Genomic DNA, 144,179 nt, shown 5'->3' with positions numbered 1-144,179 from the left:
ATTATGTGCTCCTGTGGGAACAGCCCCGGCACAAGGAGTACCGCCAGACATCCTGCGCCTGTCCCCTGCGCTGCTCCCGAGCCAAGGTCAGCAGCACCGGGCCTCCCAGGGGTCCCCCCCCCGCCCCGTCCCGTCCCCCCCCCAGCAGGGCTTAACCCAGCTGTAGTCAGCGGGGCTGTAGTCAGCCCCACTCACAGCACCGGCACAGCCCACACATCCCCTGCCGCGGCAGAGGAGAGACATGAGGCCACCTGGCACACCAGAGTCTTTACTAGATAGCCACCAGAAAACCATCAACAATTCAACAGCAACTCAGTATTCTCCTCTTGTTGGTGTTATCTTGGAAATTAATAACCTCTTCTATCCTTGTTTTGTACAACATTGTTCTCTTAAACCTCCACCATGTTACACACGCACGCTCCCATGCATGCGCCCACAAACGGTTTTCTGCAGCTCCCCAGCAGCCGAAGAGCCCCTGGTCTCTGCACAGAAACAACAGCTCCAGCAAGCCCAGGGAGCCCAGCAGCCAGGAGAGCACTGCGGGGCAGCAGAGCTCGCTCTGAAACCTCAGTCCCCTCCAAGCCTGACTTGCTCCGAGGAGACTGTCACTCCTACAGAGTCCTAATTACACTGGAGGAAGCGAGAGAAATATTGGGCTGCTCTCATGGCTAGTGGCAACAGCCTGGCCCCGGGCACAGCACGGGGGCTGCAGGGCCAAGCCACGGTTTTCAGCTGGTGTGGAGATGCAAGCAGCGCTGGAGTGGTGGCTCTGACCCCTCTGAGCCACCACAGGATGCAGCCCTGGCAGCACGGCCGGAGCACATGTCACCCCTGCTGCCATCCTACCTCTTGGCCTGTTTTCTGATAAATAACCTTTTCCTGTCCTTTTTGACACTGATGTTTATTGATGTCTGAAATCCCTTACAGCCAGGTCTGGCCTCAGATAGCCGAGGTGCCCTGCGCATCCCATGGCCGTGGAGCAGGAGCGGGGAGAGGGGGGCAGAGCCAGCTCCGCTTCACCAAGATGCCCACAGCCTCCCTAACACACTTGCTCCCAGATGTGTCAGCGTGGATGCTGGCAGTGTTCCCAGTGGAAACATGGCATTGAGGACAGAGTAAAAAAAGAGAGTGCTTTAAATAAATGTACCTCTGCTTCCCAAGGCGGCTGCTCCTGTCTGTGTGGGCAGTGCTGAGCATCCCCAGCCTTGGCTCTGTGCTGCTGGTCCTCTCTCCCGGGGAGCGTGGGGCAGCAACCCCAATGGCAAAGGGTTCACCCTCAGCCTTGGGGCCCGGCACTAGCGTCCTCTGAGGGCAAAGGCAGCCAAGCCCGTGGCAGCAGGATGCCCCCCGTTCACGCAACCGGCTCAGCTGAGGGCAGGAGGCACCAGCTAGAGGTCAGGGCTCCAGCGGGCTGAGCCAGGAGCTCTCACCCCCAGCTGCCATCCAGAGGACATCTGCACTAAAACTACATGGACACTGGGTGGCAAACCACTCTGCCCTACCTGGGGAGAATTTGCTGATCAAGGGATAAGCAATCACTTCTCCACCCACAGGCTCACGTTATCACTTAATTGAATCCAATTGATTGAGAAGCTAAAAGCAGCCCTGGCTTAGAGCATTGCAGATGGTGCCTGGGAGCAGGGCAGCACACTGAACCCTTAAAAGCATTGGCATCGAGGGCAGACAGAGTCTTGCTCTCCTAAAGTGTCTCACACAGCATTATTATGAACAGGAACCAGCAGCAGCAGGGTCTAATATTCTAGGGGAATATTACTCTCATACTTCAAGTCTGCACAAACAACCTCTTATTCTTGCTCCCCCTGCCCTCAGTGGGCAGACTCTGCTCCCACAGAGATTTCAAGGGAAGGAAGTGTGCATCTGCAGGGCGATGTGGGGGCAGCCTGGCTCTTAAGTGGTCTAACCACTAGCCCACAGTGCTGGGAACGGAGCCCAGAAGACCTGCTGTCCAAACACAAGCTTGTGTGTATGAGCGGCTGCATCCAGGGTTGCTTGTGAACCTGCATCCCCCAAGCAGTGCTGGAGAGAGGGAGATCAAGGAGCAGTCCTACCACAACTGTCCCCTATGAGGGAAGGGGGGCAGATACTGAGGTCCCTCCAGGCATGGGGAAAAAATGGGGAGGGAAGCAATGGGCACCTGAACAGCCTCAGTAGCAGCCTTCACTTTGCATAGTCACGCCTGAGACAAGAGAGCCGGGCAGGGGAGCCAGCGCTTTCTCAGCAGCCAGTTGAAAAGTCCCTGAGTGCAGCTGATGCACAGCACCCTGACTGGGGCTGCAGAGTTGGGGCATCTCCAACAGCATGTGCTGCACAAACTGCTTCTTTGCAGTGAGCCTGACTGTGGGACATCACAAGGGCTGGGGAAATTTATCCTGGTACGCCGTTTACAATGCCACTGCCCAGGCATGGTCAGCCTTTGCTCACTTTGCGCTGCTCGTCTTTCTGATTTGGTTGCATTTTTCAGGCATTCAGCACTGGCATCCCTGCAAAAGCCAGTGCATACTTTATTAACTCTGCTACTTTCTTCTCCACTAATTAAAATCAAATTATATATGATGCACACTGCATACTTTGCAGTGAAAGCAACCTGCTTTCCCCTTCTGCTCTCTGGAGCCTTTGACGCTGGAGCAATTTATTTAGCCTGCTGAGCTGAAAAGAGTGCAGCCCTGCGGAGACCACGGGAGTGCCCAAGGACCCAGCTGGCTGGAGCCTCTCCTGGGCTTCACTTCTCACATTCATGCCAGGCTGGGGCCAGGGTCCCCCAGGGCTGACAGGAAGAGCATCAGTGCAGCATCCAACAGCCTCCAAGCTGGCAGTGAGGGGAAGCTGCCCAGCAGCTGGGGAAGGTAATGATTGGTGTTAGCAGAGGCTTTGAAGGGCCATAAGTGCCCATGCAGGTCTCCAGCCATGCCTTGCCACCCGTGGAGTGCCAATGCTGACCTACCAGCTGTCCCACAGCCCCTGGAGGTGCCTGCCCCATGGGTCCTGGAGGCACAGCAGAGAGAGGAGAGTGGGTACTCATGAGCCTCAGTCTGCTGTGTCAGGAGCCTCCCTGCACCACGCTCTGGCACTGAGCAGTTCATTAATTCTTCTCTGCTCCATGCTTCGAATGGGACATGGCCTTGTGAGTGCAAACTGCTGCTTGCTAGGCAGGGTGGTGCGTGTTGCTGCACGCAGCAGACAGCTGCTGCCGGTGTCACAGCCCTCACAACTTTGCCATCAGCTCTTTCCTCCAGCAGGTGACAAACCCATGCCCGGGGAGGACTGCAAATGGCACTCTGGCTGCAGCTCATGTCCCTCTTGCCTTGGGCCAGCAAACGGTAACATCTGCCTGTGTCCTGTACCCAGGGAGAGACCTGGCCCAGCACGGTGCAGCTGACCCAGCGGCATGTGCACAGGAAAAGCGATCCCAAGGGAACTGAGCCCAGCTGACAGCAAGCAATGAGCCTCATGGGAAGGTGAGCAGCAGCAGTCACCCATGCCCTGGGCTCCGTTTTGGGTCCATCTGTCTCCTCCACCATAGGCCTGGGCACCAGCATATGCCACCAGCATGTTTGGCCACCTGGGGACCAGGAGCTGCTTTGGACCGTGCTCCAGCCCCGTGCAGATCTGGTCCCTGCATGAGAACGCAGTGTGAAGAACGTGGGGAGCACAGGACCCGGAGCAGACCCCTCACCGGAGGGTCTCAGCAGGCGTTGCAGCTGACAGCACCCCATGCTGCACCGGAGGAGGCACCCACTAATGCCTCAGCTCAGCTGTAGCTCAGCACAGGGCCTGGGCAGATCTCATCCCTCTCTCATCCCTGGCAGTCACAGGCAGGTGCTTTTGCCCGGGTGCACTAAAATGCAGGTACTGGGTCCCCAGGCAACACAGCAAGTGGCTCAGCATGGAGCGAGCATCAGGGCCTCAGGAGAGAGGAAGACGTGCCCCAGGCCAGTCCCTGCCCTGTATCCCCTTAATGAAGCCATTACACTTGGATTTTTTTCCTTAGGGAAGGGGTAGAGTTTCTGCAAAAAGACAAGACTTCCCCTGTGGCCCTTGTGCTGGTGCTGGCAGGAGCCATGTTTGGAGTAATACATCATCAATGGAAGGTATCTAATGATATATTGCCCTAATACATCACCATAGCAACAGTGCTCTAATAATGTATTATTCTAATGTGTTACCCAAGCACACGTTCTTGCCGATGATGTATGGCTGGGATCGTTGTGCTCTGCCAAGCCCAGATGCAACAAAACTCTCCTGACTGCCAAGCACCCTCCTTGGAGCGGTGCCTGCCACTGCACGGGATGCACTGGCCAGCTACAGGTGGGCTCACCCCTCCTCCTGCCGCGAAGGACACCTCTTGTCGCATGGGGGACTTCTTGGCAGAGATGGTCATCTCGCACAGTGAAAACTGTGTTTGGGAGCGTGCAATGTATTTTAAAATAATGATTGTGGTCAACGTGCTATTTCAGAGGTGGCTGCTCAGACAGCAGGGAAACAGGCTCCGCCACGGCAGTTGTGAAGGTGTGTCTCAGCTCCCCACACAGTCCCGCCAGCACACGCCGTTCTCCCTCTTCTCCTTCCCCCCCAGCCCTGGACTCCCCACTCCCCCGTACCTTAACTCCAGCACCAGTCGGTAGGCAACATGCAGGGAGGAGTGTGAGACTGGGCAAAGGGTGACAGTGCTTCAGAGTTTGCTCCCACCTTCACGGGCATCCTCAGTCAGAGGTGCTACCTTGGCACCCAAGGGTAGAGGAACTCCTGAACTTGGCGTACATCCATGCTCATCGCGCTGCGCACTGCTCAGGCAGCACACACCTGGGCAGCCACCACCACAGTCCTTCCCCTTCCCTTCTCGCAGCTGAGGGATAGTGTCTCACGTGTGGCGCTCTAAAAGACAATTTGAAAAGCATTCCTTTCCTGGCATTTGAAAAGTTCAGAAGGGGAAGTGACGGGCTGGTTTGTGCATTTCTCCAGCCCCTTCCAAGGTAGCGAGGCCGCACAGCGCCCTGGGTTTGCTCATTAACAATGAAAATACCAGCTGGAATTCTCCTGCCGCCCGTTACAGGGACAGCATTGTTTCCAATTCACACTATCTTTTTGACCATTCAAATGCCATTAATTCAGTCACCCCAATGCGTAGGACAGTTATCTGAAATGTTTTCCCAAACAGCTTAGTGACTATAGAGCAACAATTCATGGAATTGCTCGGGGACATCTGTGCAAAGCAACGCGCAGCAAAGAGCTCGCGGCCAGCTGAATGCTCTCTGTGTGGACCCCAGATTCCACAGAGGAGCAGGGAAGCCGGCAGACAGAAAGACTGAATGAATGGCAGGAGAAATCATTTCATCTATGCAAATCCATGCCAAGCTCTCCGTGCAGCTGTTGTCAGCGGGGAGCTCTGCCCCTCTGGACTGACATGTAAGAAGATTTTATTGTGCACTGAGACGCTCCCTCTGCCAGACCAGCAGCCGCTCACTGCACAGGGATCGCAGCCACTGGTGTCCCCCATGGCCTGCATCTGCTGTCCACAGGCGTCTGGGGCGAATTCTCTCTGGCAGCACTGCACGAGGAGCAGGGCTTGGGCGGGGGGGGTCTGCAGGATGGCTCTCACTGCCTCTCTGCTCTGAGATGCCCAGGCCTTAGAAGCCCCTAGAGAGTGAAAGCTAACTACCAGCTTAAAGCTAATGACACCTATGGCTTATTCCTTCAGTGACCATAAGAGGAGCAGCAGCACTGCCCGTATCACTAGTTGTCTGTAGTCGTTACAGCAGCAGTGAACAGGAACCCTCTGGGGACCTGGAGCAAACCCCCAGGGTGACCTCGCAGCACCCACCTGAAGGGAGCCCTGGGCCCCAGGGCAGGAGCAAAGTGGGACAGTGACCCCTCCAAGCCAACCCTGCCAGCATCAGGCTGGTGGAAACCAGAAAGCAAAGTACTACCTGAGAAAAGGGGCCTCTGCAGTCTCAGATCTATCACAAGCAGCTGCTAAGATGCAATGTCAGCCCAGCTGGAGGCTGTCCCAGGGAAGGGACTCTCCTGCAGCAATTCAGTGAGGGCTGCATCACGCCGAGCACCACACAGACCCTCCCAGTAAGGGAATACAACAGGAATGGCATGGAGGGGCGTTCGGTCCCAGGGCAGAACGAAGTGGACACAGCAGAGCCTGACCCTGTTCTCTGCACTCTCAGCACATGGAGCTCACTTGCTCCAGAGAAGCCCTAGGAGAAGACTAGTTGCATTAGGAGAAGCAGGAAGAGCTCTGCAGGCAGACCTTTCCCTTTCCTTCCTAATGTGCCGGTGGCTTTACCAGCAACCCTGCACAGCCAGCCCATCTAAGACGTGCAGTGCAGGAGCTCTGCAGCAGGCAGACCTGTGCACCAGGGCTGCAGGGTCCTGTGCTTGTCCCACCTGGAACGATCCAGCAGCCCTGTGGCTGGCAGCCAGCAGCCTACTGCTCAGCCACAAGAAAACAGGTTCAGCTCTTCCGCACTGGCCAAAACCCGGGCTGGGACAAGGGCCCAGCGCTGCCCTCCTCAATGCCAGCTGGACCTCTGCGGGCTTGGGCTTCTTCTACAGCAGCCCTGTTGCCAGGGTCAGCAGACATACCTGGGTACCCACGTATCATCCAGGTCCCCATGAAATACCCAGAGCTGAGGGGACGAGGCACTTCAGAGACCCAAACTTGTAACGCCCCAGAGTGGGGTCCCGCTGGCACAGAACAACCAGAGCCCCAGCCTGGCCAGTGCAGAACCTGACCGTATGCAGAGGCTGCTCAGTCTCCCCAGGGCCACATCAGACTGTCCCCCAGCTGCAGTTAAGCATGCTGCAGCCCCAGCTGTATGTGTGGGTGGTGAGAGATGCAGGAGACCTCCCTGTGCTGCATTTGCAATGCTCCCATGCTGCACCTGGGCAGATTCCAATCTCTCAACGTTTCAGGGGGACAGCAGTGACAAATTACAGCATCTGCAGCAGAGAAAAAGGGAAACAGAGGGACCAAAGGAGGAATGATTGTATTATCAATAATGTTTCCAATAGCTGATGGATGAGGACACCCAAATGATTTTTAAGGTTTCAGTAGAAACCCTCCAAATGGCAGCACAAAGGCAAAGCATGTATTAATCCAGGGTCTCGTAAGGAAGTCCTCCAGGGATGTGCACGGCAATGCCAGGCGCAGGCAGAGTATGTGCTCAGCATCATGCTGTGGACAGCCCGTTTAATAGCAGACAAGAAGGGACCTTTTCCTTGTCCCCATGGAGACACGAGTAATCCTGAGAGCTTTCTGAGAGGGATGAACACACAGACATGCTGCTCAATGGGACTCTTCCAAATTGCCGCGATTTTTCCCCACCTTCCCTATCCAGGGCTCAGTGTGGATGCTTACTAAACAGCTCTGGAAACAAACAGTTTTTTGAAAGCTGCTGAAGAAGCCCACTGCTTCCACCAAAACTAAGAGTAGGGAACATCAACGAAAAGATCACCTCCCAATTCTTTGGGGAGCTGAACTGGCACAACAGTCATCATTGTTTCAGTGAAATACAAACATTCCCTTCAAAAGGCAGGGTGCAGCCCCTCGCCCTGTACATGGCAGGATGTACAGCTTATAGCTCTGTGATGCCGTATGTCAGACACAGCCTTGGAAATGCTACCATGCTGGAAACGTAACAGGCAACATTGTTTTGTGTTGAAAACTGGCAAATCTCCAGGCTGGGGTTTCAAGGGATAATTTGTAGATTGAATGTTAATGAAAATTATTGTTGTTATCTGGAAAGGCAGTGCTGACTTCACTCTGCTGCCAATTGCATGTCCTTTTTTTTCTTTTTTACCCCTGTACCAAACAGAAAGGGCAATTCCAGCACAGCTGATGATTCAGGCAGCCAACTGAAGGCATATGGGAAAAGGTGATCCTTTCTATGCCTGGCCTATGTCACTCCCTCCTCAAACTCTGCTGCTTCGAATACTTGCGTAGATATGGGATCATTGTTTCACCTAAGTCCTGTCTGCCCTTCCTCCTGCCAACTCACCACGCTTCAGTAACCATCCCCCAGCCATGGTATCTGGAGCTCAGGAGCAGGCATCAATGGGATCTTTAGTAGCATAAATCTTTTTTTAGCTCTTTGGGGAAAGAGGCAGGCAGGGGAAATACTGTCATTTATTCAGCCCTGCACTACATGCAGAGTTGTGACATGGCTTTGCTCTTGGGAGCCTTTCTGTGTGAAATAGTTCACAGAGCAGCAGCTTACCTGAGAAAACTGGCTGAGGGTGCTCCAGCAGCACAGCACAGGCCAGTGCCCCCCTGCAGCTCCGGAGAGGACCCTCGCCCTCCCCGCAGAGCAGGCTGGCTCCAGGGCCACTCGGCAATGCACTGCAACCCACCATGATTTATGTGGCACTTGTACAATTGATGTGCTTTGTGCCTGGGGACAGTTAAATGGTAGCTCTGTCATTAGTTTAAGCAGAGGTTAAAGGTGATCAATAACAAGGGTTTCATGCCCAATTGATCACCCCTTGCTATTTATTTCTGCCTTTTGCTTTCCATCCCGTGGTGCTTTTAGAAATAGTAATTAAAGACATAACAAGTGTTCCACTAAGCAGAATATCAAACACTCCAGATATCGATTCAATACTCTCCCTCTTAATGATGCTGACCTGCGCCTGTCCCCAACACCAGCAAGGCTGGGCCAGCCTGTGAGGCTGCTCTCCCCCCTGAGCCAGGGCTGGGGAGGCGAGCCCCCTCCCTGGGGGGCACAGCCAGCCCCTGCCCTGGGCAGACATGGGGAGCACGGCCGAAGGGCGGTGCAGGGAGGGCTCTGGGATGGAAAGCTTTTACCTACCGAGTCCAAGGCTCTCCCTCCCAAGAAGCTGACCGAAGCCAGTTCAGCACGCAGACATGGCCACGCATTTAAGCCACACGCTGTGGGCAGCAGCCTGGCCGGCCAGTCCCAGGACAGGCAATTTGGCTCTGTCTGTCCTGCTGCTAGCTGCGGGCTCCCGCCTCTGCCCTGCATTGCCGGCTGTCACAGGCTGCTTGGGGACAGAGCCAGGCTGACCCCCCCACCTCTTGGGGAGGATCCAAACGGGCCAGCAGCAACATTGGACCAGGCAAATGCCCCGACACAGGCACATGTCTGTGCCAACTGCTCCCTGCCCTGCTCAGTTCTCCCGGCCCTTGCTGTGCCCCAGGACTCCTAGCTCCCCCCCAGACCTCGCACTGGAGGTGACCTACAGAGAGGGAGCATGCTGGATGACAAATACGTTCAGCAAAGTATCACCGAGTGCTTTGTTTTTGCCATCTACACTAGAAAGAAACGGCTGAAAATGAATAGCGACAGGAAAGCAAATGCAAGGCAAGTGTCAGGGTGCATATACCAATTGTGCAACCCATTAGCCTGTCGTGCTGCAGAACCCTGGCTCACAAACCCCACAAAGATCTGCCTATTTGTCTTTCACTTGAAAAGCATATTTAGGGCAAACACACCCTGAGACAAGCAGAAGCATCTCCGTGACTTTGGGGACAGTTTCAGGTTTTTCATTTCTGGTGAGTGTAGCCATTTTCTGGGTTGCAGCAGAAGATATCACTGGCTCCACCTTTGGCAGAGGCAAGGAGATGGGGACGCTGCTCAGCAGGTGAGACAGAACTGCTGCTTGGCCCTGCACTGATCTTCATGATCGAGGGGCTGGAAAGTCCCTGGTGCCATGCAAGCAGCAGAACAATCCAGCAACCAGTAAGACTAAGGAAGTGACAGCCAATAGTGGGATACTTCCAAAGCTGAGAAAGCTCTTTTCTTCGATACACCAGTAAGAGGCTTGTTGAAGAAAGACTGTCACAGACTTGCTGCAGTCAGAAATGGCAAGCTCTGCTACTGATGAGCTAAGTTGTTATATATTCTCATTTGAAAATAAAATTGTGTGTTGCTGCTGAGAGTAAATGAAGTAATTTCAGGAAAACAAAGAGCTAAGAATCCTCCTATCAGGAGCAAATACCCTTTGTGTCACAACCATCTTATGAGCGAGAGCATGATTTTCACACATACCTGAGAGAACTACAGGACAGAATGAATCCGGCACTGCAACTGCCTGCTGCTTTTTGCTTGCCCATATTTGCTGAAGAGTCATCATCCTTCATGCCGAAGTTTGGCTGACAAGCACGCTGCTCAGCCTGCTTCTCATGGGGCTCAGCAAACCCCTCGTTTCCTCCAACTAGACGACTGCAGATGACTCCAGCTCCATTCTCTGAAGTGATAATGTTTAAAGAAAGGAAAAAAAAAAAAACCCAGGCCCTGTGGTGATTTGTAGCCTGAACCACAAGATACAAGGCTTTTCTGTGATGATGGGTTTGTTAGATCGCTCCCACGCCTGTTGCAATTCTGCGCCTTTTAACAGGTCCATCAGGCTTCTCCCTCACTGCCGCAGGGGCTGGCAGCTGCAGGGGCTGAGGCACAGCGGATCAGACCCCTGAACCTCACCACTTGAGCAGATCCTGCAACTCTCTGCTGCGCGAGTACGTGGACTCATTCAGGAGAACACTGTGGGGGACGACAAGGGAAGCAACATGCGAGGTCAGGTTTGGCAACAGTTTTCATCCCTTTGCTCCTGAATAATGCTCTGACACCCGAGACCACGCTAAGGCATGAGAAAAGACGTGTGATTAAAACTGTTCTGAGCACTAAGCATTCGCCAGCTCCTGGCACTTCGAGCTCTGCAGAGGACACGAAGGCATAAAGGGCACAGACCTTGGTCCCGAAGAAGAGAAATTCGAAGTTGCAACCCGACGCCCACCTGGCTGGGAGAGAGGGCAAGGGACAAGGGCCAGCCACCACAGCACGTCGGTGCTCCTCCAGACAGCTTCGCCAGATACATGCCACAGGCAATGTAAGTAAAAATAACATAACACTGTGCTGATGCACGTCGGCTGGGACCTGGAGAGATGGCACTCGGCTGTGCTTGTCATCACGAGCTGGAGCTCCATGGGGCTCCTGGGCTGATGGACACCATTTCAGCAGTGGGTGATGCCCTTCCACAGCACTTATCCTCAAAACACACAGCCAGCCTGTCCTACACACAGCCAGCCTGTCCTGCCCTCCACAGCCCTGGGGCAGCAGGGTCAGGACACTTTGCCCAGACCAGGAAAATACCCATATACAGACTAGTGAGAGAGGGGGAAGCAGGAGAGCAGCTCTTGCATCCCTACAGTACAGCTCTGCCCGCACTGCACCTCGCAGTCCAGCACATGGAAATGTTCTTTCCACTGGAGCTACCGAGTAAGCTGCCTTCAAACCCGCACTATTCACACACCTCACCAGGGAGCTTCTTACACTGCTGTAGCTCTTTTTGCTGAGGTCCTCTCAGCACTCCATAGAAATTAACCCTTGCAACTTAAGGAAAGATTTATTACATCACTTCATGAGAAGTAAAAACACTGGGAAAAAACCACCCCAAACATTTCTCATAGTCCTCAGGGAAATTAACAGGAGATCTGGGAGTAAAATCCAGGAGCTCTGATACTGTTTTAGAGGAAAGTCTCCATTGTAGCAAATCTGATAACTGCCCTTCTGTACTACAGTTCTCTCACTGCTCACACTTCTGTTGGTTTATTTGAAAAGCCACCACTTCTTTTGTCTGTAACCAGGTTAGTCTTAAACACGACTGAAAAAACTTCTCCAATTTAAAACTAATTATATATTTAAAAAAAAAAATACATAAACACATCTGATGCAACAGCCTGACTCTTCAAAACCAATCCTGCAAATGACTGCAAAAAGATGCAAACATGTAAATCAAATTCATTTCCCAGAGTTTTGGCTAGCTACAAATTTCAGATCCAGCATAATCTCAAAGTCACACAGCCTCCAGGGTGAGTGAGAGGTACTAATACACATTGAGCTCCAGGTAATGAAAAACCACAGGACAAATTTCCACAGGAAAAAACCCCAAACCTACAGTGAAATGAAAAAATGCCCATTGGCTTTCTCATACCTTGTATTGATCCCCTCGTGAGGAACAGGCACTTCCATGGAGCATCTGACAACTCTGGTGCATATACGTGACATCTGCAAGAAGACTTTTGTGCATTTGTTCATTCATTTAGTTTCAAGGCACTCAGCTGTTACGGGTATAGCTCCTGAGACCGGGAGCCGAGCAGCTTAAGCTAGCCATCCGCCCTTCTTAAACATGTTGACAGAAAAGCCAGCTTGGAAACATTACGAAAGAAATACTGTTCTTTGGCTGTGGTGAGTGCTGTCCATTTTGGCCCTAGAGCAGCTGTTGCAAGAATTAAAAAGCAGGAAGACTTGGAAGAATGATAATCTGGCAAAGTGATCAAAAGCGGACTGCCCTCTGTGGAGCTGCAAGAAGTCAATGTGCCCGCAAGGAAACACAACTGGGTGCTGGAGGTGTTGCACAGATGTTTTTATCAGGCAGAACACTCCAAAAGAAAGGTGGCAAAGAGGAAAATAAATAAAAAACATCTTTTAAGTTTGGGACTGACAGCATTCTCCTCTGCAGCAAGCGCTTTTAGCGGTGCATGAGCCAGGGCATCTCTGTAACTAAAACAGCTTTGCAAGGCTTGCAAGAAATAACACTCATTTTTGACCAACACCAAAAATAATGTGGTATCAGGGAACATGAAATATTCATGAAGTCTGATCTAACATGAACATTGTATCTTCTATACAGTATCATATGCTTTAACGCTGCCTTTGCAAGCTTTTAATTCCCATGCACAGCATGGTAGGTTACACGGAGAAGCCTGGTCTTACTAGTTCAAATTGAAACTAGGGGGAACTTTCATGGGTAGAGTTTACATGAATCACAAAGGAAAACACCTGATTAAGTGCAGTTGGCTGCATTTCTACTTCTGTGCTCAGGTGAGAGCTGTGTGTGCACACATGCACAGTTACACTCATCAACAAATAACAAGTGGGAGAGATGCTGAATGCCCATGAATCAGCTCTGCAAAGCGCAGTGGGAGTTCACATGAAAGACTTAACGAGCTCCTTCTCTGTTTTTCCTACATATGCACCTACATATAAAAGAGAGGGATGGCACTGATCAGAGCCCACATCGTATTCACTGGTGTAAGCCTGGAGAAATCCTGCTCTTTGGAGTTGCCCATTTCAGGAGGGTCTGTTGGGCCAGGTCTCTCTAAGCAGCGATATAAATCTTAGCGAGACCAGCCACTTTCTTTCATCTATGGACATCTAGCATTTTAAACCAAAACCACAACAGCCCCCACCACATCTCAGCTTGCTCCTGCCCCTGCCTGGAGCCGATCTGCTCCCAGAGCAGCAGGAGGGCAGCCCGTCCGCCTGCATCCCCGCTGCAGGCAGGGCACGCCGGCAAGAGCCACGGCAGGCTGCGCTCCTGTCCTGAACACATGCGACAAGCTACAAGCACCGGCTTGGAGTATGTTGGCCAGGATATGCTGGCTGTAAACAACCCAACTGTAAGAAACAATACAAGGCAGCTAGGGAGAAGCGATTCCACAGCTGTGGGCTTCTGCCCTGCGGGGACAACCCAAGCCTGTTTCCAATACCTGTGAAATAATGCTGAACTTTCCCCGGGCTGATCCAGCTCCAACCAAACAACGGTAGCATTAGCATAAAATTAAAATACATGCAAACAACATTAGCACAGAATTAAAATATATGCTCAACCAGACGGTGCTGAAATCTTTCCTTGTGGGAGAGAGACGGAGCAGGGATGGGCAGAATTAAGAACAAGATTCCAAGGTGTTAACACTGATGCTCCAAATTTACATTAAAAGAGATTACAGCGTTTCTGCTGCTGCTTTAGCTAGTTAGGGGACGGTTTGCATTGCCGGTGCTTTGCTGGGATCAGGCTCCAAGCGGACAGCAGTTAGCAGAAGAGACCAGATTCTGTTGAAAGCGTTAAGATGAATACGGCATCAATAATTATGTGCGACCGTGCCTAGCAAGGCAAACTGCTGTGCTGTACTCACTTCTGCAGTTGTTATAGAGCAAGTGCTCCCTGCTCTTGCAAGTAGCAGGAGTAATATTCTAAGACAAGAAATCTGGAAAGAAAGTTGGATACTGGGACACCACAACCTTTTCCTAAGCACACAGGAAAGCAACCATCTACCTTTTTAAAAATAAAAGGAAGAAAAAAGTAAGCGATACTCTGCTGAATATAGTCTGCCTTACAGAAAACAGCAGTTACCTGGGATTGCTGATAACCGGTAAGACAACAGCATTTGGAAGGCGCAGCTGCCCTCCCGAGTACCTGGAGAGCACAGGCAGGCTGCTCTGCTCCCAGCAAGGATGCAGCACAGAGAAGGCACAGCCCAGCCTTGTGCCTTTCTGCGAGCATGAGGGTAGGGCTCAGCTCTCGCCAGGTACACGTCTCCCCCATGCCAACTGCCCCAGCTGGCCAGAGCCCCCATCGCCACTGTGTCACCTCACCTCACCTGCCTGAGACGTGACTCCATGCTTCACCGGCCGGGGCCAGCCTCTCTGGACCGCGGACACGGGACCTGGTGTGGGCAAGGCAAACAGGTCAGCCCCAGCCACTCTGAAGGCGGGTGGCACGCTGGAGGAGGGTGCCTGTCCCAAGCGTGGCGAGCACAGCCCGATGCTATCAAGGGACTAACCACGGCCCGAATGCAAGTGCAAAAGCGACAATGCGCTGAAGAGCATCTACTTGGGTCACGGCACTGCCCAACAGCAGAGCCCCTGCAACTCCCTCTGCCCTTGAGTTACAAGGAAGGATTTTGCATCAGCGCAGACCTCAACCTCCCTAATACTGGTAATGCGCATAACTCCCTTTCCTTATCTACACTTCTTACTTTGCATATTCTACTATTTACTTCGTGCATTGTTAAATAACTATTTGTACATCTGCTGTTCTTTACCAACATCACGGTCCTACCTGTGTGTGCTTTACTCCCGATGTAGCAGTATGAGCTCATACTTTCACTTTAGCGAGAAACCACCACCACAAAAAAAGGAAAAAAAAAAAATCAAGTCTCCCTCCAGTAATTGCTATTTAATCCTTGACCAAGAAAACTAACAAGTTCTAAGAGAGGCAAACCTTTGGGCCATTTGATTTTTAGAACAGCTGAGCACGGCAGCACTGCAGAAATAAGAAATATAAAGTGTATTTTATTATTGCTGCTCAACATCATGAAAGAGCTAATGCGGTGGGGCTGCCAGCGCCTTATACAATCTGACAAACCGAACAACCCAAGGGTGCTCGTCCTCCCCAGCACTCACAGCACATCTCATCCATTATGAGAACACAATGTGAAAACTGACCCTTCCCTTCTAAGTATCAATATAAATACTGTTTGCCAGCCAGGTTAGTTCAGAATGAAGAGGCTACTGAAATCACTCCTGGTATAGAAAAGCAGTACAATTAATCATTCAATGCAAACAAGAGTTTGTTTTCTTTAATAAATAAAAAATAAACCCTCTTTTGTTCACTTCCGATTTTTTTTTCTTCTTCCCTTAAAGCCTGGCTATCACATGGAAATTCTTGAGTAACGGCTGCAGAGTTACAGCATTACCAAACATTAAACACAATGGTACATGTGTGTGAAACACAAGAGAATAGCCAAGGAAAGATTTTCAGAGTTGAAAATCAATTTAAATGCTTTCATGATACACGGACTCAAACCCTTGAATCATCATGCTCCTTTACTTTTTTACTGGAGTGTATCACCTAAGCTACTGCATATGCTCAGCTATTTAGAAATCAGTAGATATTCAGTAAATACAGCAAAACTTTTGGAATTCAGGATCTCAACAACAGCCCTACAATTCTGTGCCCTTCTATAAAAACCAGTCTCACTATGAAAAAAGAAGCTAAGTCTGTAACAAAAGCTGACAAAACATACAATGCACATGGAATCCTTTAAGTGAGATTTCTTATTATGCTCTGCATGCCAAGGAAAGTTATTAACACATTAAACTGCACCGTTTACTAGCTTTTTTGTACCACAAAGTGAACCATTTCTTTACATACTTGTGAGCATCAAACATAGTATTTAGTGAACTAACTGCTCAAGGTGACTTTATTTGAAATTCTCAAAAACCAGTTTACTAGAATTTTGAATGGGAACTTAATAGTTTTGTATTAGCTGATGTAGAACAGCTACAGTTTACGAGACATTGAGAGTGTAATTTATATTATCTAGTGCAAATGCATTGTTGCTTAGACAAGTACTACACACACACACACACACCCCCAAAGGCACAAATTGCAACAAAATCAAACCACAGTGAAGAATTTTCACGTATAAATTTTCAAGTGAAAGTTGCATTTAATATGTTAAAGATTTATATATATATATATATAAAAAAATTACTATATACGAATTCCTATGCAGGATGCAGTGCTATCACTAGAAAATTCCTTTTAAGCCTGCTGTTTTCACAGCATATAATTTGTAGCAAGAGTCAAGTAGGGGAACTAGCAAGTGCCAGATGTTCCAGAACGCTGGCAAGTTCTCTGCCAAATAAAAAGAAAGAATTTGGTGCTTTACCGCCAGATTTTGACCAAGTATTTCATCAGTGCAAGAGCTCTGTATGGGTAGGTACACGTTTCAAAAGTTCTCCCAACACACAAAATACCGCAGGAATCAAAGGACCTGCAAAGGCAAACACAATCCTCGTGTGCGACTCTTCCTGATATTTGCTGAAAGAGAAGAGGTTTAAAGTAGAGACGCGAGCCGATTTTCTTCCAGAAACAGAGAACGCGATAGCTAAGTTTCCAGCCTTTCGTGGCACGACCACGAAACATCAGGGCACGGAACCACGAAAGGGAAAACTGGGGGGGATCAGAAAACCCGAGCGTGGGTCGAGCGGAAAGGAGGGCTCTTCTGAGCTATCCTAGCGTACTCGTATCGCCCCTGCGGGAAGAAGTTAAAGCCACGTTTGGAACGGTTTCTGCTCGCCCCGCAGAAAGTTACGCCGAGCTCGGCAAAGCGCCGCAGACCCCGACCCCCCCCGCTTCACCGGCGCTCCGCGTGCCGAACCGCGGGGCCCGGCCACCCCCACGCGTGCCGCCCGGCCACGAGTGCCGAAGCGCGGGCAAGCCCAGCCCAAGCGCAGCTGACGGGACGGGCGGGCAGGCGCCGCCGAGCCCCGCTCCCGCCAACCGCGCGGCCACCGGGGACGGAGGCGGCGGCGGGAGGGCGAGGTCCGGCGGGGGCACGGCGGTCTCGCCGCGGGGCGGGGGGGAACTCGGCGGGGCCCCGGGAACGAAGCGCCGCGCCCAAGCGAGCCCCGGGGCTCCTCCGGCCGCCGGGCTCCCCCGGCCCGGCCCGCGCCCGGCGGCCCGCAAAGACGACACGAGACCGGTTCCTGGGTAAATGGTTTATGTAAGTAATAAAATATTTACTATAACATAAATAGAAACGTACCCTCGCAGTCTACATTGGTTTTGCAACAAAGATACAAACAAAAACCGAAACCCAAGGGGATGGACCGGACCGAACCCACCAACGGGAGGGAGAGAGCTCCGCGCGCGGTTAGAAAATAAATAGAAACGGGCCGGGAAATGGTATCGCAGCGTCCGCCGGGCCGGGCCGGGCCGGGGGCGCGAGGAAGGGAATAAATTAGAGATCGCAAACCTTTGGCTACTGCTGCTGCGGCCGCGAGCGGCTCCGGCGCGCAGGGCGCCCGTGGCGGGCGAATAAATACAGCGCGGGGCCGGGGCGCGGAGCGGGCGCGGCCGGGCCAGTCTGAGGAATAAATTAAAGCGCGTCGCCCGCCGCCCGCGCCCGCTCCCGCCGCCGCCGGGGCCGGGCCGTCCCTGCACGGCGGCGGCGGCGGCGGGGCCGGGCCGTCACCGCTCGGCGGCGGCGGCGGCGGGGCCGGGCAGTCACTGCACGGCGGCGGGCAGCGCGTGGTGCAGCGGCGACGTGTCCGCCTGTGCGTAAACGTCCTCCATGGGCGGGTGCGGGACCCCGGCCGGCGTCATGCGCTTCTCCTTCTGCCGCCGGTTGCAGAACCAGACCCGCACCACCTCCTTCTCCAGCTGCAGGGAGTCCGCCAGGGAGGTGATCTCGTGCGCCGAGGGCTTGGGGCACTTGAGGAAGTGGTTCTCCAGGGCGCCCTTGACGCCCACCTCGATGGAGGTGCGCTTCTTGCGCTTCCGGCCCTGCGCCGCGATCTTGTCCAGGTTGGTGGGGCTGCCCGTGCTGGAGTCCGTCTCCTCCAGCCACTTGTTGAGCAGCGGCTTCAGCTTGCACATGTTCTTGAAGCTCAGCTGCAGCGCCTCGAACCGGCAGATGGTCGTCTGCGAGAAGACGTTCCCGTAGAGGGTGCCCAGCGCCAGCCCCACGTCGGCCTGCGTGAAGCCCAGCTTGATCCGCCGCTGCTTGAACTGCTTGGCGAACTGCTCCAGGTCGTCGGAGCTGGGCGCGTCCTCGTCCGACGGCTCGGGCGGCCCCAGCGGCGGCGGCGAGGCCGCCAGCTCGTGGGCGCCCGCCTCCTCGGCGCCCAGCGGGTCGCGCAGCCCGTGGTGCAGCGCGGGCGCCGGCGGGCCCAGCATCCCGTTGAGGCCCGCGTAGGGCTGCGCGTAGAGCAGCGGCTGCCCCGACGGCGGCGACATGGGCGGCAGGTGGTGCGCGCCGCCCTGCGCCCAGCCGCCCGCCGCGCCGCCCGCCGCCGGCTGGTGCACCAGGTGCGGGCGGTGGTGGAAGGCGGCGGCGGCGGCGGACAGCTCCTCGCGGGGCCCCGGCGGGCCGCCCTTGGCGTGCTCGGCGGGCGGGAGGTGCGCGCCCCCGCCGCCCCCGCCGCTGCCCCAGTCCGTGCCGGCGCTGGGCAGCCACTGGTGGTGCGCCAGCCCGACGGCGTGCCCGGCGGCGGGGGCCAGCCCCTGCAGGTACTCGTGGTGCATCATCTTCTGCACCTCGCGGTACGTGGTGCCCTGGTGCAGCCGGTCCCCGTCGGGGTGCATCAGCGCGGCGCTGCGCGGCAGGTACTGCGCCGTGGCGGCCATGGCCGTCTGCGCCGCGCCGCGCCGCGCCGCGCTTTAGAGCCGCGCGCCGGGGCGCCGGGCCGCCGCGCCGCCGGCCCCGCCCCCGCGCCCCATTGGCCCGCCCGCCGCCGCCGGCGGCCCGCGCCGCTCCGCCATAGGGCGCCGCCGGCGCGGGGCGCCGCCCCGCCGCTCCCCGCCGCCATTGGCCGGCGGCGGGCGGCCGCCGCCGCCGGATTGGCCGGCGGAGGCGCTCGGCGGGGGAGCCCGCGTTGCGCCCGCCGCCGGGGCGGCCGCCGATTGGAGGAGCCCGGTTCATTCATGCCGAGCTGCGATCGGCCACATGGGCCGGCCGCTGGCGCGGAGGCGCGGGGCTGGGGCGCCGGCGGGCTCGGGGGCACGTGCCTCGGCGCGGCGGGCGGCCCCGACGGCCCGGCCCGGCCCGGCCCGGCCCGCTGCCGGGCGGCACCGGCGGCGCAGCCCCACGGTGCCGCGCCGCGCCGCGCCGGCACGGCCCGGCCCGGCCCGGCCCGGCCGGGCACGGCAGCAGTGGCGCCGACGGCAGGGCGCGGAGCCTAGCAGTGCCGGTGGCACGGCCCGGCAGCACCCGGCACTGACGGCCCGGCACTGACGGACCGGTGTGCTCAAGAGCCTGCCCAGCGGTGCAGGGCTCTGCCCCGCGGTGTTTGCCCCTCGCAGACCTGCAGGGCATCGGGCAGGTCTCTGTCCCCTCTGCCCTGTGGTGCTGGGCTGCTGCAAAGCAGGTGGGGATCGCGGCCTCCTGCAGCTGCGGTGCAGGGGTAGCCCCTGGCCCTTAGCCGGTCAACCCTGTAGTAATCAAGAGCTTCTCAGACACTGAAAGCCCTGATTTTCCTTTCCGGTAAAACTCGGCCCCTGACTCGGCCCCTGGGCCCTGGAAAGGTGGGAACTCCTTCCTGACTACCCCGTAGGATAAAGCACCGAGGGCCAAGAAACGAGGATCTGAGATCGTTTGGGCGTCACGGGAAATGTGGGTCTTGGAAGCAGCCTCAGAGGCAAGTCTCTGAGCCGGTTTGAGGGTTGGCACAGGATAAAGGCTGGAGGAGTTTGTGGGAAAAGACAATGGCAACAAGCAACGGACGTGTCTGGCAGTGCTGGGAGAGGGGCAAGGGACACCTTAATTAACCCAGCTCCAGACTTCATTTGGGGCTTGAGGCCCAAGGTGAATCAGGATGGGCACCAGGAACATTAATCACTTCTGAAAATTAATCTTCGCCTCTGTGCTCCCATTTGTAAAATGGGAGCAGAGACAGTGACCTTTGCCAAGGGCTTGGGTGAACAATGAACCATCGGATCAATATGTGTACGAGTGTAACATGTCAATGGCCGCACACAGATGCCCTGCTCTCCCCCAGTAGAGAGGAGACGCCTGGGCAGGGCGGCTGTCCGCTGTTAAGGACGTTAACTGCTGCCTCCCAAAAGGCTTTTCCTGAGAAGGTGTGCCACATCCCTTCCCTCTGTGTTGAAGACACTTCGCCATTTCAGCGCACCAAAGCACCGATCTGGACTCGGGTGACTCCAGCCCTACGCGCTGCCACTACAGCGCCAACAGACAGAAAAGCCGAGGTTGGCTTCTGGGCTTGGGGGGACCGAGCAGGGCTGCTGCGACACCCGATGCCAGGGAGTTTGCAGGACAGCGCGCTGGCCAGTGTGGACCCCTCCTCGCACCGCCCATCTTGTGCCGGTGTGGTGACGGCCCTGCAGGTTGTGATGAATCAAGCCCCTGGTGCCGTGGGGTGGCAGGGCGAAGGTGCTGCCTGTGCCCACCGAGGTGCCCGCCCTGTGATGACTCCAACCTGGTGCACACCCGACCCCTCTCCTGGTTCGCCCAGCCCCTGGAGCTGCTGGTTGGGTGGGATCACGCCAGGCTGGAAAGGTCCGTCTCCTCCTCCAGGCTTGCAGCGGGCCAGGTGACAACACCCAACCCAGCAGGAAGAGCTCCTGCCCTTTAACAGCCGAGGGCCAAACCCTCGGCAGCAGGATCAGCACCTGCTGTTGCAAGGGCTCAGGCATCCCGGCAGGGGACTTGGGGAGCTGCTGGCCCTCGTTTCGCTGAATCACAGAACGAACAGCTACACGAGTGACATACCTTGCTGCTGGCAGGCTCAGTTCTGCACTGTCCTTGCCAAAACTGACAAGTTTAGGATTGAACGTGTGCATTTTTGGCTGCGGAATGATGTGTAATTGGTTCCTTTCACTGAACCCAGTATCTCTTTTCAGGTATACAGCCCTAGAAAGAGGCTGGACTTTGCAGGAGAGATGGGTTTCATAGATCATGGAGCATATTTCATTAGGAGAATAATGGTCTCCTTTCTTTTCCTGAGGAATCCTTTGCAAACACTGCATACTTTGTAATGAATATAACCCTTTCAGATGATTCAGTGACATGCTGTAAAATATCATACTTGGTTAAGCATCTTCTGTTTTTTGTTTTTTGTTGTTTTTTTTTTCTCCCCCTGACCTAGACTTGCATTCATGTCAAGTCTCCATGATACAGTGCCGTAATATTCAAATTTTTGGTAGCCAATTGCTTTTAATATTTATATCCATTTTTAAGGGAATCACAATGAATAAATGTGCCCAGCTCTAACTTTATGCAAAATAAGCTGTGTGTAAATCAGTAAATCATTAATAGAAATGAATAATTGCCAAAGCCTGAGGACTGGACCGCGTTTCAAACTTTTATCTGTTTATGTATTTCAGAAGTCACCGAAGGAGAAAACACAGTGTATGTGATAACCTAGGTCACCATCACACACCATTTATGCCGTAGTATTGGTTTATACTTGATCAAATAATCTTTTCAAACCAAGGCATTGTGCACAGATTGTGCTCTGGGCTTGTTTTGCTTAATAAAACTTTATTTTAAAGACTGGAAACAGCAAAGAACAGAGGAAGATCAGAAGTTCCCATTTAACACCTTCCTCAGCAACTCCAACTCCAGAAGTGAGAGCCAGGTGGCAAAGTATCTCTTTTGTAAAACAACATGAAGGAAGTAAAAGCAAAGGACAGTGCTGACCCTAAGTAAGGTGGACAGGAAGGGTTAGGATATGTCCCTGTAAGCATTAACTTCAAGAGTCGGACGTGCATATTTGTGTTGCTGGTGTCCCTGTCTCCATTGAGGTGTGCCACTGAGAAAGTGTGCTGTTTGAAAGACACTGTCAATATTTTAGTATGTTGAAAATTACTTTTCTTTTTAAAAATTATTTTTATTATATGTATCATTATTATTACATAGCTTTTCCAGAGCCATATCATTCAGCAAATCCCTGTAGGAGGGCATCCAGTTTTCCTAGCAAAAGCTAGTTCCTTCATTATGCCTTACCAGGAATATTGGCATGCAGTCCACTCCATCTTCAAGGAATAAACAACCCCATGGGCAATGTTCGATATGATTCATTCTCTGTGTGGCTGTGACAGCATCAAAACCTGCCTAATGCAGCTGGATCTGAGACTGATGGGAGGACTGAAATAACGAGGCAAGCTCAGCACGTAGGAAAGCGGAGCCTGAACCGCTGTGCACGGTGAGGGGGATGCTGGCTATGCAGCGCATGCTGTGCTCCCCTGACCGGGTCCAGGTAACAGGGATGCTCAGGCTTGCTGTTGCTTGGCAATGATCTGCGACAAGGGGCCATGTCATGTCAGGACATCGTGGCTGGAAGCCTGTCTCAAAGGAGCTGGAGGAATCCTCCCCATCAGTTTGGTGCTGGACGTACAGGCATGCCACTTCTCCCTCCCCTCCCTTCCCCTCCCCTCCCCTCCCCTCCCAGTTTAGGTTCAGCTCCTACGTGTAATGCCAAAAGGATCTGCAACGCTTGACATTGCCATGCCATCAGGTGTAGCAGGAGAATCCATGCACTGGAGCAGGAGGGGCTCGGAGGCAGGGAATCCCTCCAATCTCCAGCTTTACGGGGGTTGAGCAGCACCAGCTTTCTCTTCCACACTGGTACAGACTGGAAGGCTGTTCTGGAGTTTAACACTGCAGAATGACATATCTACTAACACCCTGTGAAGCGAGCACACAATGTCATGTCCTCACTTTCCGGACAAACCCTGTCTGACCCAGTGAATTCAAATGTGTTGCAGGAGCTTTAACCTGGCCGAGAGTTAGGACTGCTTTCTCTTCTAAGGCAAAACAACAAAGACACTGCTGCTTCTACCTCCAGGTCAACAAGACTCCCACACAGAAGACAAAAATCAATTTGAGAAAGCAAAATGAGCTGGATTCTGTGAGCTTTGGAGCCGGGAGATACGGCAAGTGCCAAACAACAGAATTATGGGAGAGTCTCTCCCCCTGCAACTGCACGTCCTGGAAGCCACCCATTTGGGAAACATGGTCATGGTCGCCCCAACAATCTTCAATCAAGAGAGAAAGTCCTTTTGGGTTGTAGTCTCACTTTGAACAGGATTAGGCTCACTTCTTCAGGAGCCACTCGGTTCCGAGCACACTGTGGGTACTCTTGGAAAGGGAAGCTGCTATTTCCTCTGCAGCGTTTACACCGTAAGCTACATTAACACCCGGGGGGCACCGGCGGGGGAACAGCCATGGCATACTGCAGCTCCTCTGCTCATGGTGGAAGTGTGCCTTGGATCCGGGTCTCCTGCAGCTCAGCACGGCGTGAAGCCAGCTGCTGTTAGTGTCCGGGCCTCATCTCAGACACCAGTTGAAACAACTTGATCGACCGTTGGATCAGTGGGTTTGCACCATTTCTGCAGCAAGGAAAGATACGACCATTATCTGTCAGCTGAGAGAGAGGAGTCCAAAAGTCAAGTCTTCTCAGAGTAAACTCTGTAAGTGTGAAACTCCCTCGAGGGAAGGCAGCATTTGCCAAAATTTTTAGCATTTTTGTCTAAATGTCCTTCATCTAGGACTAGAGCACAGATAATAAATTTTTACAACATTTTGGATGGCTACATCTCTTGGCAAAATATTCTTTTTGCTTTGCTCATCTAAACTTGCAGAACTCTTAATTTAGTGAGTGACAAGTAACAAGTTAGTGGCTGTGACAACATTGATTTTAATCATAAAACTAGAGAGGAAGAGAAATAGAGCGAATCGCAGAGAACAGTTAATAGAGATGTGTGAGGTATGCTCACTATGATTAGCTTTAGTTGTATACGGTCCTGTAATTATTTGAAAATTGTCCAGAAATATGTTCTCACAAGGCCAAAATGAATGCAAAAAATGCTGTTGTGATCTTTTATTGAATCAATGAAATTTAGATTAGGCAGTCACTAAATTCCTATTTACACAACAGACCTTAATGGCTCCAAAGGAAGCACTCAAATGTATTCGACAAATAATCCCTATTTATGAAAGCCCCATAATATGCATTTACATAATCCCCACTTTAAAAAGCTATATCAGCTCTAAAGTTCTTCAGCTCAGAGATATGCCCCAGGGGATTAAAAGTACCAAACAAAACAAAGAGAAGTAAAATGTACACATGCACACACATCCACAGACACGCATCACAATCTTTAAGATTAGCACACACAGAAGGAAGTAGGAATGACATACTAGCTTTCCTCACCCCCCCTCCACCTCCGACGGTGTTTGTGCATGTGCACAAGCATGAACACATGCAGAACTCTACAAGTGGCCTTGAGCACGTGCATGATACTGCAGTGTCCCTGTGCATCAAGTCCCTCTCAGCCTTCCTAGCCTTTTTTCACAAATGTACTATTGGCTAATCATGTATACCCTTTACCATAACGAAACAAGTAGTCTGTACTAATGTTTTGGGATGTAGGTAGCGGCTTTAGAAAGCGGCTGACTTGGCATGAAGCCAGTGGGTCATGCGTTTTATTCATACTCAAGACGACTGGACACTTGCTAATATTCCCATGTGATGGATGTGGCATTTTGCTGTCGGAGGTGCTGTCCTTGAGATAAGAAGTATGACAGGGTATAGATCTGCACCAAGCATGTTAATGTTGCTGAAGGGTTTGAATTAAAAAAAGCTGTTCCTTACTGTGGAAAACAAGCTGTCCCTGAAAAGCTGATTCTCCAGAAGAAATGCAAATTTCGGATACTGATTTGTTACCTTCTTTAATTTTACCCTGTTTAGCAACTGTCCATTGTTTAGGAACAAAATGCTGTGACTCCTGTCTTCTGAAGCACCAGTTTCACAATTCTGATGGCTGGGTAAACTATATATTGGCTTCAGTGAAACCAGGAAAGGGAAAATACTGCAGAATTAATTTCCAGCTTCAGAGAAATGCCTTCACTGCCTGTACGTTCTTAACCGTGTGTGTGTGTTTTGATTCAAACTCTTTCATTAGCATTTATAATATAAATGAGAACATGGAAGCACAGAAATGTTGTTATTTACCCTCAGTGCGTGCCAGCATTCAAGTGATGCGGAGTTTTGCCTGCAAAATCTCATCCTCTCCCAAAGCTCCCGGGTTGTCAGCCAGCTCCGAAGGTCCTGCAGGCACCACGTGCCGAGCAACAATGGGAGGAATAGCTGGTGCGCAGCAGCACACCCAAGCCATCTTCCCGGCCGGCCCAGTCCTTCTCCAGAAGCCAAATGGGATTTTTTCTGGTTTGCTGACGTAGGGCAGGGTCCAGTGTCCCCTCAGCTTCTCTTTCAGCAGGGGCTGAGGCAGCCGTCTGCAGTGCTGCCAGGCGTCTCTGAAGAGGTCTGCTCTCCTCAGCCCTAAGGAACTCTTTCCTGCGTAATGGCCAGTAAAACTCTTCACCTTAAAGCCAGACTTGTTCCCTGAGTGAGGTTAGGGGTGACAGAAGGGGTCAGCACTGGCCTGTGTCAGGTTCCCGAGGCACTAAGCATTTCTTCCCAAAATAACACAAAAGATTGGTAATGTCACCCTGTGCGTTCTGAGCTCTGTTCCACCTTAATAATGAAGCTTTTGAGTTAAGGTTTCCATTTAATGAGGCTCTTTGCAGTTTACATAAAACAACCACATGAATAAATACTCAGTTTAGAACAGATAAGACCTAGGGATGAGTTTGGCGGGGGTTCAGCAAGAAAGATTATGCATACAGCAGATAAAGGTGTCTACAGTTGTGCCGTCACTTGATCTTGTCAATCTAATATCAACTCGAACATGGAGGAGAAGCAGCCGTTATTTTACTGGAGTGGAGTGAGTAACGGGGTCTCAGGAATCACCACACCTGGAGCTGGTCAAATTCAGGAGCTCCCGCGTGCTTGTCCCTCAAAGTCAGCCAGTATTGATTACAGTCAGCGTAGCAACCTGCAATGTCCAATTGCTGAGAAAGGGGAATTGGAATGGTTCATTTTTTCATTTTCCAAACAGATGTGGTGTAGGACATGTGTGTTCCTTTATTCTCCCCACTCCACATTGATTACCCTAATGCAACACAGTTCCAGAGCTGGTCTTTCAATATTGACAAGCCACACTTCCCAGGTTGGCTACCCAAAATGGGGTGTTTTGAAAAATGTACAGATGTAGAAGAATGGGGAGGCAGAAATTTTCTCTGTGGCAAGGTTGAGGTGCGAGGCTCGGGAGATGAAGGGCTGAATCCCTGTAATTTTGTTGTTACTACAAATTATGCCTTGTTTAAACTCTCCACCTCAGGTTTTGATCTGTTATACTGGTGCTAATCCACATATTTATGCTTTGCTAGTCTGGATTCAAAGTGGTATAATTTAGCTCATTGTGAAGGCCAAGAGTCCTCCCTATCTTCTGCCTGCGCTATCACTCTATCATAATTTTTGCACTTTTTGTGACTTGTTATCGTCCTTATTGTGGTAACTGAGGCAGAGGACAAGAGTTCAGAAGGAAAACATCCGTTTTTTTTAAATGAAATTCACTTCTCGGGTGATGACGTGCTTCTGGAGAACAGCAATCAGGCACCAGCCTTCAGACTACCCATCTCTGCTTCTCCCTGCCTGCACCCCAAGCCCCTCGCTCACTGTGCTCTTCTCACGTTGGGAACAGGGGCCTGGCAGTACAGGCTGGAACTCAGCAGCAGGGAGAGGTGACGCTGCTGCTGGCTTTTTGCTGGTCTCATTCTCTCCGGAGAGAGGGAAGTGGTGAGCAATTGGGGTAGAGGATCATGCCTGTGACAGCGTGTCACTAGGCGTGCGCTGTTTTGTAAGGATGATGCCACCGACAAACTTCATTTCTCTAGTCCTCTTTTTGAGCCAAGCTCAATGATGAAAATACCAAACTTGGTCAGTTCCAAGACTCATCTTTGACCAACTCACCCAGTAACTTCTCCTCGTGTCTTGCTTCCCAGCAATCTACCTGCTTCTGCTGTCCCTTTGGCCATTTCCTTACACTTTTAAATTATTCTGTTAACCTCTGCTTCCTTTAGGCCTGTAGAGAGCCCTTACAAGATTACCGGAGGGGGTCTGCACCATAGAAACAACATAATACAGGTAGATGTGTAAGGACTTATCTGGCAGACAATGATTTCTTGTGCAAACAAATAGTATTGAACTGAGTGGGAAGAGCAGGTACTGTAAGGGACAAACCTTTCCAGCCACGACACAGGACCAATTCGCACTATTACTGTTGGGATAGGAGGAGCTGAGGAAGAGGAGCCTGCTTGGTGCTTTGGCAGGATGTTCCATCTGTGAGTCACAGCTCTACTGGAGCCGTACCAGCCCCTTGGCCAGACAAGCTTTGCCTTCATTAACTCTTTCCTGCAGGAGAAGCAGAAGCCAATTAATTACAACTTAGATTTTATTCCATTAAACTCCTCTAAGCTCCAGGGGAAGAGCCTTAAGACTCTACTCTGATCCTGTTGCCACTGACGCCAGTAAAAAGCTCTCCACAGACTTGGATGGGAGGAGGCATTAATTCCACGTCTGCTTTCAGCCTGGAGCATGGCCACACTCGGGGCCACTGCCAGGAGGGCTGTCCCTCTGAACGCAGTCCCTCTTCTCCATCAGCACCTGCCTTAGGGAGATGCATTGTCTGCGGAGAATGATTTCTGCTGGTCCCAGTGACAATGGACCAAGTGGCCATCCTCCCAGTGGCCATACATTGTAGTTACCATCAAAACCTTGCTCCCATATCTTATCTTAAATATTCATTCTGCTGCTCCCTATAAAGAACAAACCTGAGCCTTTCACCTTCCAAGCTGACCGGACTTTAATTAATTGGATTTTCAAAGAGTGATCATCACATCTGAAATGACAGACTTCAGATCATTCCCAACACTTACAGCTTTGCTGCCAGAAGAGAAATCTTCACAAGCAGGGACTAAGTCATAGCTCCACAAGGCTGGTTTTAAGTGGGCAAATCTTACAAAAGAACTGTTCCTCAATCTCCTTTTCATAAACTATTCCTGTTTCAAAGAAGTCAGAGGACTGAATGCAGGCTGTGTCATACTGGACTGCACAGTTGACAAGGCAGGAGTGGATCCTGCTTCGTCACAAGAACAAGTTAAATACCATCATCTGGTGCAACACTACAGACACGTCTTTGCATGGGGTCTGATGCCATAATGCCACATACTCCACAATGCATAAGCAGCTGGGTTTTTTTATTCACAGGCAAATTGCTTAGGTATTTGGTGTGGAATAGGTACAAGGTGATAAAAGAAAGGTATTATTTATACAGCATACAAAAATGCAACTGGTCTTCTGGATATAGGACAGCATAGTTCAAAGTCAAATTTCTCTTTGTTCCTTGTGTGTTGCAAGTAGCTCATTGGCAAGGGCCCAGTACTTCTCAGACTGGTTACAGGACTGTCTCACCTGAGCTCTGATCTGTACCATAGCTTGTATTTCTTGTATTTTTGTTTAGCTGCACTGTGGGCCAACAAACTCCCACTGCAGTCAACAGGCCCTCGGCATCTGGGCTTTCTCTTGAGTCATGGTGCAATGATGTGTCACCTCTTCGCTCTTACTACTGTTCTGAACACTTTTCTTCCCAGTCCTACTTATTTGGGTCAACGCTTCCTAGAACCTCATCAACAAAATTCTCCGCAGCAGCGCAGGAGACTTGCTTTACTTTTGCTCCAGTCTGCAGAGGTGGTCACGTCACGGACGTGGTCAGATGCAGGTCTGTCTGCCGATGCACACATCTGTCCTTCCCAGGGAAAGGGCAGTAGATTGGGGAAGGGGAGAGCCTGCAAGCCTCTGGCAGACAGTGTTTCAGTCATTCACGGTGGATATAAAAATAGAGAAGAGTTCTCAATAAGAGGGTGGTTATACGAGCCAGAATACATAACAAAGTATGGAAGTAAGAAAAATAGGTTAAACGGATCACATTTCATCTTGATTTCTTTTTCTGTCAATCCCTTTTCTATTGTCTAGTAAATTCTCTTTCGGGGCACTGTGGTTTGGCAATTCAGAATTGTTTAAATCCCCTAGATGAAGACTACCTCACAGGAGGGTTGTTTAATATCCAGGGTCAGATTTTCAATGGCTGCAGTGCCTCACCTCAGCTTCAGTTGTTTCTGCACAGCTATAAGCTCACAGAAAAAAATTTAACACACACCGCCCTCTGCCCCCAATCTGTGCTCAATTTGTAGTTTTGCCATTTGTAGGTGCTAGTAGAAAAGCAGACCATTTTTGCACAGAAGTTTTTGTGTGCAGATTTCTGTATGAACAAAGAGAAACCACACTTTGCAAACATGTCTCTGCGGAGCAGATTCTTAAAGAATGGAATTGATACCTGCGTAAACTCGAGTGGCCTATGTGCATTATTTCCTCCCTCTTTCATTCAGTCTCACAGCATATCACAACCCATTTGTCTACAACTACATGTTCAGAAATGCCATATTTCTTCAGTTCGGCTGTTACGAACAGGTGCTCTATGCTTCAGAACAAAGAATGTCCATGAAGGTTGGCTGTTTTTTCTAGATGTGCGTGTCACTTCATACGTATACACAGCAGAGAAAACACATAATCTCATTTAAACTGGACAAAATATAAGGTTAAGATTCGTTGAAACTAAACAAGAAAAATACATGTAAGTTTAAATACCTGAAGGAAATCTTCAGCTGAACAGCATTTTCCCTCTGTCCTCGTTTCATTAATGTGATCATAAGCTATTATTTTAAACTCTTAATGCACGAGGAGGGCAGAAGGACAACTTTTTAGGTGGGAGCATAAAAACAATAGCCACCTGACAAGCTTACGGATGGCCAGCAAACGTAAAGCCTTTTGGATCTTTCTGGACTCTCACTTAATTGAAAGTAAAATAGGTGGCTGTCACATCGCTCTTTTCTCCCTTTCTCTCTGGGAGAGGGCAACATGTGCCGTGAGCCCCCAGCCTGGTGCTGCTGCACCGGCTCCGTTGCTCTCGCTCAGGAGGACCCATGGCCACACAACTCAGTGGCAGCGAGGCTGGGGTATGTCGTGCGTGCAAACATTCATAGGCATTGCTGGGCATCTACATCGCCCTGCGGTCCTACAAAGGCTGAGAGTCTCTGGCGGAGCGTGGTGCCAGGGGGACCCCAGCGAGGAAGAGGAGCTGGGCTCTTGCCTGTCAGAGAGAAGCCTGCAAGCGCTCACCACTGGAAAGTGGAGCAGGAGCCTCCTCATGCCCATCCATACGTTAGTGGGACCAATTCTGCTGAAACTGACTGGTAGAAATGAGGGGGGGGGAGAGAGGCCCGGCAATAAAAAAAGGGCAGAATCCTAATTTTGGGGGTGCTGCCCACACTCCTTCAGTTACAAAGCTTCCAAGGCAGCGACCGCTTGGCCACACAGGTGTACATTTTCACTCCTTGCCCGTCAGTGATCGCTCGGGAAGACTCAGCACTAGCCGCAATGCATGTGTGCACGCACGCAAGAAGCCAATTAAAGCAGCCAGGGCCGGCGTTCCCTCCTGACTCCCCCATGGGTGCACGCGGCTTGAACAGCTTAATGAGGTGGGACAGCCAGAAATGCATCGCTAGGCAACGTGGCACTGCTGGCCAGTCTGGCCCCGAAACGGAGGGGGCTGGCAAGCCAGTAAGAGGAGCAGCACCCGTGGCTGGCATCAGGCACCGGGCTGCAGTGGTGGAGATGCAGACAAAGCTGTCAGAAAAAAAATCAAGACAGAAGACCGTCATGGAACGTGCTAAACCGAAATGGGCGGGAACCTGGAGTGAGCACTGCCAGCACAGAGAGGAGTGGTCCTGCCCGGAGCCTCATGTCCTTCCTTGGGGACTGCACGGCTCCACCTGGGAGCAACTACCTCCAAGCATGCGGGAAAGGTCTCTGCATGCAGATAAGTTCCTGACAACTGTTAGGAGTACCTGGGTTTCAATTATAATAAAATTATTCAGCTCCTCTGTCTTCTCAGGACTGGAGCATGCATGTGTCCCATCCTGTGACTGTTCAGTAAGCCCACGCACTGGCTCCTAGGGATAGCAACACGGCCTTCCCGGTGGGAGTGATTCTCCACTTGCTTTTCAGACACCTGTATATCACAAGAATCATAGGTTCAGGGGCTCTGCCTGTCCCCGAGAACACAGTAAGCTCCCTTCCCACAAGCCCGCAGCGTGTGTGCTTTCCAGTTGTTAAGAACTGCACACTCACTGTTAGCTACATGCACACAGAACAATTGGCAGGTTTTAGGCATCTGTTACAGTTTTTACCTAGCTGAAGCAAGGCTAGCAAAACGGTAACACTTAGAGCCATCAACTGCCTCAGACAAAATGCAGCTGTTTGTTCCTATGTTAGCACCATGGGTGGGTGAAGCACTGATGACATTTCTAGGAGAATTTTCTTTTCACACCAGGCAGTGAGGCAAACTTTTGCTAGAATGTGTTCTTTTCACAAGTGATATCCCCCCCCCCCCCCAATTCCTATCCTAACCTCTTACTTAAAGTCATGTATAGAAATAAGACAGAAGAGCATTAGAAACTGCACCTGATTGGAAGCTTGTATCCACCCTCTGCTTGCACTGCTTCAGAGCTACAACCTCTCTCCCCCACATTAGGTAGTATTTTCATTAGATACCCGACCTCTGGTTCTGATTAAATAACTTGTATAATTAGATTGAGACATCTGCTTATCCCTGGGGGAAGAAATCCTTTTCAGCACCGGACTAAGTCTGAGTTGGTTAATTACCTTAGCAGCACTGTATTAATACATAGTTTCTTGATGGCAAGAAGCTGTGGTATTAGGTTTATTCCTCCTGGCTTTCACAATACTATAGTAAGACAGTTTAGGGATTAGGAATCAGGCATTGAGCCCAGTATTTCCCTCCTCCCTTCACTCATCTCGACACTCTCCCCTCGTTTTGCTGATTAAAATATTCCCTGTTTCACTTGCCTGTTGAATACAGTTTCCAGGTTCTTTGTTTCACAAGTAAGGATAATATATTCCCAGTGACTGCTACAAAGCAATGCATTCTGGGATACTTCGGAGTAATTAAAGTTCTCCGGGTTCTTTGGAGATGCGAATTTGTGTCAACAAACAAATGCATTACTACTGGCACTGCTAGTTTCTCAGTTCATCCTCCAGAAGTAGAGCAGTCCACATACAGACTGGCAAGGTGGAATGGACACAAAAGGAGAGCAACACGATGTGCACTCAGGTTTGCACACACTGTCCTTTTCATTTGGTGGCTCCAAGTCTGAACATCCGCAGGCAACTGGACTGCAAAGTTCCCCTGCAACTGCAATAAAGACAGATTCTGTCCTTTGGACAAGCTTGACCAAAAGTGAACGAATTTACATAACGCTGAAAAACAAGAGACTTGAGATTTGCATCCAGGCTTGGAAAAATACATTCTCAGAAGTGGGTGGCAGTAAGCCCAGTGGGCACCGAGCCCCGAGGTAGGTGCTCCGGAGGTGCATCAGCAGGCAGCGGGCAGAGCCGTAGGCAGAAGCTGGCCTTAGGGCACGCAGCCGGGTGCCTGCTGGCAGCGGCCCACAGGCAGGCGGCTCTGCCCAGGCCCTCGCCGCTGGCCCTCCCTGCTCGCCCACCAGACTGAGCACCCCAAAGTGCCACTGGCTCCGAGCTGATTATTTAAACAGGCTGGTCTGGGGGCCCAAAAGCACTTCTGGCAATGGTGAGAACTGAATCAGGAGCAAAAGGACTATTATGCAATAGAGCATTTTTCTATCAACAGATGGAAATACCTAATAAGATGTAAATCATCTGTTTGATAACCAAGCCGTTACAGAACTAGAGATTCAGGCTTCCCAGGGAAACTTCAATTCTCAGAACCACGTATTTACTATTTATATGACTTGCCATCTTATCTAAAGGCTCGTCCTTTTCAGAATGCTATACAGGCAGCCAGAAGGCTCTTTCACAAAGAATTGCTTGGATGCTTCTCAAAGCAAAAATATATTCAGTGCAGAACTTAATTGTAACACTAAATCTGTGAGTTTTAGAAAAAAGGTGATGGGGGTGGAAATCACGGGGGAGGAGAGGCATAGGAACATAACATCAAATGCCTATAGGAGGTCAGAGCAAAGATACCCTGTCCAGCAACGGAGGCATAGGGAAGACTGTCAGAACAGCACAAAGCTTGCAGCAATGCCTCTCCAGAATACTGTCCCAGAGTCTGACAGTTTGCAGAGATTTCCCATGACAGAAGTGAGGTTTGTTATTCAATAGCTGTTAGGTTTTTTTTTTCCTTCCACGACTTCATCCAATTTATTTTTTTTAAATTTATGTAAACCTTCAGCATCCACAACATTCTGCACCAAAGATTTCTGCAGATTAATGACACACTGTGCAAAGAACCACCTTCTTCTGTTTGAAGAACCAGAGCCAGTGAGCAAATCACCTCTGGGCGACTTCTTCATGCTACTCACGATTTCAGAGACTGCTATCATTTTGTCCCACAGTCACCTCTTTCCAGGCTGAGGAATCACAGTCTATGGAGCTGTGCCTCCTATGGATGCTATTCTCTACCCTTGATCAGCCTTGTTGCACATTTCTGAATATTTTCCAGGTATATAAATGCTTCAACGACTAGGATAGAAAGAGAACTAAACGATTTCACCTGATTTCTGTGGCCTGTGTTCCCAAGAATACTGGGCCACCCAAAGCAGCAATCAGGAGAGAAGTGCCTCCCAAGAGCCAAGACTGCTGTGAGGCGAATACATTCCGTTTAGAAAGATTTAAAGGTAGTACAACTTAGGAACAGTTTGGGTTTTGTTAACATCTAAAGTAGCCCTTTGCTGGGCAAATGGTGCAAATAAGCTTTCAACCACTGCAAAGGAGGCAGAAGCAGCAGGAGTGTTTCTTACGGCAGCCCTGAGCACAGAGCAAAGTCCCAGGGGTGGCTTCCTCACAGACCAGTTCCAGTTTCAGCCAAGAAACATTTCCCCTCCTCTCTTTTTTTAGGTCAGAAGGTGAGTAAAGGTTGGATTTTGTCCTGGGTACTTTTCTTGCCTTGTAACTTTCACACAGAAGCATGAAATATAACCGGATACATTTCAAGCAAGACAATGGATTACCTTGTACCGACGTGCAGGCCCAAGGTGTCTATTATTTATAGACCTCATTTTCTTGTAGCAAATTTGCATAGATGAACTCCTGGTGGCTGACAGGCCTAAAGCTGTGAGGCTCACAAGTCAGCACAGATACTGGAGAGTAGGATAATTCAGCAGCCAGGTATCACTTCGTGTTATGTTGCATCACAACCTCTGCATCACTGGACCAAACCAACCTGGCCCCAGACTGCGAAAGCGAGTCTGGAAAAAAGGGGCAGAGGAGAATTTTGCCAGAAAACTGAGACTGCTCGGTCCTGGAGGGCATATTTCATTATTCCTCACACCACTTTGGCACTATGACTGCTTAGCAGGTACAGCGGAAGCATCCAGATCTGCCCATGCTGTGCAGCCACAGCGTGTTTCGGGGGATTCAGACTCCCACCAGGGACCTGACAGAGCTCCCATGCACACGTTGTCCCTAGGAGTAACTTTCAGCCTGAGAGAAAGCAAACTGCTTCGGCAAAAAGCTAAACAAACACTCCTACACCTGGTTTGGAACAGAGATGCTGCCTGGTGTCAGCTGGGCAGATTGCTCCTGTTGTCATTGAATGAATTCCAGTATCGATCTGCCAGGAGCCAGAGTGTGCTTTTAAGGGAGACTCGCCATTTGCCTCACCGGTGGCATCTCAAAAGCAGTCCTCTGAGGATGAGGCTTACCAGTGCGTGTGGCAGGAGAAGGGTATATCTGCTCCCAGGCTTCTGCTCAGCCCTGAACACCCACACCCAGGAGCCACGACGGTAAGAGAAAAGGGGAAATGCAACATATACCCGTTCCTTGGAAGGTGCCACAGAAGCCACAGGAAGCTGGTGGATACTGAGAAGGGGTCAGTGGCTTACCTTCGGAGAGCTTCTGCAAGGAGAAATGCTGAATTAAGAGAAGATGCCAGCGGGAGGGAAGTGACTGGCTTGCATGAGCAGTGCCACGCTGCGGCTCTGGCATCCCTCCCAAGCAGCTTACACCTGTGGTGATGGGACCCCCCACTCCTCCAGGGCTTCTCCCGCTCCTCCTCAGGCTGCTGCCATTCCTCCACAAGGCTCCGAGGCTGCAGGCGGCACATCAGCAAGCCCAGTCACAGAGGAGGGCCTAAGCAAAGTTAGATCCAATTGCACAAAGCTGGATCATGTATCATAAAACCAGCTTTGCTTAGTTAATCCTCTGATTGATTTTAAGGCCTTGCAGAGACTGAAAGGCTATTAAGAGATTTGTGTTGGCAGTGCTTCCCACCGCAGGCACTGTCTCCTCTGCCACTCACCTGATGTTTAGCCAGTTGTGGCCTGAGCCCCCTCCCAGTACAGGGCGGCCCTTAAACCCTTCATTTAAGTTGTATCAACCTTCTCTTTGCTGAAACTCCTGGAGGATTAACACTCACACACAAGCAAAGGCCTGACAAGGTGCTAACCCTGGTGCCAGCTCTCCAGGCACCAGCTGCAGCTGGGCACCTCACAGGGACACCCCGTCTGGTGCCGGGTGCTCCCCCCTTGGCATGCCTGCCCGCGTTGGCTGATCCCCTGCTGCCTTCCCTGCTGGCACGCTCCTGTGACGCTTAGCGCTCGGGGTTTTTTTTCTCTCCCAGGCAGGGTGGCATGGCAGCGGGTCTGCTCTGTGGCTGGGCTGGCACTGGCCCTGGGGGGCAGCAGGCAGCTGTGAGCCCACGGAGGACACGGGGGCCGTGAGGAGCATTTTCCAGCAGCCGCTGACCCGCAGAAGGGGTGGGCTCCTCTCCCTGTGGCCGCCGCGGGTCATGCTAAACTGCACCAAAGGAGGGGAGCCAAGGCAGCTCTTGGTGTCAGCATGCCCGGCACTGCCGGCCTCCAGCTTCGTGCTTTGCCCTACACATTCCCGTAAAGCAGATGAGTTAGAGCAACAACAATCACAAAAGCAACCCTCGTGAGGGACTGCCCTGAATGCCCTGCCCTGCCTAACCTCCCTGGCAGCGCCTCCCGCAGACACCCGCTCCAGGCACGACCATCCTCTCTCATGCCTGTCCATGGAGACTCGTGAGTCTCCAGCAATGGTGCGAACATGTGGAGGGGCCAGAGGGTCTCTCATCACAGCCCTCAGAAACTGCAGCCCAATATGCTTTGTTTTTTTCCACTATAATTTTCCTCTCGATCCTTGAATCTCACCTTAAGAAGCAGTTCCCTTCCCCTGTCTCACAGAGCACTGATGTTGCCTTACTCCCAGCGCTCAGTCTGGCAGAAGCCCTGCAACACATCCCCGGTTGTTCCCTGTCTCACTTCTTCAACATCCCCAGCTCTGCTTGGATGGGATGCAATGTGCTGACTGTGCAGACCTGAAACGCTTGCTCTTGCCTTTGCTCATGTGCCTGCCTGTTTTCTCCAGCACCTGCCTCCTCATGTCCAGATTCAAACTCCAGATAATGTAACCCTGCTAGCCTCCTGGGCAGGGTTGTGTATGCTGGGAGAAATGCTGGCCTTGAAAATTGGGTGTGAGTCTGTGGGATTCTTCAGATACTTTCTGCTACTGGGATTGTCTGGAAGAGGCTGAAGCCTGACCCTCAGCTCCAGCTATCTCAAGTTCATGCCAGAAATTATGCCCAGGTAATTGTCTGGCAGGCCACTGTCCTACACTATGGCAAACCAAGACACAAGCAATGATGTTTTCTCCTGTTGGTTAGGCACCTTCTTTGTTGCAGCAGGTAGAAGCTCTCCAAGGAGACATTTTTAAGCAGCAGCTCAAATCATTGCTCCACTCTTCACGGCACCCTGCTCAGCTGAACGCCCCAGGCACCCTCAAGCAGGAAAAGCCACTTGGCGGAGACCATCATCAGCACAGACTGGTGCGGACCACAGATGCCACTGAGTAGGGATCTGGACGTGCTCAGCTGTGGACTAATCCCAAGGCACACAGAAAAAGCAGATACCAGCCTCCTCCCTGCTGCTCTGTGGCTCCAGCCCCAGACTGGCATCTGAGACCAGGCTGTAAGTGGTGCTGTTGTTTAGGGAGATGCTGTCTCCTGGACTTCCTCCCTTGGTTATGCTACAGCTAGAGATGTGGAAGTCTTGGACTGCACCCAGTCCTTGACGCGCATGATGTAAAATGCACTCCCGAGCCTTACTGCACAGCCTGCTTTACTGGAGACAAATGCTAGGTGCTGCATAGACCCGTAACTCCAGCAGAGCAGGGTGCATAGCAGGTTGCGTATGTGACACGAAGCTTTCAGTCATTCAGCTGCTGCTGCCAGATCCACTTAACTCCACAGCGCGCTGTGGGCCAGCAGCTTCTCTGCAGTGTGTGCATGAGACGAGTCTGGTGATACTCAGTCCAGGTCTCAGGGCACGCATGTGCACAACACAAGAGACCCACCACAGACTACTAGCTGAGCCAACTGAAAAAAAGTTTGTTACAGCAGCTTGAAAGACGATGAAAAACTCAGGGGAGGGCTCTTAATGTGCCAGAGGCCTTCAAATGGAAAGATCCCAAATCAACAAGACCTGGTTCTAAAGCACCAAACTTTTCATCTGGCTCCGATACTGCTACCTGTCCCCGCTACAGGGCTGAGAAGCATCACAGATCTGGTGTCTTTTGTCAACGTGACTTAAAAGAGCAGTCCACATACCAAAAAGGAGAGCCCAGGATGAGGATGAAGCTCTGGCAGGATTCCTAGCACTGAGAACAGTCCAGCATGAGTTTTGGAGGGTTTGCAGTGAGCACATGAAGCAACCTTGCTGCTTGTCAGGATGACCAGGAAAGGGAGAAGCAAGAAATTGTGAACCATCCAGCCTGGTATCAGCTCCACACAACACAGTGAACAGCGTGAAACACCTGGGAATAAGGTCTAACAACTAGCGTGTAACAGGGGCTTATTAAAAATAGGTTGTGCCAAGCAAGTCCAAGACTTCTTCGCTCGAGACACTGATTTTGCAGATGATAGAATTCATTTCTATTCCAATCAAACAGTTGATATACTGCTGCATAATGAACTTAAAGCAGGTAACACTAAACAAAAAAGTCTCCACAGGGCAGAGCAGGGGTGGAGGATGGCAGGCTGGCTGGCAAGCAGGCAGGGAGGGGTCTGGTCACACAGGAAAGATTCCCTGATGGGCATGGGTGTCAACGGGGTGCCTGCCCCTTGGAGCCGGCTTTGCCAAGCCAGTAGCGGGGTGCAAGCTGACCCCACAGAGGATCTAGTTCCCAGAGGACCTGTTCCTCTTGGGGAACAGAGATGTGCAGCAGGATTTTGTGAGCCTCTAACTTCAAAAGATCAGCAGCCATGCCAGGATGAGGATCTGGTGGGACCACGTAAACTGCCTTGTTCCTGCTTTTTTAAATAGTATGAGAATTTTGAAGCTGCAAGACAGGAATGCGGGCAGAGACCTGATGGTTCCATGTTGCTCAGCTGAGCAAAGCTCTGTTAATAACCCACAACCCCCAGAGGGAGGGAGGGAGGGCCGGTTCTGTTTTTGCTTAACCAGGGTCTCCTGCCATTACAACATTATAATATCAAAGAACTTTGTGCTGAGAACTAGATACAACAGCAAGAGCAGCCCCAAAAGGACCAAACCTGAGGATCTCAGTGGGGTTTGCTGCAGGAGGGTAGGATTTAAGCTATAGTCTGGAGAAACAAAGACTCAGGGGACAGGATCAGTCTCTAATTATCTTGCAGTTAATGTGAATGAGCAGCAGGATGAGGAGAGGGAGGGGCAGGAGACACCAGCATGAGAAGCACTGACCCGGAGCTAGGGAAGAAAAAGTTTAGGCTAGATGCAAAAAAAAAAAAACAACCCCAAAAAAAACCCCAAAAACAACCAACAAAAAAACCCAACAACACCAAAAAAACCCCCAAACCCCAAAAAACCAAACCAAAAAAAACCCCAACTGGCATAAAACAGACTCCTACAGGAAGAGGCTAAAAACTTAGTCACAGGAAATACTTACAAGGAAATCAGATGCAGTTTTAGCAGGCAAGTTGCAATGAATGGCTGCAGCAAAGGGCCTGGTTCGGACCCTTTGGCAGGACTGAGTGCTCTTTCCCAGCCTTCCCTGCTGGTTAGTCATCTGCTAGTGGTTTCCAAATGGCGCTGGGTACCTAGTACCTCTACTGGAAAATGAGCGGGCACTGGTAATTTAACAGAGGCATCACTTTCAGCAAGAACCATTTGGATATTTAACATACTAATATTTCAAAAAGAACAGAGGTGTGTTATTTAGAAAACACTCTAAAGGGGCAATGAGGGCTCTTTCTAACTATCTCTTTTTCCAGGAAGATTGTATTTGCAGCAAGCACCAGGTGCTGTTATATTTTAATCTAAGTTAAGTGACTCCTGTTCCTACTCCAGTACTGAATACTCAGTTACTCTCAATAAATCATGCTCCGTCCCACATCCCCTCAATCATATTAAGGCACCCCTCTGTGAACACATCCAGTTAGACTTCCACTTAATTGATCATGTTCACTCAGACGATCTCAAGCAGCAAGGCTTTAGCTGCATTATTCTTCACTGTTCACAATATTTTCCCATTCCTGTTCCCAATAACCTCAAATTGCAAGCAGAAGGTGGTTCGTGGATAGGAAGGATTTGTCCAAAAGGGTTTTTCAGAGCAGTGCTTCTCCGTCTCTAACATTTCCTTTTTCACCCATTTCTTTGATTTACTATGTGCCATTTCTCCCCAGAGTGCAAGACCGTGCTCAGGTGGAAGCCATGCAGGAGTCAGTGGTAAGACGGCGCATGGAGCAGCACACCCGTACGCAGACCAACGGGGGAATGGGCCCATTTATCAGGTTTTCTTTCTCTGAAGCTCATGCTTGGCCCTGCGGCTCTACCTGAGCCCATTCCAGGGGGATCCCCTCTTGCTGCGGAACCCCCCCCCAACCCCGACTCCTTTGGGCTGCGCAGCCCCTGGCACATGCATGCCCCCACTGCTGGAGTGGGGCTGCTGTGCGGCTTTCAGCACCCACGCTGTGTTCAGCACCCCCGGGATGGTCCTGAGCAGCTCAGCTGTCTTCAAGTGCTGCCATGGCCCACAGTCTAAGTACTGGCTAGAGCTGGATGGGAACACTGGAAATGGGAATTTTCAGACAAATCCTTCTGAGGGAAAAGAATGGTTTCAATGTTTTTTCTTCAGATTGTCATTCTGAGGAGTCGGAATTTTTCCAAAAATATTCTGACACAACCGAAGGAATATCAGTTCTTTGGTATAGCAACTGATTGTATAGTAGTTTTAATATTTCATATTTATTCTGACAACAGAAATGCAATCATGTAGAAAAACAATTCATATGACCTAAAACCCAAGTAACAAAAAATGTGTTGAGACAGAAATGTTAATATAGATCCTTCTGTGCAATTAGAATTAACCTCACTAATACTTTGAATATTGTCCAATGAATTGTCTGGCATATCTCTCATGAGACTGAATAACTTCAAACAGTTGAGAATTAGAGCTTGGCTGCACTTGTTATGGATGGAGCCAGGCAGCAAAAACAAGTAAACCAAATGGTAACATAAACTTCAATGAAAATCTATTTCTATTCTGTTAGTTGGCTGAAAATGTACATTTACCAAACTGCCCCTTTGTATTGTAATAAGTCAAATCCAGTTTCCTATCATCAAACTTGTAGATGGCAGCCAAGAAAACTATGTTTAATTGAGTTGAACTATAACACTGAATTTGTAGCTTTGCCAAGTGTGGCTTGTCTCACTGTCCAGGTTTCTCACTCAGTTTGAGGTTTTACTTCTGCATTTCAGGAATTAAGAGGCACATCTAGCAAACAGGTTCTTTCAAAGGAGACTAAACAGAAATAATTAAAGGAATTTTGACCTGGCCTAAAATTTCTATGAGACTAGAGCCTCCTGCTCCTGACATGATCCAGGAAGCAGTACTTCCACATTTATTTAACAGTGAGAATGTATCAGTTTGTTAAAAAATATGGAAGCCCTAATAATTCCCAGGTTACACTTACAGTAGTGGTAGACCTCACTATGAAGCACTGTCTCCCATGGGAGATGAACTGGTGGTTCCAGCCACAGCAGCCTAACAAAAATTCCCACTAGCAATAAACATCTTATCTTCCCACCTGACCTTCTACTTGGCTATTTCCTAAAAGAACTATCTAAGGTCAGGAGAAGAATTCCTGCTTTGGACTTGCAGCTCAACCTTTTGAGTTTCAGGAGTGGGCCTGTCCACAGCTGAGGAGAGTCTTCTGGTTTCTTTGCACCAAGAACTTGTTTATTGTAGCCTCAGATGAATCTTTCCTATAACTGTGGTTAACCTCTTCCTATGGTTAGGCTCCTTATGATTCACCTACGCTAAGTATTTTGCAATTAAAACTCCCCCATAGAGCAAAACAAGCCTTTATTATAGCTGCAGAAGGCCTCTTTGTCTGGCTGAACCGGGTCTTCTACTTTTGTTCCCATGACTTTTTCATAACAGGTTTGGGAGTTCTCATCCTTGGGTTGCATACTGCTGTGACCATAAGCTTTTCATGAGATGGTTTTAAAATACAGACAGAAAAAGTGGTGGTGTTGGCAGTGTGTGTGTGTGTGTGTCTTTCAGTCTACTTCATATAGACCTCTATTCTTTGAGGCTAATCCTTTGTTCCTTGATGGAAAGCAACATTTTTATGAGACAGGTGAATCATACATTCCCCTCTAGCAAAATGAATCCCCGAAAGAGAGCAACGTACGTTATCTTGGGACATTCCTAAAATCACAAACATAAGCAACTGGCAAAAAAGAGCATCTATCACAGTGAAAAAAATCTGTACCATGTAAACAGCTCTAAAAGCAAATGCACAAAAACAAGGTCTAAAAATTTACATCACAGCGAAAGACACTTTTGAGTAAAAAACAGTATTGGCAATATCTAATCATTGGTGACATCTGTTAGGAAAATCTTCCATGTTCTGAAAGACTACTCACAGTTCAGTAACAATCCTTCAGGATTTCTGTGTGAGGGTTTGAAAGCTTTTCAATTGATTCAGGGGAAGAAAAGAAAGGTTTAGTTCCAAGTCTGAGACAAAGTTTGCTGTGTAGTTAAAAAGACTAAATGAACTTGTGGATTTGACTCCTCTGTTTCTTTCTCACACAGTGTCTTCTACACTTGAACGACAGAGCACAGAGCCTGAACACGAAGGCTTCATGTTTTATTAATGGTGTCCAATTCATTTCCTGTTTTCATGCTGATAACCTACCAAGGGAGAGGAAGGGAATTCAGGTGGCAAGACCTCAGATCCATTTTTCTTATATCCATGAACAGTTCACAAGTGGGTATTTCACTAGCAAAGTCTCTTTATTGCATGTATTACTGCATTCTCTGGGAAGCTTAGCTGGGACAGCTAGCTTCACTGCTGCTGGCATACACCTCTGAAAGCCTCAATGTTTTCAAGGCAAGTTCTTTTCAAGGTGATAGCTTTTAGTTTTTGATTCAGTCAATGCTCAGTAGCTATTCTCACTACTGTCCTTTCTACAGGACTAACCTCATAATACACCAAATTACTACCTAGTCAAGCAAAATTCGCATTAGCAATACCATTCACTGTTTGTAGAAATGCCAATTTACTCCCTGTTAAAGACAAACCAATGTAGTGTTCAGCCCAGTAACTATTCCCAGAGATTTTATTTTTTGACTGAAATGATGTTACCAGCCCTGCAAAATGGAGCATTTTTTTTAAAAGCCTCATGCTTTCTGCAAATTCCTCCCCCCCCCTTTTTTAAAATAGCATAATTTCCTCTGTGTCTGTAATATTTACCATGAGTGAGCACATCCTTTATAAAAGGCCTTTTTCAATACAGCGTTGAGAAAGAGTTCCTAAAAACGACTGGATTTTAAGTACCTGTATTTATGAGCTGGAGAAGAACAAGAACATCACCTTACTACTTCAGACCAAAATCCTTTGCAGAAATTATTTCAGCAGTTGATGGAAACGTTCACAATGCGTCCCTGTATTCAAGACCTACTTACAATAAAGGGATCCTTCCAGGCTCTTCCTTCACCATCTGGCAGGCTGATCAGATGGGAACTTGCTGAAGAAGGATCAGTCTTGTCCAGTACTAAGCACCCAGTGTAGAAGATCATTCCTCACTGCTGCTGTGCAGAAGGAGAAAGCATCCCTTCTAGACAGGAACCTCTTGTCCCATTCCAGGTCAATCTATCTGTACTTAGAGTATTCTACAAGACAGAGCTACAGCAGGGTGGCTCTTATTGGGGGGGGGTACTGCCCATGTGGAAGGTGAAATGTATTAGCAAATAAAGGTAAACTGTACCCTGGCACCTGGCGAAGCTTTAGCTTGTTAAGTACCTGCCAAAGGTTGTCAGTCATATGTGTTACAGCTGTTTGAAACACAGACCTTGCTGGGCCAGTTGTTGGAAAAGTGGACTGACTTCTGGTTTGACTCAGTAGCAGTTCTGAACACCTTATTAGCTACTTTCTTCTAGAGACATCACACAGAAAAGATGGATAAGCTAAAAACTGACATCCCGCTCAGAGCAGCAAGCTCTCACAGAAAGAACAGAAGAGCTAGAGCGCCTGGGTGGACATCTGGCTATCAGCAGATACCGTAAGGTAATGCTGGGTTTGTCCTGTGCTTGGTCACATTGGTGTTCAAGAAAGAATCCCCATGTTCCTATTCTTCAAGCTGGTAATACAACAAAGGCCTGTGTCTTATAAAACACTCCTGCAAATAACAAAAAATAACTTTTGAGAGAAAAGTAAGAAAAATGAAATTCCCCCTGTGATTCTTGTAACTGGCCAGAGATGCCCCAGTCTGTTTCAATGCTTCACATTCCCTTAAAGCAGCAAACACTTTAACAACGACGTGCCTCTAGATGCTTCTTCCTCTAAAACCCCTTGGCCGCTTTCCCAACACGAAGAAAAGCACTTCTTTCCACAGCCTATGTGCAGCTCAGTGTGGCCATGCTCCGTGGCAGGGGGTGGGGTTGCACCACTGAGCTCTTGGGGTTTCTTTTAGGACATTTTTCTTTGAAAGATAACCAGAACTGTGATGAGATCGGTAACCTCCTCTGTGTTGGCAGGCAGACATGCATGCCTGGAGGTGTAAGTGCAAGTGTGTGGTCTTGGGTGTGGGGAAGAAAGGAGAAGGGTGGTGACCTGAATGTTGGAACGGAGTTCAGAGTAGACTTTTTTGTTTTGCCTTTCCTTGCATTGGGAACCCCAAGCATGAAAACGCAGGAGTTCCCTGCCCCACCACTGATATAATGAAAGCGTATCAGAGTGTGCTGCCTTCTGCTTTCTGAGCCTCCTGGCTGTAGACAGCCACACTTTTAGCCCTTCCTCTGAAACCATAAGGACTAGAAATAGTATTATTTTTATCAATGAGAGTGGGGATTCTCAGGTAAGTAAGGACCTGTGGAGCCAGGACATACAGGAATATGCAAATGTTCTGATAGTAATAAAATATGAAAACTGGCAACCTCACTCCCCCTAACGTTTCACACAAACATTGAGCTTGGACCCGATATACACAGACCCATATGGCCTGCTTGAGACTCAGTGCTCAGGTTCTTTGTGTCTCAATTATTTAGCCCTGGACTACCAGGGCTGGAAGAGAGACAGGACGGAGGTACTCTTAGAATTCATCCCCTATAGACAATATTTGTTTGACATATTGTTAGTCTCCAGTGACAGAGATTCCACAGCCCCTCCCCCAGCAATCTGCTCTAACAGTGACCTATCTCTACCATCAGAAGCATTTCCCTCCCCCACCCCTCCCCAGCCCAGTTTAAGCCATTATAAGAAACATATGGGAGAGCAGAGTACTCCCTCCTCTTTGCTGCAACTTTTTACATATATGACGGCTGCTCTACTGTTTCCCATTTGTCTTCTTTGGACTGAACAAAACATACTTTTGTCAGTCCCTCTTTGCAAATCATGTTTTCTATTTAGTCATTCTTACTGTTCACTTCCAGATGCACATCAGCTGGAAAAAGTCTCATTGATTCCACTTAGAGCCTTACTGCTGTTCAATAGAGTGTAAGAATTACTGCGTGTCTTCAAATGACACTCATGCTTGTCCACCTTAGTACAGTATTTGATTTTTTTTTGTAAAATCCAAATGAGAGCTTAGATTGCATTTTCAAGCAATGAAAGTAAAGTGTGATGCAGTGCTAGGTGTTAAAGTAGCTGCCATTACTGAAGGTCTGACTGGGGACAAAGACCATGTTCCCATCCCTAGCACTGAGTAAAATATGTATTTGCAAGTAACACTTTAGGAATCATTTGATCATGTGGCCCAGCTGGCATTGCTGATAGATCCTAGCATCTGCTTTGTTTTTCTTCTCCTTTGAAAAGTTCTATCTAATGATTACTGCCCCATAGGGGTGTACGGCACCTTATTTAAATACACTGCAGCCCTGACGCTGACGACTCCCCACATATATTGCCAATGTATTTTCTTATCCTTTGCTTTAACACCAGAAATCTGTTAAGTCCTGTGTAGAGGCAGCAATTTTTTTTTAATTTTTTTTTTTTTTTTTACTGTCAATGCAATGATCAGTGCAAGAAGTTTTCTGACTGCAGGGGAAAATGAATCAATTGGAAATCACTGACCTTTCTTTATGGTCATCTGCCACTTTGAACTCTGGTTATTCTGATGTTGGGCTACAAGAGGAGGGATATTTACCATGGAAAAGTGAATAGCTGCCAACTATCAAGGCATCACCGAGCTCTGCAGACATGTATTGTCATAGGGTGGCATGTTATGTAAGCACTCCTTAAATGCAAGTTACTTTACATTCTTGGCAGCAGACCACATGAAATTTCCCTTCAGATGTTGACGGGATTAAAAAAAAAAATTATATATATGAAAATCACCTTATCATTTACAATGCAAATCTTGGAAGGAAAGTTAGTAAATTAAGTTAGAGATTCGCCTAAATTAAGCTGGCATTCTATTCTGGTGCTTCAAACTCTGAAAACATTGCTGGCTGACAAAACAAGCCCTGGAATGATTAGCAAAAACCCTCCTTCAGAGGCAGCAGATGAGCAATCCCTTTGAACCTTCACAGCACATCATAAACGCTCAGCAGACTTACAGTGTGGCAGTCCCAGTGCTATCAATTATTTACCCTTTTTCTGTTTACCTTCAGGCAGCAAGTAATTATTTTTAAATATTAATTTAGTTGTGTCATGTACAGTTTGTGGTTTAGCCCCGAGATCTGAGATATAGAAAAGCAAACTGCATCTCAAATCACATTTAGCTAGTGACGCATTGATAGTCGGATCCCCACTCCAGCTACTCAGCAGCTACACTCAACTTCTTCCATCATTAGAAACAGAACTCTGTTCGTTGTAGGAAAGTGAAAGCAATTTTCTTTATAGGAAAAGGCACTTCTTTTTAGCCTAGAAGTCCCAGAAATTGAAAAATCTAAATAGGAGAATATTATTTTATTCTAAAACCTTTCACGTTTTTTCAGATGAAAATTTTTTCTTCCCCCCTTTTTGTTTCCCTCAGAATTTTTCCCAGAGTGATTAATTTTCTTTATCCTCAGCTAATTTAGGCTAAAAAGAAGATGGCTGTTGTTTCTGCAGCCCCAAGAGAAAGAGATCCTAGGAGACAAGAATCGCCTTCCTTCACTGAAAACACCACTTCTTAGAACCTGAAAAGAGAGGATGGCTCTTGTCAGCTCGCATGTCCTTCCACAAGGGACTGGTTCTTTCTTTTTAGCAGTTTATACTAGAAAAACAAATACTCATTTTGATATATCTGCACACAGATTTAGATGTGTGCCCACAGAGAGGTCAATGAAATATCAAGTTCAGGGCAAACTGTTGGTTCCACCAATGGCAGCAAGATCGGTATCTTCCTGAGGAAAAACATATTTTAATTTTGCAGTCTTTTGGTGTTCGTTGTTTTGCACTGTTGCACTTCAGCTTTTTCTTAGCATAAGCTCTTGAAAGAAGCCTTGATTTTAGCTGTTTCTGAGACAGAATCAAGGAGAAACGGAACTCTGACAATGAAACTTGGGTAATGTCACTGGTATTCTGGTGGCACTTGTAGGCCCCAGGCATCCGGTTCCTACCCTGCTAGTCTCTGCACAGTTCTATAAACACCAGAAGCATCTCCTGACAAAGAACACGTAGCCACAGTTTGAACTGAGATGCTGCACTGGAAAAGAAATATGAGAAAAAACAAAGGAAGTATATGGTCACAGGATCAAGCTAAGGTGCAACACCGTTCAGTGAAGGAATGTTTGTAAAATGACCGAGTGAATATCAGTGTTTCATGAAGAGAAAATCCAAGAACTCCATTTGGTCAATTCATATTCTTCCCCTGCCTTTGCCTCATGGGTCATGTCTACTCCCTCCCCATCAATCCTGTCCCATTATTGTGCTACAACCTTGATGATGTGCATTCATGTTTTCAGAGAGAGGGGCCACGTTACGCATCTTGTTTCAACCCAAGGAGGAAATAGCAACCTCTGATTCACCTCCAGTCCACCTCATCTCGCCCCCCTGCCACTGTAAAGGCAGACTGCAAAGCTGAGTACCAGTAGCCTAGTTGATGTGTATTGTGTGACTGGAGACCCAGTACAACACATGAACTTGACTTTATGCAGCCTGAATGAAATCTGCTATCCAACAGAACAGGTCCTTGGGAAGAGCCAGAAACTTTGCTTTAGCTCTAATCCCTAATATCATGCAGCCTAGTTTAGTTTAGACCTTTAGTGTTAGCTGTATGTACTTTACAAAAATTCTACAAAGGATTTTTCTTGAAGCAAAGCAATCAGAAGCCTCTCTCTCCTACTTCCCGTTCTGAACTCCTATTCAATTCTACAGTCAGACACTGGGATGTGAATTTACATATTATGCATTATGAAGCCATAATGCCCCCTTGTTCTGGAATTCCCATGGTCCCTGGTTACCTCTGACTCTAACATGGGAAGAAACGATGACGACATCTAAGAGGGGGTCAAGCAAAATGTCCAAAAGCAAAGGAAAAGCAGCATGGAACAGTAGCACAAAAGCAAAGCTTTATTATGGCAACAATACTCTATCTTACTGCAACAGGAATGAAAGCATCTATTCTCTTAAAAAAAAGGAAGCAGACAAAACTAGTTCTGTGATGAAGGATCTTCTGAGTAGCAGGTACCTGAACTGGTCTCTTCCTCTGCATCACTGTTATTGGGGGCCCCGTTGAAACAGAAGCATCATAAAACTACCATCAAACCTGCAGCAAAATGTGGAAAGCAGAATCAGAAATTCAATGCTAGCCATTTAGGCAAATATGTTTGAAACTGTTAGAAGATCAACTTTAGAATTCAGCTTTTCAGACACGAGTGGTATAACAGCGTGGGCTTGTTTTGACCTGTACTTTATTTTGCCTTTCTGTAGATGCTTCCCCAACAACATGACACAAACTGGAGCAACAGAGTGGGCTTCCTGCCCATCATCAAAATTAACAAACTTCTAAAACTTCTATCTGATCCACAGGCATTGTGTCAGTGTTAGCAAACATCTCTGAGCTGGGGAAATAACCTCAATTTTGTTGGCTTTGCTCCAATTTACCTCAGTAGCAAATCTGACCAAATGCTGCCTGGACAGATGCCAAGTTTCTCTTGGTGAGCAGATTTAGATCACATCGTTTCACTAAGTCATTTTTTCCAAGGTGAATGAAGATAACGGCTGAAGAACCAATTTGTGTGTTAAGGGTAATGATGGTGACTCCACTCTTCTCACCAGGTGCTGGGCTGGTACATGCTGTTTCTGAAGCAGGTAGGCAGAAAGCCACAGGCCCAAAAGTGAATCAGTTCTTTCAGAAGTGTAAATATAATACACACTGAGAGTATGTACATTCTACCCTACAGGGCCCATAATTTATTTTTTTCAGGTTAAGTCTCTCTCACCTTCTGATACAGATTTTTACAGCCAAGTTATTTCTGAACTGAGCTATGAGTAGGTCAATCCTATCTTTGGTCTGCTTTTGCTAGGTTGCCTAGTAGATGTTTGATGACAACAGTTTCAAACTGAAAGCGGGGCAGGGGAACAGAATGAATTATAAAATGATGGGGAAGACAGACGTCTCAGCTGGGAAAATAAAGGTTTCTCTTTCTTATAAATCCACATTAATTCACTGTATTAATGAGCAGCATGCTAGTATGACATAGCCTATTCTTCACCACCAACTATTGGTTCCTGTGAAAAAAACATTGAGACCGCCACAAAAATAATGACAAAGGCAAGAGTAATGGGAACTAAACATTCGTTGTTTTGGGTCACTGAGTTAGAAACAAATCTGAAGTCTAAAACATTATCTAAAATACCACTGAAAATCAGGCCCCTATCTGAACATAAATCAGAGGTCATTTCAAGGGTAGTAATTCCACAGCCCTCACAAATTTAAGTATCTATAACAATGTTGCTAGAACTTATTTTTCAAACACATCACACAAGTAAAGCTGATACCCATGGTATTGTCCACGAGCTTATCTTTTGAGGGGAAAAAAAGTGGGGCAAAACAGCTGAGTTGAAAGGTTACTTTCAAAAAACACCAACATCCCCTCCCTCCCTCAAAAAAACCCCAAACCCCAACCAAAAAAACCCCAACCCCAGCCAACCTCCCCCAAACAGGGAAGAGACACATACAGATCCAGTTCTGGTAATCCACCTATACCTCCTTTTAGAATGAACTGATGTGCAGTTTTCTACGCATATGCTAGAGATCCGCATATCCACAAACACCCTGTCTAACCATTAGTCATGACAGAGTGAATGAATGAAGGAATAAAAGAGTTGTAGCAACTAGACATGTAGGTGACTCATACAGATACAAACTGTTTTTGTCAATTACATTTTTTAATCAAGAGATCAGGCAGTATGACTGAATATCATACTGTGGGTGTCAAAACAGCAGGGTTTTCAGACAGAATTTAAATGAGTAAAACCACAATGCAACGCTCCAGAAAGAATTCCACCACACAGACTAAAGGCAGGAGATGCAATGGTGCAGACAGCTCCAACTCAAATGCTATCTGTTTGTACTGCCTGGAAAGCAACATCCAAAAGTGTGAGCCAAACCTTAAAAAATTCTGTGAAGACAGTGGCTCTGTCTTGTGACGTATTCATTTGGCATAAAGAGCAGACAAGAGAGGTCCTCAACCCAGAGTTGCAGATTAGGCAGAATACCTTGAAAGGTAGGACTGAGGGCTTGGCTGTGGCACAACGTTACTTAATAGCATAGAAAGCCAGCAGAAAGGAGAGAAGACAATGTTGTAGCATTTGCAGTAGTCCAGGCTGCAGTATTATTTTAAGCTTCCAGAAAGTTGGCTGCTTTATGCCAGATATATAACACTGTTACTGTACAGTGGAAAGATGAAAATGGCATGGATTTCTAAGCCCAAAACAATGTTTTCTGTGATGCAGCAATCTCCATATCAGTCACAGAAGATGAAAAACATTGTGGATCTATTGTCTACATTGCTGTAAGACAGGAGTGAAGCTGAAGCACCACAGACCAGGTCTCGAATCAGCAGGAAGTATGAAATACAATTCCTGTGTCATTCCTGAGTGTAACATGCCATACTACATTGCTTGTAGTATGAGTGCAGCGGCCAGATACTCTGATTTCAGGTAGAAAGCAGCCTGTTATCAGTTCAAGTTCTGCAACAGCTAGACAAGACCCAAGCACCGCTAGCATCTGACTCCAGGCTTCAACCTAGCTCTTGTTCTTGATACATTTCACAGAACCGCATCTCACAGTTAGTGATGCCATTGTGAAGCAAACGGGAACGTCTTATAGATTTTATATGGTGACCTGTTATTTTTGGACACAATTTTATACGGGCAATTCAAGCACATGTATGCAGAAAAACTTGTGCGCCCGAGCGCCCCTCAGTTTCTTCACGCTTTAAGAGATATTCACACCCGCAAAGCTATTTCTGTGCGTGCTGAAATCGGCTGCTTGGCTGGTGCCTGAGGAAGAGGAGGGCCGACGTGCAAGCAGCACAAAGCCCGACGTGCCAGGGCGCAGGGCGAGGCGCGATGCCCGCCAGCCACGGCGGCGACCGGCGGCTCCAGCCCCGCCAGCGGCGCGGCCCGGGCGCTGTCCGCGGTGCTGAAGGGCCGCCAGCGCCGCGGGCGGGCAGGCCGCTGTCCGCGGTGCTGAAGGGCTGCCGGCGCGGGCGGCGGGCCGCACCGCACCGCAGGCTGCGCTTGCGTGGCTGGCGGAGCGGACAGCTTCCCGCGGGCCTTTCCACGGGAGAGAGGTTCACTGAGCCGCTTAGCAAGTTCAGGTGGACACCAGCACTCGTCATTACCTAGATGAAAGGGAACCCGACCATGAGTTCAGTAAGAGTAAGTGCAGTCTGTTCGGCTTTCTGCTCAAGATGAATTCTGATTCCCACAGACGGTTTTCAGGGACAATCAGGGCAGCCAAGAAAACAGTGACATGCAGAAACGGCTGATAAAATTGCAATGAAACGTCTGTTGACATTGATTTTGAGCCTGCGGGCAGAGATGAATGATTGAAACACTAGGCTTGTTAAAGCTAGAATGCTTTTGATTTCTCTTCTCTGTGCTGAACAAGATTTAGCTGGAGGGAAGTTAACAATCAGCTAATTGACATTGAATTAACCATGAAATGCAGTATAACTACTTTTCTTCTGAAGTACTCTTCAGCAATGCTTTAACAAGGCTTTTAATTATTGATTATTGCTTATAACACACAGTAGAACTCCTTTTATTTGTTTTAAAATCTGGTGTCCTTCAAAGGTGTCAGCTCAAGTACTCTCTGCAGTTCACCTATGTGCTAATGGAAACCAAACAAACAATCAAAGAAAAACCGTATCTTCTTCCTCTGGCAAAGCGTCATAGTGTAACATATCAGTTTTTCCACCATCCGGGTCAGGTTAAAAACCAGATATCCTGTAAGAATAAGGTTAGCAAATCCACTGTATCCTTCAGCAAAGGTGGGGAAATTGTAGAACTATGGTGCATTTTCAGATAATCCACTGAATTGACTACTGCCTTTGGGACATGTCATGGTTTAACCTCAGCAGGCAGCTCAGCCCCACGCACCTGCTCACTCACTCCCCCACAGTGGGATGGGGGAGAGAATCAGAAGGTGAAAAGTGTGAAAACTCGTGAGTTGAGATAATGACAGTTTAAGAGGTAAAGCAAAAGCTGCGTGTGCAAGTAAAGCAAAATAAGGAGTGCATTCACTACTTCCCATCGTCAGGCAGGTGTTTAGCCATTTCCAGGGAAGCAGCGCTCCATCACGCATAATGGTTACTTGAGAAGACAAACACTGTAACTCTGAACATCCCCCAACTTCCTCCTTCTTCCCCACAGCTTTTATTGCTGAGCATGACACCACATAGTGTGGAATATCTCTTTGGCCAGTTGGGGTCAGCTGTCTCAGCTGTGTTCCCTCCCAGCTTCTTGCCCACTCCTACCCTACTCGCTGGTGGGGAGCACTGTGAGAAGCAGAAAAGGCCTTGACGCTGTGTAAGCACTGTTTGGCAATAACTAAAACATCAGTGTGTTATCAACACTATTTTCACCACAAATGCAAAAGGCAGCGCTGTATGAGCTACTATGAAGAAAATTAACTCTATCCCCACCAAAACCAGTATAGAACAATAATAGCATTAGAAGAACTGTCACATGCACAAACAAAAAAGAAAATGCTTTTTTGCTGCACAGCTGATAACCCGGAACGGTACTGACAGCAGTGGGCACAATTACCATCAGTGCAGCTGCATATGCTGCATGTCAGCTACAATAGGGTTACTGCTCAGCACACACTGGGGAGATGGCAAAATCTATGTTGCTAATGGCTGTGGAGAGTGTGAGAGTAGAAGATTGCTCAGAGAATTATGCTGAATGCATCAGAACAATACCAGGAAAATTTTCGTAAAAATCAAATACAAGAGAAGACAGATTTTTGTGTGTTTAGAAGAGATTACTATCGCAGCAGTGGACATCGCTCCTTAAGGTAACTGCTCTCTCACCTGTGAGATGTTCTCGTTTCCTTACCATAGCACAGGAACTTAGGGAAACCAGCAGCTTCTGGGAGACCTCTAGCCTGTAAGCAACTTTAAGACAGTGGTCCTTCTATCTCTGATCCTCTTGGTCTTGTTTGTCCAAAAATCCTGCCTTGGCCCTGTCAAATCATCCTATTCAATTGTTTGTCACTGTAGTAGCATGCCCATCACCACTATCAACACCAAAACTTTTTGTAAAATAAAAATCCCAAGAGCTTTCAAGATCACAGCAAGGCAGGCACATGCTGTCTGTAAAGAGGGGATTGCATGCAGCAGGGCTGAGCCACATGGGGCATTGTGAGATAAATCTGTTACACTAAGCACATGAAGGTGTAGTGTGCACAGAACAGTAGGTAAAAAGCTTATGGGAATTTCTCTCCCAATTCACTATAAATGGGCCAAAGAAAATTGTTCCAGTGGCTCACAACACATCTAGCAGATTACACTGCCTACAGACTTTAACCCTCCAAGGGGCAGTCTATGACACTGTGTTCCCTTTCTATTCTCCAGTGTTGCAGTGTTTTCCTTCTACTCTCACCAATAGCCAGGAAACAAGAAAAGTTTTAGTGGTTTTTTTTGTTGGTTTTTTTTTTTTTTTTTAAAATCCCAAACCTAAGTTGTAGAGCACAATTTATCAAGCAAGCAACACTGCCTAGAGGGAGTGGAGTGCTGAAAAAGGGAGAGAGACAGTATCACTTAAAGCTTTGAGTTCACACAAAGCATTCCCATTCAGCAGGTGTAGACATCAAAATAAATAGCCCTCTGGCAATCTTCCAGATGGCCTAAATCTCCAGGCATATTCAGCCTGATTACCTTAGATTTTTTTCAGGCTTGCTGTCTCTGCATTTACTTGTTCTACGTCCCTTGCCAGCTACAGAGAAACAGCTGTGTCTGGCCTAGGGTGTGAACATCTGGTTCTGACTGTCATATCCAGCTGTGAGTCTTCTGCAACACAACTCCATTAGCTACTAGTATAGACAAGTGCAAAATAATGAACATCGGAAGAAACAATTTTAATCTACTCATTCACAGGAAAGGGGGTCTAAGTAAGTTGTGGCTTCTCAGAAACATGTCCAAGTATAGATGAACAGGACAGTGATAATATCGGGCACATACTCTAAACTGCCGAATCCAGAAACAGCTCTTTACTGAAAGGATAGGGTCACTATTATTCTTTTGTCAAATGACTGTTTTAATCTTTAATCTGCTTCAGCCTATATTGCTGCATGTCCTCTGGGTGTATATCCTAATTTGCAGTAATTGCTATCAGTAATCATCAGTGGCATGCTACCTTCCCAAATCCTGAGACCAGATTCAGGTACTTTAATACAAAAGCAAGTCTCTAGGAAGAATGGCAAGGAAAGCTGGAGGATCAAGCTCATCTCCCACGGGCACTAGCAAGCCTGGAAAAGTCAGGCAGGCTGGGCAGGTGAGAAGTACTACTGTACTGCGCTAAGTGGCTGCTGCTGCTGCTGCCTGAACCATAAGGGACAGCCCCAGGCCCTGTTCTGGAAGAGTGTTCTGCAGAAAGAGTGAAAGGGGGATTTCACACATGTAGGTGCTAGTGGCATTACATGTGCTCGCTGGAATCGTCAGTCTGGGCCAGACTGTGCTCAGGTTTTCCCTAGTGAGGACAGATAGGAATTTGGAAGGAAGAAGAGGAAAGAAGAGATCAAGAAAATTAACACTTCCCTGCATGCCTTTGGCTTCATGAAGGATCAGCCAGTTTTGTAATACTCTCCATCAGCTCATGGGTATACTTTGTGGTACAGAGAGCCCACATTCTGCAACAGAAGAACTTACAAAATCTCCCCATGACAATGTAAAACTGGAGCATTCAGGACTACCTCAGAATTACGCTGCAAGCTCTCCGAAATAAAAGGGGACAAACAAATGTTCACCAAAGCAGCACTCTAAGGAAGATAGAATGGGACTCTCTTGTGCCTCACATATCAATACAATTGCTAACCACACAGTAGGATAAAGCCTCCATGAACCTGTGCAACTTCATTAGAAGAGCTTAATTTTATCCTACGCCTCCATTTTAGCTACTGATCCTGGTACAACAACCACAGTCTGTCTCTGCCGAGGGCATATCCATGGTATTGGTATAACTTGTGTTGCATATTCTCTGAAAGCCAAACCACTGAGAGCCATACTATTACCTCCTCCACTCTCTCTTCAGATGAACACACACTACCATGTACATCATGGTGATGTTCAGGCTCAGTGTTCCCATGGAAGTTGTGGATTTGCAGTATGCTCGGACAGAGCTGGAGGCAGTGCTGCTCTTACCCTGTCCTTCCAGCTGTAGCACTGTTTCTCTCCTGGGGGAAAATTACAGGTTATTCTCAAAGAGGATTAGTTCTTATCTCCCATACATTTCTTGGCTAGTCATCCAGGCTGCTGGTCTCATGGGGAAAGCGTTCCTAATACACCACTCCTCAATGTTAGGTTTGGCTGGTGGAGCTATGGGTTCCACAGATTCCTCCATCCCCCATTCTCTGATTCTGGATACATTTACTTGTCAAGACCAGGGAGTGTAATTAGAGGGAACAGGTCCCAGGATGCCTCTCCCACTTCTGGCAGCTGACAGAAGGTGTGAGCTCAGCACTGCTGAATTCCATACTTCAGTCACACCCTTTGGAAACTCTGTAGTACATCCATCATACCAACAGATCACAGTGCCAACCGTGATGACCACCTACAATACCTGGTCATGGAGCTGAAAAACCAGCAATTCTATTTTATTATCCTTGAAGAAGAGTCTCTCACTGCAAGCACTGGCACTTCCATTATTCCCTGCCTATTACTCCACTTATGCTTTGTGCATTAGTGTTCCCCCTCTTATTCTCCCATGTATTTTTTTGGGGATAAGTGCATATTAAAACAGGCTTGGACAGCAGAAGGCTTTCCAAGACTTGATTTGTTGGCTGGCTTTTTTTGTTTCTGAGAGGAGCTCTCAGACCATACTGAAATGGTCTCCTTCACAAACCATTCTTGATGGCCCAACAGGTTCCCATTATACTAGTTAATCTCACTATTAATACTAGAAGAGTTATATACAATATCGAAAAAAAGATTACAGATGGATCTGACAGCAATACATGTTTCAGTAGGCTACAATGTCATGAGTTGCTTTTGCTTTCATAGATTTTCTGCCAATTGGGAATTTTCCTGCAAGAAAGTTCCAAAAATCTTCTCAGCCTCTAGGAAACTATTTGTTTGGCGCACTTAACTTAGGAGCTCTTAAAATTTTGTCAAACACATCAAACCAAATGGCCCCCAGGCAAAGATCTTGCACAGCAAGTTTCAACCCACACAAACTTCTAGTGCTAGCTTGTGAGCCCCTGGAAGCACAGGCTTACAAAGGACACTGCGTATAGAGGGGGACCTTCTAAGGCTTTGATCCTCCATAAAGAAATGAACATGAGAAGTTTCCTTAATTTCACCAGATCTGGTGCACTGGTTGTACGGTACCTGTTTATTCATTTGTTTTGTATTTAACTGCAAGTCTTTGGGGCTAAGACTGACAGTCCAGGTTATAAAGCCCCTTAACTGCAAGTCTTTGGGGCTAAGACTGCCAGTCCAGGTTATAAAGCCCCTTATGAAATAGGGATCCAGTCCTGGCTGGAAGCTGCTTTAATATGGTTAATCATCATAACTAGCCTCAAGGACTAGCTCTCTGTCTTTTCCTCCCCCCATACTTTACAAGGTGGTAAGCAATCTTTCTGGATGCACCTTCTCAGAACTCTACCTCATGGCATGACAACCATATACGCTGTTCTCAGCAGCCTCTTACAAGAAGCTCTGAATAGAGAATGTCCAATGCCAATGGAAAGAAGGCTGGCCTCCAAAGGATGCTGCTGCAGAATGATTTCGTGCACACCTGGCCTCTGTACCAGGCCACATCAACACAAATTAGAATACTGTGATCAAACCTGATAAAATGAATTTCTATAGATGCTACATACAATCCAAGATGAATGTTGACTTTTTTATTTATGCAAAAAAATGAAGTAAATGATGAATTATTCAAGACACAAGTGTATCTTCCTGTAGAATGGTGCCCTGCACCCTTGCAGCTCTGTTTGTCATATTTATAATACAGTGTGAGCTCAGGTAATCTGAAGGACAAGGATCATGCAGAGATGCAGAGCACCACGTCACGGCCTTTCCAATGTTCACATTTGTCTTTTCTTACTATACCTAATAAAGCTCAAATGACAAAAGGTGACATACTGTATGTGTTTTATCTCATTATTAATTAAGCGTATTTATCTCTTAAATCAGATGTGACTTGCACCACAACATCAGTAATTAAATTAAATATTGATGTGTGATGGTTGTGTGCCGAGGCTGCATGGGTAAGTGGAATTGCCATATCTAATTAACATCTTGCAGGAGTAGCCCCATTAGGTTTGTTAGTTAAATCTCCAAATGGTAATACTAACAAAAGTGTAACTACCACTTAACAACCCTAATTAATAGGAGCCTTATCAGATTTGATGAATATCTTCATCTCTGTTTTGGGGGCTGTTGACTAGATTTTTGTTGTATTATTGTGAGGTTGTGAACTATTTAGAACTGGTAACTCTGCTGTGCTTTACCTTCAAGTCTGTGTGGCGAGGCTGCTTATTTGCTCTTTTGAAGAAACACAGAGCAGAATCATGAGGTTAAAGATCAGAAAAGCACTCAAGATGACCCTCCTTGCCAAGATTTCAGCAAGGGCTTAGACTTCCTTCTTCTCAGGAGTAGTACATTGCATGTGCATGAAAGAGACTGCATCTATCTAGAGACCCCACTTGACTTCTCTCAAACAGGTAAGGTTGGCTGGTGCCCTAGGTTCTGAAATGTTACCTTCTGCCTTACTATATACAGAAATTTCTCCTTGGAGAAAGCTATAAGGATTTTTTTTTAAAATGCTCATTTAATTCCATTGTCTTAAAAGCAGTTCAGCAATGCCATCACAATTCTGATTACTGTTCTACTGTATGCTGAACTGAGAATACAAAATTACTTCACTTGGGATTAGATACAGATTCCAGCCAGGATTTCAGGGCGAACTGCAACTATATCGCTCCTTGCAAAATATAATTCAAATAGTAGTTGTTACATAGTCTGGGTATGTTACATCATTTGAAGTGGTTAATGCTCATGTTCTTTTAACTACTAGAGATGCTATTCTCGGCTGTGACTGAGTGAAAAAAAATCAAGTGCATTACAAAACTGCTCCCCAATTTGTGCTTTAGAAACCATTTAAAAGCTACCCATCCTTCCCAACAGTCAGAGAAAATTCTCCACTGACAAGACTCCTGCCACTCTTAAAAGTAAATGACAATACAGGGCATTGTGTCTGACCAACTGTCTCAGGGCTGCTGCAATTCCACCTTGAGGTTCTGGCAATAAGAACAGTGTCAAACCCCAATTTTCTTCCCTTCTTTCTGATTACAGCTGATCTTGGCTGGGTTAATGATGTTTATTGTTCTCTGTAATGAAATTGTACAGGTGATATTTCTTATTCCATGATCACCATGTCTTTCTGCCCTTCTCTGTTTCTCCCATAAGTATCTACCTCCCCTATTTTATTTACTTTCCCACTTGTGTACAAGACTAAGTTACAATTTGGATTTTAAAATGCTGTAACAATTTGATTAGGAAAAAAACCTGGGTATTTTGACTTAAACATACTGGTCCAACAGCACAGAACTGAGCTGAATCACAGTCAAAACCGATGGTTTGCTAAGTGGAGAAGCAATAATGGAGAAACATACACCTGAATGCAGACAGACTGATCATTTAAAAATCAGCAAGTATTACTGGTAATAAAATCAGTGAGCATTTGTCTTGAGCTTTGTATCTTCAAATAATTTCTAGGATCAGCTGGTTAAGCAATGCTAGAGATGACTATTTGGCTATGTAAGTAACTGGTTAAAACACCTGTATGTTCTGGGAGCCCAGGTTCAGTTGAGCCATAGGTGAGCATGGATAGAGTTTTACAGTGTATGGCTTTTCCAAATACAGACCTTCAAAACGAGCACCACCACAGGACACTTCAATGTTAATCATCACTCAGCAGCAACAAGCATTTTTCCAGCAACCTAGACCTTTACTTTCATCATCCTAGCTGTGCTGTATACGTGCTGCGTCCCTCTGGTCACCCTGCCTGACAGATAGTGTGATCTCAGAACACACTGCTCTTGTGACACAGCTGACATCAAGAAGTACTGATATCTCAAGAGCGGGGGCAGTTAGCTGTGTTAAAGTCATCTCCCTCCTTTGCACTCAGTTGGAGCAACAAGCCCCCAACAACACGACCACGTATTTTACCAGCTCTTCAGGCCTTCACAGGGTGGAGCAATGACTGAGATTTTATTTTGGTAACTACTCTGCAACAACACACAGCTTACTTTTGAGCTGGAGTTCTCCCAGGCCCTACAGAGCAGTGACCCTCTTAGGGATACGAGGCATAGTAATAAGAGACAAGCTAAGCACCGTCGATGCTTAGTGGCTGTTCCAGAGAGTGCATTACTCAGTTTTTCCTGCCATGGCAGCTGCTAATAACTGTATTTCTTGTTTACTATACAAAACAGAAACCTAGCCCAGGATAACACATAAATCTGCATCAGTACCTTGCCCTCCATAGAAGCTACCTGCACTACTAAATAAAACTTAGCAAAGAATCAGGGCTAAAGTCCCAGCCACCCTAAACCTACTGCTGGATCCACACAAACCCTCGCCACCATACCACTCTTCCACCTCCCCCACCAACCCTTACACATTAGAAGAAAGGTGCTGTCACTTTTATAAGCTGTTTTTCCTCTCACAGGTACAACCTACCATCATGGCTCGGCAGTAATTAGTCGGTTAATCAAGGCCAGGCTGCTTCAACCCTTAAAAATAGCATGATTACATAGAAAAGGCTTTCTGGTTCTTTCTAGAGTCTAGGTAGCAAGAAGAGTCTGAAGGGAAATAGAAAATGCTAGACCTTGTTTCACCAGATACTGTTCTACATGTAGTACAGCATCTAGCCAGGGGGGAGAGACTTCTTTTGGTCAGACACAAACGCTACCTGTGCCTGTTTAGCAGGTATAAGCAAGCTGAGAACTTCTCACCATGCAGATACTAAATGCAAATGTTAACTGTGCAAACATATTGCTCATGTTTTAGTGAAGTAGCAGAACAAGCTCTCATTTTTTCTATAGAGCAGAATCATACTTTCTTATGGGATGAATCTCCCTAAGCGTTTTGGGATGCAATGTTGGCAGCTCTTTTCCCAACACACTAAGGGGCAAGTGAATTGCCCTTTGTGCTAACCAGCTAGGCTGCCTGTCAGATTCACTGATATTCCAAGCAATGTCTCAAATGAATTTTAAGATGCATGTGCAATAGCTAAGTATTTAGCAAACTTTACCATACTTTTAAGTGTCTACCTACATTGCTTGAGGAACCTGACTCTATCATTTTGTATTTAGGATTTTTTTCTTCTTTTCTACTGAGTGGTCATATTCTTGATTGAATGGTCAGTATTAATATATTACAACATTTGCAATCTACCAACAGTTTTGTGGCTACTTTTCCTTGAAGGATGTATTTCCTTTATTAAGACACAGACAAATTACAAAACAGATAGGTAAAGGTAAATAATCTGCTACAAGCCAAACGCTAAAACACATAAAATGAAACAAGCTTCGCTACGCATGTATGAAATCATAGTTTTTCACAGTTTCTCTCTCATCTTTCAGCCTTCATATTTTTATTATGAAGAACATTTTATTATGATCTTAGTATTTTTAATTATGATGTTAGATATTTAATAATATTTTAAAGACGTATTCTTTTAATGTGTTATGTGTTGATGCTGTTAGACTACTCATCCAAATCCAAGTCACAATCTTAACTCAAGCCAAGTAAGTCTTCTCCCTGTGTGCAAACATATAGACATTTCCCACTGAGAAAAGCTTCCTGCAAAGGACTCTCATTTTATGATTGATTTTGGCCAGGTAAGGCAGAATTGCCCTTTGCTGCAGGCTGCCAGTGGACACCCATCTCTTTGGGCCTGCTAGAGGACTGCACTGTCCTTTCTCATGCTTGGTTTCTCAGGCCTGTGGCCAGATGCTCACACTAACAGCATCACGCACTGAGAGAAAGGTCATGGGCATGCACTCATATGACTATTCTACCCATTGTAGGGATATCTGATGTGGAATATGGACTTTTTGTAATGCCACTGGTCACAGTTGATGGTATTACTCTTAGAGAGGTCACAAAAACTACCTAAAGAGCAGAAGACGTGCTGAAGAACAAGCCTTGTCCATAAAGGAGAGGAGTTCATGGCAGACAAGCAGAGGAACAGCAGAGACAAGAGAAATGACTCTTTCAGTAAAACAACTCACATTTCGGACTAGTTTGGGACCCTGAGTTATTGCTAGTCAGACAGCCTGCTCCCTAAAGACATCCGCACCAGCATCTGCCAGTGCTTGCCAGGTGCTCCTTCGGCTCACCCTGTTCCCATGCCCACTCGCTCACTCCAGTAATGCTGGGCTCCCGTTTCCCTCTCCAAGCCATACGAACTTTGATGGCAGTGGAACCATCCAGATTTCATGCTTTTAAATAGCACATGCTGTATTCAATGAATTTCAAAGACACGCTAAACTCAAATTACTGCTATCCATGGATCTTGAGAAGCTTTTATAAATGGCTGCATTACAGTGTAGTACAAAGCAGTGATTTCCATAATGCTTGTCTAATGTATAGAGCATTTTACATAGAACAGGCCCTGTTTCATCTTGAAATGCTTTTTAATTAATTCAATTCATTAATACTGCTTGTCATGGCTAAACTCTTGAGACTTAACAAAAACTTTACTTCAGCACTTGTCAACACATTTCATTAAAACATATGTTTTTGAATGCTTTCTGATAACATCACTATTCTTCATATGCAGAGTGCAGTACTTAAATGTATTAAACAGAGAAGAGGGCTAGCAAAAACCTTTACTCTATATTGACAATGCTGCGTTTAGAGATGAGAAATGGGTAGGCCAGCCTGGGTGTCATTCTTTTCATGACTCCTAAATTAACCAAAGTGAAATCTCTCCCACAGTTTATGTAGGGACATCCTGTTCTCCCAGCACCTTTCCAAGAGGTCCTCACTTCTGTCACATTTCATGTAAAGAAGGCAGAGATAGAGCTTAGGTAGAGTTTGCAGTTGGACAGACCTTTTAGGTTTGACAGATGACTATATATTGGACAAAGATGGGGATGAATTCCATATCTTCTGACGAGGCAAAAACCTGAAGATTCCTCACTGTTGAGGTCGGATCACTAAGGAACCTCAAACTAGCAGCAAAATCTGAAAATCTGTGCAAGACAAGCATGGACCGGGGAGTACGGGCGGCCTAAGGATGTAGGCTGCACTCCTTGACCAGTTACCGACTGTTCGGTCTGGCAGCAAGCAACGCCTGCGAGACCTGAGGGGACTGTACCCACTGGCTTGCTCTGGAAATGGCAGGGCAGAAATCTTGCTTTGCTCCAGAGAGTCCAGAGGCACACAAGTCTCTCCCATCTACAAAACTATGAACAACTCTTGCTGTCTGCAAGATGGCACCCCAGTTTGTAAGGTTTCTTTGAGTTCAGTGATTGTGGAGGCCTGACCTTGAAGCCCCAATTTATCAGTTGTCTGCTTTTTTTTTGCAGGATGAGTATAACCAGCACTATGAAAGCATCACTCGGGAACTTGTCCCCTGTCCCACTGTTGCTCCAGCTCAGAAAATACCATGGCCCTGTTGACAGGGTGCACTGCTGCAGCTTTTTGTCTCACCTTCCCACTACACAGATTTGTGTTTCCACTGACTACTGATGTAGGGGCAGCTGTAGCTCTAAAGCTCTGCTCCTTCCTTTCAGGGTTAAACATTCTCTGTGAGCTTTACACCGAACACCTCTGAACTCTCATTCTCTAGCTGATGATATACCAGCCTCTTAGAGCCTGAGTGCGAGGTCCTGCACCTGCATTGGGGCAACCCCCAGTATCAATACAGACAGGGGCATGAATGGATTGAGAGCAGCCCTGCAGAGGAGCACGGGGGGATACTGGTAGATGAAAGATTGGACATGAGCTGTCAATGTGTGCTTGCAGCCCAGAAAGCCAGTCATGTCCTGGGCTGCATCAAAGGAAGTGCGGCCAGCAGCTTGAGAGGTGATTCTTCCCCTCTACTCCGCTCTGGCGAGACCCCTCGGAGCACTGCATACAGCTCTCAGGTCCCCAGTACGAGACAGACATGGACCTGTTAAGAGTGGGTCCAGAGAAGGGACATGAAAATGGTCAGAAGTCTGAGAGAGCCGGGGTCGTTCAGCCTGGAGAAGAGAAGGCTCTGGGGAGACCTTATTGCAGCCTTTCAATATATAAAGGGGGCTTATAAGAAAGATGGACAGAGACTTTACCAGAGCCTGTAGTGACAAGACAAGGGGCAATGTTTTTAAACTGAAAGAGGGTAGGTTTATGAGGAGGAAATTCTTACAATGAGGCTGGAGAGACACTGGAACGGTTTGCCCAGAGACTTGTAGATGTCCCATGACTGGAAGTGTTCAGGGTAAAGCTGGATGGGGTTTTGAGCAACCTGATCTAGTGAAAGATTTTCCTGCCCATGGCAGCAGAGTTTGACTAGATGATCTTCAAAGGTCCTTTCCAACCCAACCCATTCTATGAACATCCAATGAAGAACATTACTATTCTGGAGCAAATTATTAAGAAAGGCTCTTTAATTTCCATAGATGAGTCCATCCTATCTGGACTTCTCTGATCTGTAGTAATCTATAATTGTGGATTGTATTTGGATTGACCTAGGGATGTGTTCATCACTAAGAAGAGAAGTGTTCCCTTCACAATCCTACAAGGCAGCCCATCTGCTTTCAAGCCCTCCTTCCACCTCAGAATAGATCTTCCTTTCCTTTTATCACCTCTGAGATACACACTGTCACACAGCTGGTAAAGTGGCACTGGGAGGAAAGTGCTGTTTTCCCCAGTGCAGCCGAAGCCTTCTAATGCTTGCAACGAATCACATAAAAGCAAATTGTCCAAGACGGGGTGACAGCCATATATTAATATTCAAGAGTTCAGAACGTTTGACCTTTAAATTACATACCTGGACAGAATGATGCCTTATGCTCTGCATATCGTTAACCAGAGCACGGTGTGGACCCATGGATCCAGGAATACTCTGCTTTCCCTAAGGAACAGAGGAACAGGATCCTGCTGAACATTTATACATCCTGGATTACAGACAATACCTCCTTCAAACAGATCAAACTGGTACAGGAGAAAAACTTGCCCTGTATCTCCTCTCAGTGCTTCATGTCTGTGTCTGCTCCACAGGGAAACACACTGGACAAGGAAAAAGACTGGAAAACTGGCCTTCTCTGGATAACTGAATTACAGAAAACACATTTATTTTAAACAATAGGAAAAAAACATTTGTCTGGATGCTAGTGATTTTTTTTTTTTTTTTTTAAGGCAAAATGCTGTCCCAGGAGAGATTTGTTAAACGGCTGAATAATGTAAATATTGAAAACACTTTCTGTAACATTTCCACTGATTATTTAGTGTGTCCTGCCTATATCCCAGGCCACGCTGTCAATCTGTATTTTAAGCCACCTTTCCGTCTTGCTGCTATGGACTCTAATGTTTTTTAATATCTCCTGTGTGTGTTTTGTGTAGTGGAATACTTTACAAATCAAAATGTTATTGGGGAATAAGCCCATGATCTCCCGTGTAACATTTCCTGGCTCTACTGCACACACATCTATTGTTCAAGATTGAATTGGTCCCAAGAAGCATCAGAGCATGTGAAAGCCGCTATGAATTTTGCAAAGTGGCTTCAGGGCAGTAAAGCACGTCACAAGAATAAGGTGCAAAATCTGAAAGTCCAAATTTAGGAATCTCAGTCAATATTAAAGACTGAAAAAATAAGTCAATGCCCTTGGTTATAGCTTATGCACTTTTATCTTGTGACATTCCTAATATAGTTGAAAGGAGCATGCATAGCCAGGACACGAAATAAATCCAATTATTAAATAGGTTTATGTGCAATTAAACTGTTAGCCTTTGCTTAATACTACATGTGATTCACAAGACTGATTTCATTACCCTTTTTTTTTTTTCCCTCATAGTTGTTGCATTCCTCTTTTATTCAGTGTTTTTTACCTCTCTTACAGTGTGCCTTTTATTTAGTCTTCAAGAAATTGGGGTCTTTTGGAAAGTGTAATGCATTTCTACTTGAGCTAGCTCAGTTGAAACCACTCATATTCAACTTTGTGCAGCATTTTTTCATAGAGAGATCAAAACAAAACTGCCAAGAAATAGCACATTCCACTGAAAGAAGGACATTGAGAGAACACGCCTTTATCAGAACTAATCTACAAGATTTCCCTTGGAAATTCCATTAGAGCTTTCAATAAACTCCCACATAGGTGCTTACTAGGGTCCCCTGGCCAACTGGTGTTTGGCAAACACGCAAAGGGACGAACACGCCGTTGTTCCCGATGTTAACTACCTTTGTTACAAATGGGATTCAATTCACACTGTCAGAAGCATATGACTGCTTTTTTTCTTGTTTTCTTTTTGCAAAGCTGCAATGTACTATGAGATTGACTTGAAGGTTTGATTAAGGTCAATTGATTGTATACTTATTATAATAATTATGTATTCAAAAACCTATAGAGAAAACATTAAACTTCAGTATATCTGTTTTGCTGAAACCATTTTGTGTGAGAAAAACCACCTGTGTCATCCCGATTTACTTAAGGTCTGTGCAAAACAGTAACATATGAAACCAAAAAATAACCAAAAATTCTTTATTTAAAATTCCCTGAAATGAACTGAAGTTTCCCTGTTTACTGAGAGAGAGAATTCCTCAAGGACACGGTTCAGAGAATTACCCTGATAAAATAGATATGAATTATAGACAGAAGCATATGTGTGGGGAAAAAAGAATATTTTATGTGTAACTAAGCACAAGAAATGGTAAAAAATAAAAACCAGTAACAAGAAACTATTTCCAAATTTGTTATGTATGCATACAACATACAGCCTAATGCAAAGTTATATGTTGCAGTTATTTAATATCTTTCTTCAAAGGTTTTGCTAATACATCAACAACTGAACATCTAAAGGGGAAAAAATATTTCTCTTTATAGTTTTAGATAATTGTCCCTGAAAAAAACCCAAACCTTTAATTACAACTCAGATGAAGAAAGCTTGATTTGTGTGCTGTGCCCAAATGCTGAGGAGTCGGATGTAAAATATTTGTAATATTTAGGGAACCCTGAGTTTTACATAAAAGTAAACAGCATTGCCTGAAGGCACAATTTCCAGCAACACAATAAAATGTGCAGTGAATTTATGGCGGCCATCCATTAGCTCTTACCAAGGCAACGTCGCCCATATCTGTCGTCCATCATTATAATAGAGGGTTAATGCACCGAATTTACATAAAAAAGTCATATTGTCTGCATGAATTATTTACACTCTCAGCTGTTTTTACAGCTTGGTTTCAAGCTGGATTCTGGGAGAGATTCTGCCAGTAAATTACTCTGTGGAGACCTGACTGTATAACTACAAACAGAGCTTGCAATGAAAAGAAAAGAAAATGGGAATGCACAAGTCAGTAGTTGGAATGGGAGAACAAGCTGTGGGCTTTTCTTTCAGAAGGAAGAGGTAGGGGAGGCAAGTGTCAAGAAAGCTCACGTGCAAAGTTCTGTACATGCAATTATGTGTTAGTGTCTGTCTTTTTCTCAGCTGCACACAACAATGCAATTCTGTTGTAGATATGCTTAATTCCCAGTCACATATTCACAGAGCAGAATACTTAGTCTTTGTAAATTGATACACTGTTTAAAAAAACCACCCTCACCCCCCACCCCCCTCCCAAACTATTTATTGTGCAGCAAAACCAAGCAACCCACATGCAATTTTTGCCTACTTTTCCTTTATACTAACATGTACAGTTTCAAAACATCAGGAACATCAGTCCATCTCTGGCATGGACTAAGCACATTCCGTGTCCTCCTTCACACCAGAAAGCCAAAGTTCCTGTCGAAACATACAGTAGAAAATCTTCCGATATTTCAGTGAAATTTTATACTTTCACAGGCAGTTGGGCCTAACAATTTCAAACCTCTTAGTTTTTCCAGGTATGCTGAAAAGTGGCGTCCAAGACACAAGTCCTAGATCTACGCCTAGAGTGATGATATCTAAGTGAAAACTTTAGTATATGAAAAGAGGTTCTTCTCAGTTTGATCAGATTTTAGCACATATGCACAACCTGAGGGAAAGGGAAAAGAAAAAACCAAAAACAAACCCTAAATGCCCCCAAACTCTTTGAAAGCTTGGGAAACAAGTCCCTTGCAAAAGAGTCCGCTCACGGACATGCAGCAGTCCTCCACAGATGTTTCAGCAAGGTTCGTAAAGATAACTCCACAGAGCTACAGGCCTGACTACAGAGCAGGAGGCTCCCTCCTGCTGAAGTTTATGGCAAGGACAATATATTCTTTCACAATAGTGAAAAGATAACTAAAGGTCCCTAAAGAAGCGTGACCATTTGCTATTAATTTTCTCAAGATTTTACCACTGAAACCTTTGTCCCCTACTACACTGTGAATAGCCTGTTTCTCATAAAAAACACCACCTTGCTAAGCACAGGTATTTTGAAGCACCATAAAGATTCTGTTGTTTTTAAATTATGCTGGTTTCCGTTTTTTTTTAAAAAAAAATACATACAGCACTCCCCTTTCTCTCTCCTGGCAGGTCCGTGCCTTTTCCCCACTGTGGTCAGAGGTGCTGGCTCCCGTCCGCTGCTCCAACTCTTCCCCCAGGCTAAGGGATGGCCACAGTTTCGTTATTCTGCCAACTGCCCCTCAAGGGCAGGCACCGCTCACGCCCAGAGGATTTGACAGCAGTCCGCCCTGGGAAGGCAGAGGAGGACAATTCTTTGGAGAAGTGTGAGCTGAGAAGCCTGAGAAAGGTATGGGGTCTGCCCAAGAATCCATTTTCATTGTGCAAAACCCAAGAATGTTAGAGAACTGTAACAGAGAAAGGTTTCCATGACCATGCAGTGTTTCTGACTAAGGGACCTATCCCTGGAGAACGTCCCTATCCCTGGGGCCTTCTGCTGCTTGCTCACGCTTGAACAATTTTTACAGCAAAGACTTTTTTCCTTCCCATCCTAGTCACCTCATTTAGCTTTGGGCTGCAGCTTCCTGTCAGGTAACTCTGGACCTTGGAGCCAACAGCCTTGGATCCTCTTCTCTTTCCCCTATCTTGCTCCAGCAGCACGTGGACAGACCTACTGCCACCACTGCCTGCGTGACTGTTCCATACACAGAAGGCAGAATTTACTGAACTTTGCATCAAAGCCAACAAAGCTACAAGGACTGTGCAGGATTTACTCTGCTGAGCCAAAAGGGGAAGAGCAGAAGAACTTTCTGCATTCCCTGGGGAGATGCATCTCTCCAAGGGTGCACGATGTCTGGTACAGCCAACAGCTTCACAGTTCTTAGCAGACTTCTGCTGTTCACAATCTCCAAAGAGCAACAAGATGGTCTTTGTCCATCCTCATTTTGTTGATGCTTGCCTTTCCTTTCTCATTTGCTCCTAGATATTTGTCCCTTCTGCGTTTTTATCACATAATTAACTTGACAACAGCTCTCCCATAACAGTGTACCTGAGACTCAGGTGTGCCTCTCTGATCACAGCAGGCCACCTGCTTGGAAAACAAAGGGAACTCATGTTGACAGGTTTTTTTTTTTTCCTCTTTTACAAAAGGGAGTGGACATAGAAGGATAAAAAATAAGGAACAGCTGTGCTGCTTCAGGGTATGTTTTTGCTAAGCCAAGAGACCTCAGACTTCTGCTTGTGATGAAATGTAGCCACAGAAAGCAGAGGGGCTGCCCCAGGACATGGGAATACTCAGCACTGTCTCACTACAAGAACGACATAAGAGACCTGCCTGCTGTATTTATAGAATGACATGTGGAAATTGTCTTGGATAAGCAATGACATCCAGCAAGCTCTGGACCATGGTTATTTGATAGCAGTCAGTGAATGTCACCTGAAACTATTAAAGCTACAGTGTCAGGGAAGGTTTATTATTATGAAATCCACTTTCTCCTTGAAAAATGGAATTTCATATGTTATTTTGGGATTTATTTGAGCTAGCTTGTTTCCAGCTCATTCTGTAGTTGATCAAAACTGGGACTACCCAATCCACATTTACTAAGAATTTCCACAAGCTTTACCTGGCTTCTTGCTCTGCTATTCCATAATAATCAAGTACCATAGTTACCATGGCAACTGACATTAACTGATGCAACTGATATTAACTACAATTCTGTTTCCTCTACAGTGTATCACACATTTGGTATGAGTCTGACTTTAGATCCTGCTGTTCCAGGTCAGGAATCACCCTCCAAACTCATGCAAGGCAGAGTCCATGACCCTGCTAAGTGAAACCACTGCACGCTCTCAAGTCCCTGCCATGGCCCCAGAGGAGCATCCCTGCTATACTGTCACACCAATCCCATAGCTCCAACAGCCATTTTTTTCCCCTAAGAACGTTCAGAGGCAGGTTCTGTGGCCCAGCCATGCTGTGAGAAAGCTCTGTACAATAGCATGTGGCACCACCAAATTACAAATAGACTGGACCACTATTGGTAATTCTTCCTCCTGATTGTTTACACCCTTTAAATATTTGCAGACTTATGCACCATCCTCAGCTGCAGGTGAGCCAAGCTATACATATTTATCTCACTTAATCTTCCCTCATAAATCAATCTCTCCAGTCAATCTCTCCACTCCCTAATTATTTTTGTTGCTCTTCTCTGAACTCCCTCCAATGTGTCAATCAATATCTTCCTGGTAATGAAGTGCTTTGTAAGGAGCACAGTATTCTAGAGGCAGCTGTTCAGAAGCTGTATACAGTGCAATGATGCAACCAACATGGATTTTTCAGTCTTCATTGGAAGGATGATCTAATGGTAAGGACACCAGTCTAGGGTTTTGGAGACCTGGGCTCATGTTCCTGCTCTGAGAGACTCTTTGTGTGACCTTGGTCAAGTCACTTAGTCTGTTCTTTAGTTAAAGCATCTATAAACACTGTGTTGTTTGGTACACACAAACAGTGAAATACGATGGTATGGGGGGCAGGATAAGGAACTGGCTATGTAGACAGGAAACACTAATACCCAACCAAATAGCAGTTTTCTAGTGTAGTTCATTCATTATTGATATGGATGTACATCTAGCTGTTCCTTGGCAAAGTGCTGTTAAACCCCATCAGACAGCAGGGTACTGGCTTGCCAGTTATTGTACCTGTGACTTTTAGCATTTGCTATATTGTGACTACATCCTTTAGTTTCACTTTTAGCTAGTCTCATTTATTACATATTCATTCAAACATGAGGACAGGCTTCAGTTGCATCTTCCAAAAAAGTGTCATTTCAAATCCTAGAACTTCTGTTTTCTAACAATTGAGTTGTAGATTTCCTTCAGAAGGTACAGTGCGATGCGAAACACTACATCTTAATATGGCTATCAGTACACTGCTGTATCCCAATATCAGGTCCAGAGTGGGCTCTGGGGGTTAATCTGCTGCCTCAAGGCACCATGTAAGCAATATCATTCAAGAGTGTGCAACTACTATCTGCAGAAGGCCCTCATTTCTCCCATCTTACACCTTGCACAGGTTGACTTCCACAGAACAAGCACAGAAGTCTACCTGGTTTGATCACTCAGGTCTTACACCGGTATAAAAGCAGCACTAGATTCTTTGAAATTGTTCACCCTGTTACTTTTTCATAAACTGAATAAACATTGTGTACCATGAAATATATATAAAGACATGCAATTAATGCATGATTAAAACTTCTCTAACTAAACGACTAAGTTTTTATTTTAAGGATCTCATGTTCTTTTCCTTTCTCTTTTAGAGGAGAAGGTTAGGAGTATCAAAATAACTGAAGAAAGCAAAGAAGTCTGAGGATTGCAGTTATGATTCATCAGGCTCCCAGAAATGCATTATAATGTACTATAGGCTGTAAGACTAAAAATTATTCCCCACTGAAATGGTATTCACACAGCTTCTACTGTACTGAGGCGTACATCGTAATATAATCATAATAACGAAAGTAAGTTTCCCTTGGGGATTATACCTCTGTGTGATTTAATCCTTAAATTTGTTTTGCTTTCATCCCCAGGAGAAGAGAGATTTCAGTTATAAAGTATTCTTCCTAGAAATATCAGACACTGCACATGCATTCATAATCTGCACTTGCATTTACAAAGCCCAGGCCAGGGGGTAAGCAGAATTGGAAGCATAAGTGTTACCATTTTGTTTGAAGAAACATGGTTTATTTTGCAAAAGAAGGGCATAGCAGAAGGAGGAGTCCTGCTCATCCAGGAAAGTTCCCCACATAACTCTCCCCTCATGTAACAGAGGACATGATTTGCTTTCAAAAGAGGGCTGTCACTCAGAGTCTGAAAAGTAAAGATCAGAGAGAAAGGGTTTTGCGTGATAACAAATCAAGTGTGGAATGAAATGGAAACTTAGCATAAACACTTCAAGAGTTTCTGTGTAATTCTGGGTCTTAATCTGTATTTTAGAAGACAGTGTAGGCACTTCAGAGGGTAGGTCACAGTGACTTTCAATATGACATGGATATTTGAGGTCCAGGTGTTCCATAACACTTTGCAGTCAAATTTTGAGGCAGACTTCTAGAAGAACTATATATCTAAAGCCTGAAGTAATTCACAAGAATGAAGCACAAGTTCCTAAATCACTTGGCCTTTGCAATACTGATTGGTATAACAGCTAAATGTCTAAAAAAGAAAGTCTTGAACTAGACTTCCTAATGATTTAGATACTTTGAAAATTTGTCTTTAGTGATCTTATTTCAACTAATTGACTTCTGTATACCTGGATCACAAAACAAACATCAGAATATGCCAGCTACATGTAACTATGTCTATATGACTATATAGACAGAAAGCAAACAGACACTTCCATGTTCTTGCTCGTCCTTCTAATGCATACAAGAGACCAGGAAAGAAAAAGCATTTATCAGATCTGAGGAAGGCCATTTTACACCATTTGTGATGGTGAATGCTGACACAAGCTGCAGGCCTTGAGTTTTTGATATGCTAGCCCTCCACTTCCTGATCTTTTCTTTCATCTGCAGAATAAATCCGGACTTTTGTCTTTAAAATTAAACACGAAGTCTTTGTTCAAGGCAGTACCTACAACATGGGATACCCTCATAAGAGGGGATGGCATTTCCAGCTCATACCTACACATGTCCAATATTTTCTGGTGTAACTACACCTGGGTTTCTGGGCTTCACAATGATCTATTAACAACAAAGAGCCAAAAGTGACTTCAGCAGGTTTTGACTTAAATGCCTCAGTCATAAAACCCAAAGGCTGAACACCAAAAAGCTCTATTGCTGCAGAAGCTGTCTAGCAAAATCCATACTACAGAAACAGTTTGGAAATAGCAGCTTAAGATGCACAGTGGTCTAATAACAGTTACATCTGGTGAATTATATTCTAGCCTCATCTGTAGTAATTGTTACCACAAAGTGTGAAACGCAGCCAGCAGCATATTGATAATGCAAGTCCAACTATTATCTGTTTATTCCATTGTTAAAACTGTTGTCAAACACAGTAGTCCTTTACTGAGTGATGTTACCCAATAACAGTAATTTTGTCAACACATTAATCGCTATGCAGTCACCAGCATACCATGCTTTTCTTCTGTACACAAGTTTGTTCACAACACGTTTATAACATTGAAATGGAATATATATTCTTCAGCTGGGATAGAGTGTGCTCACCTTTAAAAAAAACATATAAATTACTTCACTCACAAGCCAGTTGCACTTGGGATACACAAACCAAAAGGAAAGTATAGCCAAGCGCAGAAAACTTCATTTGCAACACACTAATCTTTATATATACATAGTCGTTTTCAAAAAGGTGCTCCTGAACTGCAAATTAGATCACAAATCAAGGCTTATCTGTCAACAGCTTTCACCTATAGGAAACTATAGGAAAAGTTTACATTCTGTTACAGCTTTATCACCTGGAAAAATTATTAAAATAGTTTTCTTCCTATGGCAGTCTTCAGGGAAACTGCTTCAAATACTAATCTGAGAAATACAATTCCTAATTAGCTACTTTCAATAGACAGTAAACCACTACACTCCTTTTTCAAACATCTACTGGGGAACAAAAAAATGTAGTCATCTAGTGGAAATAATGAATGCCCTGCCATTTGAGCAATTTAAAAATAGCCTGGGAAAAAAAAAAAAAAGACAGAAAGACCCAGTTTGAATCATAAATATACTATTAAAGATGAGTTACACATGCAGCTGGTATGCATAGCTACATACGCTCATCAGTTGCAGCTGATACATAACACAGCCAATGTAGCATGCAGACGTAACATTTAACACACATGAACGGCTTGTCTCAGATGCTGCTTGTGGAAGGAGTACCAGTGCTCAGAAGATAAACGTCCCCTTGACCTTTAAATGGTCAATTGTTCATACCACACCTTCAAAATCAATTGTTGGTTGCCAAGATATTCCCAGTTCTACTGGAAACAATGTGGAAGCAAAACCATTCTCATAATCTCTGAAGTCAGGACATAAAGGGACTCCTCCCCGCCTTTTTTTTTTTTTTTTAATTTGCCTGCATAGCTTCAGGAGCAAAGGCAAGCTCAAGAGCTCTGCAGTTGATTTTGTCACTTTCAGAAGCACCCCTGACTTTTCAGGCTGGATGTCAAAGTTGTGCCAAAAGCTTGTGAAGCCCTGGAAGAAAGAGGTCACAGCAGGAAAATACATCCTAGCTGGTTTCTTCAAGGCAGTTAATCAGATTGTACTTGTAGGAACATCAAACCAAGCATGTGTTTCTACTTCCTCATTGTGATGAGTTTGGAGTTAAGTAAGATGGAATGGGAGAGACCTTTCAACATGAAAATCGCTTGGCATGAAGTCAGAGTTGTGCACAAAGACCCAGTGACTTCCCAGACCCCACCTTCAGGGTGCAGTGCATTACAGGGGAACAGGTATCGGTCTAGCAATCACAAACTCCCACAGGGCCTCCGGCAGAGCTTAAATGCTCAGAAATACGTTGCTAAAGCTTTATGGGACTTACTTCTCCAGGGATTTGAAGCAAAGGACAAATGCCTTCTCCTTAGAGCGTTTTAAACAAGCTTCTTGCAGAGATAGCTCACCAGCACCTACTGGCTTTATAGCAATGCACTTGTGTAATTGCAGGCACCGTCATTTCCTGGGTTTAAGTGCGACAGTCTGGGTGCACATTGCCCAAGGTCTGAGGTCTAGCATCACTGTAAAAAGCTCTACAGCATCGTGTTTTCCATCCACTTATTTGTCTGGGCTGTCTTAGAATTCACTGCTCAGAGGATGTCATTTTGTGATACTGTCTCAGGGTACATATGTTTAACAACATAGATATAATGTCACACCAAGACAGCCTTTGGCAGTCTGCAAAAAATAACCTGAGATGAGATGGTATCGTGTCACAGCTGCATAGTACCAGTCAATATGACAAGTAGCCTGAAACCATAGATCCGCTATGGTAATGCTTTTAGTGGCCAAATGATAAGTATCCTCCCCAACTCATAGCTGCTGCTTCTCGTGGCCAAGTGACAGCAAAAACCTCCCAGCTCATGGTCATGGGCAGCCCCTCTGCCCTGACTACTAGCATGACCACTTGGCAGGAGTCCTGCTGTAGCCTGCAGTATTCATAGGGCACATGCATGGCTAGGGCAGGATTCACATTAATATACACCAAGGAAAAACGTCACACTGCCAGCCACATGCAATCTTATGTTCTAAAGCACCGGAGTAAGACTGTTAATATAAACAGTCACTACACAGTTTATTTCTAACCATTTTCCTTCAGTCAGCACCTATGTAGGAATTTTCAAAAAAACGCAAGTGAAACATTTGAGCAAACATTGCTAATCATTTTTAATCTGAAAGACACCACAGAAATGTTAAACATGAGCCACAACTTCAAAGCAGAGAATAAGAAAGCTTTTAAATAAATTGTGATGCAGTCTTATTGTGATTTGAGGAGAAGGTATCCTTAGCGCTTCTAGCATTTCTGGAATTCTTAAAGATCACATCCATTTTGCCAGCACTGTGCCCAGCCCGGTCTGTCTTTGCAACTAGGATTCTGAGGCACAACAATACTTCAATGGAGAACTAAAACCCAGGTCTGGTTACAGCCAGAGCTTTGAGGAAATTACTCTTTCTATAATAGGTTATGGGGCTATTCTAAGGTGATGTACAGTATGAAGTTACTACACTGTAGCTGTGTTATTTATTTATAGCACAGCTGTATTGATCCCATAAAGCCTTCTTTAAGTATAGGGTGATTTGAATTAATAGCTTTTACCTTGTGCTAGGGGCCATGCAGACACGCTATAAATCAGACAGTCCCTGCCCCAAAGTGCTCACAAACCAGATTAGAACAAGATGCAGCAGGTGGAGGAGACAAACTTGAGGGGAGGGAGGAGGAGGAAGTGGAAAAGCAAGCAGCATTATGCACATTAAGCAGAACTCTCTGCTCAGCAACAGCTAGGTACTGCCAGCTGGCAGGGATCTGCAGGCATCAAAGATGAGTCTTCAGAGGGCCTTAAAGAAGGTTAAGGAAGTGACTGTTTTAAGGGAGTTTCCCTTATGTATGTATAAGAAATAGCCTGTGGGAAAAGCACATGGTGCTTGTGGGTGAAGCAGACTAGTAGACAGCTCTATCTTCCAAAGGGCTGGGTGCTGCCGCTGGTGTAATGGGTCAAGAAAATTGGCCTGTGAAGTGTGCCTGATTTTCTTCCATTCACTCAGATATACCTCTCCATCTCTGAATTTCTACCCAGAACATTTAGAAGATAGTGAAATAGACTTTAAAGGTGCTAATGATCTAATTATAAAAACACACAAAAGACATCTCAGCATTTCAAGATAAATTCAAGCCAAGTGCACTGCCAACATGCCACACTCCATGCTTCCCCTTTGAAATAAATGGCTTTATGCACTTCAAAGAGGGCTTTGTTTCACTTGTTTAGCACGAGATGCAAATACATTGTTAGACAGAGCAGAAGAGAAAATGCCTTTTGCACCATGGGGAGCAAAAATACCCAGCCAGCCACTCAAATGAGAATGACCTCAGGTTTGGGAGGCAGAGCAGGCAGGGGAGGCACTAGATTTCTTCTATCTAGTTTATTCCATTTTAAATTAAAATTATTTAAAAAAATCAAATCTCCTTGCAACAAGAGCAGTAGAGAGATTTTCTTAACAGAGCTTCCCTTGTACATACAAAGCCAAGGTAGGAGAACTGAACAAAGGAATGGGAGCATGGCCACGACACAGTCAGCGGGATTGAGTGCACCCTCAGCAAGTTTGCCGATGACACCAAGCTGTGGTGGTGTAGTCGATACACTGGAGAGAAAGGATGCCGTCCAGAGGGACCTTGACAGGCTTGAGAGGTGGGCCTGTGCAAACCTCATGAAGTTCAACAAGGCCAAGTGCAAGGTCCTGCACGTGGGTCGGGGCAATCCCAAGCACAAATACAGGCTGGGCAGTGAGTGAATTGAGAGCAGCCCTGAGGAGAAGGACTTGGGGGTGTTGGTTGACGAGAAGCTCAACATGACCTGGCAATGTGCATTTGCAGCCCGGAAAGCCAACCGTGTCCTGGGCAGCATCAAAAGAAGCGTGGCCAGAGGGTCGAGGGAGGGGATTCTGCCCCGCTCCTCCACTCTGGTGAGGCCCCAGCTGGAGTACTGCATTCAGCTCCCCCAACGTAAGAAGGACATGGACCTGTTGGAGCAAGTCCAGAGGAGGGCCACGAAGGTGGTAAGAGGGCTGGAGCACCTCTCCTGTGAAGACACACTGTGAGAGAGTTGGGGTTGTTCAGCGTGGAGAAGAGAAGGCTCTGGGGAGACCTTATGGCAGCCTTCTAGTACCTAAAGGGGTCCTACAAGAAAGCTGGAGAGGGACTTTTTATGAGGGTGTGTAGTGACAGGACAAGGGGTAATGGCTTTAAACTGAAAGAGGGTATAAGATTTAGATTAGGTCTAAGGAAGAAGTTCCTCACTGTGAGGGTGGTGAGACACTGGAACAGGTTGCCCAGAGAGGTTGTGGATGCCCCATCCCTGGAAGCGTTCAAGGCCAGGTCGGATGGGGCTTTTGGCAACCTGGTCTCACGGAAGGTGTCCCTACCCATGGCAGGGGGGTTGGAACTAGATGATCTTTAAGGTCCCTTCCAACCCAAACCATTCTATGATTCTATTTCACTGCATAAGAGCTCAGATATTTTTGTTTTTCCAGAAGAAAAAACAAACCACTTTTTTTAACAGCTCACACAACTGACATATGGGACAGAATCTTCTAATGCTCCCTGGCAAAAGATCACCAGATGCTTTTTTCCTCTCCGAGTGTTGTTCCAGGAGAGGTAACTTTTGGAAGGCAGCATCTACCCTGACCCTGGGATAAGCAGGTCTGATAAAGAACTCATTTCCATACTGCTGAGGATGCTAGCACTGTTCAGGCCCCTTACACCAAGTCTCAAGTAGAAATACATCTCCCATCTCCCAGCCCTCCCGTCTCAATGTAGGATACAACTGAGGTTGATCACCTCAGATCCATACCAGAGAGGAGATTATTTTATCTGGCAGAAATTAACCATAACCTCAGAGCTCTACAATTAGCTTAAGAAGTGTTTCTAAAAAGTAGACCAATCAGCTTGCTCATTAGCAAACTTGCTTGCCCCTCATCAGCTACTACCTACTGAGCAGAGACCTCAGCCTTGACTACACTAGAACTGCAAATACGCATTCACTCTGATGCTGATCAAAGCAGGGAGAAATGATGTGATAAGACCCTGTAAAGGATGTGATACATTCGAAGCTGCTCTGCCCTGTGCTCTCCTTCATGGTGAGCTGCTGCAAGAGGCCAATGCAAAGGGGCTGGGAGGAAAACAAAACAAAATTCACCTTCTTACTTCTTGCAGCTACTAGAAAATTGTGTTCCTTGGGAAAAAAAACCCCAAAACTTTCTGTTCTGATTGTGGTCCTGTTTCAGCAGAGCTCATCTGAGATGGGAATTACAGCAGAATCATGCAGTACTGTGATAATATGGGAATTTCTAGGGAAGCCACACAGTGGAGGCTCTCAAGAAGGAGACATGGCTTTTGAATAGCAGCTGATGAACTTAATGCAGGAAAGAAAGAAAAATCTGTGCATATTTGAGCAGGATATCCACTGACACACAGAAAAAAAAGTCAGAGGTTGGGTTTTCCCTTTACTTGCCAGTTCTGCAGGGCATGCAAGAGAGATCCTGAAAGACACTTCACACTTGGAAGAAGTTATGCCATCCTGAAATTGGTTCACTCCCGATCTGGCATCTGTTTCCAACCACCTACTTCTATAGGGGTCCCTTCACCATAAGGCAGGTATTTGAAAATGTTATTAACTTTCCTGAGCAAAGCAGAGTAGCTTGCAGGATTCTGAAAATTTTAATCTGGCACTGTGTAAAGAGAGACTGGAAGGGGGTTGAGGCCTTTCATCTTAAATTTAATAAGGTAGTGGCTAGGGTTGGCACTGCCTATCCTCTGTGCTCTCCAGGCATTTCACTCCACACCTACAATTTACTGGAGTCTTTCCACAGGCTTTGCCTTTCCCAGGCACACAGGTGGTATAACTGAGAGGACAAAGGGAAAGAACTCCGTATTGTTTTGGAAACACTCCCAGTCCAAACACCAGTTTCATTCCCCAGCTGCCCTCCACATGATGTAATGGCCATTGCGTATGCATGACAATTGTGTCCAGAACATCTCAGGATCACCACGCCTGGGCTGCACTCTCCTCACATGCACCCAGTCTCAGGAATGTTTTAACAGCAGTAACTTTCCTCCACCTGCTCAAACTTGGCACCCCCCCTTTCCTCTATCCCAAAACAGGACAGGGAAGCTCTCACGTATTTCTTCCCAGACATTATCTGGCTCAGCACAGTGATGACAGAACTGACTAAAGCTTCATTATGAAATATGGAAACATTTCAAACCTCCTGCTCCAACTTTAATTTGTGCATTATAGCTGCTGCAAGTACTCCGTTTATCATAATAGAGTCCTTTATTTATTGGTTCATCCAAAAAAAATATGAAAATGAATTTAAAGAGAAAAATATGTTTAATGAGTAGAACTGTCTCTGCAGTCCTCTGTGCCGGAAGGAATAGCTGAGATTCTGGCACAAGGTGGGAGCTCAATAGCTGCACTTCAGTGCAGCTGCCAGAAAGAATATACTCAAGAACAGAACAGAACCTTAACATTACACTGTATTTCTTCCAGCCAAAAGCTTCCTGTACATAATCCTGTGTGGCAGGTAAATGCTGCAAGTCAAGTTCCTGAATCCATATCTGGTGACTTAAAAGACCCCACAGAAACTTCCATTTCCTATTCACAACATGTTCCTAACCTTGAAGGATAACCCAAATCCAAATGGGAGCTAAACCCCACCAGGACAAAGTATCACTCGGCAGATGATCTGGATGAAACGCAGCTTTTCCTCTTTGCTTCTTTTTAAGTCACTGTAATGGATGCTGAAAGGTGCCTCAGGTGCCAGCCTGACAACTCTGGATCTAAAATTGCCTCTCTGCCCATGGGGAAACAGGTAGCACCGACACGCTGTGTGGTCGTGTCCCTCTGTCCCAGGGGACAGGAAGGAGCAAGGTCTCGCTGGCCCTTGTCCCTGGGAGGCTCCATGGAGGCTGCCAGAGGCCAGCCATGGTTGTGAGCGGTGATGTCAGTCACACGCTCTCCTGAAAAGGAGCAGCTCGAGCAATGTTATTTTGATAGCCTCTGAAGCAACACCTTAACTGAAAATAAAACGCACCTTGATTGAACAAGTAAAAAATTCTCTGGCCAGAAATGGGTGTCTGGATGATTTGCCAGTCTGTGTTGCTCTGCCACTCAGAGTTTTCATATCCATTTGATATGGGCTTCCAAGCTAAAGGCCCTAATCTTTGCGTGCATTCCTTTCAGGACGTGTTAAAAATTGCTTTCTTGAGAGGAAAACCGAGAATGGAAAATCTAACTTTTCTTTCTTCATTTAGAAAGTGACATATCTTATTTGATCTTACTTTCTGTTGTATTCTAGTATTCTCAACCTTAGCTTCTATGAACTATTTCTCACAATTCATACCCTTACTTGCAATTCTAGACACATTCAATCAGCTTAAAGGGGTATGGCTGAGACCTCAAAGTTTATAAATAAGTAACAGCAGATGTAGGATTGGCATCAGAACGGTGGAAGGTTAACACTACTGCTCACTTTCCCAAAGCCATGTCAAAGGGGTTTATAGAGATGACTAAAGCCTTCCTCATTCTCTACTTCCTTTTACCTGTAAGCTGAGTCCTAGCCCAGAAAGTCAGTGGTTTCCGCAAACCGGAGAGAACACAGATAGGATGACTGCAGTAAACTCAAGTTCCCAACTAGAGCCTCCATTGCAGGAGACTGAGGCCAGCTACAAATTTGTCAAGTGGTTACTTACTTTAGCAGTAGGTAATTTATGAATATATTTTTGGCTCCCTGATCTGTGTTTCTTGAATAAATAAGGTTGTGGCCTGTGTCACTGGGAATAAAAGGGAAAGTTCCTCCTGTATATTCTAAAAGATAGCATGACCTTGAGGACAATTTATTTCAAGGGGAAAAGCACAGTAAGACTTCTTACGGAGTGCTCAGAGAAGCAGACCCTGCTCATTCCCCAAATGTATTCAGAACAGAGGCAAACGCTTCTCACTGCAATTCAAGGCTGCCTGAGTTTTCACCTGTAGATACGCAGATAAACTTATATCATCGGCTTCCAGGTTTCTGTGGGCTGGTATGTCAGCAACAGCTACAGTGATTTAGTGCAACAGCTCCAAATGGATTAAATCACAGAGTCATTTGAATTTTACCCAGGCTTGTCACACAAATCTCAGAAACCACTGTCTTGCATAAAAACTTCCTCTTGATACTCCTGAGGAGTCATGACATAAACCAAAAATTAGGTTGAAAATGAGAAACAAAGACTTCTAGCATGGAAAACAGAGGCAGCACAAACAGCACATTTAACTGTAAAATCTTAATTGCATTATGGTAGCAAATTCCTGTATTTTATTAAGCATAGTTTTCCTATTTTTGATACATTATCATGCATCTTATAATGTACTTTTTAAAAAATCAAGTCAGTTTTCATTTGATTTCCACTCTAATGGAATATTCTTCAACTATTCCATTCTTCAAAAGAAATGTTACTGTATATTAAGTTCTGGAATATTTTAGTAAGTATAATACCACTAGAATGTTCCCTGTGTGCACAGCCAAATATCTTTTCTATTTAAGAGCCTCCTCAAAGGGTGGCATTGCAAAAAGAAATTTGCTACTGACTTCACTGAAGCTAGATTTCACTTTCTATCTTGAGTGATAAAAATGATTTGTGATTTTATGGTCCCCAAAGTTTAACTATATCTTGCATTTATTTCAGCATTGCCTGTGTAAGGATATCTGAATCAGCTCAGTAAAAGGACAGTTGTCATTTCTTTAAAAACCTATTAAAATGACTCATAACAATAACGTATCTGATGCATGCACTTTTCTTCATCTCTGTTTGTAGGACTTAGAGACTCATCTACCTACAAACTGTTTAGTATTTCTAGTGATGTTATGACACTGTGGATTATATTTACTCTCTGGTCCACAAGTAAAGTTGCCATTTGGATCATATAAGCCATGTGACATCATTCCTGATCCCCAGTTCTCTGTAAGTTACTATGCATCAAAGGATTTCAGGTTCAAATGCTTCCTAAAAAGGTATTTTTATTCACTTTTGCAAGTATTGAACATGGAATAAAGACTTTTTTCATGTAAAAATTCCTACTCAAAAAAGGATTGCAAAAATTATGTAAATGTAAGTTGAACACACCTAAGAAAACCTTTTTTTCACAGGCATCTATGATTTTTTCCCCCATTTACTCAGCTTTTCATTTTTTTCTGATTAAAAAAAGAACATTGTTTAGCTAATTCTGCAATTCCCTCACTTTTGTATTCATACCGGGACACTGCCATAGTACCTACCTTTGAGAAGCACATGTGAGCGTTCAAGGATTCATTCCTTTGACTCTCCTAGCAGGAACCACCAGATTAGAAGGCTGCTTGCAGCAACCCCACGCTTCCATCCTTCACAAGGAACTGAGCAGCATATTTCTGATGCCAAGATTCTCACAAGTGCAGTGGAGGTAATGACCATCTCTCCCTGACCTTCTGTAGTGACTTGGAGAGAAAGCGGGAAGTAGCAGATTCTAAAACAACAGCTATACAAATTTAGCCATACTATAAATCTATTCCTCATGCAAGTGCTGTCCAAATGCAGAACCTCTTTAGCTTGGATGCAACAGTGCACAGTTTAGCTTATTTACCTTAGCAGGAGACAGGGAATAAAGCTTGACCAAGTACAACTTGTCAGAGGCTATTATAATCACTCTACCACATGCATGCAGCCTATGTCCACTCACATACCATTGTATTCCAGGCTTTTCTTCTGAGTCCTATCATGCCTCCCAAAAGGGACTAAGAAGAGTTAATAAAAACAACTTAGTCTCAGAACAAAGAATTAAAGCTGCTAAATGCAGTTGCTTTTATTCCAGTGAGGCCAACTGGTGAGAAGAAACTCAGGTGCAGACAACTTGACTTAATTTCACAGTGAAGGCAAGTCCTCAACGAAATGATGCACAGGTGCAGGTGTTTCCCTAATGTCACACCTTTCAGGAGGCTATTCAAAGGCTCTTTGCACTTAGACTGACTTTAGAAGATTAGCAGCACACAAAGCATACAAGATCAGATATTTGCCTTTAGTGCACATACACTGGAATAATCATGTAATCTCTTTTCTTTGGTTTTTGAGGCAGATATGACTGTACCTGAAGGAGATACTGATCTGTCTACCTAACAATCACAAATAACTTATAAAATATGTCTGAAATTAATCTATTGTGAAGGTAAGAAGGGAAAACATAAATATCCTCATTAACTCATACATACATACACAAAACTTTACATAACATACGGAGTAGTTGGAGAGATGCCTGCAGACGTAATTGCATTTCTGTGTGAAGAGCATTTACACTCTCTCATCTCTGCTTTCCCCATTCATTTTAGTAATTACATGGAGAGAAGCAGCTAACACGCTTGTAATTAAAACCAGCAGTGAAGGATTTTTAGGTGTTTTGATACAAGAGAATTGACATGGAAAGCAAGCAGAGCTAGCAGGAGATTACTACGGGCATATAAAACAACTCAGCCCCAGGAAAAGTCTGTGCTAAAGCGCCCACATGGTGCTCGTGAGTACCGTGTATGGGTGCAAGCAATGACAATAAAAATCCAGATCATGCACACTCTCCACATTCAGTGTTTGCTAAAAGATATTCGATCACAAGACCTAGAGCTCCTTTTTGCTGCTGGAGACCTCATTTCTGTCCACTAAATTCACAGCGTGGAAAACAGCCACTTTGCACAATCTACATTGCTGCATTTTCTAACAATTTCATTTGGCATTTTATTGGCAAAGGCCGTAACAGTTTTTTCAGTTTGGTGGGTGGAGTTGCTATGAAAACTCCAGGTCTTCTCATTTTCATGATGAATATTCATGACTCAAGCAATCTGTACCAGGCAGACTTTGTTGCCCTTTCTTTCCCTTCCCTACTATTGAAGCAGTGGCTGTGCAGAATGTTATATTTGTTGTGCAAATAATATTCTCTTTCATTTTAAAATGAAAACTGGACAATGTCTGTGCTTAGGCTGGAAGGTCCTTGCATTGAACTAAAGTATGGCATGCTTGTCAAGTATCATGAAGTCACACAAAGAACTAGATGGATAGCAGAAAGTGGGAACAGTAATTGAGGAGTCAGATTTTTCCCTGGGAGCTTCTGCCTCAACATAGTCCAGAAACTAGCTTTTGAAAATATGTTCTCTGGGGCAATTTACAAAAAAAAAATCCCAAGATTTTTCCTCTAGGCTTTTTCTATGGTCATCTGAGCATCTTTGCAGCTTCCTGCCAACTAAACAGATAGGGGAAGACCTAAATCACATTAATACTTGGTGTTGTTTTAGCAAGAACAGAAGCATTCATTCCAGAGGAGACACACTTGACCAATACAAGCTGTCAGTGATGTTATGCAGATGATAACAGAAATATTATCCTGTGGTAAGTCACAACTGCAGGATGAACCTCATGACAGGTGATTCTTGAGTATTTTTTGTCAAGTCTGTAAAATAATCTGCAAAATACCCAGCTGTATACAAAACACCAGATAGACAGAATTCCCCATTTTGTATTCAGACTTGCTATTATGAAGGGCAAGGGACCAGAATCACTTTCTCTAGCATACCACACCATTTTGCAGGCTGGATTTTAGAGTTCAAATATATTCTACTTGTAAAGGAAGAAGCATTCCATGGTACAACATCTCAAAGAAATGTGGTGGGGCAGCTTGCACCCCATGAAATGACACAATGCACTATATATAACATACTCGCATGTCGGTCCTGCAAAGTTATACCTCTAATATTCTCACAGAGGAGCTCCACTTGCCTGCTGATAGCTGTACAAAACTCTGAGATGTGGACCAGAGGGTGCACGCCAGGACAGAGACAATTGAAAGCTTTTTATCAAAATTGTTATATTAAGATAGATCTATAGTAAGCCTGAACTGTAACTAACCTTTTAATGTTGTCCTGATGATCTGTTCAGCTAAACTGACCTTCATGGCTTTGGGAACTTCAGCTTGGTCAGACACTGTAGTGAGAGAACATTTGTCAGGAGGAACATGTTGAAGAGCATGATCAAGGCCTTACCTCAGATAAATACACTGAAACAAATTGAAGCTTATAAATACATCCAGTTTACCTCGTCAGCACAGCCCAGAGCAGTGGTCTTGGCTAGTATTCTTCCCATACAACTTTGTCAGAGTCACTCTCCTTCCCTGAACTCTCAAATACAACACATTTTGTACTTCGGACAGACCGCAGGGCAGTCACATCTCCCATGCAGTGCTGGAAGGTTTTGGAGTGTGTATGGGTGTGGGGTGGGTTTTCTACAGATACTTCTTAACTAAGGAAACCTTACCTGGCTGCCAACACCTACAGAGACTGGCTCTCATGATCCATATATGGCACCAAGGCCATAGTAAGTGCACATATAGACCACATCAGTGCAGGATCGAAACCCATGGCTCTCTTTTCACCTGCTACAAATACCTGGTTGACCTGGGTGTCCTACGTCTTGGGGACTGGGAACAAGAACCCATTAAAAAGATTTTTTAGTTGCCATTCATAGCCTGGCCATCTTTTCCGTCTTCTCAGTATGGCTTGCCGCATCCAGAAAGTTTGAGCCTGTTCTCTGACTGTGGAATAATGCAGGCTGACCTGTCTCTTCCATTGAGCTCTGGGCTAGCTGGGGCTTGAGCAGAGCACCAGTGTCTCTAAGGAAAGAATAATGAACAAACTTTTCTTTCTATTAAAAGTGATCTTTGATAACTGGTTTTATGGATCTATTGTTGCCTTGCAAAAAGACTGAGTAACAGCAGACTTAACATAATTAAAACAGGTAATGATCTACTTGCCTATGTTTTTAAACGTGAGCTCTCAGAAACAGGATTTCTATGGATACAGGGCTGCATCATCCTGATGAAGTACAAGATTTCACTTTGCATAGGTAACTAGTTCACCTCCAAATCATAGCACAAAGGAGAAAGAATTCCCCGTGGCTTCAGCATGCCAATAATGCTGAGAACGTTAACAAGTGAGTGTGCACCATACTGCATCACTGAACATGTTGGCAATGGGCGTCATGGACTGGAGCTCCTACCTCAGCAGCAATTCATTCAACATACGTTCTGTGCAGCTACACAGGTGGGTAATATTTAACCATAGCAAATATCTTTTAGCTGGCGAAGCAGCTCTTTACATGGCCTCCAGTGGATTCAGTCTAAGAACAGCTGGACCAAAAACTTTCCATATTCTTTAGGTCATTCTGCCACTTTAGATTTTTTTGATAGCAGATGGCCAACAATCGCTGAGCTGTATTTGGCATAGGCTTCCTCACAATGGTTCAGAGTTGCCAAAAGGGTCACAAATGAGCATCTTGCAACATGAACAAGGACCCAGGCCTTCTCCGAGTTCCTTGCCCAACTCCCTGATCCATTTCTCCTAGGCTTCTCACCTCCTCTGCTCTCCCCTGTCTGCTTTCTTAGCTTCTTGCAAAACTAATACTGATAAGAACTGAGGAAACCATTTGGCGGCCATGACCACAGCAAGCATGAGGAGGAGAACAAGATCTGAGGATATAGTGAGAGCCATGTGAGACTTGCTTTTGTAGGCTACACTGTATGAAGCCCAGTGCACACTCCCAGCTTCTTTCTTGCCAGTTCCACAAGGTCAGAATAAATATTCTAACCAGCACTTGCTATCTGGATGCATAGTAGGGCACTGCAGAGATGCGACCAAAGCGGAGGCACTCAACAAGTATTCCTTAGAGACCAGCTAAAGAGGTGTATTTGAAGGCCTGGCCAGATGAGAGGAAGAAATTGAAAGCAGGATAAGAGTATGGGAATTCCCACAGCTGCAGTAGGAATAGAAAACCCATAGAAAGGCTTATAAACACCAGAGAGAGATAACAAAAGGTGAGATAGTATGTGCTTTAGCAAATGTGGCTTCAGTGACTATTTTCCTTCACTAGACTTGTGGCTTGTTTACCTCTAGTTCTTTCACTAAAATATGTAATTGGCAGCTCAATTAAAAAGACAAGAAAAGTGTACGCTATGGCAAAGCCTCAGGGTACTTTAGCCTGTGCACTAACAAGGTCAGGGAGCATATTTATTGTACTATTCAACAGAGAAAAATAGCGGGAAAACTACCCTACACCACATACAGCACATCACACAAGGCACAGTGCCTCCTGACACACACTTCCTCAGATGCACACACCCCAGCAGCAGCAGGTCACTGCAGACCTGCTTGTTTACCTACCTGCAAATTCATGTTTTGGAAAGAAGGGTGTACCGAGACACTTGAAGAGCAGTTCCAGCTTTCAGCTTTCTAATTTACACTTTTCTGAAGGAATCTTGAAAACATTCACCAAATAAAGGATTTTTATCCTTTGTTGCCCTGTTTAGTGCTCTGCCTAGAACAGGGCAGCTGTCTCTGATGACGGGATTGGGAGAACAAACAGCACCTAGTAAGCACAGCTTTCCAGCCCCAGTCCTGCGGAAAAGGGAGAGGCCAGCAGCTGCCTTGTTGTCCTGCTTCAGGAGCTTCACCCACCCTGTGCCCTACCTGCACACAAAGCCATTGCTGCAGAGCTGCAATAAAGAGGCAGGAAACCTCAGCAACCATGCTCTGTCCTTGCAGACCCCCAGCTTCAACCCACAGATGCTGCCAAGCACTGGCGAAGCCAGGGCAGACAACCCACGCCCTGCTGCGCTCAGAAACAGCACCCAGTGTGTACAGACGAGCTGCCCAGCCCCAGAGCAGGACCTGACCGGGTATCACCCGAACACAGTTGTCCCTGTCTCCCTTTGCTGCTTCTGCCCTGCTTCCGTTTAGACAAAACTGCTGACGGCGACAAACTCGCCTGCAGTTCTCTGACTGGAGTTGCTGGAGGAGTCTGAATCCAGTCCTCCAAGGAAGAAAGGGCAGATCACAACTCACTACCACCTTGCCACTGAGACAAAAGAGTGCTTTTTTTTTTCCCCCGCAGAATCCTGCTGCAAAGAAGTACTGTGCTAATTTACTTGGCCAACACAGAAGTCAGGCTGCTACAAGCTTATTTTGGCCTCTTGCCACTGCAGAGTGTGAAAGAGTGACTGAAACAAGCAGCATACAAGTCAAGTGTGGGAAACATGGAGCAGAGACAAATCCTTGTTTGCATCAGAGGTCGGTAGATGGACACTAGGAAAACACACAAATCCTGAAATTAAATGTTGTATCTGAAAGGAAGAATGTGCCTCAGGGCTGTAAGAGTAACTCACCTTCCCAGGCACATGGGCCCTATAGTCAAGGCAAAAGAGCGGTGCAGTTGTTATGTATGTGAAATGATGCTCTTAGTGCTGAGAAAGCTGAAGACACTGTGGGGAGGAGGGCTGTGGTTTTATAATCCAGGTGATGAATACCCACTAGGGAACTCATGAGTTTGGTCTGAAAGAGACCACTGTGGTGATGGGAGGGTGCTCCCTAGGCTTTCTTTGCCAAACAAATTTTGAATCAGAAATTCAGATTGTTGTTTATTTTTCTCCAACAAAGGAGGAAGAAAGGGTTTTTTCCATTCAGTCTCTCTCCAACCATGCTGTAGTGTAATCTACCTGTCTACACTACTGAATTTTCCATTCTTAAGGATTCTCCACTCAAAACTAGTGCTGACCAGATAAGACAAAATTATTTGTCCACTATTTACTTGAATTTAAAGATCAGTTTCGCAATAAGATCAAGTCTATAGTTTTGGGGCATATATGTTTTCTGGGGATATCTGTGCGAAGATCTGCAAAAGAGGTTTTCATATGTTTTAAGTGGGAATGCATGAGTAAGAGAATTAATTCATGTACTGTCACCAAGTTCTGAGCCGAGTATTTGGCAAAGAATTGCCATTTGCGCTTCATATTGTGCGACTGACTTGCATTCCTCTGTCCAGTCACGGAACAGGCATACTCTACAAAAGTTAAATAATTAATTAATACAAAGTAAACTTCAAAAGTTCACATAAAAAATTTACTACGAAGTATTCACAAACTATTTTTACAATACAGAAATATCAAGTGGGAATCTCATGAATAAATCTAAATAATGAGGGCATTTGAAACCTAACATTGTATTGGGTTTGCGTGGCAAGGTTTTGGTAGTGGAGGAGCTCCAGGGGTGGCTTCTGTGAGAAGCTGCTGGAAGCTTCCCCTATGTCCAACAGAGCGAATGCCAGCCGGCTCCAAGATGGACTCACTGCTGGCCAAGGCTGAGCCCATCAGTGATGGTGGTAGTGCCTCTGGGATAACAGATTTAAGAAGGGGGGGAGAAAACCCAGCACAACAGTAGCCGGCAAGAGGAATGAGAACATGTGAGAGAAACAACCCTGCAGACACCAAGGTCAGCGACGAAGGAAGGGGAGGAGGTGCTCCTGGCGCTGGAGCAGAGATTCCCCTGCAGCCCGTGGGGAAGACCCTGGTGAGGCAGGCTGTCTCCCTGCAGCCCAGGGAGGTCCACGGGGGAGCAGCTCTCCACCTGCAGCCCGGGGAGGACCCCACGCCGGAGCAGGCAGATGCCCGAAGGAGGCTGGGACCCCATGGGAAGCCTGCGCTGGAGCAGGCTCCCGGCAGGACCTGTGGCCCCGTGGAGAGAGGAGCCCATGCTGGAGCAGGTTTGCTGGCAGGACTTGTGACCCCGCGGGGGACCCGCGCTGGAGCAATCCGTGTCTGAAGGAATGCACCCCGTGGAAGGGACCCACGCTGGAGCATTTCATGAAGAACTGCAGCGCGTGGGAAGGACCCACACTAGAGAAGTTTGTGGAGGACTCTCTCCCATGGGAGGGACCCCATGCTGGAGCAGGGGAAGAGGGTGAGGAGGAAGGAGCAGCAGAGACAAGGTGTGATGAACTGACTGCAACCCCCATTCCCTGTCCCCCTGCACCACTGTTCGGGGGAGGAGGTAGAGAACTTGGCAGTGAAGTTAAGCCCAGGCAGAAGAGAGGGGTGGGGGGAAGGTGTTTGAGATTTAGTTTTTCTGATTATCTTATTCTGATTTGATTGGTAATAAATTAAACTAATTTCCCCAAGCCGAGTCTGTTTTGCCTGTGAGAGTAATTGCTGAGTGATCTCTCCCTGTCCTCATCTTGACCCATGAGCCTTTTGTTGTATTTTCTCTCCCCTGCCCAGTTGAGGGGGGGGGGGGCGACAGAGCGGCTTTGGTGGGCACCTGGTGTCCAGCCAGGGTCAACCCACCACAAACATTTGCTTGGCAACATTTAAAAAACAAAACCAAGAGTGAGACAGAGAGAAAATACGGCAAAAAGTGAAGAGCTGCGATTACGCGTTTCGGCGCAGTGAAAACAAGCGCCCCTCGGCTCTGACTCGAGCCTTACACACACTATTGCAGACTGGTGTCTGCTCTGCGCGCACGCACTCACACGCGTAGAGGCAGGCATCAACATTTCTCAAAGCTCGTTAGTTCCCCAGTGCCAGCAGCCAGCTCTCAGCAGACTCCCTGATAGCACTACGAAAAGCGCCAGCTCCGAGGCAGCGGGCCTCGCAGGTCCCCAGCGCCAGCCGTGAGCACCCTCCCTCCTCCCCGGCAGGCCTGCGCTCTCCCCGGCCGACGCGCCTCCTCTCCTCCAGCCTCTCCCTCCGACCGCTGTCGGCTCTTGCGCTGCGTGGGGGGAAGCGGCTGCTGCCCTGCCTCTGCCTGCCGTCGGCTCGCCGGCTCCCCGCTCGCCAGGCCTGGGAGGGAGCGCCGCCCTGGCTGCGGCGGCAGGGCAGGGCTCGGCCCGAGGGCAGCACCGCGGCTGTGGCTGCTGCGCGGAGCCGGAGGTGGACCGCGGGAGAGAGGGACGCTTCCCTCGGTGGGGACGAGCCTCCTCGGGGCGGGTGGAGAGGCGCGCCAGCCTAAGCCAGAGCAGCGAGCGGTCCGGCACCAGCCCTTGCCCATGGACTCGGAGCTGTGAACTCCCAGGGGCACGGGTGCTGAGGCCCAGCCTTCCAGCTGCGGACGCCGTCCGGGGCGGCCGGTGCTCTGCGTGCACTGACTCCTGCTGCAGCGACAGGGCGAACGGGCCCCGGGCTTCCCACAGCTCAGAGGACTTGGAAACGTCTGCTGTATTAGGACAGCGTAGTTGCTGTTGAAAGAGAAATAATGTAAGAGTAGAGGACGGAGAAGAGCTCTGCCCAAGGCAGCATGAAAATAAGCAATAGCAGGTCTCTCTGATGAGTTTCTCCAGTGTGCCCTGCCCCTCTCAGGAGACACATCAAAGGGAGACGGGGAAATCAGTCCACGGCAGTGAGCCTGCTGGAGCCCGCTTGCTCAGCACAGGCAAAATTAATTAAGAGGGAGGGAGAAAAAGAGCCAATACGAGTCTGATTCTGTCAGGGAGCGCAGCACTGACAAACAGCAAATGCTAATTCAGGAGTTTTCCATCTCTCTCGCACCTGCCAAAGAGGAAAAGAGGAGCACGATTCAGATTTGAAATAGACTGGATTTGGATACCTCTGACGCATTGCACGATGCCACATCTACCACTGCTTCCTGGAAGCCTACAAAACCTAAAGGTAGCTCAAGAGAAACTCAGCCCCTGTAACACAAGATTTCAGGAAAACACATCAATGTGTTGGTTGTTGCTGTTACAGAAAACAAGCAAAAGTGAGGCCTCACACACAACAGGAGAAGCTACAAACAGGGACCTCTTACCCCGCTATCAGTGAGCATCTCATCAGAACAAGACAAACATAACCCACAAACAATTCAGGAGGAATTAATTCAATTTTATTTGACATAATGAGCACTAAGACTTATTAATACTGCTTTTCTATCTACTGAACACTACAGGGTTGGAAACATGAGGCCCACACTCGCAGGAGGAAACAAAATCTCAAATGGAAAATTCTCAAAATACAGGATTCCCAGACATTCAGGTGCTGTAGTAGGGAGTCCCTGGAAATGCTCATAAATTAATTGGATTAAAGATGTAAAGCCATCACTCCAGGGGTATTGTTGCTCTACTGTTTTTTCTTGCTCATAATTCAAAAAGGAGATGAAGCATCTGAGCCCAGTTTGGGACTAATAATTTCTAAATAAAAGATAAATATGTCAAGGTTTCATAAATAGAAAGGAGAGCACGGCGCTATAAATAAGCTTTAATATTTGTTTTAGTGTAAAGTTTATCTGGTCGAGCTCCTGCCTTTTACAGAATGCTCCTATTACTATTATACATCCGGGTGCATTAAAAAATTCCACTGGAAAAGGGACTTGCTTTATGTCCTGAAGAACTCCTGAACCACTGTTTACAGAGTACTCTCTGCAGCCCTGAGGCACAGCTCCACTGAGCCAATTGCCCGTGAACATTTAGCAAACAGCCATTTTGCTGCATCTGTTCTGAGCAGTTTTTTTGGACTACACGACAGGTGTGTTAATCTGTGTGTGTTGCCACCTTTTCTTTTTTTCCTGCTCATAGATATTATGACCATTGTCTTCAAATCTATACAACACAGTTAGTCTGAAGATCTCCCATGATACCTTCTAAAGTCATGGCCAAAGATGTGTGAGAATGATATCCTAGCAACTGGCAGTCCTTGACTACTAGGCACAAAAAGGCATTGCCCAAGAAACTGGTCCACTAGTGCTATGCTTTCCAGGGGCAGACAAATGACTATCAGGCTACCATCTGCCCAATAGTTAAGCAAAGTAATGCTTGTTTCATGTAGAGTGTAAAAGGTGCTTTGTTCAAGTCAAATGGAATCATATATCAGCAACATACATTAATAACTGATAACACATAAATATCCAGTGCATCTAATACTATCAAACTAATTAGGTGTTGGTTTGCCAGGAATAAAGGCGAGGTTTAAAACTCCAAGATGACATGATTACCACTGAGTAAGACATTCTTGCTCATCCTGAACACAGCCTAAAAGCATAGGTGACTGAGACAAGTCACCAGGCTGGAAGCCAAATTTATTTCATGCACTAAATTGGCAATGAAAATTCTAATGAAGCCATCCTGACAAGCTAAAACAGTGCTCCTCTGGCCAGGTCTCCAGCTCACTCTGAGGTAGATCTGGAAGCATTAACTTACTGAAGGGTCACTCAGTGCATGGAGCACATGTTATAGCATTGCAAAAATGTCGAGACTGCCATGAAAATTTGGCAGTCCAGATGCAAAAAAACCCCCAGACCAACCCTTTTCCCCCCACTTGCCACCCTTTACTATAATTGTACTGAAGAAAGTGCTTATTAAACATATGTACCTGCTCCATTCAGGCAGAGAAGATCTATGAGCCTGAAACACTGCATGTACTAACCTTTCATTCTGTGTGAGAGAGCTGGTGTTAAATAGGGTCAGAACTACACTTGCTCTGGGGAGAAGAAAGGCTCACTTTGAAGACAGGCTGGTTACCCTGTTTTTCTTCCTACACCACAGCTTTCAGATTGCAGCTAGAACTTGAAGGGAGTTGTTCCCACAAGCTCTTCAGCCCGATGTCTCCACCCGAGAGGCTTGAGTAAATAGCAGAAGCTCTGGATATGAATCAGATGGAAAAGATTCAGCCCTCTCTGCTAGGTCTGAGTTCAAAGGCATCCATGGCTGAACAGCTAAATCAAGATCACTATCTGCTTGTGAGGGCAGAATGGAGCATTCAGTAATAATGAACTGCTCACCCTTACATGCTCACTTCTGCATGTAGTGTAGCAGGTTGTAAGTGCAATCTAATTGAAGAAGTCCATGCACCATTGCACATACCACTGAGAGAGGTGGGGAAGTCTGATTGTTTTAGGAGACCTTCTTTCCTCTGTCTCCTTTCTGTTCTTCAGCTGCCTCCAGCTGAAATCTTGGACCTGACCTCTCAGTATCAGTGCTCAGCCTCACTACCGGAGGAAGACCACAGGTGCCGCAGAGCAGAGAGCTCAGCTTACAGCACTCAGGTCCATGACAGACCGCCTCCTCCTTGTACGTGCTAAGACCCAGAGCAGCCTGTCATCGTGAACAGTGTGCATGATCCAGTCTGCATATGCCTACATCAGACCTGAGTTTTGTTTACATGACATTGCGCTCCAACACACAGGTTACATCTACGCAGCTGTTGGCACCTGAGCAGGTACACTCAAGCAAATTCAAGTAAATATACCCATGCTGCAGCCACATCTTGCTGCATTACACCTACAGAAACAAGTCATGCCATCATGAGCTTATGCATAAATGGGCAGAAATCAGGGACAAAGAGGATGTACAAAGGGAAGTAAGTGTCTGTAGACAACAAAGCAGCTCCGTGTCAGTGCTTGGCTGAGAACACAGGTACCTCTGAAGACCTACTGCTCAGTGACCAATCTGTTCATGTGTGCCATTTCTGCAGTTCATAGCATCCATGTCTGTGTTCCCTTGTATATGCAGGCACAGCCCTAACTCCTCATCAGCAAGGGTACCCCACTTGTTAGCTGATGCTGGAATACAGCTGGAGCCCACAGCTAGGGTGTGCCTGTACCTCCCTCTGTGAAGTTGCCTGCTTTATTATCTGTAGAACAGCACACCTAGGAAGATGAGCCAAATAAGTATTAGATATAATCAGATACTTTCTGTCTTCAGGTGCCACCCATGTGCACACCTTCCCTACAAGCTGTGGAGTGAACCTGCTAACAATTCTATTAATAACGAGCAGTATAAGTAGGTGAACTGGATGAACTTGTGTGAAAGCAAAACCCCAGAGGTAGATCAGTTGCTCTGTTCAAAGCAAACAGATAACTATCCCAGGCTGCAGGCAACTCTCCCCCTCCCCCTCTCCCACCTCCTCCTTTGGGACATCTCCAGGCATGTCCAGGGTGGTGCAGCCTGGCAAACAGACATTTAATCAGTGATTTATACATTTAAAAAAAGAATCAGAAAGCCACCAGTGACCCTGGGAAACGCCAAGTGCCAGAACATCCTCTGAAGACTCTCGTTTGTATTCATCTTCACTGTACATGACACTGTTAATGCACAAAAGTAAAACTGTTCGTTCCTCAGGGGGTTGTGTCCCCCTGCTTCTCACGTGCTATCTGAACTCCCAATCTACCTGCAGTATCACAGCCAGCTGACTGTGATATCACATAGAGGGGACTGGCTTCAACTGAGAAGAGAGCACCAGGGGTGGGGAGCAACGCCTAAGACACACGTAGCCTGCTTGCAGGGAAAGCTAGTCATTGACCGCAAGAGAAGAATACCAGATCACACTGCAGAGTGTCCACCATGCTGCAGGGCCCTTTCCCTTCTGATGTAAAGCCTGAGTTTTGTGCCCAGTGAGGAGCAAGGGACAGACTCTGGAGTGTAGGTTTGTTAGTCGGCTACTGTGTCATTCACAGGCAACTCCTGTTGAGATCAAACTATGCACAACCACATGCAAGCTGGCAGTCAGAATAATGGCAGATGGGAAGCTCTCCGACATTTTTGTACCCTTGACAAGAATTAAAATCTGCTGCCTTGAGGGTTATGATTTTTAAGGGGCCACAGGCTTAGCATTAGCGTGATGAGTAGGGTACTGCCAGAGAGGCAGAGAGAGATGGCCTCAGGACCACAAGGACCAAGGAAGGACAGTCTCCTCAGCAAGATTTCAGGTAGCTTGAGCTACTGGTATGTTTCTGAAATGCATACACTTTGCCTGCCTCTCCTCTCTTCTTCAGATCTAAGGACAGGACTCGAAGGCACAGGCAGGGCTGCCTGAAGAAAATGTGGCATAACGTCTAGTACTGCAAGGAACACTTATGATGAGGTACCTGATCTGAAATTCACTTGCACAAAGACCCTGCAAACAGCCTCTTATGCAGGAACAAATTCAATTGTTTGAAAACTAGTAGAAACAACAGGGTTTTTTTTGTCCTGTGGTATTTAGAAGGCCTTTTTATGCAGCTTTTTGCTTGGCTGCACAAATCCAACACAAAGTGCAAAGTTCCGTAATATCCTAGAATTTTACTGAAAGAACTAGTTCATTGACAGGAACTGGTCAAACTTAATACTGGGAACATGCCATAACATGAGAAAAGGTTTCAGAGCCAGCTCACATATTTAGTCCTCATTGAACAGAAACAAAGTTCCCATTCCTCCTCCTTCTCATCTAGAACAGATTAAGGTCTCCTTAGTTTTTTTCTGAAGTCCTCTTGAAATGCAGATGCTACATCAGGGTCTCTCACTGAGATTCTTATGTCAAGCATGTTAAAAAAGGGACAAATATTATACATGGTGTATATAAAGTAATTTAATAACATAGCTCTATTAATAATGTCAGTGACAGTAACCCCTTCAAAATTATAAGAATATTTTTCTTTCCAAGCAGGAGAAGAAAAAACCTGCAGTACTGGATGCTGAGGCTGGGGTATTGAAATGGAAAGGATAAATGATGCATCATCAGAGATACTGCTCTACTGGAAGTTGTTTTCATTCTCCAAATGGAGCGTTGTATTAAAACTCCAGATTCACCTGGTAATAAATTATATTATTTAAAGACAAATATTACACCTTTTGCAAACTCTGAAGGGAAAGGAAGTAAGGCTGGACTTTCAGCCCCCTACTGAGTGCTGCTCTGGCTCTGTGCCATTCGCTGACTGACAGCTGATAATTATCTTTGATTTAATGTCACTTCATGTTCTTCCTCCCCAAACACCTTGGTTATTCTCCTTCTGCACTGACATATACTAGGAAAAGGAGGGTCTTGGAAGAAAAGTCAAAAAGGAATACACTGCTCCAGTAAGCTATAGAGAAAATGCCAATTTTATTTATTCCTTAAAAATGTTAAGGAATCTGCCACCTAAGAAAACTATAATTAAAGCTTTAAACTTCAGAGAAGAGTGTAAAACATGGCTAAAATTACTACCCCTAGATATAAATGAATTTAGGCAGTTTTTTCATCTGCAGAGCAGTGGCACTGAGCATCCCTAAAGATATGGTCCAAAATCAAGAAAATCAAGGCTTTTCTTGATTTTCGGTGTAAGGAACATCATACATTTCACTGCCTTGAAAAAGTACCAAAGAGGCCTAAGCTTCCAGACAAAGGAAAGGCAATGAGGAAGGCAAAGGGTTTTCCTATTATTTTCTCAGAGTGTGGAGTACAAGGAAAGATTCTCACTCCCCCTTCAGCTTTTGCCCCTTCTTCTCTGGAGTTCAGGTCTCTCCTTTCTGCCTTCTCCTCTGTTTCCCCTAATAAGTAGTGCATTTATAAGTTCATTTGCCTTATGCTGAAAATCAAGAAAAGCCTCAAGTCTATCTGCTTCCTGTCTGACTCACAGAACAAACTGAAGGTAGCCACTAGGTCACTGACTGTTCTAACTTGGCATCTGACAGTGTCTCCCAGACCCCAAACTCCCCAGTCTCTTTACGAATGCGATAGCCTTCTTAGCAGACTAACTTTTGCCCGCCCTGATTTTATTTGTTTTACTTTTTGGCTTGTATTTCAGAAAATGCTTGTGTCTCATAACAAACAGTCCAATTAGCTATTTTGGGTTTTGTAAAAAAATTTTCAGGGGTTAGGTACTCATACTTGCAGTAGCTTCTCTGGAGGGACCTCCCCCCCGCCATCATTCTAATTCACTGGATTTTTAGTATGCAGATGGATTCTGGCCAAAAAGGATCCCACAGCAAATCTCTTTGGGGTCTCGGAGGGAGTTTTTTATTTTGTATAGTTCTCTATGTGAAGTAAGACAGTGTTCATTTCAGATTAACATACGGCAGAGTCTTTTAGATTCTGGAGTTTTCTGCCTGTCACTATGGGTAAAAATGTCAACAGCTTTTAAAACAATTAGCAGCTAAAGCCTGTTTCAAGAGGGATTTTGCAGTCAGCAGCAAGGATTTTTGAAAGCATCTGTGCAAGGTAAAGGTCCAGTTCCCCTTGCAGTTCAGTGGGGCTTTGGGTGCTCTGCCACTTAGCTGGCTTCCCAGGTACTATTCCAAAGTCACAGATAAGAAGTAATGAAAAATCCTAAAACAATGCAATAATAATTATTATTATTAGTTAAGTACCTACATATTAGGGTAACCAGAGAGAAGAGAGCAAAATTCATAGAAATGTAGCTTAAAAGCAAGTTCCTTTGCTTTGGGGACTTTCAGAGAACACAAAGAAAATTAATATAAAAGCAGAGCTGTATTTCCTCTGTGAAAAAGGGACAGATGAAGGTAGCATTCAGAGTATTTATATACTATTGAGTGCATTAGGAAAGGAAGGCAGGAAAGACCAGCATAAAGCCATGTACAGGGATTCCTTAATACTGCAGTAAAGCAAACTGTAATTTGATTTCTCCCTTGGTATGCAAACCTCCTCCTTCCTTTCCCAGTCTCCTACCCCTAACTAACAGCAGGTTCACCTGGGGGAATGTCTGTGTTAGGGCAATGAAGATGCTGAGCTCTTGCACTGTGAGGTGACACTCAGTAAGGTTGACCAACCTCAGTCCTCACATACTGCTTTTATGGTACAGTTGGCAACAGCATTTACAGTGCTTTCTCCACCTATACAAAGCTCTTCCAAATAGTGTCTCTTCTCAGTACAGGGTTTAGCATTCCCCTCTTATGTTAAGAAGTTATAGCTTCTGGCTCCATTGTCAGTGTTTTCCTGATCTCACCATTACACCACAACTCTGTCCTCTTATGCCAAAGCCCATGCGGTGCCATGGTGCTGTCCTGTGGCCCATTTATCTCTCATGCTATTCCAAAAAGTGTCCAGAAAAAATATTTTTTTGTGTCTGTGCACCAAAAGAAGTGGAAGGCACACCTGCTTCTTCCTTTGCATGAGCATATGTATTCACTGATGACACTTTTATAAACACATCATGTATTCCACCTAAAGGTGCTATGTGCTCTGAAAGAGCCAAATATATTAACATTCTTCAACCATAACTTTTGAAGTCGGCATTTGACTATTTTTGCATTTCTGCTAGGTTGTAGTTAGACAACTCCTAATTCTATGGGGAAAGCAAAGACTATAAAATGCCAGAACTCCACTCTGCTGAAATAACATTAGCGAAATATCAAGTCCTTTATGATGTCATGAGGGATTCCTTAATGTGACTATAGCCTCCTAATGACATCATAAAAAACAACTGCAACATCAGAAAACAGCCAAGGGTCATCAATCAGCCCATCCTCTCTTCTACTCACCAGGGGCAGCAGCCCAGCTTGCTCCTATCCGCTTTTTATGAGCAGTGCTGTCCGTTGAATAGCACACAGAGAAGAGACTAATAATCATACAAATATCAGGGAGAGCGGTCAATCATCACCTGAAATATTCAGTACACCTGAGGGAAATTCGGGTGCTGTAGCCTGAAGAGTCTGCAAGTTTAGCATGTAGAAGAGACAACATTACTCCCTTAGAGGTGACCTGGCATTCTCTGGGCAACAGGCAACACCAGATAGCAATTCAGTAATTTTTAAAACGTGGGGAGAATGGGACTAAAAATTGAATTCTTTGGTTGCTCTCTTCGTCCTCTAGCCGTAAACAAAAGCTTTTTCCATGTTGCCCAGATACCCATCTCCATGTCTCATATTATAAAGACCACACTGAAAGAAGGCTTTGCATCCTCAAATTGAAACGGGTGATAGTCCCAACAAGATGCAGTGACTGCCAAATCCTCTGGCAAGAATGGAAACAGCCTCCTCCACATTTGAAAATGCAATGCCTCAGATTTAAAGCCTCATTATATTCTCTTAGCAATACCTGGAAGTTTTCCAGGGTTGGGGACACCTCAAGGAGTTACCTAGACTCTCAGAAAAAAAAAAAAAAAGAAGTGACAGATACTGTGGTCTCTAAATGTTTCACAATCACTTTTGGAAGGTGTTTAAATGGAGCTTCTGCCAGCATAGTGCTGACCAAAGAAAAGGGTGGTTTTTTTCCAGATAAGAAAGGATCTGGTTCCTCACCTTGTTCCTCACAATTTTACCAATGTTTATGCAGTGTGGTCCCGAGTGGGCAGGCTGTAGTCAGGGTACTCTACAGTGAGCTGTATAAAATCCTCCTTAGGCATCCTCAAGCACGACTACCGTTAAGAAATTGTAACTTTTACAGGCACGGATCCTAAGAGGTAACCAAGAATAGGGCCACACTGTGCTAAGCACTGAACAAACAGAGCAACAGAGAGCACTGCCTGATTAGATACAAGAACTTCTATAGTTGGGAAAAGGGGTAAAATAGCCCAGCAGAACAGACAAGCTGATGGAAACAAACAGCATAACATTGCCATAATTCAAGTAAAGGAGAAAATTCAATGCAACATAAATAAATAGAAGGGGCAGGAAAAGATAACCAAGAAAATGGGCAAGAGGTCCACAAGTGGAATGGAACTGAGGTGAAGAGACATGCAAGGGAAGGAGGAAGAGGAATGACAGAAAACTAACCAGCACAAGGTAGTAGCAGTTCAACGTGTGGAAAATCTTTGAGATGACTACAAGTTCTGCCCTGGCTTATGGTCTGGAGCCCCTCACCTAGCTCTGCTCTCAAGTTTTCTAACAAGACCAAGGAGGCAGGAGCGGAACTAGCCCTCCATTTGTGCATGTGCAACCTGGCTAGATGACATCTTCCCTGCTTCATCTATCAGGGATCAATGGTACGGGCTCCTTCACACACAAGAGTTTCCCTCTCCTATACAGACTCCTGAGTCTTGTTCTCCAATACCAAGCAGAATTGCAACTCCCCAGAACAGTCCAATTCCCCCATATTTTACTCATGAGGGGAAAGTATGACTTTCAGCTGGATTACTGCCCTGTGTTCCTAGTTGGGTTAAGAAAAAATGGTCAGGAAGTTTCTCATACTCTAAAACTACTTGGATGATTACACCTTATGCGAGTGTTCCTACCTATTAATAAGGATTACCCATTATGGTAGCACACACTGTATTGCAGACTTCTCTGTAATCTCCTAGGCAGTCTATGAGATAGAAACAGATTCTAAGCCACCAGAACACGGCTGATTTACTTCCCTTTCCAGTACTGCCAAAGAGTCAAATGTTTCAAAAAGAGTTTGGTATCGCAATCCCCAAATTAGGTAACAACTACTGTGTCAAATTTTCAATTCAGTTAGCTCAGCAGCCCCTTGGGCAACATTTTAGAGTATTATTTCCTGCCTTGTTTAGGACCACACTGATGATTTTCAACACCTCTCTCTGAAGCAACTCTGGATGAATTCTTTTCATGACAATTGTAAATTAGCAGTACTTTAATATTAGGATTATCTTCAAGTGAGAGAGAAAGCAGTAAACTAGTAAAAACAGAGAAGTGCCTTCCTCGATCATATGGGGCACAAAAGACATTATACAAACTCCCTTGGTTAAAAGCAGTATGCCACTTCACATTCAATGCAATCATGACTATATCAAATAGTACTTTATCACTTCCATTCCCAAATCACCAGAATAATGTAAAAAATTTTCTGCATACTTATTCTAGCCAAAACTATATAGTACAAACTGACATCAGCTCAGAGGGCACTCCGCTGTTCAGAGCAGATTTGAGCTACTCTGTGTCTGCTGTAAGGGCATTCTGCAGTTCTGTAAAACTTGTTGCAAGGAGAAAGATTCTGTAATGGGCTGATGCAGGCTAATGCATGCACAGAGAGAGACTGTTTCAGAATGTGCACTGATCTGCCTGATCCTGTACCACCGTGATGCAAGCTGGACTGACCTTCACAATTCTACAGCATAAACTAGTGAAAAATCAACTGCTTTTAATACAGTTGTGTAACCCCTCTAGTCTCCAGCTTCTTTGCCCACTTGGCCTTGCTTTTTATTTTCTAATAATCAGCAGCTGCTCATACCGATACCTAGAATGAACTTTTTTTCTTTTCTGAAATAGGTAGCTGCTATTTCAAGAAAAAGCCATGGAGCAGAATAGGTTTCAGAATAGAAAACCAAAATGATATGCAACTATGTGAAACAGTTCACCACATTGGCAGTACTAGTAACAGAGAACACCAGAGTCAGAGGTCACAAAAACTTTTCTTCATTAATCCCCACACTTGGAGGTATTGGGAAGAGGCATTTGTTACAGCTCTAAAATGAACTGAAATTGGAGATTGTCTCTTGGCTTAACAGTGAGAGTGCACTTGAGCTCTCTATGATTCTGAACCCTTTTAAGGGCACGCAAGGTAGAACCGTCATCAGCTTCGTGTTTCACCTGCTCCTCCTGCAGGGAGAAGTCTATTTTCATAGATGATTTCTGATTTGAAGGTTGTGTTTTGACTTTACTTCAGGGTTCCGGTGTCTCAAACCAGCCAACGGAAAAGCACACAGCACTCTTCTCCCCTTCTTTCTACATCCTTCAGTGGCTTAAAAAATGATTTTAGGGACAAACAGGGCAAGAGATCAAAGACTAGCCACTCTGGGGGCCAAGTCAATTAAATCAGTAGAAATGAAAGTAATCCAATTACCAGGTGAGAGAGCAGCAACCCCACTACCTTTTCCTGGCGCCTGGAAGCCTCAGTTGCGCTGAGAGGCTTCTATCACCTTCCTTGCTCCTTGTAGTTCTCTGCTGGGTACTATCAGATTAGTCCCTGTCCATGCCAGTTCCTCACCCTTGATGCATGCTGGGCCAGTCACTTCTGTTTACCCATTAGCTAATAGATATTAGACCACCCTCCCCTTTTATTTGGTTATTTCACAACATGAGGTAAAAACAATTTGTCTATTTTCTAAACACTGTTGAGGAGGCTGGATGGAGCAAGCCTCTGACAGAGGTGTGCAGAATGGCACAGTGACAATGGCAGGGGCTTGGCTGATGCATGTTCACACACTCACCAGCACAGTGATTCCTGAAAACAGCAGCTGAAGTCCAAATCACGCTCACAGTATCCATCCGAGGGCAGCTGCTGTGACTTGCAGCCATACCCTGCTCAGGATGTCCCACGTGGCATTTTCTGCAGCGGGCAGTAGACCACGCTGTTTGTGTCCCTTTTTTCAGCCCAAGCCAATTCTCTGGCTAGAAGGTCCCCAGCATGTGTCTCAGGAGAAAGTGGTCTCAATGAAGCCAACTGAACATGGGCTAACCACTGATTAGCCAAGCCCAAGGGACTGGCTGATGCCTGACTATAAATCTTGTAACTATTTTTTTATGCCTTGCCATTAGCATCCTCTTAGTTTCAGTCTTGTAGGACCAATGCAACTGCCAACCCACAAAGCCTGATGAGGTCAAATACTTTCAGTACTGCTGCTGCACAAATTCTCTTCCTCAGGGTTTCTTTCAGTTTCCCTTCCTTTTGTTCCAAACAGCAGTCCTATGCTGAACAGTAGTCTCAGACAGTTCATTAATTTAAGGACACCAGAGCCCAAGCAGATCATTTGCAAGTCACCGTGAAATACAGAGAAAAGGGGGAAGCAGTGCTGCTGGCATTTTGGATAAACAAGACATTCAATAATTTTAATCTCAGTGTAACTCTGCTGTTTCCAGATTATATAATCCCACTCTTGAAAGAGGGTTATTTGAGCAGACTGTCACATTAAATAAATGCATTTGCCGCATATGTTAATTGCAGTAGAAAGCTGTTAAGCAAATAAGCTCGTTGCACCAAAATGTTATTCTTTTAGCAGGTCTGTTCCTTTCATGGATCTTCAATTCACGAGCCATGCTCTTTCAGAATGCACATTTCAGTTTAAGGCAAAGAAATGTGTTCACTGAACTGATCAATTTTTTTATCACGTTGACTTTTGGTTAAATTTTAAGGCATGCTGTGCCACAGAAGTAAATTCTTTTAAACAGGTTTATTTCTAGAACAAGATTTCAATGGAAAGATTTGAAACTATATGTGGAGAAGGACTAACAAAAAATCTATTTTCTTAACAGATATTAGCCTTAATAAATCCTGCAGCATACTGCCTGACACACCCCATTCTGATACTATCCCTTTACTAAGTTCTTTTTATCTTCAGGGTCTATATTCTGTGGAAAAGCACCTCTGTTACTATCTAAGCACGGATCATATTTATTGTTACTATTTGTTATGTAATAAAATCCCCTTAGCTGCATGCTATTCTTAAAAATATATCTGGGTTTTTGATCATGTATTTCTGATTCAGTGAAAAGAGGAGTATATATTATATACAGGTAGGGAATACTGGTATCATGGTGCTTCTAAATTCACACATTTTAGTTTCCTTAGGCAAGTGAAAGAGGCTGAAATGAAGGAGAATCCTATGCAAATCTGAATACACACAATCTTCTGACAGTCACTAAATCTGCATCTTTCTTTTATGAAATCTAGTAACAGCTTTCACATGCAAGGTAGGAGCATCAGTGGTGGAAATAGAGAGCAGACTGGAAATGGACTGGTTTGTAAATGGCCATCGGCTTCTCTTCCTTCAGAGAGGTAGAGAATATCAGCTTTTCATGTACAAACCTAAACACTAATTAACAATTCAAGTCATACATTTCAAGCCAAGAGCCATTCTGGGGTAGCTGATGGCAGTTTTCAAAGCGAAAAGGAAGTTCCTCTAATAACCTCTGATTTTTGAAAAGACAAATCTGATCTTTATAAGCCTGAATTTGCACATTCAAACTCATGCCCAAATTTTAAAAATAAATAAGAAACATGGCCAAACGCATGTCCCAAGGATTCTTCATGGGATCAGAAGAAAATTCAGAGGTGTATGCATGTGCAGTACGTATCCAGACACATATGAAATTACATGGCATTCTTACCTGTAATAGGTGCCAAAGCACTCTCAATCCATATTCACCAAAGTTTTGTTCCATCTGTCACCCCAGCAAAATTCTCTTAGTTCTGTTTTTGGTAAACTTATGCATCCATGTCATTTCACTTGCTTATCAGGATCTCAGTCACACTTGTGCAGTGCTGTCAACCATATCCTGAAGGCACAGGAGTGCTTGAGGTTTTCCTGCAATTAGAATTTACAGGGAAAAAAAATAATCTACTGATGATGCATAAAATCTCAAATTTAATTCAGTCTCTCAGAGAGCAGCCAGGAACACCATTCTGACAACAGTAACCACTCCACTAATGTCAGCAGACCTGACTCTCAGGGAGAAGATGAGCTAAGTGAGGCCAGGTCAAATTCACATAATTACTTTTCAGAGCAGAAACACATTTCAAAAAGCGTATGCAAGCAGTTTTAATTTCTCCTTTTGACCATTTCCATGTATTATCAATATATGTTTGCACTTTGTGTAAAAGTCAAGATAAACTGCATTTAAAGAATCTACCCAAAGCAATCTCCTTTCACAAGCAACCTGTAGTAAAATGTTTCCTTAAAGTGCCTCTAAATGAGCTACATTGAGAAAATAAAGAACATTATGATCGCAAAAGTGGTGTGCTTGCTATCCATATACTGCTTAAGCACAGCATTCATAAAAGGGAAGCATGAAAAAACCCAAACAACTTTAGGGAGTGCCGGAACCAAGATAGAGGGAATAAAAATGGACTAAACGTGCCGGTGAAGAAAACAGGCAGGAAGGTATACGAGTTTCAGAAATCCAGCAAGGCCTCTTAGCAGGACAGCACTGTGTAGGCGACCTGTATGGTATCAGCCAAAGCATGAGATGAACTAAGACTCAGTTCTGTCAGGTGAGTCTCTCTGTAGCTCATCTTATCTTAGCTAGAAGTCTTCCTCTTACATAGAACTTGGCAAACTAGATGGCTAATCCCACTAACATACCATGAGAAAGACTGGGCGATTGTTATTCATGATGAGCAGTGTCTACCTCAGGCTACAGAGCCTTCATCTAAGTTCATCTTCTCACAACTCTAAGTCTGGCCTTTGTATCAAAATCATCGGTCAGTTATGCTCCCCTGGCACCTTCCAGTATAACCTTAAGCAACCTGGTCAAACTTCAGAGTTGGTCCTGCTTTGAGTGGGGGTTAAACCAAATGCATCTAGAGGTTCCTTCCAAGCTGAATTAACTTGTTTTTCCATGATTCCAAGGTGGTTGAACACAGATGTTCCAGAAAAACAGATGCACCAATTTGTGACACTAGATTGCTCCTTGCTCAAGGGGCAGTTTCCTCATGAACACACTAGTTATCAACTTATATCCAAAGATTTGCTCACTAATATAATTTAATAATTAAACTGATGCAATTACATGTGCAACTAACATCTGATCTCTTTAGAATCTCTACTGTTCCAACAAGTGCACTGTCTTCTCCGTACAGTCCCACAGCCACAGTCACATTCACCATCAAGCGACTGCCTTGTCCTGCACTGCCAACCATAGCACTGGCAAGGTACCATCTTCACAGGTAACACCACTGTCTGCTTCCCAGCCAGAGAGACATAATCTCTTATGTGCCACTAACTATGCATCCAGGAAGCTGAGGGAGACAAGTGAAGCCAGTTTCCTTGTAAACTGACTGGCAGACTCCCATTTTAGAACAAATGCTATCCGCTTTTTACCTTGGAACACCAAACCAGATTGTGGGGCACTCTAGTTCATTATTTATCAGGTTTGGTAAGATTTGCGGGGATGTCTCTCAGGCTACCCCTCTCTCAGTCTTTCTTCAGCTGTGTTGAACGTTGTTTCAAATGCATAATTTAAAAATGAAAAATGCCATGTAAGCTCCATGAAATAGTTTTCAGAAAGTTTTCCAACCCTTCCCATCTCCACCTTATCCTGTATTTTTAACTCCACATTGAACTCACTGTCAAATGTCTGGTGGGACTCTTCTCAATACTGTGTAGAGAGCCTGCCTAGTTACATTTTTATGTAAAGCCTCTCATTTCACTCAAGAGTTCCCAGGAATTTTTTTTTTTTGAGGTCCTTCTTACACTACTTTCATTCCATATGTATAACTCAAGTTAATGATACCTGGGTCTGTGGCTTTTCTCTTCACAACACCCAGTGACTCAGATCTTAGCTGGATGGTGCTTGAATTTTTGCTTGTGCTCCAGACCCCAGATAAATATGTGTAGTTAGTACAGCAGACTATGCCAAGTGCTGAGTTGAGCTCATGCCTCAGGTACTACTTACATAAGAGCATTGTAGCAGCGCATCTACTAGCAATAGGAGCAGATGTATAGAACAAAGCTGATGCTGAGGACCTGACAGCAATGTTACACACATTTGAGGGGTTTTTTGGTCTGTTTGTTTTAAACTTTGGACTGGCTCTAGTGTGATCCTCCATGGGCCAGATACCATTTGCAGCTGTAGCTCATCACAAGCATTCCTGGAAGCATCTTGCATTCTAGTGTTATCTGAAAGGATTCCAGGTCATGCATGCCAAGACCACCTCAAGATGAATACCAAGACACAGCAACTGTAGACATCTAGGACATCTCAGCTGAAAGCTTGCTGCTGATCCCAGCTAAAACGCTAATGTTGATGCGGCATCAGAGACCCACAAGTTTTGTACCTGAATAAATTGCAAACGTGGTTTTGTACACTTCTAGGGCCTGTCCTCTGACAACACTTTAAAATCTGGGTCATCCAAAAAGACTTCCACAGCTACAAGCTACTGTAATGCCAAGGGTACTGCACAATGTGTAATTGTGGACGTTAAGGTGAGTAGCTTGCTATCTGAAGCTTTCTCATTGTAATATTTCCATCTTCCTGCTCAGAAAATGTATTAATTACAGGTTAGAAAGCACTCATTACAACTTCATAAGTGGAAGGAAACTAGGAAGAATCTTCACACAAATCGATAAACTAAAATCCTACTGACAATACTCCTGGTTACCAGAGTTCATAAGACAAAGAGATATCTGAAAAAGCTAAAAGGACGTGAACTAGGGGTAATGCATATCCAGAAGAGAAAACAACCCACAATGTTAAAATGTGGAAGAGTATCTGAATATGAATTCCTGGTGAGCAACACATTTTTATTTATAGGAATAATATGTTGCAAAATCTTCTGTATTCTTCAGAGCTTGTTTCCAGAGCAGCATGTGAGGCTGAGGATCATTAAAACTTTCTGCTGGCAGTGGGGCATCTCCTGTTGAGGCACAAAATATAAATTGGCCTGTGACAGTAGGAGAGGCAGCAGGAAGTGAAACACACACTGCTGGGTGTTTGAAATTCACCAGTCCTGCAGTCCTCGTCTGTTCTTCACTTGTACGTCTTTTTAGTTTTTTTTCCTCTGACTTCTCATTATTTTAAGCTGTTATTTGTGTTCAGAATCAAAGAAGGAAAACTGGACGATAAGAACACAAAATATTTTACGTTCTTGTGCATATGTAAGACTGCAGAGGGTGCCAAGTCCTTGCATGCACCAGGTGAGCAGAACTAAGGCTGGACTGCGAATTTCCTTTGAGATTCTACTTGCACAAGCCCTGCCAGCTGCTTCTGCTCTACCTACAAGTAAAAAGCACAATTCTCCACTACACCAGAGATCAGGGAAACACAGCTGTATATGGTTAGACAGGTTTTAAGGTCTACAAGTATATGTTAGACAAATACGTATTTGGGGGATTTTTTTCTCTCTGCTGCCACAAAAGGTTATTGCTGACAGCTATATATGAGAAATTATAGTGTGTATAGCAATCTTAAGGACACCACATGAAACTGCATTGCAGTTGTGATGGCAAAAAAAAGCAACTATTTTTTTTTTGATGGAGCCTATTACACAGGACTTCAAGTCACATAAAAAAATACTGGCAGAGTTAGATTTTTCTGTTGCTTGAACTGGTTAAAATCTAGCCAAACTAAAGGAACCAAGATGACAACTGCAGTGATCCTGAAAGTCTGTTCTAGGAGGGAAAGTTGCATGCTCTTGTAATGCCTATTCATATGCCCTGCCCTAAACCCTTCGTTCAGCTTCTATGGTAGGTGAAAAAATGGGACATGTTCTGGTTTCCTTGCTTTTTATTAAGTCAGATCCTCATGTGACTTGTTGACATAACTGAATGATACGATTAAGAGGTAACACTCCCTACACCTCAACTGGGAATGTCTTCATCTTGGGAAAACTCCTTCTGTTAGAAAGAGAAGTGTGTATTGTGGGTCAAGAGAGATTCTACTCAGATAAGCTGTGTTTTGTTTCCAGCTCACATAACGATTCTCCGTATGCTCTTGAGAAAGTCACCTGATCTCCAGGTGTCTCAGTTGCCCATTCCTTGCTCACTTTGTCAAGCTCTCACTTTGGGCAAACATGGCACCCACTTGACTTCGCTTCAAGGCACTACTGTAATAGAAAATAAATATCAATAACAATTAAGAGTGCTTGGACGTGCAAGGCTAACTGTGACCTGCCTCTGGCTGTCATGAATACGAACTTTGCAAATTTGTCCACAGAAACTATGGTTGTGTAAAACTGTCACCACACACATTTATTTCTCTTCATGCACTTTGTTTTGTATGTTAAAAAAAAATGGCAAACACTATCATATAAAGCTAATGGGAATGTCTCTGCGAATGTATCAGTTTATGTCAAACAAAAACCTCTGAATTCATGCCAAATATGAAGTCAAATGTTTTAATGGAGATATTAATAATCTGTGAATACAAGTAAAAGCTAATGACATTTGCCTTTTATTGGTGTCAGTAATCAGTATTCTCTATATGCAGATGGCAAAACCCTGATAAGCCTTCATTTGATTATTAGTGAATCTAGATTGGATATGGGCATCTTATTCAAAGGAGTATACAAAATTGTTGATACTGTCTGCCCTTTTCTCCCTATAAACGTTTGTCAATTCACTCGCCATCTGCTGTTCTGTGTATACACATGCCCAGGCTAATGTTAGCTGAGGTTGCAATATAGCTATGTTAAATAATTTTATCTGATTTGTTGGATGATGGTATTTCTAATGGAAAACAACATGGTAATTTCAGAATGTTACTGATTAGATGAAAATGATATTGCATCAAAGTTACTTCCTTAATTTATTCTGAAAAAAACAAGAAGGATTTCTCTATTAAGATGCTTAATTAAAATCTATCTCTCTCCATACAAAATCTATACTTCAGGTCCTGCATGTCATGTCTGCAAAGAACAAAGGCTGATTAGCATCTTTTACACTCTGCTTTTCTTTTTGTCACTTATATATTCATTACAGCAATTCCAGCCAGGTTTAGAAGGTCTGAGAGAAAGGGTGCTATTATACGGACTGTCTGAGCACTGGCAGAAGAACAAAAGAATGCAGCTGAGCTTCTTAGGTTTATAGAGAAAATGGGGGGAGTGGTCAGAGTCCAGATGGGACTGGGGGTAGGGTGTGATGGGAAACAGTTCCTACTTTGAGGGAATCTGTGAGAAACACATCACATAAATAACGTCACAGGAACTGATGCTAAAGTCAAACTGCTCCATTACTCTCTCAGAGTTTCAGGGTTCCCTCCCAAACTTAGAAATAAAATAGGAAAAAAGGCAACCTGAGCATCAGCAATATGGCACAGAGACATACACACAAACTTACGCACTCTCACAAACAGGCTGGTAAGAACCACAAGGGAAAAAAAAATTAAATTCCATGTCTTTCTCAGTGAAGCAGTGAATTACATGTTGCCGAGTTGTAAAAAAAAGCCTTCCTAGCCTTTAGCTCCTCTTTAACATATTACCTACAGAGAACTCTGAGCTCTCTGAATATGAGAACTTTCCACCTGTCCTACTCCTGAGCAATGAAGTTTGCATCAGCCCAAATATCTACATCATTGGATGTGGTGCATCATTTAGCTGCAAACCAAGATGACGTTGGTTCAAAATAAGAAAGGCATATACTATAAAATTCTTAAAACATTCTTTTATATCATACCCTCAACAAGAGAAGGAAGTCCTAGCAATACTACAAACTGTTATTTGCATGAGTGGAAAGGAAAATAATAAGGTAATTAGCTGCAAGTTGGGCAGAACATCTGGTGAAAACCTGACATTCACTCTTAAAGGTCTAACTCTGCCCTTGCTTATGTATGTTTGCAGTGGGAAAAGCCTTCTTGTAACCCACAGCATTTGCAGTGCTGTACAGTAAGACTCATGATCAGCTCCTCTCTACTGCTACACCTCAGCAAATTCTAAGATATAACTGGTGGTTGGGTTTGGGAGCAGTGCACATGAAACCCACTGCCTCGTAGTAATCCCTAGCAAATCTTCTGACATGATGCCTCTTATGAGCCCCAGGGCATCCTAAACATATTCAAGTCTCCCTAGGAAGCATGTCTGCCAACTCTCCAGCAGGTAATGTTAGATGAATTTGGGGAATATTTTGGTATGTGGAGCAGAACCAGAAAAGTGTGTATTTTGCTTGCCTGCCTGGGGTCAGTTGGCCTTCTCTCAAGCCTGCTTCCAGCATTGCTGGCATGTCTCACAGGAGCTGGGAGCACAGAAGATTTTTCTCTTGAGTGTTGCAGGTGAACACTAAGAAATTACTTTCCTCTGCTCTCCCCATCAAAAACAGATTGCGGGGAGAGAAAACAGCAACAAAGCAGTGTCCCCTTGCAGTGCCCATTTTCCTCAGATTTACTAGTGTAAATGTGCTCCAGAGTCAGTTGTCCTTAGAGGCAGGGCTCACCTCAGGCACAGTGCTGGATGCTGTTCTGACAGGTGCTTAGACAGGCAGAGAAGATCCAAAGACAGGAGAAGCAAGGAGTGGGATTAGCTTTTGCTAATTTGTGTCAGCATCACTTTGACCCAGAACTGTGATCAGCAGTCAAGCTATTCATAAATCCAGCCAAGCTCCTTTCAGTAACTTTCCAAAGGAGCTGAAAATATCCTTGGTATCCAGCTCAGGGTGCAACACAGATTGTCCCAAGTATCTATCAACTCACTTTATTAAGCAACAGCATCAGTCAACAGACTTCAACTCTATTTTTAGATCAAACTAAAATATACACGAGACAGTTCGTGTATATTTTAAGGTGTTACCTCTTGTTCTTCTCACTTAGCACTTGGGAGATGCGTGAAGAACAGCTGAGCAGGCTACAGAGCTTCTCCCAGGTCCTAGGCTGTGCAGGGTACAGAAAGCTTCCTGCTCTGCTCACCACCACAGAGGATACAAGTGCAGGGTGCTGCCTGAGAACAGACAGGTGAGAAGGATCAGCACAGAGCAAATAAGCTGCAAAGCAGGGGGGACACAGGGTTAAGGTACAAACAATTGGAGGGTTGAGAACAAAACAGATGTCCAAAGGAAGGGCAGAAGACAGACATAAGGAGATGGTTTTCTGAGAACCACTCCCTATGGACTTGCCAGTTTTGAGACAAAAATAATAATCAGGAAAGTCCCATAAAAACCTGCCCATATACACCTGAATGTGTAGGACCACCCAGTGTCAGCCCCAGAAATTGTGTTCTCCAAAGTCCTCTATCCTCAAAATATCCGCAAATAAATTATTAAAAACCACATGGAAAAGTTGAACAGCCTGCAGTACGGTGTGCATTTGCTCATGTCTCCTATATTTCTTTCTGTTATACATAGAATAAAATTTTCCCACACTACAAAGAACTATCATCAAGTGCTGACATCTCCACCACTACAGGCATGCTGAATAGAGCTCCCTATTTCAGAGACTACAGATTAAGTAGGATATATACTAATGAGACAGGAAACCAATAAGAAACCATTATGCCAAACTATTCAACCTGCTCCTGATGGCTTATTGTCCCATGCAATATAGATTGTCTACTTGAAGTGGTTTGTATCATACTGTTCTATGATTTTTCAATGTGGTGTGCATTCTGCAACAGTCTGTACACTTCTTGGGATGAGGAATTTTGCCAGCGACATCTTTGTTCAGAAGCACCTAAAAAACCAAATTGCCATTCTGGAGTTTTTCTAAACGGTTTGGTTTTTTGGGTTAGAGGGGGTTTTTTCAGTTTTGGTCCTAGCCTTTATTAACCCTCGCAGCTCTGACAGGCTCAGCCTTCTCAGGAGAGATTGGCAACCAGCCGTAAATTATGTTAGGCAAGGTAATTTTCTGAAACAAGTCAGAAATCATTGGTTATCTGGACACAGGCGACAATGCTAGCTTTGCCAAATCATCAGAGAGGTGTGCATTTCTCTCAAGGTTCCTTCTGGATGTGTAAAGTGATTTTTAATGGCTCTCTACCTTTGGCAGATGTCATTTTATCTGTCTTTTCCTCTAATCTGATCATCAGCTCCTCCATCTTGCCACTGCTCACCAGTTTTAATTTCACATAATTGCATGGTTCACCCAGCAGTTTACGATAGCCCAGTTAAAGTTACCAACATTACTTCCAGAAAGGCGTCTGTCTTCATTTCATCCTAATTCCCAAAGTCACTCCATTCCATGTTAAAAAATTAGGTGCCAAAACTTGCTGACTTTTTATCATTTTGCCCAAAATGAGACAACGTACAAAAAAGTGGGGAATTGCTCACTTATGTAAGCGTAACAACATTACAACACATTCTCATGTTTTCTGCACTTACAAAAAAGCATTATAGTCTTGGTAAATTCACTTCCATTTCCCTTCTGTTGGGGAGACTGGTCAGCTACCTTTCTTGAACACAGGCTAGTATGCATTCAAACACTGTACTTATTCTTGTGCTATCACCTGGATGTCACATCTACATCTGCTCTTGGGGCAATCCCTGCCATGCAAGTAGATTCTCTCCTGCTCTTCTGCATTAAAAAAAATTTCTACACCATGAAGCACCCCTTGGGTTTCCAGGCCACACAGTAAAGGTATGGAACAAAGTATCTACAGGACTGTTCGGTTGGCTGTGAAGAGATATTAAGTGAATCAGAATTTAAACTAAGCATCTAGAGTTCTCCATCATCCAGCTGTTCTGCTGTATTTAGTTTATGTGAACACACTGCTCTTTTCAAAGAAAAAAGTTCCATTACTACCAAAACATGGCAATACCTACTCGTCATTGAATGTTGAGGTTGATGCTTGCTGTGTATGTTCTAATGCAGGTGACCATTCCTAGAAAACTAGTGGCTCAAAATCAAGTGCAGCTGCCCATTTCTGACCTTTGTAATTAAGAGTGTTGTGGACATTTGTACTACTCATGGAGCTAAAGAAAGAAGGTAAGAAACAGGAATCAGCAACCCAGCTCTTCTGTGGGTGAATATACAGCTAAGTTTTGTGTTTGTTTGGTTTTTTTTTAACAGCAACCATAATTTCACGTATTAAATAACTGCATTTAAAACTGGAGCAACATGTATGTAACTTGTCATTGCATTCATACTGTAATTACTACACATGATAAAATAACTTCACAACACATTCAGCCATACACTACTTTAGTAAGAATAATCCATTTAATTTCTATCGCAGGCACACAGGCCCTATAAATGTAATAACATTAATAACAATAATATACTATAATCCCCAATAATTGTGCTGTGGTCATTCACAAAAAAAACCAAAGAGGTCCCAACATTTCCACAGACACCTTCCACTGTCTGGAATTAACCTCTTCTAAGAGGCTACATTACAGACCTCACTTCTAACTCTGACATAAACTGACTTTGGTGGGGATTATAGCAATGTTAGCATAGTTACTGTAGTCTATTGATCTACAAACTGCCTTCTTTAAAGCCATGATGGATATAGCACGTGATATATCACTCCTGTTCTCTGAAACTTAGATACCCTGACAAGAATAAAACTATGACAGTAACACAGTGTCAGCACAAGGACAGGCTAGACCTTGCATAGTGTTCGTGACCTTATTAGTAGAGTAACACCAGTACCAATTCACACAGGACGCAAAGCAAGGCAAAGGAAAGAAGCTGTCAGAGAAAGCAAGGCTCTAGTCACAGTACTGTTGGTACTTCTTTTCTTTTTTTACTTCTCTAAGACTCTGGCAGCTTTATGAGGAGCCTGACTCCCAGAACTTGCACACATCTAATATGAAATCAGGAAAGTGTGTTCAACAGACACAGTGGAGACACACGCTGTTGAATTATCTTTCTTTCATCACTGAAGGATTCCCTGCTGGTTGTAATCAAGATCCATAAACTTGCAACTTAAGTCAGTCTGAATGCTGTGATCCCAGCCCCATTTATTGCTGCTAAATTCAACCATATGTACGCATCCACTTGTGTTCTGATCTACTGTGTAAGAGCCAGAATTATATGAGATTCACTTGGTTAACTTTTCAATGTCATGATGTGATGATACAAGGCAGAAGCTCTAACCCAAGAGACAGAGAAAAATGAAACTGGACAAAGCTCTACACAGAACCATACTGTGAAGAATGACCCTGAACTGGTCCCCAGGGAATAAGCTGAACTACTTAATAGATCTTTTTTGTTTCTTAACTTACATGATGAAACGTCCAGTTAGTATTTGAGCAAAGTATGACAACAGTCAAAATCTTCCTCTGACAAACACATACTCTAAAATTCAAGAAATTTACAGTTATGTAACATTTTTGTTTCTTAAAAAAAGCGAAGTGAAAACAAAAACATAAACGTCTTCAAACGGAAATAAATGAAACATCAAGTTTATCGGACTGTACAGTCCCTTATAGACAATAACTTATTTTAGCAATGTGACAGCTAGTATTGCTGCACTACATTTTTTACATATATGCAGGTAAAGATCGGAACATCTCCTATTGTCTGATAACTCATTGCTCCATTAATCGGTTTGTGTTTAGCAAAGTGGCTATTTCTCAGTGGGGACTAACAACACGCCGGCTATGAACTATTAAGTAAAACCAATTAGTTAACAGTAAAGAAATGATCTGTAAGGCATCTTAAAGAATGCAAATCTTCATTATAAACTGCTGAATGGAAATGCACAAATCGGAAGATGGCAGCAGGCAAAGTTTTTTTGCACAGAGAAGAAAAAGATGTACAAACCTAGCTTTCCCTCCAGCTTCACAGCAGTAACAGTATATTGGAAGAGACAGACTTCAGATTTTTTTTTCTGTCATCACTGAGAAGGATACCCTGCTGGGTACAATCAAGACCCATAAACTCAGGGCTTCAGTCAGTGTGAATGCCGAGATCCCAGAACTGGCCTTGCTTAGAGATACTAGTTTCAGACCCACGCTTGGCATCCCATTAACTTCACACCAGTATAAAGTAGTGAAGCATTCAGCTAAATTTAAGCCATTTACATTGCATTTCAGTACATATGGAGTGGATGGCTTAAAGCTGTAAGGCCAAGGTGTTGCACAGACAAGCAGTGAGAAAAGTACTCTCGTACCTCACAGCTTTCATTTCTCTATACCCTTGTCTCACAGGCACTGTCAGAAATCAAGCCTGTCTGATAAAACTCCCTAGCAACTGTAAAACTTTCCTTTATTATAAGCAATCAAGCTGAAATTTTCATATTATTTGACAATATTTTACCCACATAGTTGCATTCTCTGAGAATTCCCGTTCCCTTCTTTATTTTGCCACATACACATCACTGTGATAATTCCTCTTCTATATATTGATGACTTTCTTTTACACATTTGTTGTTCATATGTTATGTACATCAAAATGTCATTAAATGCCAGGACAGGAGCAACAAGATAGCTTGTTAATACTGAATGCAATCTTGCTCATAATATACTTGTATACAATTTTACCTGTAAGTTATTACAAATGGTCTGAATATTTTCACTTCAGATTACCCTGAAGACGTCATAGTGTTTGCTTACTACTAATATAAGTCTTTCTATCTGTCACTATTTGTCAATGGTGTCTAGGCCAGAAAACATCCATCTGTACAAAGAGAATCCCCCTTAAAACAGTAAATGATTTTAAAGTCGAAAGGGTATACTCAGGATGCTAACCTGAAGACCTCCAAGCATGGGACTCTCTCTGAAATCACTGCCAATTTCTTGGTGTAGAGACATCAGACATGACTACAGAACAAGAAGAATAATGCTTACAGTAAGAGTGCTGCATGTGAGCAAGTCCCCATGTGGCCAATTGCACATGCTTTCATGACAAAGTGCCCACCATCCTTAGCGCAAGGAGCTCTGCAGCCTTTCCACCATGCTCTGACTGAAGAGAGCTTTTCACAGAATCATAGAATGGTTTGGGTTGGAAGGGACCTTAAAGATCGTCTAGTTCCAAGCCCCCTGCTATGGACAGGGACACCTCCAGACGACATGCTGGTTCATACCCAGCACATCTTCATACCAACTTAGTTGCTGTCTTGACTGTTCGTTTCTAAATGCACAGAGTAAGCTTGTTGAGGAAGCCACCATGTTTTCTTTGTTTATAGACAAAATTTGGCATAATCTGGCTTCTGAGGGAATTAAAAGAAATAAGAATTTGCCTGATTTAGTTTTCAAGTTACAGTGCTTTCCATAATACAATACTCTACAGCAGTGCTTTTGGGAAATACTCGTAAGTTTTCATTTTTCTGCTGTTGTATTTCTGGATGTATTTCTGCAATACATCCCCTCTTCAGATGTATTAAGGCTAGTGACTTTTGCTGGTTTTGTGCAGATTTATGTTTGAGTGCTCTGTGGTTTATTTGCTCCTTTGGAAAACACTGAACAGCCAAAAAAATTAAGAATACTTAAAATAATATTAATTTTCAAAAGTGTACATTGTAGAAATTAACTCTGTCTTGTTATTTGGCTGCATATGAAACCAGGAATTATAGTTATGACATGGAGTTTCCATGCCCACATAAGTCTTTCTCAACGTTCACATCATTTATGTGAATTTGTAGTTTGTGAAGTTGTGCTTAAAACCAAAAAAAATCCCCAAAACCCAGAAGATCCACCAGCAGGACTGCTTTAGCTAGCATAGCCTGATCCTTCTCCTATTCTCTAAGATCATAACTCTTTGGCTTTTGATTCCCTTAGTCTTGAAACCATAAAAATCTTGTTTCTATAAGCTCTTTTATTGTTACCCACATAGTCAATAATGTCATTTTCATTCATATCATTCTGTAGGGAAGTAAGAGGAAATGAACCAGACGGAACAGAGCTATAAATAAAATTCAGCTACCCTGTTCCAAGTGCCGATTCAACAGTATTCTTTTAAAACCACAAAAATACAGCTTGGGAATTATGGGAAGTTTTCTTCTTACTGGAGTTCTAAGCTTAGCTTTCACGTGGTGGCCACCCTTTATTATTGACTTGCCTGAATAAAAGATGCATTTGCTTAAAACTAGCTCTATGAGTACAAACAACAGAGCAGACTCACATTGCATGTACACCTTAGCTCATGCTTATGAGACAAAGAACTCAAGAATCATAGAATTCTTAAATACAAAAGATTCCACTTAGAATTACTTCATAATATAAAGAGTCTTTAGGCTAAAGAGGAAAATCTCAAAAGCAAATGGATTACCATTGGTTTCTTACACGCTTGCTGTGCAATACGATGGATTGTTTGCTTTACAGCAAGATAATGTTGTATAATACTGGTTACTTTTTTGTGTGGAATTCTGAAAAAAAACCAAACAAACCCCAAAACCAAAACAAACTGCGCGAAGTCCATGGGCAATTTGACCGGGCTGACAAAACACTGCAAATACCAGCTTTATGTAAATCCTTAGGAACAAAATAGGCCTACTGGTGCTCTGCCAGAGACATGTGGGCAGCAGCATTTATCCTTCTCTCCAGCAGCCTGACACGGGGGAGCCAGTTTCACCCAAACTCGGCTGTCTGCGGCAGTGGAGGCGACGTGCTTATGCCCCAGTGTGACTAAGCCCCTGGAGAAAACACAGCAGCAGCAGTTGTTGGGAGACGGAGCAAGAGAACCAGTGGGGGAAACTGCAATGCATGCAAGGAAACACTGTGAGAGCTGCACATCCAAGGAGGGAGACAGGGAGCAGCTTCAGCAGTTTCATGACTGGGCACATGTTCTCTGGGAAGATGCATAGATAAAAACTCACTTGACAAATGCTGGCAACTGGTAAGCTCGGTAAATTGCCTGTTGCTACACAAGGGCATGGATCGCAGTTAGTTTTCCACAGGTTACTCTGAAACCTAGCAGCTGACCTTCATTTGCTAATGGTTATGGATATCTCTTAATGGTTATGGATATCTCTTAATTTTATACTCCCCTTGCTATATAAAGGAGCAAGATAGCAATTAACACAAAACTAAAGATAAACATAACTAGAGAGGTGATACAGACAAATGCTGGCAAGAGTCAGCTGAAAATCTTCTCCAAAATAGAAAATTTATCATAAAGAATCCTTTTGTTTCTGCCTACATACATACAGCTCCGGGATGAACAGAGTAAAGACTCTTAAATGTAAGAAAACAAGAATGGCAGACTTGTGTCAGGCTGCAGGCCCACCTAGCCTGTGTCCTATCTCGGACAGCTGCTCCCCACAGATACCTGGTGCAGAATCAAAGACAAGGCATTCATGGCACAGTCCTCCCCATGGCATCTTGTCTTAACTTTTGGCCATTGATATTTTAAAGGGACTTTCAGAGTCAGAGGTAGCGTATGGAACATACCAATACCTGTGAAAGGACTTCTATTTCATGAGTCTGTTTCAATCCCTTTTTGATCCTATTCACACTTCTGCTATCTCTGATATCCAGTTAATTCACAATTAATTAAAAAAAAACCCCAAACCACTTATGGATGAAAATGTGACTAGGTGCCTCCAGTTCTAATATCCCAAGAAACAGTGAAAAACATTTCACTAGTCACAACACCATGCATGAGTTTTGAGAGTCTCTAGCATTGCCTCTCTCCTCTTTTGCAAGCAAGTAATTCTTATTCTATCTACCATCATCCTGTACGGAGGCAGTCTGTATCTCTGATCATCCAGGCCAGATCTCTCTGAAACTTTTCTGGTTTTCTTCATATTCTTTTTGAGATTAAACACAGCATTCAGGATGGGGGTACCACATGTTGACTCTTCTAGTGGCATAATTATTTTTTCTGTTTTCTTCTCTATTTTCTCCCTAATATCTAATGTTTTATATCCCTTTAAAATGTTACCACCATGTATGTGTAGTGAAGGTGCATATATAACCTCCAGCTATAGATACTCTGAGGAATATATAGAGCTAAACATTTTGTATATCGACTGCACCAGCTTAGTCCAAAACCATAGCCTTACAGGTAGCCATGGCCACCAGAGGAAGGCAGGCAAGTTATGCGCATCGTTGTTCTGAACAGCAAACAAATGGGTTCCTGCATTCTGAAAATCCCGTTGGGAGAACTGTGCTCTTCAGAGCAGTACTGGACTTCTTGGCCACAAGCATATGCACTATAGCTGAAAGGCCATTGAGACACAGACCATTCAGATTCACCCTGTCACTGATACTACAGGAAAGCCTTAAAAAACAGACATGGGTTTATTTCAGACAGTGTCTTCTTCCTTGGGGAGTCCAGTTATGCCTTCAATGCTGCCTGACTTCCACATAGAAAGTAAGTTTCACATGCAGATATTTCATTTTTTGCAGAAACTATCAGTGCCAGTGAGCATCACTTGAGTGTCCCTTACCAAAGCAAACCATTTTTAATACTAAGACAGGCAATCACTAGCCAAATCCTCAATATGTACTTTTGTAAGGAAATCCTAAACGCGAAATTAAGTTTCTTAATTTTTAATGAAATGTTCGTCTCCCTTCAATCTATTTCACAGTGACTAGATGATACTGAATGGAAAGCAGAAGCAACCACAAATAAGAAAATAAAAGCTTGTGCAAAAATGCTATAAAAATGTTCAGAAAGCTGCACAGAAAAGTACATTTTGATTGCTGTAGGTCTCAAAGCTTTTAAGCATGCGTATGTCTGTATAGCTTGTGAGTGAATATTCCCTTAGAAATTTCTAAGTTTCATTGTATTTCCAGCAGTGTGGTTCATTCTTTTTCTGTATCTCGTTGTCCAACTTGATATTTTCAGCTGATGCCTCTGTAAAACAGAATTTATTAAGTATATGCAAAGAGCCTGTCCAGACAGTCCTATTCACATTTGTGAAGTGATGAGTTGGAGCCAAGTGCCATGAAGACTCTGTGATTTGATAATTAACGCAACCCATGGATTTGCTAAAGTATAACTGATGCTGTATTTTACTACCCTCTCCTAGCCATTCATCCTTTGAATTAGGGTAACTGGATAGATCTCTAAGTTATAAGGAGTAGGTTGTGCTGAAATAAAGCATTAATGAAAATGAGAATTTAATGATCTGGAGAGAAACCTGACAGTACAGTGAAAACCACAGGGGAGCAACACCACTAACCCTGAGTATCTCACCTGTAATTAAAGTGCTGATAAGTCCAGGTATCACTGCTCATTAACATTCAACTGTGAAAACAGAAGACAAAGAGGCAAACATGGAATAACAATATTGGGTCTGTCCTCTCTCCATACACACTCGCTTCCACTTCCCACGTGGGACAGCAGCATCTCAGACCTAGGCCAAGCCAAGCACTATGCTGCAAACTGTCGCAGACAGGCCAAAGTAGCCATGCTTTGTGGTAGTTTAAGGGAGGGGAATTTTCTGCTCCTGCTAATTTATTCTGTGCGAAGAAGTTGGTATCTAAGGATGAGCCTTTTGTGATATCATGCATCACTGACAGACACTCCAGAGATGAATGATATTTAAAAAACCAAGAACTACTTGTTGCCCAAGGCATGTGCTAGTTTGTTGCCACTTTGTTTCACACATAATGGCTCTCTTAGCTCCAACAACCCAAAAATGAAGCAATGAAACACACTCTGCAGATACCTTTGGGGCCCTCATAACACTCCAGGAATGGGGAACCTTTTTGAGCCCCATCACTGGTAATACTCTCTGACCTGTTAAGGCACACATTCCACCACTGCCGCGAGTGGTGCCGAGCCTTGGAGATGGCTGGAGGGTAGTTCCTACAGTGTAAAGTTAGATTACACTAAGTGTCTGAGACGGCAGTAATCTTTGTAAGAACAGTAAGCTTCCAGGGGTGACACCTGTGTATCTGTCTAACTGTGGATGCAAAAGCCAAGCTTCGGACATCAGCCCCTCAGAACAACATTGTTGGCACTTTGTCCCAATGTCGTGGCACTGCCAGCCTACTGTGGTTCCACACTGCAACAGCTCCTAGCCTGTACAGGCTTGGACATATTTGCTTCACTGAATGAACCTCCTCCCCTCACCTGACTGCACAGCCCTGGCTAAAAGGAACAGAGAGCATGGTCTGAGCTGTGCTGTGCTTGCCGTGAAAGGCCAGTGTGGCAGGTCTTCTCATAAACAGGGGAGGAGACCTTGCAACCATTCACAAAGTATGTAAGCCAACCACATGGATCAACACATCAAGAAAGCTCACACAGTTACACCCCTTTTCTGAAAAACATGCTTAGTCTTGAAAGAGAAAGACAACTCGACTCCAACTCAGACAGGTGAGCCAAAGCTTACACCCTGCTTAGACGCCTGCCTCTGTCCACATCTTCAAACTCAGCCAGTCTTTCGGCATTTATGAATCCAGCTATCACCTGACCCTTCTCTTTACGACACTGGTAGAGGAGTTGATTAGTTAATGGTACTGGCAGGTCCAACTATCTCATAATAGCTCATAGTATCTCATGCTGTTACTTGAACCCTAAGCCTATATAACTTTTTCCATGCAACAATCAAGTATTAATTCAAGAAACTAGCATGACTCGTTGCCTGGGGCAATGAGCAATAATGTTGCTATTACCATGTTTCAGTGCAAAAAAAGATTAGGAGAAAGGAATTTGAAGAATATGACTCTGCATATTCATCCATTTCTGACCACTGAATGAATGCTTATTTAGCTGTAAAACTTCCCCGATTTTGGCAGAACATAGAAGCAGTATGCAAACATTTGTGAAAGAGGAAGCCAATCAGACTGAATAACCAGAGAGAACAAAATGGGGAAGAGCCAAGAGCCTTTCTCACACTTGGTACAATACACCTGGTAGCAGCCTACTTGGCAATGCCCCTTGCATGCATACCCTCAGACTGTGATGCAGAGCAACACCAAAACCACCTTTCCAGCAAGCCATGGTGAACATCCTGCAGTGAGGACAGGGAGATGCCCCACACTGCTGCAGGCTCATACCTGCCTTTGTTGAAATTAAGTCCACTGCTTCACACAAAAACCTGGAGAGCCCTCCACTGAGGAATTCTAGGGTTATTTAGCAAAAACTTTGTCATCTTGTGTTGGTATAAATAACTTTCTGCTTCTTTTATTTTTGACAGTAAAACCACTAGAGATGATGCTATGACTGGAAATCTAGACAGCATCTAAATGTTCAAGGATTCTGAATTTGAGTATTTCTCCTATTGCTTCTTTTATGGGAACTATTAACTGTAATTTAAGCCCAAAATGTTAAAAGTGGTATACAGATTTAAGGGTTCTTTCATACCAATTAGGAATAATTTCTAGCTGCACTTCAATGAATAGGCTTTTACCTTTTGTTACAGTGGAAAAATCACTTATCCACTGTAGCATAGGACATCTGCATAGATTTGTTTCTTATTATCTTTAATGGTATTGGCAAATACAGAGTTAACACATTTCTGCTAAATATATCTGCAGTTGTTGGAATACCATCTTCTAAGAAAATTACAAGTTTAAGTATTCAGTTAAACCAAAGTTACAATTTAATTAACATACTAGTAAAATATTCAAAGATGATGTCACCTCATCATTCACACTGCACTTGGAGGCATAAAGGAAGATCCTCTGACTTGACTCACAAGCAACCTAGAAATATCATGATTGCAATCTCTAACGTGCTAGAAAATGCTAAGATATGAAAGGCCAATCCGTGCTTTCTTAAAAGAGTTTTGTTTCTACTGTTCCTAAGCTCTATTTTCATTCCCTTCCTCAATGTGTAACTGATTGTGCATACATAGAAAATATAACTCAGCACTGATAAAAAAGGCTTAATTATTTAATTTCAAAATTTTAACTGTCTATAGAGGAATAATGGAGAACAATGTCAAATATTCACTATCACACATGTTTCATTGGTGGTCTTTGTCAAACACTAAGGTTAACCTAAAATGGAGAGTTAAATGATATCCCCCATCCCGTGACCTCTCTACACTGTCTCCTTGAATTGTCTAGTCAAGTCAGTTTGTGTGGGCTATGACCTCTTAGTTCTCTGCAGGCCACAAGATCATGACCTTATGAAAATTGTTTCTCCTTTTTCTGCCACTGTGAAGCATATCATTAGGTTAGTGGAGAAGAAATTTTTGAGAGTTATCACCATTTTTGGAAAAACAAATTCAACTATCAGATCAGAACAGAAAAGGCAATTTGCCTATCAGTTTGTATGTATATATGGTAAAGATCTTTTTCTGCTCTAAATGGCAAACTGAAAAGAAAGGCTAAATGTTGGCTTGCTCTTACCAATTCTGTACATTATCACACATGGCAAGTGGCCACTGATGAAAGACTGCAGTAGCTTTGGTTGTCAGCATCCAGAAGATACCTGCTAACACAGAGGAATGAACTGTTGAGAAAATCATAGAATCACAGAACAGCTCAAGTTGGAAGAGACCTTGAAAGATCATCTGGTCCAACCTTTCACGGGAAAGGAAGGCTAGATGAGATTATCTAGCACCCTGTCCAATCACACCTTGAAAACCCCTAATGACGGGGACTCAATCACATCCCTGGGGAGGTTGTTCCAGTGATTAATTGTTCTCGCTGTCAAAACTTTCCTTCTTATATCAAGATGAAACCTCTCCCAGTGCAACTTGTAAATGTGTTGCCCCTTGTCCTCTCCATGTGGCTCCTTGCGAAGAGAGAGCCTCCATCCTCTTTCTAGCTGCCATTTAACTACTGGAATACTGTGATGAGGTCCTCCTAAGTGTTCTCTTCTATAGGTTGAAAAGGCCTAACTCTTTCAGTCTTTCCTCACAGGACACATTCTCCAGCCCTATCATCATCTTTGTGAACTCTCCATGGACCCTGTCCAGTCTGTCTGTGTCTTTTTTGAATTGTGGGCACCAGAACTGGACACAGTTCCAGGTGCAGCCTGCTAAGTGCTGAGTAGAGTGGGATGATCACACCTCTGTTTCTGCTAGTAAAGCCCCTGCAGATGCAGCCCAGGATCTGGTTTGCCTTCGTTGCTGCAGCGGTGCACTGCTGATGTGTGTTCAACTTGATGTCCACCAGGACACCCAGGTCCCTTTCAGCAAGGCTGCTCACCAGCCACACAGACCTTAGCCTGTACTGGGCTCTTTGGTTACTTTATCCCAGGTGCAACACTTTGCACTTGTCTTTGTTAAACTTCATACTGCTCCTGCCGGCCCGCTCCTCCAGCCTGTCTGGGTCTCTCTGTGAGATGGCTGACTCTCCCTTCTGACATGTCCACCTCACCGCCCAGTTTAGTATCATCACTTACTACACTAAAATGAACAAGCCAGAGCAAGAGCCCCATGGTTTTCTTACACTGCTGTCTCCACACAGAACAACAAATGAGCTCAGGCCTTAGAGAAGTTGAACTAAACATAAACACCACACTTGGAACCCAATCTCCCATGCTATGGCATTCCCAGGACCTTCCACATCCCTGGCAATTGTCTTTGCTGCCCATCCCTCCACACACAGAGCCCAGCTGCCAGCTGCATTCCAGACTCCCACTGGTTCATGCAATATAACAGTTAATGAAACGTTGACAAGCATGGCTGTGCTGCAGGATTAATCTCACCCATCAGTGACATGATGCAGGTCCTCTTTTGTATAGTTGTGTCACATGCTTCAATTTTCCTGCTACCTTTGATACTAACAGACAATTGGAAAATTATTGCTGGGGAACCATCTGCCATCTCTCATCATCATAGCTTTGAAGAGTAGTATGTAGCCTTTACCACGTGAGGCTTCATCAGATGATCTCTTAGCTGATGCCGGGAGAGCCTCAACTGCTTGTCTCAGCTCAATAAACTTCCTAACTAGGTTCTAAAGGTTACAAAATGTAAGAAACGTAGGCAGATTCACAACATCCATAAACGAAAGTTATCTCATGTCCTCTGTTCCCTATCCTATCATAGTACTGTCCTGGAAGGGTAACCAAAAGCTAAAAAACTGTATTTCAAAAAAACCCATAGACAACTATGATGCCTCCATTTAGACCAAAGTTCTGCAATGACCAAAACCATGTATTTTTGGATCCTAGTGTCCTTTCTCCTCCTTCTCTCTTCTTTCTAAATACCAATAGCAATCTGGAAAAAAAAAACAATCACAAAAGCTACTCAAGTTCTCAAGTTGTCTGGCATTTTAAGCAATAAAATAATGTTTTACATCCAACAACTCTCTAGCAAGAAACACCCGAGACTCTCTAATGTTAATGCAGCTATATTAAGAGGATTCGCCCCCAAACCTTTGACTATATTCTGAAGGGAAAACTGTTATTATTGAGTGCTGGTTTTATCTTTATTAGCTTTTTCTTTACTAGCTCTATCCTCTTTTTTTTTCAGCTCCACTTCAGTGACCATATATAATCATGGAAATTTATTTTACATTCAGCCTTTATATTGTTCCCTGGCCCCTTTGGGCTGCTTCTAGTACCTCCCTACTCGCTGTTCCAGAATATATTATAAAAGCAATTTTGGCCAACTGCTCCCACAAGAGTGGGTTCTCATCAATGCATTGCATTGATCTAGCTAAATGAAGGAAGGGGACTCTATTCATGTTTCCCTCATGCCTGATGCACAAGGCCACCTCAAAGAAATTGCTTTCAAGTGCTTTATTTTGACTGTGGTAACATAACTTTTATTTTCATTGGGTTTTTCTGCCTTACAAAGTTATAAAGATTTCCTTTGGAAGATTAAAAAACAAAGTCTGAAAGAATTAAATTGATTAGAACTGGCTCTCAAATGATCTAGTAAGGGTTCTTCTAACTCAACTCTTATTTGCTGTGGCATCATCAGTTAATATGCAGAGTGCAGTTTCAGCTCATCCTCTCGTACGCACTATACATGCACACAGTTGCACCAGGAATTAGAATGTATGCATCTACAAATAACACAAAGCTTGCGCAAAACTTCAAGTCAATTAGGCTCATCCATGCTACTTAAATGCATAAAGAAGGTACCAACTGAATTTAGTTTGCTCTCTATTGCACAGAGATTAACAGGCTGGTGACCACTTCAGTACTAGTGCAGCTATTTTGTAAATGCTTTAATACTGTAGCATCCCACATTTAAGTGCACGTACTGCGATTCTGCAGTATAAATCAAGAAATCAGCTTAAAACAAGCATCTGGCATGACTGGAAAAAAGGCTGAAATATGCAGAAATGCATTGATGTCAAGTCAAGAGACTCAAGAACTGTGACACCAGTTAATTAAAAGTTAAGCTCAGTGGTAGTCATTTGGGGTTTTTTCCCCTCTTTTTGTTTCCCAAAGCATCATTATTCTATTGCAGAAATGGTTTCCTTTTAGCCACCACCACTGTGTGCAGCAGGTTAGTCTCAACCTGGATGACAAAATATTTCATAATTTATAAGGGGTTTTGTTGTTGGGTTTGGTGTTTTTTTTCCCCACACGTTTATGGGTCTTTAATGCCACTACTTCCACCTGCAAGAAGCCAGCTACCTTCCTCATATTCCTCAGAGTGCAGTAAAAACAAACTGTACAGAAGGCAGGCTCCTATCAAAAGCTGGATTGTAAAATATAATGCAGACAGGTTGGAAACATGCAGCTTGTAGTTATACCTATAACAATAACTTACAATAGGCATTGTGGAATACACAGAAACCAGTGATAATAATTGAGAGATTATCCTTATATGGGAAATTATGTTACGTAGATCCTTCTTTGTCCCCCAAACTATTTTGAGCTGAAAATGCACTTAATAAGAAACATGGGATGCAGGATTAGAGTGTGCTACAACATGATGATCAGATGCAGAATCCTCACATTTTGTTTCTCACTTTCATTTTAAAATATTTTGTGTTTGTTTTCATTCTGGCCTTACTTTCTCTAGTCCTGCTTGCCGAATGATGTAAACCTCACCATTTCTGGGCCAGACGGATAATACAGCTGCACAGGAGTCATGAGAGTACTTTCAAATGTATACTGTGCTGTCACACCTCCACACTGTCTCATCCTTGCTAACAGTAGAGGCGAGCTTGCAGCACAGAACTCAGTGAGAACGTTGCCTCTGGCATTTTCAACAGGAGTTGGTAATGTCAAGGAAAGATTATTCTAGCAGGACAGGCAAGCCTGGCTCTCTTCTCCAATGTTACAAATAAATGGTGAAACTGCATTACGAGTTGTGCATTGCTTTTATAAAGCTGTCTTAGAGAGGACCACTGAAATTGAGAAGTGCTATTGTTAAGATTTTACACAAGGTTCTGAAGTGCAGGGGGATTATGGTTTGGTTAATGCACGAAAGAAGACAACAGGGATTTCCTATTAACAAGGAACAGAACTGCAGTATTCGGAATGGTATGGTAGTACTTCCAACATCGTCTCAAACTTCCCATGTGCTTTCATTTCCCCTCCTTTGGCATTTGGAAGCAAGAGAGAAGAAAGGCTAGCAAATGGGCCTTCAGGTACCAGCCAAAGAATTCTAGGGCTGACACATAAATACTTGTTCTGGGACAACTCCTCAGAGCTCCATGTTTCTTTCGATAACAATAAGGGAATTTTTTCTTACTGATTGCTTTTTGCAATCAAGCTTACCAAATAGAACTTCCCTCAGATGATTCTTCCAACTACTCTGATAGAAAGCTAACCTTGTTATATTTATTGACAGAACATTGAAATAAATATTATAGGTCTAGAGGGAATGTTTCCGTTCATTGATTATTTTTTTAAGGAAATAACAAATGCTCTTTACTCTCCTTGGCAAATTATGCTGGGAATAATCTGAAAAAATGCTTACTTTGTTCAAAATGCATCTCAAAACCAACTTCTTCCAGTCCCCGAAGAGCAGGCACCCTTTTGAACGAATCTGATCTTGAGCAAACAAGCAATTTGCAATTTTAATTGTTTGCAGAATTCTCCTTCTGTGCTTGTTCAGGAAATTAAAAGAAACCAGTTCATGCTTTTATCTGCAGCAGTGAGAAGACATGAAGTTTGGGGGAATGTAATTTATTTCTTAGGGAATGAGGAGGGCTTAAAATCAGCTATTGGTAGTTTAATATATTTCACTGAATCTTTCAGTATCCTTCAGTACTTGCTCCTAGTAGACAGCTTCTTCCAAGGCTTGTAGTCAAAACGCTAGTTTAGCCCGCATCCTTACTGCTCATAACTCTGCTCTGGAACCTTACAGCAGTATCATTCTTTTGGCAGAGAGTGGGAAGAATGATAGATAAACTAAAAGAGTTTTGGGGCCAAGGAGAAGAAGGGTACAATGAAAAAGTACTGAGGGCCCTTGAGTGTAGGGGAAGAGAGTATTTGAAAAATTATGCATAGGTCTGAGACAAATGTATGCAGCTGAGCAGAATTTTGCTCTGTTTTGCTAAATATGGTATGAAAAAGCTTTTCACAAATACGGCAACACTGAGATGCTTAAATGAGACTGTTTCTCTTCAACAGCATAAACTGAAGAGCCACCACACACAATTAGCCAAATGGCCTCTTTTGCAAGATATATAGGCAACGCACCAGTATTCAGTCAAATATCCTCCTAAGGCAGGTTCTCTGACTTCCTAAAGACAATAATTTGAAATAATATGAGATGATAAATGCAAATGTATTACAGTGCAATGCCATAAAGCTCCCCAACACACTGTCACTTTCATTATCCAAACAGCCTGACGTTACCTATTTCACTATGAGGACCTAAAAAGACACTAATTTTTTTAGAGGTTTTAAAACCTGAAACTAGACCTTGGAACAGAAACAAACAGAAAAAATCCCAACCCAAACAACCAAAGGATACTACAGTTAAAGTCTATACCCCATGTGAAAGCACACTGCAGAAATGCTACAAGCTGCATCTCAATTTTATTTACCTTGAGGGTCCCTCACCAAGTCAAAAGCATTGCTAAAATTGTAAGGAAGCTTTCTGTGATTAGAAGACCAATGCCTAGTTTGACCAGAGACAGAATATGATTATACTCCTCCCACAGGACCAAGCATGAACCTCATCTGTATATGGCTTCTAGCTAAAGAACATTGCTACTGAAAGTAACTTATTCTTTGCCAGAGGTTATATCCAGTGTCTTTTCTGTGGACATTATGTATAGAGACTTTGTATGCTACTGAAAAAAGAGACACGTGAAGCCTTCTGGATAGTATCTGTTCATGAAGAACTACAGGATTCTTTTCAGCTCTGTTCACTGTTAGAGCTGTACTTACTTATTGAGCATGCAGACTCAGAATTCTTGCCAGAAAGAATTGTTCTGTACAAGTTTTGCAGCAATAATGACTTCTTCCCAGCATACTGTGTTTTGACTAACTTTGGAGAATATTTATGAATTCATAGTCTATGACTGTGTTATATGTAGATTAAGCCACTGCTTTTGATGCAATTTTTCCTACTGTCATTGTAAAACTATTAAAAAGAATAAACATTTATTAAGAAAGGAAAACAAAAAGTACCTCTTACTGGCAAAGCTGGTTGTCATTTGGTGTTCATGGTTCCTGGTCCCTCACTGACAGTTTTCCCAAATATTGGTGAAGGGTCTTTTAATGGTCCCAGTGAAAATGTTTTGGAAACAAACACCAGCGTAGTTTATTTTTGCTGGCTGTCTCGTGTCTGTTTGCTCAGTATCTGTGTACACACACATGGACAGGGGAATGCCCTACATTTCTCAAACACTTCCATTTAAGACAGCACAGTCTCTTTGCGCTGTGCTATTTGTACTTCAGAACGTGGAGGGTTAGTGTAGGAAGAAGTGGAGAACAGTATGGTCACTGTTTCTAAAACCCTTTTCCGATCTTTAAGTAAAGGATCGCAGTCCTTCTCACAAGCAGTATACAAACTTGCTTCATGTACTGACTTGAGCATATATTGACTATCAGCGCATAACAGTATAAAGTATTCTTTGTAAAACCAGAAATCCTTCAGGATCTATGCATGACCTTTTAACATCTATATTTACTGGAAAATACAGAACAGAATAGTTCCAGTTGGAACTGTTATCTGGTCTGGTAACAAACTTAAAGGAAAGTAATATTATCAACATATACTTTGGGCCTTGCACACTGCCACCTCGTGGTAAATCAGACCCACACTCTAGAACTACATGAGCCCCAAACACTAAATATCCTCTTAAAACTTCAACGTGAAAAGGCAACAATAGTTCCTGGCATCATCTCCTAGAAACATCAATGAGCCAAAATACGCATGGAAGTTATACAAACTCTGGTGTTACTTTCTACTTCAAACGAGCTGCTCTTCTTGCATCATGTAGCGGCTGCCTCAAAAGACCAACTGACTAATTTCAGGCTTTTCTGTACACAGACAGCATCTGTTACATTGAGGGTCTATAAATTCCTACTGCACCATTCCTGACAGAGTCATTAAGAGGGCTGTATACTGAAAGGTAGATCATCATTTAAAATGCCATTTTAGATAAAGCTAAATTGAAGCAAGGCAGTCAAATGACTTTTCCGAATTCCCAGATGGGTAGAAATGGAAATAGGAACCACTGGAGCTGACTATGGTAACATTAACACTAGACCGAACTTGCATTATATACAGTGAATCTGAAATCTTCACACTGGAATAAGGGTAAGACACTTGCTTGTAAGGCTTGTAAAGAAAAAAGAGAAGGAATATCTTTAGGAAATTGAAAACCAAGCATTACTACATCTCCCTGCACATGTTGAAGTCCTTCCAAGGTGGTGCCAACACCCTTTTGCTTGCTGGCATGCTCATCAGTGAAAGCACTGTTGCTACAGCAGAGGGTTGGATTAGTCCGGTGGCTAGCCCATTCTCCTGCACTGCAGTAGCAGCTTTGGAACAATACTGTACATAGATGCAGTATAGAGGCATCTTCAGCATTTATGTTGCCCCTGTAAGTTTGCGACAGAGGAAATAAGCATGCTTTACCTGCACGATGCTGTGCTTTGTATCATACCAAGTCAGATAAATCAGCATGTGGATTTCACTCTGCTTAGCTCCTCAGACCATACTCTACACCACTGTATCACATCTACTGATAAATGCAGTCCCTTTGTACATACGTAAATAACAGCTGTTGACGATGACATCTTAGTGATATCTTGGAGAGAAGCTCTTACAATCTGTGAAAATATGAAATACAGAGACTAAAACTAATGAGGTAGACTGGACAACTGTTCAAAAGGGTCTGTCCTAATGGCAGTGCCAGTAGCCATAACAGCAAAATCAGGAAATATGTAAGTGAATATACCAAGCCAAACTAAATCTGCATACAACTCATGACTACGTGTCTAACAGAGACTAATAGCACACAGAGACTAATAGCACACACACAAGAAAGACTGCAATAACCACAGAAACACTGATTCCCCTAGATAATTCCTGACCTCCAGCAACCTGGTACTATTGCTTTCCTTCAGGAATTGGTCCATCCATTTTTGAAAACACATGGACTTTGAACTGAGGTAAAAGAGAACAGAGGGATAGGTCACCATTTGGTGTGAACTGGCATAATTCCATGGACTCCATTAGAGATACACAGGTCTGCAGCAGGGAGCGAACTTGATCAGTGTGTTCAACAAAGAGAATCTGCGCTTTGTGCATTTAAGGAGCAACACCTGGGCAACAATATCAATTTAGCTATGCATTTACCCAAGTTTTTCCATAGTGTCTTGCTCCTCTATATCTCAAAGGTAGTTCACAAGAGTTGTTCAAATGATAAAAAAAAGACAGCTATTGCCACTTTTTAATATTTTGAAAATGTAGCATTGAGGTATTTTTTGCAATACTTTTTCTAATAGTAGTTTTGAGGTTATGTGAGTTTCTACTTGCACACGGACTTAATCACACTGCTGCACATTTTGCTTTCTAGAACCTCGGGTAACTGGCAGCACAAGGCAACCCTTTACAATGTAATACCTTATGCTGGGCCACCATACTGTAAGACCACAGAGTTGATAACTCACCTACCAGGAGCTGACAGACTACACTGAAAATTGGAGGGGGGGGGGGGGGGGGGAGAGAAAGAAAGAGGGGAGGAAGACAGAGAAATACATTTTTAAAGATAACCTGGAGGCAAATATAATATTTATACTTATTTATCCTCACAGCACAATCATAAGCCCCAAAACATGTCTAATGAGGTGGAATTGCAAAATGGCCATGAGTCCTACTTACTTGGCTTCTCGGTGGTCTCTTAGCAGTCACATGGATCTGTATTTTTCAACTATGTGACTGCTGCAGGCAAAACTCCTATAAGAGTGAGAGTCACAGCAAGTCCCTAACTCCCAGTGGTATTCATCCACAAAAATGCCAACCTAGGAAAAATGAGAAGACAGACAAAAAAAGTTCCAGGGGCAATTAAGCACTGCAGACAACTGTACTTAATGCTTCAGTCACATCTACAGGTCATCCTCTGCTCAAATGAACTTTCATTCACAGCTTTCCTCAGCTCTTCAAGCCTTCATAAAAAATCAGAAATATGAAAGAAATCAAAATATGTCAGAGAGTTCTTCAATGTCATCACAGACAAACAAGCCCCAGCCTGGTCAATATTGTGTCTTCCACCTGTCATTTAGCAGATTCCAGCTTTATTTCAAGCCCTTTTAGAAAGTATCTGATACATCGTATGAACTCTGGACTTTTCTACTGATGTAATCTAATCTGTACATTAAACCGGTTGCTGAGTTAGAACTGTTAGACGTTCTAAGGTGAGCAGGTTAACCATCATGGTTTCCAAAAGATTGTCCTAGATTCATAATGTGCTGAAAACATTTGCTTTTGTCTAAATGTCCTGATTCATAGAATCATTGAATGGTTTGGATTGTAAGGGACCTTTAAAGGTCATCTAGTCCAAACCCCCTGCAGTGAGCAGGGACATCAACTAGATCAGATTGCTCAGAGCCCTGTCCAACCTGACTTTTGAGTGTTTCCAGGGTTGAGGCATCTACCACCTCTCTGGGCAACCTGTTCCAGTGTTTCACCATCCTCATTGTAAAAAAATTTCTTCCCTCTTTAGTTTAAAATCATTATCCCTTGTCCTGTTGCAACACACCCTGCTAAAAAGTTTGTCCCCACCTTTCTTGTAGGCCCCCTTTAAGTACTGGAAGGCTGCTATAAGGTCTCCCCGGAGTCTTCTCTTCTCCAGGCTCAACAATCCCAACTCTCTCAGCCTTTCTTCATAGGAGAGGTGTTCCATCCCTCTGATCATTTTTGTTCTTTCTTAAATGTCCATTTTTTAGATGTCAGATTTGCAGCACTTCAGAACCAAAAAAAATTCCTACAAAAAAAAAATAAATCAAGCTACCTATAAGGCATCTTTGGCATTACAGAAGTATGAGGGTCCAAGCTGAGCCAGCTGAGCACCACTTATTTACTTGGACACCAAAACATTTTGCTGTGGTTCTGAGGTGCTGTGGCTTCCAGCAAGAGCAGAGAAAACTGCAGTTGCTTCAGAGCATTCGGAGGTAGTGAGGGACATGTCCAACTACCTCAACATAGGCACTGGAATTGGAGACGTTTGGCTCAAAGATTAGTTCTGTAGATTAAATTAGCTCTGCAGTGATTACTTCTTCCCTCTCCAAGTATCTATGAAATTCTAAAAATTCTCACCTATTGTTAAATGAGTTTCCAGACGTGTTTTAGCTTGGCAATTCAGATACTCCATGCACAGGTACCACCCAACTGATCAGGTGATGGGTACATATGTGGATTCCCAAAATGAACTTTCAAATGGGGAAGCAGAGTCAGAAAAAAGGGGGAGGAACTTTCAGGATACTCTAATATGGCCATAGTAATAAATCACTTCTAGTCCACCAAAACTGCACTCTGCAGGCTGAAATTAGAAGCATAAAGGAAAAATTTTAACCCAGAGCTAGGGAAGTTACTGACAGTTTTAGTTGTTACTGTTTGAGTATCTTCAGAAGTGACTATCAAGTCTGATCCTGCCATGACATCTGAGAAGTCCCAAGAGGCAACAGTTCTGACAAACTGTCAGAGCCATGAACACCCTCAATTCCAGCTGAAGTACCACAGGTGCTAAGCACCAGTGCATGCAAAAGTGGCACTTCTCTCAGTCTCTGCACTAAAGGGTTTATGTGACTTATTTTCCTCATTGCATTGCAACCTTTGTTGCAGGTTCAGATATATAAAAAATAGAAATTAATACCTAGTAAAGGCTGTAGAAGACAGTGTGAAGCTACTTTTTAAACTATTATATGACTGACTCATTCACATTTACTTGGAATAGACAGCCTGAGATGATAGAAATAGATCCCCAAGAGGTATCATGTCATAATGCTGTGCACTGAAAAGATGCATTCTAATCTCCATTCACACTTGGTGTCACAATTAGATTTTGTAGTCAGTAAGCTTAATATCTTTTAAACTTTCTCTGACATTGCAGATTTCTCTCTGTTTCCCATCCAATTTATCTGCCTTTTTTAAAAGACAGTAAGAATAAACTTTATCCTTTCTCTTTGGAAAGCAACAAAAATGTTCTCCTCCTCTTTGAAAATTATTTTTTAGATATTTATGTAATTAAACAACAAAAATAACAGAGAACTTGCATTATTCTGATACAGGGCTGATTTGGTGTTGGCTTGAATTCCTGCGAGGTACAAGATGACCTGCCCTGTAATATAACAGCCTGAAACTGGGTGCTGTTTTATAATGTTTATAATTACAGAAATACTTAACTATTTCATGCAATATGACAAATCAGCCTTTTACATTTATTTGAGATGTCCTGTAGAAAACAGAGTACTACAAGTCTGTAGCAAATAATTTAGCTTAATCTGCTTGATTCATTCAGTGTGTCTTTCACTTCTAAGGCATAATTTCAAATCTAGCCCAGACCAAACTGACAGAAAATCTTTGTGATCTGAGTCATGGGAAAGGTCACAGTTAAACAGTTTTGTAAGCTGTAGTCTGACTTGAACCACAGCAGCCCAAAATGTGGAATAAGTAACATAGTCACAACACCTACAGCCACGAAAACTAGCATCCTTGATCTTCCTATGCAACATAACATTACTGACTGGAATCCTTACAATCTTCTAATGAAGATAAAATGTGCAGCTCCACTATAGACACAAGCCTGCTTGTTCTCAGATGCCTTTTTCGCTCGCCCCGCGACAACTGGATGGTTCAGTGGGGTTAGATGTTGCTCATCTGCCGTTTCCAATGCACTCTGGAGGCCCTCGTGTACTTAACTTGTGACATTACCACCTGTGCCTGGGGAGCTGACCTTTTCAAGCCGGAATGGCTGGCAGCTGTGACACAGGTTACATCTCTTCAGTGCAAAGTCTGTGACAGTCACTTGACCCTCCTTAGCACTAAGCGAACGCATTGTCTGTGGACAGAAAGGAGAAAATGAAGCCTCTCTGCTTTATGGATTCCTCACCTTACGTACACTAAGCCATTTATCTTTGCCTGTGTGCCCCATGTACGGTCATATTTATGCACCTGTGGGGGCTGTAAGGAGCTTATTTATTATTTGTTTTCATTTAATGATCTCTGTCATTCTCCCCTAGGAATACCCATATGCACTATGCAAATCATATGAAGCCCCTGGCAATAGTGAGAATGCCTTAAGCAGTAATATCTGATACATTAGCTCTTTGAATGTAGGCAACCTGGTTACTAAACTAAGTACTCCCCTGCACTTCCCCCTCAGCCACCTTCATTTGCTGATAGTGTCATTCCCTTCCCTGACTTACAAACTAGTTAGGGCTTGCTCCAGGCTCTGTTTCCCCTGAACTGTAGCACTGAGGCCAGTGGTATCCAAATGGTGGCCTGTGAACGCCCTCATCTCTACAGAAGGCAGGCTGTTTTGCACAATGAAAGCTTACAATGTCACGCCAGGAGAAGAAAAGCAAATCAAACACTTCTCTAGCAAACATCTTTAATTTAGGCAATGACTTTGACTGGATGGTAGGGGCACTGTATGATCAAATACCTGAGGAAAGATGGTGAAAGAAGAGGCCAACAAATCATAATTAATCCCTATGATAAAAGAACATCCATAATATGGAGAGAAGGTGTGAGAAGTGACAACAATTCCTTCTCTCTAACCACAGCACTGCAGAAACTGAGGGACAGTGGATTGACCCTGAGACTTAGAAACGTGTGTTTCTTTACAATGACTTCTTCTATAACCTTTACCAATTCACTTAGCCTTTCTAAATCACATTTTCATATCTGTGATACAGGTGTAAAAATCATGTGTCACCACTGTAAAAATCAGTGAGGTCTGAACTGCAAACAAAAACACAAACACTCCATTTGTTAAGGGAAAAATTCGATGTTTCTCATAACCCCTTGCCACGTGCTTTATAGTGCCCAGAGTGTGACAGCCTTGCTAAAAGTCAGGTCTAACAAGTCAAACAGTACTTTCAAATGCATTATTTTGAAAATATATACTACATTTCAACTTATCCTTCATTATGCCTATCCCTGCCTCCTTTTAGCTCTCTGCATTGCTGCTTTGCTATTCTAGTCCACATGATCTGCACTTTGATTAATTAATTTATTCTGATTATTTAACTCCTTTTTCATTTTTCCATATTCTTCTTCCTTGATTTTTCTTCCCTTATCTCCCTGTCAGTCTTTTCTTTGTATCACTTTCTATTTCTGCTCTCAAGTAATTGTTTTTCTTTTCATCTCTGCTTCTTCCATTTATTATCTTCATATATGGAAAAATATACACTAATACCTCCAGGGAAAATAATCCACAATGCAGACACTCAGTGAGAGAGAGAGGAGATCCAAAGAAGCTGCAGTGCTGAAAGAGATCTAGCAGAGACAGCAAACTGAAGATTAGATATGGTTTTGCAAGAAGATATGGCTACAGAAAAGGCTAATGAAATCTTGTCAACATATGCAGAGGCATCACCTTGTGTTACAGACCAGAGAGATTTAAATCCAGCCTTATAGGGATTTCTTGTTAGCACATATGGAATACTACATTAGGTTGTATGTAATATGTTGCCTTAGCAATACACTCGCCTATCCAGGTATTTATATAGATTGTATCACCAATATTCACTAAGGAATCAACAACAACCTAAAGGGAATTCAAAGAGGATCAACAGAAAAACAACAAGAAGCTGAAAGGACAACGGTAAAAAATTATGGAAAATGTTGAATAGCACTCTTAGCTTGGTCAAGGAGGGGTTAAAGAGCTTGCAAAAAAAAATTTGCAAAAATAGAACATATTATCAAGGAGGTAGAAATGCATTTTCATACCATGCACAAAGAGATAAAATGAAAGCAGGATAACCTAAGTTAAACTTAATGAAAAACTTGAGGCTGTGGAAGAGTCTCTCAGGTGAGAGGCTTGTAAGAGCCATAATTTGGGACTTCAATGGCAAGATAACAGATTTTATTGTTTTTTTAATTGTCCCCAACCACGTGCTGAGATGCTACACTTCAAGAAAGTTTCAATTAGAAACAGTAACTTTTAGGTTAACTTGCACCCAGATATTAGAATCTCTCTCTAAAACATTTAAGTCAATGAGCGCCTCATTTCAGTGACTGTCTTCCAGATTCACTCCCACAGAAATCAACACAGCATAAAAACATGGAAGTTATCTTCCATTCAGCAGCAGTAATGTTGTTCGAGGTGCATGTTCAACCTTGAAGCATAATGAGCTTTATCTGCTACTTGACCATGCTGTAAGTCAGTGTTAATAAAAATATACTATAAATAATTAACAGTAATTTAAATATTCACATGTTGTTGGGGGCAAGGCCTTTCATCAGACAGTTGAAGATACATTAGCGAACCATGATATATTTCACCAAAGTTAACTTTATCCTAAAAATTCTACCCTAGTGCATAGAGTAATAAGATATTAGAATGGCCATCAGACAGTTTGCTAATATATAACTACAATAGTCTTACTTGATAAACTACAATTTCAGAAATGGTTGATTCATATGAGCAAGCTTTAAAAAATATCGGAAGCATTCATTTCATTTGATTAATGCTGATATGATGCTTTTTTTTTTTAAAGGCATTCTTTCTTTTTTTATACAGGAACACGATTTTTCTTCCACAGCATTGGAAATGTCACCTCAAATTGTCACTTGAACATAGAATTGCTCTTGAGCCAAATGATACCATGTATAACTGCAAACATCGTCTCCCCCAGGTGACTTTAGGAGCTAGGGTTTCCTTTTCTGTAAGTGTTCAGATATGTAGCTTTGCCTCTGGAGCTGAACAGAAGCCAGCATTGAGTGTATACTCTCCTACCCATATGCACACGTAACTTTATATTACCATGATCCATACCCACATGGTGATAAAACTAAACAAAAAAGTCTCCGTCTAAATATAGAAGTGATGCTGGAAAAAGCTCTACGGATCTCCCTCTGCATGTAGTCTTACTAAGAGACTCCTCTCCCTGGGTGAGTATGCAATACTGACAATGAATTGGATTCAGTGGTGCTATTAACCCCCTACTATGAAAATGCAATATGAAAATGTTCCTAAGTGCTTTGAAAAAAACACAAACTAATAGTTGGGGTTTTTTAAATCTGAAATACAGAAAGTAAAATTTTATAAATGTGAAAAGTCAATGTTCCAATAGCATTGTTAGTTCATTGGCATTTCTCATCTGTAATATTAACTACACAAGCTTTTCTAGTTAAATGAACAGTCTACTGTCTTCCAGTTCATCTACTAAAGTATACAAGACAGACTTAGTAGTTAGAGAAAGGAGGCATGGTTAGCCATGCCATCCTGCGATACCATTGAATACTTGGCTTTTGAAAAAAAAAACCCAAATAAACCAAAAACCAAACTCAGTTACTGAAAGAAATCATTTCATGTACTGAAAAAAAGAATTTCTTCACAATACAGTTGCAGAGGATGAGCAGTAATAAGTGCAATTAGGTTTCCAACAAGGAAATTAATCACAAATGCCATCTCTAATTGATTTGGCATGAGCGGTCCAGCGCAGTTCAGCAACACCATGGCCGTGTATTCATGTCCTAATCCTGCATGTGAGGACTTAGGGCCAAATTAAAAAGTTTGCAGTTCTCACTTCATTTCAGGAGGGACTTCACTCACCTCTTTCCAGTACATCCTATTTCCATTAATAAGAAGTTAAATACCTGCCGTTAATGCAGGTATGGCTGCCCAGTGTCCAAGAAGATGTAAAATGTGACTTGATGTAGTTTATCTGTTGGACGTTTTCAAAACAAAGGACTTCTGCTAAGCTTTCCAGAACAGCTCACATCAGGAAGCTTTGGGTTTGCTTCTCCCTCGCATTTTTTTCCATGGTAAGACCCCTAGTACCACAGCCTTCTGCACAGAACACAAAGCATTGTTCTTGCAGTTCATTTGCAAGTGTGCAATATTGACAAACGACTTTCAAAGCATCCTTCAGGAATCGGGTCTTTTTTTCCCATTATCTTGCAAGTAAACCAACAGAAGAGCTCATACAGAGCAAGCAGAAGGAAGAGCTCACTGTAGAACAGCTGGGTCCACTCATGTGTACCTGGGTTCATCCCAACAATTTGGCACCACTTCGTACAAACACTGACTAGGGACATCAGCTCCTATTCAGGAACGGAGGAAAGTTTTTTCCCCCTTTCATTCTGGTTCATAAATTTCCGTCGATATTATTTGTTCTGAATTAATCCAGAGCTAATCAACAGCTTAAAAAAGGAACAACACACCAAATAGCAGGTTTTGCACTTACTTCCTAATCCTTATTCTGTTTCCCATTATGCGTAACAAGTACGTAAACATTCCACATTTGGAGTGAACAATTAGTCTATGGTTTGCACAAAGGAAAAGAGGTAGAAAGCCCAGATTCCATTCCCGAGTTTGCTACACTAGTGGGCAAAGTACTGTCTGTCTCAAACAGCCCACCCATATAACAAGAACAATTAAACTAGCAACTGACAGTTGAATCTGTAAAGTGTTTTGAGATCCCTGAATGACCAACATCAGGGAAAAAAAAAGTGTACTACTGTACAGTGAAAAATCACAGCCATATGGATACAGGAATGTCATTTATGTCTTAAAAAAAAAAAAGCAAGAAAGGAGGATTATGTTGCTTCTCTTGAATGGTTACAAGATATTTGTTACCAGAGCTTATGCTGGAAGGTCATGGCTATCCCAACAGGCTTGCCTTTCACTGAACTAGTTTTTAAAAAGTAGGTGGGTTCAAGAATCATGTTTTAAAAACAGGTAGGGAGTATTTCCAAGTTCATCTCCTGAACCTGTGACATAGCCTTTAAGTCACCTTCCTGGTATTCAAAACTTCTGTTAAGTCTGCCCTGTTTTAATTACTGGGCAGCCACTGCCTCAGGATAAATCTAATAGGCTTTTTGGCACTGTCAGATTAAAACTTACCTATCAGCTCACTGCAGTGCTTTAGCTGTCCCTAAATCTGTACTTGGGAAAGAATTTATGACCAGGAATAGCATTTTGCAAAATGATTAAAGTTACCAAACATCCATAAAAAGTTGCAGTTGTAGATATCATTTTTTTGAAAGTCTGCTTAATTTATGAGAGGTGGAAGGTTTATTGTCATTTAGAGTCCACAGTGATGCAGCAATTTAGCATTTTCCTGAAGCTATACACAGCTGCTGTCTCATTTATGATTTTTACATGTTTTTAAATTGCCATGTTTGTAACTGGGGGCGTCTGCACACTGGGAGGGGGGGAGGGGGAGACAGACTCTCCTTATTGTTCCCCACCTGGTTGTTAAAATGCGAAGCAGGTCATGTTCCTTCTAACAAGATTGTGAACTATGCAGTGAGCTTCAGCACTTACTCCAAAGACATAGTGTCCCTCTCTCCTCTCCACCCCTCTCCCCAAGTGCTGCAGTACCATAAAATTAAACACAGATGTAAACTCCTCTGCTGCCTGTTCAGCACTGGAGATCCTACATGCTGCAAGTACAATGTACTGCCACATTAACACAAATGGGAAGTGTTTTAGTCGGCCCATTCCCAGCAATGGGAGGCTCTGTCTGACAGACACAAGCCAGTGACCTGCACATCCATAAAGTAGAATCCTTGAGCCTTGCAGGAACTTTAACTCTGTGTTCCTAACAGAAGACATCCTCTAATTCTGCCCTGCATTGGTGTTCTTACCCACATTACAGGCAGCAAAGGAAAGGAAGGTTTCCATCATCAGCTTACAGTCAATTGCCCATCATTTCGAAGTAACAGATGAAGTGTTTCTCTGGATGTTAAATCCACATTGTGATGTCAGGTTCTCTGTGCAAGCTTCCTAAGAGGACAACTGCTGTCTCTTCAAGAGCTACAATATAGCATCAGAAGCCTTATGCAACTCAAATTACACTTCTTTCAGTCATCCTGACAATCTTCCTCATGGCTTAAGATTCCTTCCCCTTAGATAACTTCCTGTTTTCTTCTTCTAGATCTCACATCACTTACCTCTCAGTCCACTTCCACCCAGGTACGTATATTTTGAAGCCTGTCAGATGGAGACACTCCAACAGGCTTATCACAGGATCAGAGAATGGCTGAGGTTGGCAGGCACCTCAGGGGGTCATCTGGTCCAACCTCGCTACTCAGGCAGGGCCACCTAGAGCCAGCTGCCCAGGACCATGTCCAGGTGGCTTTTGAATATCCCCAAGAATGGAGACTCCACAACCTCCCTGGGCACTCTGTGCCAGTGCTCAGTCACCTGCACAGTAAAAAAGTGTTTCCTCATGTTCAGAGACTCTTGTGTTTCAGTTTGAGGCCATTGCCTCTTGTCAATGGGCATCACTGAAAAGAGCCTAGTCCTGTCTTCTTCACATCCTCCCTTGAGATACTTATACATCGATAAGATGGCCCCCAGCATCTGCAGCTTAACAAAGACTCTACAATGTCATCAGGTAAAAAAGTAATACTTGTGCTGTTCATTTGCACCTACTGCTTGGTGTGAATAGGCAACTCAGTATAATATCAGGTAATGGAGTAGCATCTTTCTATGTTCAGAGAGTGTATGTATCAAAAGCTAAGAAGCTCTTAATTTGCTTACAGTTCAAGCTTTTGATTCTGCATGCAGGTCAGTTCCTTCTGCACTGTGAGGTAAATTCACTCTGACCCTTCAATAAACAGAGAACTGGACAGTTTTGATTAAACAGCAATTAAAGCTACCACCACTGTGTTAAAGAAAGACAATGACAATTGAAATTGAGTCAGTGTAAATGCTGGACATGGAAATAGTGCAAATGCCCATTTGGAAAATGTTTATTTATTATCTATTGCTTTAGGAGATCTACTCCCATTTGCAAATTGAGCCAGTTGTGGACATGAGATTGGACATAAGATGTCTTGATCACCATCCACGTCCTTTCAGCTGCTCTCCATACAGTTTGCAGCTTGTTAACAACTGAGGTTCTCACAAGCATCAGCACTGCCATGTGCTCATCAAAACCAAACCATTGATACTTCCAAGGTCAAACTAGTGTAATGCACAGACCTCCAAGCTGAGAGATGTGCAACGGGGATGCCTCACCTATCTACCTATCCTGCTATTATCAATAATTCCTTTATCTTATTTTGTGTTAGTTCATTTTTTCATTTTACCAAGCTAGACTTGTGTTTGTAACTGAAAACTAATTAAAGGTATTTTGATTTATCTCTGTAAGAAATCCAGTCTCTCCCCCTTGAGCATTAGAATTTTCCAGCTTAATTGAATTCTACATTGTGTTTATGATGTAATTTTAAGAATCCCTAAAAACAAACTCGAAAGGCTCTTTTCATTACTTCTGAATCTCTTTTGCAACAGGCGGCGTTTTATCTATGGAGAAGGCTGGAGTTCCTGTCAATTGTAATAAAATCCAAATGCTACTTAATAACTGGAGTGAAGTCAAAAGGAGCCACAACAATGAGGAATTAGAGATTAGCAGCAGTAATCATGGACTAATTGAAACAATAACCTATTAACTGGTGTCTTGGCGGTCCTTGCAGACACAGGAAGCTGTACGTAACCGAAGATGGCATTACTAAGCATATAGACTTGTCCTTCTTAATGAAATCCATGTATTGCCAGGAAAAGACTTCACACTTTTCCTTTCTGTGAGAATATAAAATGCTAATCACTGGCATTTAGTTAAGTTTCACAATCAGGAGCACATTTCTTGCTAAAGAACTACAAATTAGCTTTTTTTAAAAAAAAAAAACCAGTTCAGCTCTGCAGCTTTACCATTAACAGTCACAGAGATGTAAACTCTTGCTCTGTAAGCAAATTGTTTTGTTGT

General features: G+C 44.3%; 1 protein-coding gene across 1 annotated transcript; it reads right to left on the bottom strand.

The window, feature by feature from the left end:
* Window positions 1-17,792: 17,792 nt before the first annotated feature.
* On the bottom strand, window positions 17,793-18,966 carry POU3F1 (POU class 3 homeobox 1). The gene has a single exon (XM_049820229.1). The coding sequence runs from the start codon at window positions 18,964-18,966 to the stop codon at window positions 17,845-17,847; it is 1,122 nt and encodes a 373-aa protein (XP_049676186.1). The 3' UTR covers window positions 17,793-17,844.
* Between the last annotated feature and the right edge of the window lie 125,213 nt (window positions 18,967-144,179).

This window comes from Accipiter gentilis, chromosome 17 (genome assembly GCF_929443795.1).
Source record: "Accipiter gentilis chromosome 17, bAccGen1.1, whole genome shotgun sequence".
Taxonomy (NCBI): domain Eukaryota; kingdom Metazoa; phylum Chordata; class Aves; order Accipitriformes; family Accipitridae; genus Astur; species Astur gentilis.
This window is presented reverse-complemented; position numbering and strand designations above follow the sequence as displayed.

Bases quoted from the DNA above. Each gene is read 5' to 3' on its own strand.
- POU3F1 (XM_049820229.1), bottom strand. From the start codon at position 18,966: ATGGCCGCCACGGCGCAGTACCTGCCGCGCAGCGCCGCGCTGATGCAC.